Consider the following 144,179-nt stretch of genomic DNA (forward strand, 5'->3'; position numbering starts at 1 on the left):
GTCCTTCATGATTAGGACTGTCCTGCCTTGGGTTAGCCATTCTGGGTGGGTTCCATCCCTCAGCAGCTGGTTCATCTGTGCTGCTAGGCGTTCATGGAGTGCAGTTAGCTTCTTCAGCCAGTACGTATGGATCATATCGGGGCCTGGTGCTGTCCAGCTCTTCATCTTTGACACTCTTTCTTGGATGTCTGCCATTGAGATGGTTACTGGTTCTTGTTCTGGGAGGTTGCTGTGGTCAGCTCTTAGGTCCACTAACCATTGGGCATCGGTGTTGTGTGATGCCGTTCTTTCCCATATGTCTTTCCAGTATTTTTCCACCTCAGCTCTTGGTGGGTCTGACCGGTTGTTGTTCCCCTGCCACTGAGAGTACACCTTGGCTGGTTCAGTGGAGAACAGCTTGTTTATTCTCCTGGCCTCTCCCTCCTTGGTGTATCTCTTCAACCGGGTGGCCAGAGCTGTTAGTCGCTGTTTGGCAGTTTCGAGTGCCTCTGGTATGGAGAGTGAGTTGTACTTCCTGGGTGCCCCTTTATTCACCATGTTCCCTTTCTGTAGTTCAGCTAGCTGGCTAACTTCTCTCCGTGCTGCCTTTATCTTGGCCTCTAATCGTCTCTTCCATGGTAGATACTGTTTGTTATGTCCCGAGCCCACCTTGTGTCCAAGCATCTCCATGATTACTGTTGCTGTACTGTGTATCAGCTTGTTGGTCTCAGTGATGGTTCTTGTGGAGATTGTCTTCAGAGCAGCATTCACATCTACTAGTACAGGGGTGGCCAACCACTTGGAGACCAAGAGCCACATTTTTTACTGTGTTACCGCAAAGAGCGACATCATACACATGGGCACACGAACATCACCCATCCCTTCCTCTCTCACACACAAACACACACACACACACACACACACACACCTCTGCTCAGCCAGATTAATAGTAAATGTCACACACCAACATGTTTACTCCTACAGTACTAAGACCACAGGCTGAGGCCAGTCATTTTTAACAATGAACATTGTGTGCACTTACTACGCATGCTGCTTAGTGGGACTTATGGTCATTACCAAAAAAAAGCCACACCATACACATGACCGCACATGAACATGCCCCCCCCGACACACACACTCACGCACGCACCTCTGCTCAGCCAGATTAATAGTAAATGTCACAGACCAACATGAGAGAAATTTACTCCTTCAGTCAGTATAATACCACAGGCCAGTCATTTACAGCAATCAATATTGTGTGCACTTTACCATGCATGTTGCTTTGAAATGAGCTAATGACGACTGATATATAAGGCAGAATGGCTTGCCATTACGTTCAACAAAAAAGTATAAACTCTCCCACTCTGTTAAAAATGTCCTATGTTCGTCTTCATATTTTCGTTTCGCTGTGCATTTTTTCATTGCCATTTTGAGAGGCTACTTGACACAAGATACACCTTGCCCAAAAACTTAGCGATTATCTCACGCACATGTGCATTTGATACGACCTGAAAATACCGTAATATACCCAAGCAAAGCGAAGATGCATTTGACGAAAATACCATACTGAACTCAAGCAAAGCGCACACGCACATAAAAAAAAAATACACAAACTTCGATATGAACGTAAGAGCCGCATGACACCGGGCAAAGAGCCGCATGCGGCTCGCGAGCCGCGGGTTGGCCACCCAAGTACTAGTAGATCTTCTGAAGGTACTTGGCAACTCAGCTTCGGTATTCGTCGGGGGCTCCAGGTTTCCAGTTGGGTCACGATCTTCCTTCTCAGGTCAGCAGCTCTTGTGTTGAGGCTGTTAGGTGTTGGGGCTTGGTACCCAATCTCTGGTTGTGGGGATGATGACATCTCCCCGCTGACCTGTCTTCCTGGCTCCCCCTTGCCGTAGCATCGTTGTTGTATTTCATTCATCTCTAGTTGTGATAGTAGATTTCGATTACGGATGTTGGAACACTGGGCTAATAGCTGTTTCTTTGTTAGCCTTGATTGTGGGTTTCGAAGTATCCAATGGTCCCACATTCGCTGCATGTATCCCCTCTCTCTGGGACTGCTTGTATAGTAGCATTCCAGCAACTCCGTATTTTCTGTCCTCGTCCATCGATGTCTTGTTCCAGTAGCCCATTTCTCATCAGTTTGCCCTGGTTCCCTAGCAACTGACGCAGACCTTGTTGACCCGGGCGACGTCTGAGCCGGTATGACTCTATCAGTTATGTCTTCACTCATTCCTGAGGTAGGCCGATATATCATGAGGGGTCTTGCCTAAGGACCCTTACTGGATGATGTTTTGCCCCGACCGGGATTCGAACCCCGATCTCCTGCGTCGTAGTCAGTGAGCATTACCACTGTACTATCCAGCTGTTATATATATATATATATATATATATATATACACTTTTCAGGTACAATGAGTGCAGTTTTATGCGGAAATGAGCTGTAGGCTTTACTGAGCGTCTTCCAGAACCAGCCACAGTTCTTCTGGACACTTTGTCACACTCACTTCTTCATTTTGCACCAAAACCCAGCAGCCTTCATTATGTTTTCTGTTTTAATCTGAAAAGTGCTCTCTTATGGAATACGCTGTTCAGATACAAACTTTTTGTTTTTTCTGTAACATTTAATTTTGTGCTGTTAAAAAAAAAGAATGTTTGGAACTCTAAAATGTTTTTGTACTGACTCGAGAATACAGAAGTCATAAAATAGAAATCTATAACAAAGTTTGTATGAAAAAAAACAACAGGGCGCCTAAGACTTTTGCACTGTACTGTGTGGCAACCACAATGTCACCACTGACAACAAACACCATCATTATGGTGTCTGATATGATAATGATCAATTCAGTATGACTTTATCCACGGGCTTTGGGATTGTAAACACGTTCCTGAACAGCTGAACATCTGACGCAGAGGTCAAAGGAGAGCAGCCTTTAGAAAGGAGATAAGAGACGTGATCACCATTCAGAACGTTAATCCATAACAAGAGTGCCGGAGTGCACAGGAGTGCAGACGCAGAGGTGTTTAAATTACATTCTTTCTGTCCCCACAATTTTTTTATTGAAATTTTCATATACAATACAGCTGCAGTATAGCATAAAGTATAGTATAAAGTAGCTGCATTACAATAAACGCAACAAACACAAACAACAAAATGCTCCTTATTCTAACACATAGAGGTCTATATTAAATGAGATAAATTTGCAAAAAGCAAACATTTAGAAGAAAATAAAAATAAGAAAATAAACATTTTATAAGCTCAGAACTGCAGTGTTACTGTACACACACACACACACACACACACACACACACACACACACACAGTCACTCTCTTCTTCATCTGTTAAATCGAAATCCTTAACATAATTAATGAAGGGCATCCATATGCCCTCAAATGCCTGCTGTTTACCCTTTAATATGTAAGTTATCCTTTCTAATGGGAAAGTTGACATTTGTTTTATCCATTGTTTGGTACTTGGTCTGTGAGCTGATTTCCATAACAGCACAGTACTTTTTTTTTTTCATTAATCGAGCTGAGGTCTATGAATGCTTATTTGTTTTTACTATACGTATGTTTTCCTGGATGTAAACCCAACAGGAAAAGTTTGGGGTCCAATAAAATTTGTTTTGCGATCATTTTTTCACTGACAGCTCTTACCTCTTCCCAGAACTGTTTAATTTCCCTACACTGCCACGTATAATGAGATAGAGTTCCTTCGGATTCTGTACATTTTGTGCATATATCTGCTATGTTTCTGATGTATTTTTTCAACCACGCTGGTGTCACATAAGTCCACATTAGCCATTTGTACTTGGTGAATTTAAGTCATGTATTGATAGATTTAGTGTGCGCTTTGATACAGGCTGCTTTCCAATCATCTTCTGATATATCCATCTGAAGGCTTGCTTTCCAGGCATTCAATTTAGATTTCGAGTTTTCTGATGAGTGAGATGTCAATAGATGGGAAAACTCTGAAGGCTGAAAACAGCCTTCCAAATAATGTTCGGGAATCAGACGCAGTCTCAGCGTTAAACATATCTGTTTAGTCAAGCCTTGTGTTAATGGTGTTTATAAGGTAAAGGAGTAGATCTGGAGGATCCTCAGACAGAGTGTTTTGGTAAACTGGGATGTATGGATGCTGTCAGTCCCCACTCGCTTGCTCACTCAAGTTTGTTGACGGTGTAGTGGCTGCTGCTTTATGTCCCGGGGCCCCTCATGCCTGTGTTACCTTCTGGCTCTCCCCTTTTATGGCCCTTTTCCACTACCCTTTTTCAGCTCGCTTCAGCTCACTTCAGCCCGACACGGCTCGCGTTTCGACTACCAAAGAACAGCACGACTCGGCTCGCTTCAGCCCTGCTTAGCCCCTAAAACTCGCACCATTTTGGAGTGGGGCTGAAGCGAGCCAAAGCGAGCCGAGTGAGGCTGGGGGCATGAGCAGACACTCCCCTGTGCACTGATTGGTGAGGAGGAGTGTCCTCACATGCCCACACACGCCCCGCGAGCACGCTGGGATCTGTAAACACCGTAAACCCGGAAGAAGAAGAATTACGAATTACGAGAATTTCTGAAGCCTTATGCGCCTCGCCTCATCTATACGCTCTTGCCAGTATCTGTTGGCGTTGTCGGTGACAACAAGCCACAGCACCAAGACCAGCAACACTAACGACTCCATGTTTATTGTTTACTATTCGGGTCGTGAGACTACCGCTTAAAAGCTCACTGATGTCACTGTTTGCGCTGCTTAACGACATCACGTGACGTCCACTCACTTTCGCTAACTCCACCCAATGTGTCCACCCACTTCCAGCCAGCATGGTTCAGCGCGGTTGTAGTCGAAATGCAACTCCAACAGCCCCGCTCAGCCCGACTCAGCCCAACTCAGCACGGCACCGCTCAGCCCGACTCAGCCGCGTTTGTAGAGGAAAAGCGGCATTAGTTATGCTGTCATAGCTAGTTTTACCAGAGTCCCTGCTTGTACTCAGTGCAACATGTATACTGTTCCTACTTATTCAGGTGACATTGGGCATACCTAACAACCTGTGTTTTCTCTCCCCCTCGCTCTCTCCCTCCCCCCCTCCTCCCAAATCTGTCCCTCTGAGTTACATGTTGGTCCTGGGATCAAGATGCTGACCTCTTCTGCTCCTCGGACCTGCCTGATCCATCCTGGTGCCCTGTGTCTGGTTGGAGTCTCATCGCATCGCTCCTGTGGAGGACGGCCCCTATGTGGACAGTTGAAAGTCACACTTGGAGGATGCTCTGGACTCATACAGTAATGCTTTTACAGTTGACTTGCTAACTTTAGGACTGCAGTTGTCATGAACAGTTTTGCACTCAGGTTTCCATCAATGAAGAGTTTATAACATCAACGAAACTGTCTCGTCTCGTTTCGTCTCATCTTCTTCTGCTTTATCCGGGACCGGGTCGCGGAGGCAGCAGTCTAAGCATGGAAGCCCAAACTTCCCTTTCCCCAGACACCTCGGCCAGCTCCTCGGGAAGAACACCGAGGCGTTCCCAGGCCAGCCGAGAGACATAGTCCCTCCAGCGTGTCCTGGGTCTTCCCCGGGGCCTCCTCCCGGGGGGACATGCCTGGTACACCTCCCCAGGGAGGCGTCCAGGAGGCATCCGAAAAAGATGCCCGAGCCACCTCAGCTGATTCCTCTCGATGTGGAGGAGCAGCGGCTCTACTCTGAGCTCCTCCCGAGTGACTGTGCTTCTCACCCTATCTCTAAGGGAGCGCCCAGCCACCCTGCGAAGGAAACTCATTTCGGCCGCTTGTATCCGCGATCTTGTTCTTTCGGTCATTACCCAAAGCTCATGACCATAGAAACTGACTTCATGTTAAAACTGTTAATGTTATAGTCATGTTGTCTGTTGTTGCCCAAATGAGGATGGGTTCCCTTTTGAGTCTGGTTCCTCTCGAAGTTTCTTCCTCATGTCGTCTGAGGGAGTTTTTTCTTGCCACCGTCGCCACAGGCTTCATCATTGGGAATAGATTAGGGATAAAATTAGCTCATGTTTTAAGTCATTCAAATTCTGTAAAGCTGCTTTGCGACAATGTTTATTGTTAAAAGCGCTATACAAATGACTTGACTTGATATAATTAATACCAGAGGTGGACAGTAATGAAGTATATTTACTTGAGTACTGTATTTAAGTACACTTTTTGAGTATCTGTACTTTACTTGAGTATTTTTTTTGGAAACTTATGACTTTAATTTCACTTCATTTGAAAGGCAAATATCATACTTTTCACTCCACTACATTCCTATCAAGGTCCTCATTACTCATTACTATGAAGTAGCTTTGAAAGTGGATGTTTTTTCGCAGGTGACACTGAGACAGCCTGTCAGTAATCACTAGGGTCAGTCCATCAACTGTATAAAACCAAGTTCAACGATTTCTCTACAGCGTTATATAACACGATCAGTTGATGGCAGAATGGAAGGAGGTGGTTCTTCTGGAGAATGCACACACACCTAGAACCCATGTTTCAGTTTTCTGAAAGGATTAAAGATTCATTTAGTTTTAAATGTTTGCTTTGTTTGCTGAAAACGAACCACATCACGGCCGACAAAAACTAACCGTCCAACCTGCAGAAGCAAATTGAGGGATATAAACGTTTTATTCCAAGAGAAAGCTTGCAATGAAGTTGTCCGTGCTTTTAGAGCTAGCGATAACGTTGCAATAGCTATGCAGTCTGGTTAGTCAAATGACTTTCTATGGATTTTCCCACCAAGTTGCCGTAGCCTTGTCCACGGCTAACGTTAACACATAGCTAGTTAACTTGGACACTGTTAGTTAGCATGTAAAAACGGAGTTATGCTAACATGAATAACGTTAACTTATCTGAAGTCTTTTCAGAAATATGTTTTAGCATAATCTTGCCAAAAAAAAAAACAATGTAGAAATCTTTCTTTTCTAATAGCATTAGCTACCCAATATGATTTTGAGTTCGGAAAGAGTTTGCGAGAATGTCAGGTGGAGTTTCACTGACTAGCTAGTTTAACGTTAAACCACCATGATGCACAGCATGCGTTCATTTTGTGAATTCACATTTCTGTCTTTGGTAACGGAGTTAGGTTTTGTAAGCGTTGTGGCAATAATACAACGATGCGTTGACAGAAAATGTACTTTTAATACTTAAGTATTTTTAAAAGCAAGTACTTCAGTACTTTAACTTAAGTAAAAATTTGACTGGACAACTTTCATTCGTTTCAGAGTAACATTTGACCAGTGGGATCTCAGAGTAACATTTGACCAGTGGGATCTGTACTTTGACTTAAGTAATGAAGTTGGGTACTTTGTCCACCTCTGATTAATACCCCTTCAAAAGTAGTCTTTCTTTACCATTTCTTCCAAAAGAGAGAGAAAGGGTTTAGAAAGTACATTATTTTGATTTACCTTAACAAAGCTTCTAAGCTGTAAGTATTTAAAGAAGTGTTTCCTATCAAAACTAAATTTAGACCTCAGCTCTTCAAAAGACATCATAATATTTGAGTCTGGCAAATAAAGATCACTGACCATTTTAAGTCCCTTAGAGTTCCATATTTTATTAAATTACTTTCTGCTCAAGGGCAGCACGGTGGTGTAGTGGTTAGCGCTGTCACCTCACAGCAAGAAGGTCCTGGGTTCGAGCCCCGGGGCCGGCGAGGGCCTTTCTGTGTGGAGTTTGCATGTTCTCCCCGTGTCCGCGTGGGTTTCCTCCGGGTGCTCCGGTTTCCCCCACAGTCCAAAGACATGCAGGTTAGGTTAACTGGTGACTCTAAATTGACCGTAGGTGTGAATGTGAGTGTGAATGGTTGTCTGTGTCTATGTGTCAGCCCTGTGATGACCTGGCGACTTGTCCAGGGTGTACCCCGCCTTTCGCCCGTAGTCAGCTGGGATAGGCTCCAGCTTGCCTGCGACCCTGTAGAAGGATAAAGCGGCTAGAGATAATGAGATGAGATGAGACTTTCTGCTCAATTTCTACACACAGAGAGACCAGTGCAAAATCTAACACCGATACGAATTACCGTGTCGCGTCAGGTGGGGTGTTTCGATTTAATAGCTGGTCAACTCTCTCTCATATAATCAAAGCTCATCCTGGTGGTTTTTTTTTAAACAAATACTGTTACTTTTCAACATTATTCTCACAAATATCCAGATTTCAGTTCAGCTGTAATTCAGTCTGAGTCAGTTTTCCTTTATTGGGCACTGGATGGCAGTGTTGAGCTTCTCTCTCTCTCTCTCTCTCTCTCTCTCTCTCTCTGGACTCTGATTGGTCAGAAGGTGTTGATTAATTCTCTATAACAGCAGCTCTGACAGTAGTGTATCTGCATATCACAGGTTTATATTAATGCACTCGTTCTAATATCGTATCGTTTCTATAGGAACAGCTCGTTCACAGGGACTCGTACGGCAGAAGCACCATATAAACTGATTAAAAATGTGTACTTGTTGATCTGGTGAAGTTTTCTGTTGGTACACAGTGTTATGGAAGGAGTCTCCAGTGTCAGTCAGAGTTAAAGCTGTGACTGTGTTTTCCGACAGCTTCGAGACTCTTTGCCATTTGTTCGTAATTTTTGTTGTTGTTTTTTCGTATTAACTTGATTAGATAGATAGATAGATAGATAGATAGATAGATAGATAGATAGATAGATAGATAGATAGATAGATAGATAGATAGATAGAGTTGTGGTCAGAAGTTTACATACAGTGACATGAATGCCATCTTGGATATGAATGTCACGGCAATATTTGGGCTTTCAGTAATTTCTTTGAACTGTTCTTTTTCTGTGGCAGAATGATTGTACAGCATACATCTTTAATTAAAAAAAGAAAACACTAGAATTTGGTGCACAAGTTTTAATTTTCTTTGGGTTTTCTGAAATCAACACTAGGTCAAAATTATACATACAGGGTCAAAAATATACATACAGTACACCTAATATTTGGGTAAAATGTCTCTTTGCAAGATTCACCTTGACCAAACATTTTTGTTTACCATGAACAAGCTTCTGGCAGAATTCTGGTTGGATATTTCACGACTCTTCATGGTAGAATTGGTAGAGTTCAATTAATTTTTTTTTTTTTTTTTAATTTTGTCCGTGTGGTCAGCTTCAAACTTTAGTTAAGCTTGAAGGTGTCAGTTTTGGAGCAGGGAGTTATTTCTTGGATAGCAGCCTCTTAGTCCATGGTGATCTGAACTGTAGACAGTGATCCATCAGCTTCCAGTTCATGGCAGGGCTGTGCCATGGTGGTTCCCAGGTTGTTCCTGACCATCCAAACCAATTTCCTTTCAGCTGAGGGTGACAGTTTGGGTTTTCTTGAAGCAAAGTGGCTGGGCAAAGTGACTACACCTCACAATAACTTGGATACAATTGTTTGAACTGATCTTGGAATTTGCAGTTGTTTAGAAATGGCCCTAAGAGACATTCCGGAGTTGTGTACATCTGCGATCCTCTTTCTCAGATCTGCACTGAGCTCCTTGGACTTTCCCATTTTACTGTGTGTTGGTCAATCCAATGAGTGCTGTAAACAAACCCTTTTTATGAAGGCACAGAGAAGCGACCAGCTGTAGTCAATCATGATCACTAACAGGAAGTTAAGAGACCTCAGCCTTGGCAAGATGAGAGACATTTTGGAAGTTTCAGCACCTCTGAATTAATAATATAAGTGAGTGTATGTAAAATTAAAACTTGTGGACCAAATTCTCGTGGGTTTTTTTTAATTAAAGCTGTATGCTGTACAATCATTCTGCCACAGAAAAAGAACATCTCATCTCATTATCTCTAGCCGCTTTATCCTGTTCTACAGGGTCGCAGGCAAGCTGAAGCCTATCCCAGCTGACTATGGGCGAAAGGCGGGGTACACCCTGGACAAGTCGCCAGGTCATCACAGGGCTGACACATAGACACAGACAACCATTCACACTCACATTCACACCTACGGTCAATTTAGAGTCACCAGTTAACCTAACCTGCATGTCTTTGGACTGTGGGGGAAACCGGAGCACCCGGAGGAAACCCACGCGGACACGGGGAGAACATGCAAACTCCACACAGAAAGGCCCTCGCCGGCCACGGGGCTCGAACCCGGACCTTCTTGCTGTGAGGCGACAGCGCTAACCACTACACCACCATGCAGCCCTCACAACATAAAATAGAATAAAAAAAAAATCCCAAGAACAAGCCAACTATATAATATAAAGATAAAAATGTAAAGAATTGTGATGAATGAAAATAAAAACTAGGCAAAAGTGGCACTATTGCCATTAAAAAGAGGTTGGTGAAGGAATGACTGTTTACAGCTATTATAAAGTAAACAAGAACAGGAAGAAACTTGCTTCCCAGATGTTCCACATCATTACTGTTGTTCTTTAATTAACGAACCGTTGTAATCGTTGGTAGAGGCTCATGTCTTGGGCCATTGCTCTTCACAGTCTACGCCAGCAAGCTCTTCGAAGTCATCAAGGCTCATCTACTACACGTTCATGCCTATGCTGATATTCAGCTAAACCTATCATTTAAGCCAGATGGCTCCACGAGTGAAATGGAGGCATCGAATGTAAGGGAACAGTGCATCAGACCTATACGGGCACGGATGGCTGTTGACAAATTAAAGTTAAATGAAGAAAAAACTGAATTCCTAATAATAGGAACTCACCAACAACTTATTATTGATGAATTATTTGTTGGAAACATTAGTGTTACTCCTGTTAATGTGGCAAGTGTCAGGGCAGAGGCACTTATGGATACAACAGCAGGGGAGAGCGGGTACGGCACAAACTGCAAACAGAGCCAAATCAGAGAACAGGAATCGTAGTCAGAAAACAGGCGGAGGTCAGTCGATCGGCAAACTGAGTAACGTAGGGCAGACGAGAAGACAAAGTCGGGAACAAACGTAAACAGAGGTCTTAATTGGAAGTCAGGCAGAAATCAAATGGCTTGGTAAAGTCAGGTACGAGACACAGAGCAATACTTCACGCTGAATGTGTGTTTGAGCAGGATTTAAGTAGACAGAGTGATCGCAGGTGAATTAGTAATCTGGTGGGGGACACTGTGACTCTTGGGAAGTGTAGTCCGGAGCAGCCATGTTTGGAGGCTGCTCCAGGCTCAAGCTTTCAACAATGTTACTGACAGTGAGAAATCTTGGCGTTTGCTTCGACGGAAATTTGAATTCTAGTGTCCATATAACTAAGTTGTGTGATTTAGCCTTTTACGCCTTACATAATATTAGACACATTAGGAAATATCTTACACCTCAGTCCACACAAGTGCTAATACATGCATTAGTCATTGGTAGACTGGATTATTGTAACAGCCTACTTTATGGATTGCCTGCTACATGCACAATTAAGCAATGACAGGTACAAAATGCAGCTGCTAGACTGATCTCCAACACCCCGCGCTTTTGCCACATTTCACCTGTATTGTGCGAGTTACATTGGCTACTGGTAAAGTATAAGATTATGTTTAAAATTATTTCAATTTCTTTTAAGGCTTGACAGGACCATGCCCCGTCATACATCACTGACCTTTTACGCCCTAAAGTAGCATCAAGATATGAACTACACTCAAATAACGAACGGTTACTTGCGCTAAGGCTATAAGGGGATCTATAGGAGATCGGGCTTTTGCTGTGGCTGCACCAGTCTTGTGGAATTCATTACCCAGCCAGCTTAGAGCTGATATTAGTTTAGATCATTTCAAATCTGCTTTGAAGACACATTTATTTAGGTTCGCTTTTCAACCTTTAAAAATGAACAATTTTAAAATCAGAGCAAACATCACATTTTTAACCAAACTTGAACGGAAACCGGCGGCACGGTGGTGTAGTGGTTAGCGCTGTCGCCTCACAGCAAGAAGGTCCTGGGTTCGAGCCCCGGGGCCGGCGAGGGCCTTTCTGTGTGGAGTTTGCATGTTCTCCCTGTGTCCGCGTGGCATTCCTCCGGGTGCTCCGGTTTCCCCCACAGTCCAAAGACATGCAGGTTAGGTTAACTGGTGACTCTAAATTGAGCGTAGGTGTGAATGTGAGTGTGAATGGTTGTCTGTGTCTATGTGTCAGCCCTGTGATGACCTGGCGACTTGTCCAGGGTGTACCCCACCTTTCGCCCGTAGTCAGCTGGGATAGGCTCCAGCTTGCCTGTGACCCTGTAGAAGGATAAAGCGGCTAGAGATAATGAGATGAGATGAACGGAAACCTTTTAAAATTATTGAAGCTTTGCAACAGGTTTATGGGGACTCTTCACCATCTGGAGCTGTTGTTTGTGCTTGGATTAAGTGAGTTAAATTAAGGAGGGTAGGGAAGAGCTCCAAGACGACCCGAGGGAAGGAAGGCCTTCCACTGCAAAAAATGAACGAAAAGTCGAGCTCGTGCGGAATCTGGTGGAAGAAGATTGCCGAATCACAGTCGATGCAATCGCCAGTGAAGTTGAAATCTCGCATGGTTCAGCTTTTTCAATTCTGACAGAAGATCTTGGTCTGAGTAAGCTTTCAGCTTGTTGGGTCCTGAAAGCGTTGCGCGAGGATCAACTGGCTCAAAGATCTGCCCATTCTTTAGCACTTTTGACCAGAACTGAAGCAAATGAAACCAATTTTTTTGAGCGGCGTGTCACTGGAGATGAAACATGGATTTACCAATACGACCTGTTCAAAGCAGAAGGAATAATCCTAATTGACTTTCTCGAAGGACAGAGAACAGTAACTGCCAGCTATTATGAAGGAGTTTGTCGAAAGATGAAGACTGCACTGGCCAAAAAACGCAGAGGAACGTTGCACCGCCAAATCCTTTTCCATCATAATGCACCAGCACACTCAACAAAGACTGTTAGGGCTATCTAACGTGAATTTCGATGGGAAATTTTTCCACACCCTCCTTACAGCCCTGATCTAGCACCATCTGATTTTTTTCTTTTCTCAAAACTGAAAGAACATTTGAAAGGAACTCAATTTCAGTCCTTAGACGAGACAAAGAAGCAGGTTGTGACCTGGTGTGAAAGACGTCCCCCAGAATTCTACAAAGAAGGAATTCTCCGATGGAAACATTGCTTGCAGACTTAAATGGAGGATATGTAGAGAAATAGCTTTGTTATTTTCATAAATAAAAATATTTTTTTTCAATTTGTCTTAGAACTTTTTGACTTCCCCTCGTATATATTGTGTGTGGCCAAAAGGTCACAGGTTCGAGTCCCTGGACCAGCAGGAATGGCTGAAGTGCCTTTTAGCAAGGCCCCAAACCTCCGACTGCTCCCCAGGCTGCTCTGGGTGTGTTAAGAAGAAGAAGAAACCTTTATTTGTCACATGCACACTTTCAAGCACAGTGAAATTCATCCTCTGCATTTAACCCATCTGAAGCAGTGAACACACGCACACACACCCAGAGCAGTGGGCGGCCACACTAGAGCGCCCGGGGAGCAGTCAGGGGTTCGGTACCTTGCTCAAAGGCACTTCAGCCCAAAGCCACCCAACGTTAACCTAACTGCATGTCTTTGGACTGTGGGGGAAACCCACGCAGACACGGGGAGAACATGCAAACGCCACACAGAAAGGCCCCTGCCGGCCGCTGGGTTCGAACCCGGAACCTTCTTGCTGTGAGGCGACTGTGCTAACCACTGCACCGGCTATAACAGCAGCTGCTCAATGGCTGTAATGTAATGTAATGATATAGTGTCTCATCTCATCTCATTATCTCTAGCCGCTTTATCCTTCTACAGGGTCGCAGGCAAGCTGGAGCCTATCCCAGCTGACTACGGGCGAAAGGCGGGGTACACCCTGGACAAGTTGCCAGGTCATCACAGGGCTGACACATAGACACAGACAACCATTCACACTCACATTCACACCTACGCTCAATTTAGAGTCACCAGTTAACCTAACCTGCATGTCTTTGGACTGTGGGGGAAACCGGAGCACCCGGAGGAAACCCACGCGGACACGGGGAGAACATGCAAACTCCGCACAGAAAGGCCCTCGCCGGCCCCGGGGCTCGAACCCAGGACCTTCTTGCTGTGAGGCGACAGCGCTAACCACTACACCACCGTGCCGCACCATGATATAGTGTGTATAGTGCTAATATGTGCAGCGCATTAGATCATATTTGCATGAATTTTGTGCTCAATAATAATAATAATTATTATTATTGGGCGGCACGGTGGTGTAGTGTTTAGCGCTGTCGCCTCACAGCAAGAAGGTTTGGGTTCGAGCCCCGTGGCCGGCGAGGGCCTTTCTGTGCGGAGTTTGCATGTTCTCCCCGTGTCCGCGTGGGTTTCCTCCGGGTGCTCCGGTTTCCCCCACAGTCCAAAGACATGCAGGTTAGGTTAACTGGTGACTCTAAATTGAGCGTAGGTGTGAATGTGAGTGTGAATGGTTGTCTGTGTCTATGTGTCAGCCCTGTGATGACCTGGCGACTTGTCCAGGGTGTACCCCGCCTTTCGCCCGTAGTCAGCTGGGATAGGCTCCAGCTTGCCTGCGACCCTGTAGAACAGGATAAAGCGGCTAGAGATAATGAGATGAGATTATTATTATTATTATTATTATTATTATTATTATTATTAAATTGCTGTGATGTAAGAAGGATAAAACACTCAGGGACGTGCTGTTAGAGGAAAATAATGACAGACATTTTATTCATTATCAAACAAAAATTAGTTCATATTTTACTCACATTATTAATGCTTCAAATATGATACTTTGTTCCTTTACTACTAAGAAAATAAATCTTGAGTGCGTGCAATAACTAATAGGATGGTAAAATATATCACTAACTTTCATTTGTTGTAAATATAAGTCACATTTACACATCTTACAGCAGCTTGGTTTTGGACAGACTAACTACATGTTTTATTTTTTGCTCTTTATTAAATCATGAGAATGATGGATTGAAGATAATAAGATAAAGATATCATGACAGAGTGTGTTCCAGTCTGCAGACTCTGGTGCTCTTGTAACGGCATCATTTTCATCAAACACTCAGTCATTTGCATTTATTTGCTTGAACGTGGACATTTGCATGATATTTTGGCAAAAACAAAGTGTAACTGTTGTGTGTGTGCGCGTGTGTTTCCAGACGTTTCCTGTCAGGCTGCATTACACTTTCAGCTCACAACGTTATTTTTCTCCAATTCCACACCGAAATGCTTTATTTCTTACGCATTGTGCTACTTTATATGAACTTGTTAATGTACAGAGCGTTAATGAGAATTTCTTTGATGTAAACTATGTCCCTTATCAAAAAGAAGTATACTTCAAGTTCATTTTATTAAGTATGCTTAAGTAAAGTTAAAATATATTTCCTTAAGTATACTTTTGTGTACCAAGTATACTGATAATGTACTTGCAGTATACTTGTAAGTAAACTAATCTAATACTTCTTGGGACTAAATTGGCCCACTTTTAGTTGATTAAAAGTATACTTTAAGTCTAAGAGACGTAAACTTTGAGTTTACAACTAGTATTTTTTATTTTGTACTGCAAATAAACTTGTATACTAATAGTTTACTAGTTCTATACTTCTAGTCCACTCTTTAGTTTACTAAAGTATATTTATAGTGGGCGGCACGGTGGTGTAGTGGTTAGCGCTGTCGCCTCACAGCAAGAAGGTCCGGGTTCGAGCCCCGTGGCCGGCGAGGGCCTTTCTGTGCGGAGTTTGCATGTTCTCCCCGTGTCCGCGTGGGTTTCCTCCGGGTGCTCCGGTTTCCCCCACAGTCCAAAGACATGCAGGTTAGGTTAACTGGTGACTCTAAATTGAGCGTAGGTGTGAATGTGAGTGTGAATGGTTGTCTGTGTCTATGTGTCAGCCCTGTGATGACCTGGCGACTTGTCCAGGGTGTACCCCGCCTTTCGCCCGTAGTCAGCTGGGATAGGCTCCAGCTTGCCTGCGACCCTGTAGAACAGGATAAAGCGGCTACAGATAATGAGATGAGATACTTGATAGCATATTGGAAATATACTATTAGTTACTGGTTATATACATCTAGTCCACTTTTTAGTTTTGAAGTATACTGCAGTTACCCATCTAAGGATAAGCACAACTACAGGGCAAGTCCACTTAAACATAAGGCACAAATATTTTAATACTTTATTACATTTTTGTTAAGTATATCTTGATCAAAAGGTTAAGTATAAGCTTAATATACGTACTTAGACTTTTCTATATACTTTTCAGTATAAGCCAAGTATAACTTCCATCCATCCATCCATCCATCCATCCATCCATCCATTATCTCTAGCTGCTTTAAGGCCAATTTATGCTGACAACCCAGTCCTCACAGATGGCGTCGCAGATGGCGTCTGCGTAGCCCCCCCCTTCGCAGACGCTCTGCGCGCACCTCCCAAAAATTGTGACCACCACAGAAGCCTCGCAGACAGCGTCGCAGACAAGAGGGCTCTGATTGGTCCACTCTACATCCGCTGTACACGCACTTCCGCTTCCCTACTTTCCCGGTTTGGTTTGTTTTCACGACCGGCATTTTTAAAAACACGAGCGAAGATGGAGCAGCATGAAGAGCGGTTGATCGAGGAAGTGAGGAAGTACGGACATCTATACGACTCCAGTTCTAGTCATTATAAGTAACCGGAGGATAAACACTCCACTAACCACACCCACCAACTACTCCTAGCGATTTCGCGACTTCGCGCCCCCTTGCGTTGTGGCGGTGAATAACATCGCGCACGCCTATTACTCCCTGCTCAACGATAAATTACAACTGTCTGCGAAAATCTATCTGCGAAAGCCTTGTCGCAAGAGCATGCAGAGGCCCTTATCCAGTTCTACAGGGTCGCAGGCAAGCTGGAGCCTATCCCAGCTGACTACGGGCGAAAGGCGGGGTACACCCTGGACAAGTCGCCAGGTCATCACAGGGCTGACACATAGACACAGACAACCATTCACACTCACATTCACACCTACGCTCAATTTAGAGTCACCAGTTAACCTAACCTGCATGTCTTTGGACTGTGGGGGAAACTGGAGCACCCGGAGGAAACCCACGCGGACACGGGGAGAACATGCAAACTCCACACAGAAAGGCCCTCGCCGGCCCCGGGGCTCGAACCCAGGACCTTCTTGCTGTGAGGTGACAGCGCTAACCACTACACCACCGTGCCGCCCCACTGAGCAGGATATTATGTAAATTTATTTTCCTTTTTTTTTTGCCACTGTGTTTCTATGCTCACACGCTAGGTACTATACTGACTATGCTCGCTAGAAACTACGGAAAATATCTTTGTGTCAAGATTTTTCTTTAATATCTAATGGTTTAAAAGAGATGATCACTTCTGTAATTTATGGATGAACTGCATTCAAAGGTTTTCAAAAAAGAATGAGACAAAAAAATATTTAAAAAGTTCTGGGCCATAATGGGGAAATTATTGGTTAATGTGTTTTAAAAAATAAGTAAGTAAATAAACTGTATTTTTCTTAAACTAGCATGTCCAAAATACACGACTGTTCTTCTCTTCAAACATTATTACACTTGTGATATATTTGAATGGATCGTTCACTCGGCAGATCCGAGAACAGCGTGCGATGTTGTTGAACCTCAAGAGGAGACGTGAGTGAAATTACTGAGGTGTTTTATCTCAGGAGAAAAAGATACAAGTCTTTAGACGTCAGCAGGTGTTTCCGTTTTATTTCTGCCTGATCTCACTGATGTCCCAGAGGGGTAATCAGGATGTTTAGTTATGAATTATCAGGGGCGTAGCTGGGGGGGTGTCACAGGCACCCCAGCCCCCCCAAAAAAATGTTTTTTTCAATAGCCACATAAGAATATTAGAAAAGCGGCCACTGTAATTTTTCTAACATTTTATTTTTTGAAAACTAGATTGTCACCTCAGCCTCATTGGGGTTTCTATAACCTTGTATGGACTTCCTGTGGTTTGGGTGCGAAAACCCAGTTCTGCGCAAGCGCAACACGATCGCACTAGAAAGCATGGTCAAGCTGCCAGTGTAGCTGCATACATGTCAACCCCTTTGGGCGTCCACCTGTAGTATCAGAGGAAGAAATCCATAAAATCAACATAAAATCCTGATAGCCTTCGAATCGCATCAAACTTAATAAATAAATAAGTAAATATAACTTGCCTGAGAACTTCGTCCAGCATGTCGAAAATCGCCTCGCCCGTGCCGATATTGCACACGGGCATATCTATGATTCTTGACTTCGCCCCTCTGTTTATGTCGAAGATCCGCACCAAAACGGCCAGTCGCTTGTCCGTCTTTTTGTCATTGGATTCGTCGATCATCAAGGAAAATGGCGACGTCCGGCAGTGCTGGATGATCGGTAGTGTAGCTTCGGGGGCCAAGCTCTTTTTGATTATTTGCGTTGTTTTGGTGCGCCTACAGCTGATAGATTTCGCAATCGTACTGTCCGTGCAAATTTGCGGCAACAGTTCTGTCAGGTGGTCCGCGACGGCTAGCGGCAAATTGTACTGAGCAATAAAATTACAGATCGTAACTCCTGCTCTTATTACACTTGTTGGTTGATCATCGGTCTTAGGCTTTGCAAACATCGTCATTTGCGGCTGATTCTGTTTCTGGTGCAAATTTCGCTGATGTAGTTTGGACTGCATGTGTTCCTTCATGTCATAAACTCCAGACGCCGCAACTTTTATATCTCGCACACAAACTGTGCAGTGCGCGTACTCTTCATTTTTCACCTGAACAATGACACCATTAAATGTCTCCTTCCATTCAGGAAGATCCCGCCCGCCGTATCTCATTTTCTTTCTCGGTGTTCCCATTCTTTCACTCAGCAGACGCTATTCAAAATCTCTCAGGTGTAAACAATGTCACTCTGCACAATGAGAAAATCGTTCGAACAATGACCGTTTGGCGCGTTTAAATGCAGATCGTGCACATGACCGGAACGAGCGAAGTCTCGCAGTCGCAATACTGCACAAGGCTTGAGGAATAAACATCTGGTTTCACATATTCTGGGTTATCTGCCCCTGCATACACGCTGTTCTTTGTCTATAAATCGAGCTTTTGTATGTTTTTGCGACGATCAGCTGACGATGTTCAAGTAAGATACACAAAATAAATTTAGGTCAGAAAATACTGAAAATCCGTAAGACTTTGTTTATACGCCCGTACGCCCTTGAAATGAGCTAAAATCCGTATAATTTCCAGACAATCCGTATAGGTTGACATGTATGTAGCTGCATGGCCGTAACTACCATTGAGGACACCGAGGTCATGTCCTCGGTATTTTTTTCAGAAATTTCAAATTGGTCTACGCTGAATTCGAGCAGTGATCAATGTAAAACGCAGCGTCCGCATCCACATGTCATCTGTATTTCCCCCCAATAAAATTCACATTTGTCTAATGTCATCTGAAATCTCTCAGCCTCTATCTCTATCGTTGCCGTGTCTAACGCAGCGTCACGCGACGTAGCCTATACTAGTGTCGGCCGGGGAAGTTGGGTTTTGGATAAAACAGGCAGGGTGTAGTCTACGCTCTATCACATACGCCTACCTAACCTAACGTAGGCTAATAGTCACATCGCATTATAGAGCTTTACCCGAGTGCAAAATGAAAACGTTGCAACAAACTCAATTAAGGTTTGGACAGCCAACAGAAGAGCAGGGAAAGAGAAGGAGGGAAGGTGAGAAAATATTGTCAGTGCAGACTAGTGGCAGACCGTTCAGCGGTGTCATGCCAACTTTCCAAGGGGAAACGTTTCATTGTCATTGCCTATTACATTTTAGTTAGCATTTCGAGAAACATTCAAAACTACGTTGTCACAGGCAGCCCTGTGCAGGGCTGACTAAACGGGCTTGTTCGAGTAACTCTCTCTCTCTCTTTCTCTCATAACTCTCTCTTTCTCTCTCACTCACTTACACAGACACACACACACAAATAATACACTCTTACACACTCTCTCTAATGCACAGTCTTCACACAGAACTAATATCTCTACATTCTAATGTAATTTAAGATAATGAAATGTAAATAATGCCAATACTTCAGGTAGCTGAGCAATACACTCAGTTCAGTTCAGTTTTGACTTTTATGTCAGACAAAACTCCACAGTTCTGATGGCACAGTTTTAGAATTGTTGAAGTAAATGTGTTATGAGCCAAACTTACATTACAGGCAATGGTGAGAACACTCTGTTTCAGAGAATGCATGCAAATGGATCTCAATTCAAGACAGACAGATAGACTGATGCCTTTACATTACTGCTCAGAATGTCTCTACACATACAGACACCCACAAATAACACACAAACTCTCTCTCTCACACACACACACACACACACACACACACATACACACTATTATTATAAGGTGTAATACTAAAGCTTACAATTCAGCAGTTCACACCCTTTCTGTCATGTGTATGCTGCAATGTAAATAATGCCAATACTTTAGGTAACTGGTACTTTAGGTATATATACTCAGTTCAAGAGTTCACTACTTTTCTACTTTTATGTCAGATAAAACACCACAGTTATGGTGCCACAGTTTTAGAATTGTTAAAATAAATGTGTCCTCCACCAAATCTATCCTTATTTATTTATTTATTTCTTTATTTATTTAAGTTGTGCTGGGGGGCTTCGGTGCTGTCAGCCATGTTTGACCTCGGTATTTGAAAAATCCTGGCTACGGCCCTGTGTAGCTGCAGTCTTTTTAGTTGCGAATTACGAGTATTTCCTCGTGTTAATAATTCGCCATGTCAAAACAAGCGAACCTTTCCTCCTTCTTTCGACGTGAAGAGAGGTCAGCAATTTATTATATATTTTTTTCCATCAAAGTTGCATTTTGTGGTTTCGAAGCTAAGTTATAGTCTGCCGTTTCTAGAACACGACATCAAGAAAATGTGGAAGAATACACTATGGCAGAGCGATCGACACTGACAAGATCGTTGACATCTTTGCCATTCGTCATCCACAACGCCTTTTACTTAGAAACATTTTGGCCGATGAGCAGTAAGACAACACGAATAGAGAGATCTGAATTGGTTGACGAGGGTAAGATGTCGAGCCGCTATCCATACACTGCCGGATAAAGCTGATTTGGCCTAATCGTTGTCCGACATCTTGCAACATGATGCAAAGACCGCGTTATTTTCTCAAATGTATTCAATGTGCTTTACAAACCTGCGGGTATGTACTCAGGCTGCCGGTCAGTGTGTGACACCCCCCCCCCCCCTTGAAAAATCCTAGCTACGCTCCTGATTATTGATGATAAAGAAGAAGAAGAAATCTTTATTTGTCACATGCACACTTCAAGCACAGTGAAATTCATCCTCTGCATTTAACCCATCTGAAGCAGTGAACACATGCACACACACCCAGAGCAGTGGGCGGCCACACTACAGCGCCCGGGGAGCAGTCAGAGGTTCAGGAACTTGCTCAAGGGCACCTCAGCCCAAGGCTGCCCCACGTTAACCTAACCGCATGTCTTTGGACTGTGGGGGAAACCCACGCAAACACCACACAGAAAGGCCCTCGTCAGCCACTGGGCTCAAACCCAGAACCTTCTTGCTGTGAGGCAACAGTGCTAACCACTACACCACTGTACCCACAACAATTGCGATAAAATATGCAAATTAGTGACAATTTTCACTTGGAATCACACTGAATTGATATTCGCATATTTTACCGCAATTGTTGTGTCTCCCACTAGTCGCATGCTGTCGCAGCCCGGCTTTCCCTCAGCAGGCAGGGAAGTAGAGGAAGCCTCATGGAAACTGACTCGCGAAGGATTTGCGACACCAGCGACGCATTTGCGGCTATTTTGAGAGAAATTTTGTCGCATTAATTTTTTGAACACGTTCAAAATTTCAGCGATGAAGGAGCGACACTTTGCGACTCACGTGAGGAAATTGAGAAGCCCCGCCCGCCCGCGAATGTTTCAAGACACTTTTGAAACTCTCTCGCGAATGACGTTCGCTGTTGCCCCTTTTCCACCAAAGCAGTTCCAGGGCTGGTTCGGGGCCAGTGCTTAGTTTGGAACCAGGTTTTCTGTTTCCACTGACAAAGAACTGGCTCTGGGGCCAGAAAAACCGGTTCCAAGCTAGCACCAACTCTCTGCTGGGCCAGAGGAAAGAACCGCTTACGTCAGCGGGGGGGCGGAGTTGTTAAGACCAACAACAATAACAAGACCGCGAAAGATCGCCATTTTTAAGCGACGAGAAGCAGCAGCTGTACAAACGCGAAGTCATCCATTATTATTATTATTATTGTTGTTGTTGTTGTTGCTGCTTCTTCCATGTTGTTTTTGCTTCGATATTCGCGGCAAGGTTTATGCAAACATAGCAACGTTACTGACGTATACAACGACGTAACTGACGTATACAGCGACGTAATGACGTGGTTTCCCTTAAGGCCAATTTAAGCTGACAACGCAGTCCTTGCATATGGCGTTGCAGATGGCGTCTGCGTAGCCCCCCCCCTCGCAGACGCTCTGCACGCACCTCCCAAAAATTGTGACCACCGCAGAAGCCTCGCAGACAGCGTCGCAGACAAGAGGGCTCTGATTGGTCCACTCTACATCCGCTGTACACGCACTTCCGCTTCCCTACTTTCCCGGTTTGGTTTGTTTTCACGACCGCCATTTTTAAAAACACGAGCGAAGATGGAGCAGCACGAAGAGCGGTTGATCGAGGAAGTGAGGAAGTACGTACATCTATATGACTGCAGTTCTAGTCATTATAAGTAACCGGAGGATAAACACTCCACTAACCACACCCACCAACTACTCCTAGCGATTTCGCGACTTCGCACCCCCTTGCGTTGTGGCGGTGAATAACATCGCGCACGCCTATTACTCCCCGCTCAACGATAAATTACAACTGTCTGCGAAAAGCTATCTGCAAAAGCCTTGTCGCAAGAGCATGCAGAGGCCCTTAGCCCCGCGAGCTATGGAAAAGCAAACTGGTTCTCAGCTGGCTTGCAAGTTGAACGAGTTGTGAACCAGCACCAGCACTGGAACTGATTTGGTGGAAAAGGGGTATGGACCCTTTTCACGTGACGTCACGACAAACGCGGCCGCCATTTTGGACATGTACTACCAGTAGTTTACCACAGCCAGCATTGAGGAACGGCAGCAAAGAAAGTTTTTATTTTCAGCAAGACTTCCATCATGCCACTATGTTGTTGTGCACCTGGATGTAGTAACCATCAACAAACAAGGCAAGGGTTATCATTTTATCGGATCCCGGTAGATGCTGACCGACGGAGAAGATGGATAGCGGCATACCAGCGCTTGTGTAGTGACCACTTTGTTGGAGGTAAGACGAATAAAATTAGCCAGAAAAGGCATTACATTGCTGTTAACATTCCATTCTAGTTTACTGTAATTATGATCTGGCAGCTATTTACACCGGATCCAGTGTAAATAGCTGCCGGAGCCAACGTCCGAGGTTCCGGCGCGCGCGCGCTCGCGGCCCAGCCAGACGTTGGCTCCAGCAGCTATTTACACTGGATCCGGTGTAAATAGCTGCCAGATCATAATTACAGTAAACTAGTAAATACAGTTTTCTGCATCTCGCTCCTTTTTCTTTTATGTTTGTCGCCTTCCTCGCATTCAAACCGATTTGAGCCGAAGTCCACTACATGTCCAAAATGGCGGTCGCGTTTACGAAGGTCACGTGACTGAAAAGGGTCCATAGATACTGGCTTTAGACATCACAAATACGAGGTTGTGACTACACCACAGGTCCACGTTATGCTCTGACGTGCTGGAATAACAATGACTGGTAATGTTTTTTGTTTGTTTCAACAGATAGAAACTGACCTAACAGGAAGTGCGTGTGTTGTAATTATTGCATGTATTCACTTGTCTGCTTCCATGATATTATTTCCTCACATTTAAGATTAAAGGCTGCTGTTCCCACGAGTCAAAGAAATAGAGCCTTACACATGTCCTAAAATCCCAGTTTAACCTCTGATTTAGACCAAACTCCCAGTATCACAAAGTCTTCTGTGTAGATTGTGGTGTTTGGGAACTTTCTAAAATGGCTGCCATCAGCTAGTTCCCTCAGGGGAGCTACAGCTGAGTGTGGAGAGGAGGGGAATGGGGTGGGACAGCCATGGAAACTCATAAACCTCCATTTTTCAGGCAGAACATAAAAATTCAACCACAAACTTTGTTCATTTTCTTCGTTTTAATGGAACAGAAAGGACGCATTTCTAACAGGTCCCTCCTCACTCCAGCTCCATTTGCAGTCCGGGGGTACCAGTCGCCTAGGCAACAGGTCACGCCCCCCTAACAGAACGACATTTTGTAAGAGGCCCCCTGGCAATGACGTCATTTTCGTGCGTTTTCCTGTTTTTTTTTTTTTTACGTTTTCTTCACATGATTAACCAGCATTTTAACATTTAAACACAATCACACGGGTTCAGTTGCGGATCTGGGAAACAGAAAGTCACGCAGGAAATAAAAAGAGAGAGAGAGAAAAAAAAGGGCGCGTTCCCGTCACTGCTGAGCGCGTCCACGAGCTGCCGTGTACGTGTGAAAGCCAGGGTTGCCAGATTGGGAGTAAATCCTCGTGATACCTTAAAGGGCTCATCTTGGGTACACTACCGTTCAAAAGTTTGGGGTCACTTTGAAATGTCCTTATTTTTGAAAGAAAAGCACTGTTCTTTCCAATGCAGATCACTTTAAACTAATCAGAAATACACTCCATACATTGCTAATGTGGGTGGCACGGTGGTGTAGTGGTTAGCGCTGTCGCCTCACAGCAAGAAGGTCCGGGTTCGAGCCCCGTGGCCGGCGAGGGCCTTTCTGTGCGGAGCTTGCATGTTCTCCCCGTGTCCGCGTGGGTTTCCTCCGGGTGCTCCGGTTTCCCCCACAGTCCAAAGACATGCAGGTTAGGTTAACTGGTGACTCTAAATTGAGCGTAGGTGTGAATGTGAGTGTGAATGGTTGTCTGTGTCTATGTGTCAGCCCTGTGATGACCTGGCGACTTGTCCAGGGTGTACCCCGCCTTTCGCCCGTAGTCAGCTGGGATAGGCTCCAGCTTGCCTGCGACCCTGTAGAACAGGATAAAGCGGCTAGAGATAATGAGATGAGATGAGATCTCCATAGGTGTATAGAGGCCCATTTCCAGCAACTCTCACTCCAGTGTTCTAATGGTACAATGTGTTTGCTCATTGCCTCAGAAGGCTAATGGATGATTAGAAAACCCTTGTACAATCATGTTAGCACAGCTGAAAACAGTTGAGCTCTTTAGAGAAGCTATAAAACTGACCTTCCTTTGAGCAGATTGAGTTTCTGGAGCATCACATTTGTGGGGTCGATTAAATGCTCAAAATGGCCAGAAACATGTCTTGACTAGATTTTCTATTCATTTTACAACTTATGGTGGGAAATAAAAGTGTGACTTTTCATGGAAAACACAAAATTGTCTGGGTGACCCCAAACTTTTGAACGGTAGTGTATATCTCATCTCATTATCTCTAGCCGCTTTATCCTTCTACAGGGTCGCAGGCAAGCTGGAGCCTATCCCAGCTGACTACGGGCGAAAGGCGGGGTACACCCTGGACAAGTCGCCAGGTCATCACAGGGCTGACACATAGACACAGACAACCATTCACACTCACATTCACACCTACGGTCAATTTAGAGTCACCAGTTAACCTAACCTGCATGTCTTTGGACTGTGGGGGAAACCGGAGCACCTGGAGGAAACCCACGCGGACACGGGGAGAACATGCAAACTCCGCACAGAAAGGCCCTCGCCGGCAACGGGGCTCGAACCCGGACCTTCTTGCTGTGAGGCAACAGCACTAACCACTACACCACCGTGCCACCCCCACTCCTATTTTATATTAACCCTTTGGTGACTGACCCCTTGAAAATGGTTCCTCCAGGAACGATGACGTTTCAGTTGTCAAGACAACGGAAAAACTAAAATACAAAAACAGAAAGATACGTCACAATGCTCTTGTGCACAAAACAAAATGCTCTTGTATTTGTATTTGTATTTTAGTTTTTCCATTGTCTTGACAACTGAAACGTCATGGTTCCTGGAGGAACCATTTTCAAGGGGTCAGTCACCAAAGGGTTTAAACTTTGGTCAAATATCTGTCACATTTTGTGCAATTTTTTTTACCTTGCACAATACCAGAAAAATTCAGTTGAAATCAAGACATTTGAGGCGAATTGAAAAAACCTGGCATTTGGATTTCCCGGCGAACGTTGATTTTCGTGACGTCGCGTGCGGGACGCCTCTTTCTGAATCCTACATCAGCGCTGGTTTGTTTATGAGGAGACGACCTGGTGGTTTTCTGCAAATTTCTTCAACGTTATCACGTAATTATTAAAATGGTTAACAGATGTATCGTAGGAGGGTGTAGCAACACCAATCGTGATGGGATTAGTACTCATCGTTTTCCAAAAGACCGGACGATGAGAGAGAAATGGGAGCGCTTTGTGCGAGGCACCCGGAAAAACTGGCAACATGCAACAAACCACAGCGTCATATGCAGGGCTCACTTCATAAAGCCCGACGACTTTGAGAACTATTTGCAGTGAGAAATGGGTTTCAAGAAGCAACTTGATCTGAAAAAAGACGCAGTTCCATCTGTCAGAATGCCCAAAGCAACACCATCTCCATCTGTGTCAGCGTCACCAAAGGAGCCAGCCGTGTTCGTCTCCCCTGACAGAAGGAGAAGTGCCGCATCCACTGAGGCCCTCGAAGCCGAGGACCAAGCAGAGCCGAGAAAAAGACCAAGAAAATCGGCAATTCACAAGTTGCCTGTTGCCAGGGTAAGAAATAAGAGAGACTATACTCTAAATGAGGTGTTCCTGTGTTTGTGTCGTACACGGATAATGTTATTTATTGACACGTATAAAAGTAAACAACACAAAAGCGCTGGGCGATAATACACTTCACATGTATCAAGGGATATACGGCGTGTCAGGGCTTGAGATCTTGGGACCTGTCAAACACATTAAACGTATATACAACCCTGCTTAGCCGATTCCATGTGTGTAGCTTATGAAATCTTTCTCCTACAGTAGCCAGTATTCTTCTAAATGAAGAAATATATCAATACATAATAGTAATTAGAAAAAATATTATTTATGTAACAATGGATAGATGAGCAAAATCTCTAGCTGCTAAACTTGGTCTACACAGACTGTGCACTGAACCCATACAGGGTCTCTCTGCCTGCTGGCAGAGCCGCACATGACGTCACGAATCTGGCTCCGGACTCCCTTGGGATTTTTCCAGACGCGTTTTGTTATTTTATTTTTTTCTGTTGTAGACAGATGGCCTTGTGCAAAATTACCCTTCTGGATGAGTGTGTAAAGGGACATCCTTTCATCTAAAAAAACCCACTAAATTGGTCAAGGATATGCCCTTTAATGCATGATTCATACATTGACAATGTTTAGTCAACTAGAAGACAGAGTCATTTATATCCCCCGCCCGCCCTATATACCAACTATATACCAAGTTTCAAGATATTATTTGTCACATTTTTCAAGTTGTGCTGCAGGAACCCAACCCGACCTCTTTACACTGACTAGAGCCCTGCACTCCCGCGGGAGTCCCATGGGACCCGACGCAAAGCAGTGCGGCGCGGGACAAATTTTGAAAGCTCATTGCGGGCGCGGGCGGGAGGGGGAGTGCACAGTGCGGGAGCGGGCGGGAGAGGGGATAAGCTGCAGTCCCGCTAACTAAAAACGTGTTTAAAATAAAATTTATAAATTACTGCACTGAACGTGAGCTGTAGATATTTATGCTCAAATCCACTCAAAGTAGGGGGCGGGGCACCATCATGCTGTGTCTTTAAATTATATTAATTTCTTATAGGCCTACTTGTATTTCCTAGAATGTAAATGTGAGGAGTGACATATAAGCTATGTGCAATGTACAATATTCTTAATATCCACTGTAGATTTTGGTAGGTGTGTTGGGTATCTCTGTAAAGCCTCAGCTGTGCATGCCGCCTGGCAACGCGCACCCTCGCTACGTGCGCTAGGTGAAGGATCGGTCAGTGGAGAGCTCAGCTAAGCTCAGCATGTTTAATTCCCCAAGCCAATGACAAGAACTTTCGTGAGAAATAACGCGAACGTCTGCATCATGCAGGATTTGCGGGCGGGAGCGGGACAAAATATGGCAGGTGCAGGCGGGAGCGGGACTGAAAATCATAATTCTTTGCGGGAGCGGGACTGCACAATGCGGGAGCGGGCAGGAGCGGGACTGAAATTCTGTCCCACGCAGACCTCAGACCTCTGAAACTAAGTCAAAATCTATTTTTTATGTAAAAAAAAAAAATATATATATATATATATATATATATATAAATTTTTTTTTTCAAAAATCCAAAATAGCAAAAGGCACCAGTTCACATATTGTTTGATATGTATACAAAGTTTCATGAAGATATCTCCAGTAGTTTTAAAGATATGGCCTGGAAAAGAAAACGTGACCAGACGGACAGACGGAACCTGTTTCGATATCCCCTGCCATGAGGGATGATACAAAATGATTTGGAGAAATGTTTGAAATATAATACAATAAATTATATGAGTACAGAAGTCATATTAAAGAAAAGCAATCTTTAGCCATGGAATAATCAACTATTTATATATTCAGAGGCTGATAATGTGAAGTTGCGTGAAGTGAATTTTATTACGATAGAATAGAATTGCTTTTTCTTTTTTTTTGCTGTGCTGTTTTTTTTTTTGTTTTTTTTTTTAAACAACATTCCATCTCAGGGCCCGTTTACACGAGGAGGCTGTCGGGTAAAAACGACTATCGGAAGTGCCTTTCGTCTACACGGGGACGGCGTTTCCGAGGCTGAAAAACGGAAAAAATTGAAAACGCCTTCCAGAGTGGATAAGTTAAAAACAGCCCCCGTTGCATATCCGTCTAAACTACCCAATACGCGAAACTCTGCTCGGATCTGCTCACGTCGGGTACGCGTTTACGTCATACATATGTCATATACTGTACACGCCAGCCCGGGAAGTAAGAAAGTAAGTAAAAAAGTAAGAGCATGTCTGATTACATCAATCCAACGGACCTTCAGGCTGCTCTGGCAGCTTTAATAAACGTCCAGGAGTCCTTCGAACATCTATACCGAATCTGCACATATACCGTTAATGAACAGAGGCGGGTATAGTATGCTCTTACTTTTTTACTTACTTTCTTACTTACCATAGCCAGAGTAGTCAAAGTTTTCGCAGCGCAGATGTGCAGATCAGACAAGACGGAAGACGTTGCGCATGCGTGCAGACATAGCGGAGGTCTTTCACAGCAACGCCTAGCCGCCTGGCATGCACATCCAATTGAATTCCACACATTTATGCGTCACCGTATAGACGCAGATTTCCTCCTTGAAAACGGTCGTGTAGACGCGGAAAAAAGTGAGAATGAAAACAGACTTTTGCGTTTTTGTTTCAGACCGTCCCCGTGTAAAGTGGGCCTCATATTTAATATGAATATCGGAATTGCACCCAAGAAAGCACAAGTACACAAGTGTTTTATTCCTTTTGTACTACAGCAATTTGAAAATGATTACAATTACAGAGTACTTTTTATCTACTCTCTCTCAAAAAAAACCACACAACCATATTATTGTACGTTTAAGGGTTCGTCATTGGGGCAGTTCCATCTACATACACTACATACACATTATATGCTACTTGGGAACATATAAGTACCTTTTTGGCCCTGAAAAGGTACACATAGTTACCGCAAGGTCCAATAATGAGCCCTAGGGGGTACATTAGTGTAGATTGTACCTTAGGGGACAGAAATTGACTCCTACTGTAACCCTATTTCTGACAGTGTATGTAGAGATACATTTGATGCTGTGGGATGTCCATGAAACAAGTCAGTTCCTGTTGTCACTTACGTTATAGCAGCTAGAAACAGTTCTCCCCTCACCAGCTTCTCTTTTTTTCATCTCTTGACCTTATTAAGAGAAAAAAAAACTCGTTTTGTCATCTTTTGTCACTCCTCTGTCCTGAGGATGTCGGAAAAACAGTTCCAGCTTTCCCTCTGAGTGTTACACAACGCTGACACTGGAGACTCCTTCCAGGAATGATAAACGCATAGTGGTGTACATGATGGGAAATACAAATAAACGCATTCAGGCGGCTTAGTCATTTGCAGTTTGTGTGTGTTTACTTAGCACGCTTTTTTTTTTTAATTTAAATCAAACCCGTACACTGTCTGTAGTTATCTTTGGCACTTTCCGCTCTGACATTGCGACATTATGGCGGTTGGAAGTTGTGGAGGAATTTCAACCACCCTGGCAACCGCGCGGCTGAGAGCCCGGAGCAGGAAGCAGTGAGCGGATGGAGCAGCAGTTCGGCGCTCGGGAGGCTCTTTCACCGCGTTACTGCCGCTGAGGTGCGTTTTCTCCGGGGAGGAGCCGTTACAGCCGCGCTCACTGCCGCTCCGCACTCACACCCGGACAAACCAACCGCGCCGCGGGAAACACCCGGCCGTGTGGGGGGGAGAGAGAGGGGGAGAGAGTCGGGTTGTTGTTGTTGGGGGGAAGAAGCCTTGCATGGTGGACACAGAGAGTGACAGACAGAGAGAGTGAGAGAGAGTGTGAGTGAGGATGGGCTGCACGCTGAGCACGGAGGACAAGGCGGCGGTGGAGAGGAGCCGCAGGATAGACCGGAACCTCCGGGACGACGGAGAGAAAGCAGCGCGTGAGGTGAAACTGCTGCTGCTGGGTGAGACACACACAGACACATACAGAGGCACACACTACACACACTGCTCACACTACACACACTGCTCACACTACACACACTGCTCACACTACACACACTGCTCACACTACACACACTGCTCACACTACACACACTATACACACTGCTCACACTATACACACTGCTCACACTACACACACTATACACACTGCTCACACTACACACACTATACACACTGCTCACACTACACACACTGCTCACACTACACACACTGCTCACACTACACACACTATACACACTATACACACTGCTCACACTACACACACTGCTCACACTACACACACTGCTCACACTATACACACTGCTCACACTATACACACTGCTCACACTACACACACTATACACACTGCTCACACTACACACACTGCTCACACTACACACACTATACACACTGCTCACACTATACACACTGCTCACACTACACACACTATACACACTGCTCACACTATACACACTGCTCACACTACACACACTACACACTATACTCACACTACACACACTGCTCACACTATACACACTACACACTGCTCACACTACACACACTACACACTATACTCACACTACACACACTGCTCACACTATACACACTACACACTGCTCACACTACACACACTGCTCACACTACACACACTATACACACTGCTCACACTATACACACTGCTCACACTACACACACTACACACTATACTCACACTACACACACTGCTCACACTATACACACTACACACTGCTCACACTACACACTATACTCACACTACACACACTGCTCACACTATACACACTACACACTGCTCACACTACACACACTGCTCACACTACACACACTATACACACTGCTCACACTACACACACTATACACACTGCTCACACTACACACACTATACACACTGCTCACACTACACACACTGCTCACACTACACACTGCTCACACTACACACACTGCTCACACTACACACACTATACACACTGCTCACACTACACACACTATACACACTGCTCACACTATACACACTGCTCACACTACACACACTGCTCACTATACACACTGCTCACACTACACACCGCTCACACTATACACACTGCTCACACTATACACACTGCTCACACTACACACACTGCTCACACTACACACACTATACACACTGCTCACACTACACACACTACACACACTGCTCACACTACACACACTGCTCACTATACACACTGCTCACACTACACACCGCTCACACTATACACACTGCTCACACTACACACACTGCTCACACTACACACACTGCTCACACTACACACACTATACACACTGCTCACACTACACACACTACACACACTGCTCACACTACACACACTGCTCACACTACACACACTATACACACTATACACACTGCTCACACTACACACACTGCTCACACTACACACACTGCTCACACTATACACACTGCTCACACTACACACACTATACACACTGCTCACACTACACACACTATACACACTGCTCACACTACACACACTGCTCACACTACACACACTGCTCACACTACACACACTATACACACTGCTCACACTATACACACTGCTCACACTACACACACTATACACACTGCTCACACTATACACACTGCTCACACTACACACACTACACACTATACTCACACTACACACACTGCTCACACTATACACACTACACACTGCTCACACTACACACACTACACACTATACTCACACTACACACACTGCTCACACTATACACACTACACACTGCTCACACTACACACACTGCTCACACTACACACACTATACACACTGCTCACACTATACACACTGCTCACACTACACACACTACACACTATACTCACACTACACACACTGCTCACACTATACACACTACACACTGCTCACACTACACACACTACACACTATACTCACACTACACACACTGCTCACACTATACACACTACACACTGCTCACACTACACACACTGCTCACACTACACACACTATACACACTGCTCACACTACACACACTATACACACTGCTCACACTACACACACTATACACACTGCTCACACTACACACACTGCTCACACTACACACTGCTCACACTACACACACTGCTCACACTACACACACTATACACACTGCTCACACTACACACACTATACACACTGCTCACACTATACACACTGCTCACACTACACACACTGCTCACTATACACACTGCTCACACTACACACCGCTCACACTATACACACTGCTCACACTATACACACTGCTCACACTATACACACTGCACACACTGCACACACTGCTCACACTATACACACTGCTCACACTACACACACTACACACTATACTCACACTACACACACTGCTCACACTATACACACTACACACTGCTCACACTACACACACTACACACTATACTCACACTACACACACTGCTCACACTATACACACTACACACTGCTCACACTACACACACTATACACACTGCTCACACTACACACACTGCTCACACTACACACACTATACACACTGCTCACACTACACACACTATACACACTGCTCACACTACACACACTATACACACTGCTCACACTACACACACTGCTCACACTACACACTGCTCACACTACACACACTGCTCACACTACACACACTGCTCACACTATACACACTGCTCACACTACACACACTATACACACTGCTCACACTACACACACTATACACACTGCTCACACTACACACCGCTCACACTATACACACTGCTCACACTATACACACTGCTCACACTACACACACTGCTCACTATACACACTGCTCACACTACACACCGCTCACACTATACACACTGCTCACACTATACACACTGCACACACTATACACACTGCACACACTGCACACACTATACACACTGCACACACTGCTCACACTATACACACTGCACACACTGCTCACACTATACACACTATACACACTGCTCACACTATACACACTATACACACTGCTCACACTGCTCACACTATACACACTGCTCACACTATACACACTGCTCACACTATACACCGCTCACACTATACACACTGCTCACACTATACACACTATACACCACTCACACTATACACCCTGCTCACACTATACACCCTGCTCACACTATACACCGCTCACACTATACACCCTGCTCACACTATACACCGCTCACACTATACACACCGCTCACACTATACACACCGCTCACACTATACACACCGCTCACACTATACACACTGCTCACACTATACACCCTGCTCACACTATACGCACCGCTCACACTATACACACTGCTCACACTATACGCACCGCTCACTCTATACGCACCGCTCACTCTATACGCACCGCTCACTCTATACGCACCGCTCACTCTATACGCACCGCTCACTCTATACGCACCGCTCACTCTATACGCACTGCTCACTCTACGCACACTATACACCGCTCACACTATACACACACTATACACTGCTCACACTATACACCGCTCACACTATACACCGCTCACACTATACACCGCTCACACTATACACTGCTCACACTATACACACCGCTCACACTATACACACTACACACTGCTCACACTATACACACTATACACACTGCTCACACCGCTCACACTACACACACCACTCACACTGCTCACACTATACACCACTCACACTATACACACTATACGCACCACTCACACTATACACTATACACACTGCTCACACTATACGCACCACTCACACTATACGCACCGCTCACTCTATACGCACCGCTCACTCTATACGCACCGCTCACTCTATACGCACCGCACGCACCGCTCACTCTATACGCACCGCTCACTCTATACGCACCGCTCACTCTATACGCACCGCTCACTCTATACACACCGCTCACTCTATACACACCGCTCACACTATACACACACTATACACTGCTCACACTATACACTGCTCACACTATACACTGCTCACACTATACACACCGCTCACACTATACACACTGCTCACACTATACACACCGCTCACACTACACACCACTCACACTACACACACCACTCACACTGCTCACACTATACACCACTCACACTATACACACTATACACACCACTCACACTATACACCACTCACACTGCTCACACTATACACCACTCACACTACACACACCACTCACACTATACACACCACACACTGCTCACACTATACACACCACTCACACTATACACCGCTCACACTATACACCGCTCACACTATACACCGCTCACACTATACACCGCTCACACTATACACCACTCACACTATACACCACTCACACTGCTCACACTATACACCACTCACACTGCTCACACTATACACCACTCACACTGCTCACACTATACACCACTCACACTGCTCACACTATACACCACTCACACTGCTCACACTATACACCACTCACACTATACACCACTCACACTGCTCACACTATACACCACTCACACTATACACCACTCACACTGCTCACACTATACACCACTCACACTGCTCACACTATACACTGCTCACACTATACACACCACTCACACTATACACTGCTCACACTATACACACCACACACTGCTCACACTATACACCACTCACACTATACACCACTCACACTGCTCACACTATACACCACTCACACTATACACCACTCACACTGCACACACTATACACACTGCACACACTATACACACTGCACACACTATACACACTGCTCACACTATACACACTGCTCACACTATACACACTGCTCACACTATACACACTGCTCACACTATACACACTGCTCACACTATACACACCGCTCACACCACACACCGCTCACACTATACACACCACTCACTGCTCACACTATACACTGCTCACACTATACACACCACTCACACTATACACTGCTCACACTGCTCACACTATACACCACTCACACTGCTCACACTATACACACTGCTCACACTATACACACTGCACACACTATACACACTGCACACACTGCTCACACTATACACTGCTCACACTATACACTGCTCACACTATACACACCGCTCACACCACACACTGCTCACACTATACACACCACTCACACTATACACTGCTCACACTATACACTGCTCACACTATACACACCACTCACACTATACACTGCTCACACTATACACACCACTCACACCACACACTGCTCACACTATACACCACTCACACTATACACACTATACACACCACTCACACTATACACCACTCACACTGCTCACACTATACACACTGCTCACACTATACACACTGCTCACACTATACACACCGCTCACACCACACACCGCTCACACTATACACACCACTCACTGCTCACACTATACACCACTCACACTGCTCACACTATACACTGCTCACACTATACACACCACTCACACTATACACTGCTCACACTATACACCACTCACACTGCTCACACTATACACACTGCTCACACTATACACACTGCACACACTATACACACTGCACACACTGCTCACACTATACACACTGCTCACACTATACACACTGCTCACACTATACACTGCTCACACTATACACTGCTCACACTATACACACCGCTCACACCACACACTGCTCACACTATACACACCACTCACACTATACACTGCTCACACTATACACTGCTCACACTATACACACCACTCACACTATACACTGCTCACACTATACACACCACTCACACCACACACTGCTCACACTATACACCACTCACACTATACACACTATACACACCACTCACACTATACACCACTCACACTGCTCACACTATACACCGCTCACACTATACACCGCTCACACTATACACCGCTCACACTATACACACCACACACCACTCACACTACACACACCCACACTACACACACCACTCACACTGCTCACACTATACACCACTCACACTATACACACTACACACACCACTCACACTACACACACTGCTCACACTATACACACTACACACTGCTCACACTATACACACTACACACTGCTCACACTATACACACTGCTCACACTGCTCACACTATACACCGCTCACACTATACACCGCTCACACTATACACCGCTCACACTATACACTGCTCACACTATACACACTGCTCACACTATACACACTGCTCACACTATACACACTGCTCACACTATACACACTGCTCACACTATACACACTGCTCACACTATACACACTGCTCACACTATACACACCGCTCACACTATACACACTATATACACCACTCACACTGCTCACACTATACACCACTCACACTACACACACCACTCACACTGCTCACACTATACACCACTCACACTGCTCACACTATACACCACACCACTCACACTACACACACTGCTCACACTATACACCACTCGCACTGCTCTCACTATAAACCACTCGCACTGCTCACACTATACACCACTCGCACTGCTCACACTATAAACCACTCGCACTGCTCACACTATACACCACTCGCACTACACACACTATACACCACTCGCACTGCTCACACTATACACCACTCGCACTACACACACTGCTCACACTATACACACTGCACACACTATACACACCACTCACACTATACACTGCTCACACTATACACCACTCACACTGCTCACACTATACACACTGCTCACACTATACACACTGCTCACACTATACACACTGCACACACTGCTCACACTATACACACTGCTCACACTATACACACTGCTCACACTATACACTGCTCACACTATACACTGCTCACACTATACACACCGCTCACACCACACACTGCTCACACTATACACACCACTCACACTATACACTGCTCACACTATACACTGCTCACACTATACACACCACTCACACTATACACTGCTCACACTATACACACCACTCACACCACACACTGCTCACACTATACACCACTCACACTATACACACTATACACACCACTCACACTATACACCACTCACACTGCTCACACTATACACCGCTCACACTATACACCGCTCACACTATACACCGCTCACACTATACACCGCTCACACTATACACACCACACACCACTCACACTACACACACCCACACTACACACACCACTCACACTGCTCACACTATACACCACTCACACTATACACCACTCACACTATACACACTACACACACCACTCACACTACACACACTGCTCACACTATACACACTACACACTGCTCACACTATACACACTACACACTGCTCACACTATACACACTGCTCACACTACACACACCACACACTGCTCACACTATACACCGCTCACACTATACACCGCTCACACTATACACTGCTCACACTATACACACTGCTCACACTATACACACTGCTCACACTATACACACTGCTCACACTATACACACTGCTCACACTATACACACTGCTCACACTATACACACCGCTCACACTATACACACTATATACACCACTCACACTGCTCACACTATACACCACTCACACTACACACACCACTCACACTGCTCACACTATACACCACTCACACTGCTCACACTATACACCACACCACTCACACTACACACACTGCTCACACTATACACCACTCGCACTGCTCTCACTATAAACCACTCGCACTGCTCACACTATACACCACTCGCACTACACACACTATACACCACTCGCACTACACACACTATACACCACTCGCACTGCACACACTATACACCACTCGCACTGCACACACTATACACCACTCGCACTGCACACACTATACACCACTCGCACTGCTCACACTATACACACCACTCGCACTGCTCACACTATACACACCACTCGCACTGCTCACACTATACACACCACTCGCACTGCTCACACTATACACACCACTCGCACTGCTCACACTATACACACCACTCGCACTGCTCACACTATACACACCACTCGCACGTGTGTGTGTAATATATTACACCACAGAACTCACGCCAAACATGCACACTACACACTGCTCACACTACACACTATATACACCACTCGCACTGCTCACATGATACGCACTATATACACCACTCACACTATACACACAACTCACACTGCTCACACTATACGCACTACACTGCTCACACGATACTGCTCACACTATACAAACCGCACACATGTATGTGTGTGTGTGTGTAATATATTACACCACAGAACTCACGCCAAACATGCACACTACACACTGCTCACACTACACACTGTATACACCACTCACACTGTACTGTATACACCACTCACTGTATGTACTGCTCGCACTACACACACTGTATACACTGCTCACTGTACATACCGTTCACTGTATACACTGCTCACTACACTGTATACACTGCTCACTGTACATACCGTTCACTTTATACACTGCTCATATTACACACTGTATACACTGCTCACTGTACATACTGCTCACACGACACACTGTAGTGTGAGCAGTGTATAGTGTGAGCAGTGTATACAGTGTGTAGTGTGAGCAGTACATACAGTGAGTGGTGTATACAGTGAGCAGTATGTACAGTGAGCAGTGTGTAGTGTGAGCGGTATGTACAGTGAGCAGTGTGTAGTGTGAGCGGTGTATACAGTGAGCGGTATGTACAGTGAGCAGTGATAGTGTGTGTAGTATGAGTAGTGTATACAGTGTGTCGTGTGAGCAGTACATACAGTGGGTGGTGTATACAGTGTGTAGTGTGAGCAGTGTATACAGTGAGCAGTATGTACAGTGAGCAGTGTATAGTGTGTGTAGTATGAGTAGTGTATACAGTGTGTCGTGTGTGCAGTACATACAGTGAGTGGTGTATACAGTGTGTAGTGTGAGCAGTGTATATAGTGAGCAGTATGTACAGTGAGCAGTGATAGTGTGTGTAGTATGAGCAGTGCACCCGCACTGTTCATACTGCCCGCACTACACACATGCACTATACTCACACTCTACGTACTGCTCACACTCCAAATACTGCTCACACTATACTCGCACTCTACACACTGCTCACACCACACACATGCACTATACTCGCGCTGTACATACAGCTCACACCACACACATGCACTATACTCGCGCTGTACATACTGCTCACACCACACACATGCACTATACTCGCGCTGTACATACTGCTCACACTACACACATGCACCATACTCACGCTGTACATGCTGTTCACACCCCACACATGCACTATACTCACACTGGACATACTGCTCACACCACACACATGCACTATACTCACACTTTACATACTGCCCGCACTACACACATGCACTATGCTCGCACTCCACGTACTGCTCGCACTCCAAATACTGCTCACACTATACTCACACTCTACATACTGCTCACACTACACACATGCACTATACTCGCGCTGCACATACTGCTCACACTACACACATGCACTATACTCGCGCTGTTCATACTGCTCACACTACACACATGCACTATACTCGTGCTGTACATACTGCTCACACTACACACATGCACTATACTCGCGCTGTACATACTGCTCACACTATACACATGCACTATACTCGCGCTGGACATACCGCTCACACTATACACATGCACTATGCTCGTGCTGTACATACTGCTCACACTACACACATGCACTATACTCGCGCTGTACATACTGCTCACACTATACACATGCACTATACTCGCGCTGGACATACCGCTCACACTATACACATGCACTATGCTCGCGCTGGACATACTGCTCACACCACACACATGCACTATGCTCGCGCTGGACATACTGCTCACACCACACACATGCACTATACTCGCGCTGGACATACTGCTCACACCACACACATGCACTATACTCGCGCTGGACATACTGCTCACACCACACACATGCACCATACTTGCGCTGTACATGCTGTTCACACCACACACATGCACTATACTTGCGCTGGACATACCGCTCACACTATACACATGCACTATCCTCGCACTGTACATACTGCTCACACCACACACATGCACTATACTCGCGCTGGACATACCGCTCACACCACACACATGCACTATACTCGCGCTGGACATACCACTCACACCACACACATGCACTATACTCGCGCTGTACATACTGCTCACACCACACACATGCACTATACTCGCACTGGACACACTGCTCACACCACACACATGCACTATACTCGCACTGGACACACAGCTCACACTACACACATGCACTATACTCGCACTGTACATACTGCTCGCGCCACACACATGCACTATACTCGCACTGAACATACTACTCACACTACACACATGCACTATACTCGCACTGCACATACTGCTCACACTACACACATGCACTATACTCGCACTGTTCATACTGCTCGCACCACACACATGCACTATACTCGCACTGAACATACTGCTCGCGCCACACACATGCACTATACTTGCACTGAACATACTACTCACACTACACACATGCACTATACTCGCACTGCACATACTGCTCACACTACACACATGCACTATACTCGCACTGTTCATACTGCTCGCGCCACACACATGCACTATACTCGCACTGAACATACTACTCACACTACACACATGCACTATACTCGCACTGTACATACTGCTCACACCACACACATGCACTATCCTCGCGCTGTACATACCGCTCACACCACACACATGCACTATACTCGCGCTGGACATACCGCTCACACCATACACATGCACTATCCTCGCGCTGTACATACCGCTCACACCACACACATGCACTATACTCGCACTGTACATACTGCTCACACCACACACATGCACTATCCTCGCGCTGTACATACCGCTCACACCACACACATGCACTATACTCGCACTGTACATACTGCTCACACTATACACATGCACTATCCTCGCGCTGGACATACCGCTCACACCATACACATGCACTATCCTCGCGCTGGACATACTGCTCACACCACAGACATGCACTATACTCGCGCTGGACATACTGCTCACACCACAGACATGCACTATACTCGCGCTGGACATACTGCTCACACCACAGACATGCACTATACTCGCGCTGGACATACTGCTCACACCACACACATGCACTATACTCGCGCTGGACATACCGCTCACACCACACACATGCACTATACTCACACTGGACATACCGCTCACACCACACACATGCACTATACTCACACTGGGCATACTGCTCACACTACACACATGCACTATACTCGCACTGTGCATGCTGCTCACACCACACACATGCACTATACTCGCGCTGGACATACCACTCACACCACACACATGCACTATACTCGCACTGGACACACCGCTCACACTACACACATGCACTATACTCGCACTGCACATACTGCTCACGACACACACATGCACTATACTCACACTGGTCATACTGCTCACACTACACACATGCACTATACTCACACTGGACATACTGCTCACACTACACACATGCACTATACTCGCACTGTACATGCCGTTCACACCACACACATGCACTATACTCGCGCTGGACATACTACTCACACTACACACATGCACTATACTCGCACTGTTCATACTGCACGCGTCACACACATGCACTATACTCGCACTGAACATACTACTCACACTACACACATGCACTATACTCGCATTGTTCCTGCTGCTCACGCTACACACATGCCCTATACTCGCGCTGGACATTCTACTCACACTACACACATGCACTATACTCGCTGTGGACATACTGCTCACACTACACACATGCACTATACTCGCACTGTACATGCCGCTCACACCACACACATGCACTATACTCGCGCTGGACATTCTACTCACACCACACACATGCACTATACTCGCTGTGGACATACTGCTCACACTACACACTAGGGCTGGGTATCACCAGATACCTCACGATACGATACTATGGCGATATTTTGCCCACGATAACAATATTATCACGGTACAGCGATTCTGCGATAATCGATATATTGCAAGAAATTTCAACCACATCACAATATCTGTGTCACTGAAGAAAATCAGAATTTATTGACCACTGTAAAATTACATTTCACATACATAACTACACACTCTTGCCAGACATATATTTCTCTATTCTACTGCTGGCAAAACCAAGAGTTGCTTCACTACAACATACAGAAAATTCCCATTTCTGTGCTAGTATTCTCAACTTTTCTGTAAGCATGGACACATCAGTGCTGCTTAACAAGCAGAATCAAATTGTTTTATGAAAGCTTAAAACTTGCACTGCAGACTGCACATACATTTCAGTGCTAACACTAATATCAATTTGTTCTTTGTAAACTTGAGAACATATACCTGAGAACATTTAACTTGTGCTTATTTTGCAGGAACAACACACTGTCTGAAACACACTGAAAAGTGCAGTGGGCATCTTAATTGGAGCATCTTAATCAGGGATGCAAACAGCGCGCCTTTTGGCGGATGGCGCCTTTTTCACGGCTGAATCGCGCAGATCCGAATTTTTTTTTTTAGGGGGGGCGTTGGAGTGTCTGATTATAATTTCAAAGTAAATTCTGTATTAAAATTACTAAATAAGCAAATCCGTTACAGTCCATGAAACAGGAAGTATAAGGAAAAAACATTTTAAATCGGGAAGCTGCGCACATTTGCGCAGTCCTGCCGCTCAGGCTGCACAAATGTGCGCAACTTCCCGATTTAAACTGTTTTTTCCTCATCCTTATACTTCCTGTTTCATGGACTGTAATGGATTTGCTTATTTAGTAATTTTAATACAGAATTTACTTTGAAATTATAATCAGACACTCCAACGCCCCCCCCCAAAAAAAAATTCAGATCTGCGCGATTCAGCCGTGAAAAAGGCGCCATCCGCCAAAAGGCGCGCTGTTTGCATCCCTGATTAATTTAATTGGAGCGAAACAGGTTTTGCAAAGTGCATTCTCTTTGTCCGGCTCACTTTTTTTTTGTCTCCTTTCCTTTGGAATCCAAAGTGCCTCTAAACATCTGCCTTAAAGTTCGGCGGCGTCTCTAGGTTAATGTTAACAGCCATGCTTGCCTGGTTTTTTTTTTTTTTTCCTCACTGCAACCGCCGGGGAAAAAAAGAGAAGACGAAGAGTGCCTTGCAGTGAGGTAGCGGCACAGCGACACCTCGCGGAGCGGAGGTGCGGAAGTCGTACTGGATTTACAACCCGTCTGAAACATGATTTTATTATTTGAAAAAATATCGATATTCAAATTTTGAGTATCGATATTGAATCGGAAGACAAAGTATCGCGATATATCGCCGTATCGATATTTTTGCACACCCCTACTACACACATGCACTATACTCGCACTGTACATGCCACTCACACCACACACATGCACTATACTCGCGCTGGACATACCACTCACACCACGCACATGCACTATACTCGCGCTGTACATACTGCTCACACCACGCACATGCACTATACTCGCACTGGACACACTGTTCGCACTACACACATGCACTACACTCGCACTGTACATACTGCTCGCGCCACACACATGCACTATACTCGCACTGTACATACTACTCACACTACACACATGCACTATACTCGCACTGTACATGCTGCTCACGCTACACACACGCACTATACTCGCGCTGGACATTCTACTCACACTACACACATGCACTATACTCGCTGTGGACATACTGCTCACACTACACACATGCACTATACTCGCGCTGGACATACTGCTCACACATGCACTATACTCGCATTGTGCATACTGCTCACACTACACACATGCACTATACTCACACTGGACATACAGGTCACTATACACATACTGCCCACACCATATTCGTTGTTTCTACAGATTGTACTTTATATCCATGCTATATGCAATACACGCACAGTATGCTGTGTATGTACGTGCAGGTACAATGTTCACACTATAAACACTATTTTTTAAATTTTACACAATAAATACACATCCATTCTCATCCAATACACGAATATATTATGAAACGCATGGTGTACACACTTAGATATGCAAAACAGTGAGGGCAGAACTGTGCTGTCACTCTCTCTCACACACAGGGAAATGACACACAGCTAGTAGCACTAATCAGGGTCTTTATCACTGTGTGACTGTGTTGCTCTGGAAATTCTTTACATTTCTGAAGTTGTTATGTCAGACCAAACGCAGTGTGCAATTCATCTGGCTTGACCTGTTCGCTGCCTAAACGCATACGCACGTCACTAAATGCGAACATGATACTGAAACGTTTGCTGCAGTTTACGACTTCGATCCACCCAGCTGTTTCCCCTCTCTCTCACACACACTCTTACTTCAGAGTGTTGCACAACATTCTCCGGAAGTGGGTTTCATTAGTGCGCAGCCTTGCAAAGTAAAACACACGGGTGTGTGTGTGTGCGTGCGTGCATCAACTGTCTGGTTTTCAGTTTGTGATTTTTACTTATTTACTTACTGATTGATTTGGATTTAATAAAAGCGCTACAGGAGAAAGATTCTCTCGTATTAGCACTAGGGCTGGGAAATGTACTGACTCGGGGCTTTTTAGATCAAACTACTGTTAAAACAGGAGTAATGCTTATTTAAATAGTACCAGTGCTTTTTGTCCCATACAGAATTAGTTCAGTTTTAGCAACAATTATATTCCAATAACTAAAGACGGAAGGCAAAGATTTCAAAAAGCACTGCAGTGTCATTTATTTTAGATTGGGGGGAGAGAGTTAAGGCCTCTGCATGCTCTTGCGACAAGGCTTTCGCAGATAGCTTTTCGCAGACAGTTGTAATTTATCGTTGAGCGGGGAGTAATAGGCGTGCGCGATGTTATTCACCGCCACAACGCAAGGGGGCGCGAAGTCGCGAAATTGCTAGGAGTAGCTGGTGGGTGTGGTTAGTGGAGTGTTTATCCTCCGGTTACTTATAATGACTAGAACTGGAGTCGTATAGATGTCCGTACTTCCTCACTTCCTCGATCAACCGCTCTTCGTGCTGCTCCATCTTCGCTCGTGTTTTTAAAAATGCCGGTCGTGAAAACAAACCAAACCGGGAAAGTAGGGAAGCGGAAGTGCGTGTACAGCGGATGTAGAGTGGACCAATCAGAGCCCTCTTGTCTGCGAGGCTTCTGCGGTGGTCACAATTTTTGGGAGGTGCGCGCAGAGCGTCTGCGAAGGTGGGGGGGGGCTACGCAGACGCTGTCTGTGACGCCATCTGCGAGGACTGGGTTGTCAGCATAAATTGGCCTTGAGTGTGACTGAGAACTAAATGTTCCCACAAGGATGATAAAATCTGACAATTTTGACCTGGTGGGGACATTTGGATGGTCCCCACAAGGAAAGTGGTGTTTGGTTTTTAACAACATTATTTAAAAAAAAAAAAAAAAAAGAGCCAAACCGTTTCCTTTTTGTTCCTGAGGTTCCGGTTGGGGTTTGGTTTAGCTGCAGTCACAGCATTGAGTGAATTTATAATCGTCAGTGGAAGGTCCTCTGAAAGATAGTAAGACGTGTGGGTGTGTGGTTTTTAAATTACCAAGTCTGCAGAGAAACACAAGAAGTGTAAAGCTGTAAACTGATCGTATCCTCTCTCTCTCTCTCTCTCTCTCTCTCTCTCTCTCTCTCTCTCTCTCACACTCACACACACAACTATGGCACATTGTCAGCTCGTCGCAGCCTGACAGTGTTGTACCGTTACATCATGGTGACTCTAAACACTCGTAATGGTGTTAGATAGATATTAAAATGTGATGTTAAACCTGAAAGACGCTCTTGTTGTATAAAGCTGCGTTCCCACACAGTCACAAGTTCTTTATTTAAGCAAAACGCATTTAAGAACGAGCTGTACTCACTTCAGACTGGACTAGCTGCGTTAGTTGTACTAATTCTCACTTGTGTTATATCATCAGCACCACAGATTTGAGCAAGGTCTGGTGTAATAACGTCATTTCCCACCTTGGGACATTTGAAGTAAGGCCTGACCACACGAGAGACTTTTATATTCAAGAAGTTTATTGTCCTGTCCAGCAGTAAGACGATGACGTGAAATTCTTACTTTGCCATTCTCTCTTTATGTGAAATAACTACGACAGGAAAGCTGTCCGTGCGTCTTGTTGTCCCACTCCTGCAGCGTCTCCCTCACGGCAGAGGTGTGGAGACGCCGTGCTGTGGCCGTGCGCTGTCCCTAATCATGTTGTTGACCCTGCTGTGAAGTGAAGTGAAGTGAAGTGAAGACTCTGCCAGAGATGTGTCGTTTTTAACCCACTGGAGATCCTTCGTGTCCCGAACAGAGCCACACGCTCGACTGACCTGCCGATGAGACTCTCCGCCGTACTGTACATCCGTAGACGTTGAGGATTTTTGCTTCCCGTGCCAAATTTCTTCAGCCTTCTCAAGAAGCGCAGTCTCTGCTGTGATGTCTTGCAAGCCCAGCTGAGGTCTTCGCCGATGGAGGTTCTGAGGAGCCTAAAGGTTTTCACTCGGTCTCGGTGGTGTGACGGAGCCGCGCTGCTCCTTCCTCCTCCTCTTGGGATCGGCGATCATCTCTGTGGTCTGGTCTGGATTTAAGGAGAGTGATTGATTTGTGGCCTGGTGTCAGGAAAACAGTCCGCCTGTCCTGCCACGTCCCTTCTGAATGCCGTCTCCTGTCCCACAGTCATCAGTCCAAACACCGTGGTGTCGTCTGTGAACTTTGCCGCTGCTGCTAGCTTTTTTTTTTTTTGGTCATGATACCAATATTTAAAAAAAAAAAAAAAAAACGCACAAAATCCGGTCTGTGATTAACTGCAAAGAACGACCGACAAATAACGAACTTTATAGTCAGCATTTTTTTTTTTTAAATTGAAAACAATTATCAAGCTGTTTTTTCACAAAATATCATGATTTGTTAGTGTTTGCTTTCAGCATCAGCGAGTAATTAATTGCTCACTTACTATGAACAAATCATATATTTTCTTCATCCTCCTCCAATAATCGTTTAATATCGGCTGATCCCACTTCTTAAAGACAAGCATGCCTTCATTAATATAGGAATGTCTTTAAAATATTGTCACTGGTATATAAAATACACAAGTGGGCCTGAATCTACATGGGGGGGGACCCGTTCTGAACCACATGGACACGCCACAATTACTTTTAATTAGACCTGCATACTTGGGAACATGCACGTTTATTAGCGACGCGTTTTCAAAGCCGACTTAATTAGAAAAACGTTTCCCCCATCTTCATCTCTCTAATACGGTGTGTTGACCATGTCGAAATAACTTTTTTTTTTTTAAAATATAGCAGTGGTCGAAATACTTTTTTCCAGTGTTCTGCAACATTGCAGAATGTCAATTTTGTTCTGCAAATACCCAAGCCTCCATACTACACCCTTCTCAACCTAATAATGCCTATATTTACATCATATCTAGCTTTACCAGAGATGCCGATCACTACGATTCGTGCGTAGTCACTACGTTTTTGACAGCAGCACTACGAGGCTACGACCGTCTATTCAGTTTATATGGGATTCATACGATTTTAGCATGGATGCGGTTCGAAACGCGTGAATCTATAAGGGTTCACGATATTTTGCTGGTGTTCGGTACATTCGAGGCCAATTATCGCTTGATGATTCAATATTTTGACCGTATTTATGATCAAAGTTTGCTTCGATGGGCGCCGCCATCTTTGTTGACGAGCGTTCTGTGCATGCGCAAATTAATGATCGATGCCGCGATGGAATGTCGAGCAGCCCATGTCACTAGGTATTGAGGGGCTGTCGGGGTGTTGTAACCTCACAAACTATCACTCAAAACATGAAATGGGCAATTCCATGTAAATGTCAACCTCACCATGCAAAAATAAAGCAACATGTAATACATCAAAACCACTCCCAGAGATATCACCTAGGCCTGTATTTTACAGATGTGAATAAGTTGAACCAATTTGTAACCAACCTAATGTGTCACTGTCAGTCTTTCTTTCTTATAATGTAAACCCCAAGCTAAAATCAACTTTGATGATGTACAATTCTACATTATTGCCACAAGCCACAGAAATGTATGCTAAAATCCACAAAACAGCAAAACAATAGCCATCCTAAATATTATTTAAGAACTTTGATAGTTTTAGCTGATATTTAGAGAGTTTTTCAAAGGGTTATGGTGGTTAAATTGCTGATTTTCTAAACATATGCCATGTCTATTTCAGACGCGTCACATCCATAACGGAATTTCGTCACATCCATAACGCTGACTTTTCCTTCCGAAACTCTGCATGAAATACAAAATATTTTAAACAAAGATTTTTTAATATTCACCTTGGACCCCTCTATCAAATGGATATCTCCATTTCGACATTAGGTTTACAATTTCACAGAGTTTGATAAAAATGTACAGTCACCCAAGAAAAGTGATACTTTTTCTGTCACATCCATAACGCATCTTTTATTGGCGTTTTCTGGCATGCCCTAGATGTACTATGGGAATTGTTCTTGTTCTATCACTTCTCCAGTATGGTACAGCCTTAAAATATGCAACACCTGTTTAAATACTGGGAGACAATAAAACATGCACTGGGTCATTTGTTGCCATTTTGAGTTCAAGTGTCACGTCCATAACGCTGGAATTGCTCAAATCAGGGTCGTCATCCACCCAAAACGCCATGTTCCGAATATGCAATGAACATTTCACAATATATTCGCAAAAAGAAACGAAACACTGTTGGAACTGAAACAGTCATCTTCTGAAGTAAATCAATCAGAACTGAATAAGTAATCTGACTTGATATTGATGAGATTGAAGTGCTGATGACACGTTTTTGACATCTTTGGCGATGTTTTATAACATAAAAAGTAATTCCCGATGATCCATATATTAATTGACGAAGGCGCCTATTTTACAAGTTATGATAAAAAACGCGGCTATTTGGGCAAATTTGACCGGGCTGCAGCACCCAGGAGACGAAAGAGGAGGAGGAGCTATATGACATCAGCGAAAGACCCTTCCTCCTAACTAGGGGTGTCACGGTATGAAAATTTAACATGACGGTTATTGTGACCAAAATTATCGCGGTGTACGGTATCATCACGGTTGGTTGAGTGGGCGTGGCTCAGGTTGAGTGGGCGTGGTTCAGGTTTTCAAGTTTGGACTGTGGACAAGTGGATCCTGACCACAGCTAGACGCATTTTAAAATGCTAGCAGTGGGCGCACTTCGCAATAAAGATCGTTATCAAAGTTTAACATTATTGACAGTCGGATACAACTGTTGTATTTTCCCTCGACCCGAAGTCATGCGTTACTTCGTGTGTTTCACTGATCCATTTTCACCGTCTTGTGGCGAATGAAAGTTTAGCTGTGTAACTTGGCTTAGAATGGTGATGTTTACCTCAGAATAGCGCTAACCACAGCTAGTGCTAGATGCATTTTAAAACTGCTAGCAGTGGCCGTCTTTCGACAATAAAGATTATCATCAAGGTCTACCATTATTGACAGTCGGAAATAATTGTTTCATCTTCCCTCGTCAAAAATTACTTTGCGCATTTCAGCTAAAACATACACGTTAACCACCTTGCACTTGCTGTACAGATGCTGATGGTGGTCTCGCAGATGAGTCATTAGATTTGATGTATTGCTGCCTTTCGCTGACACCTTTTTTCTGCACACTCTACATGCAGGAGCACCGTCATCAACAAGTTGTCCCTCCGAATTTTTGAAATATCCAAAATATTTCCACACTTCCGATTTTATCCGCTTGGAAGGCGGATAGATGTCTTCATCTTGATGACCACCAGTCTCCTCCTTCCGCCATGCTTGAACTTCGGACAGTGAGTGAGTGAACTTGAGTGGCGTCGGCGGGAAAACTCGCACGAAAGTTCAAAGTCTCGCGAAAATGGCAGCTATCGCGGTTTTGACACTCAGAAGGTTATGGTCACCGTCAAAATATTTTAGCGCGGTAATCGTGACAGCCCTACTCCTAACTTACCAGTTTGTTGTTGATGCGGCAGGTGTTCAGTTTATCATTATTAGTATTTTTATTAGACATTATTATTTATTTTTATATATATATATATATATATATATATATATATATATATATATATATATATATAGTTATTATGCCTTCGCATTGTGTTGCCGGCTTTTGCTCCAAAACCCACAAGGATGGGGTAAGTTTATTCAAGTTTCCCAGAGATCCCGAGCTGCATGCGAAGTGGGTGAAGCAAGTCAGGCGCACTCGTGACAAGTGGGAGCCCTCACCAACATCCGTCCTGTGCTCTGAACACTTCGATTTGGATTGTTTTGACACCCTTCCCAGCTTAAAAGAATCTCTTGGGTGTTCAGTTCAGCACAAACGTGTGCTGCTACCATCAGCAGTGCCTCCAGTATTCCGGAGGGGGTCTACTAGTAGCTATGCCGGATCCAGCAGTCGCCTGGGACAAGGCGACTCCTCCAAAGACAGTCCAACTGTCAGAACATGTGTTGAGAAACGACATAAGATAAATAAATATATTACGTTCATTATGTCGTCTTCTTAAATCAAAATAATTAGTTTTTTCTTTTGTTTCAGACATGTAAAAGCTTTTTTACCTTTACCTGACATGTTTCGACGGTGTAACTTCCGTCTTCATCAGAGGGTCACCCGGATGTTGGTGTGTGACGTGCCTTTATAATCAGCTGATGTTGTGGAGGCGTGACCTCCCTGTCAATATTGACAGGTCGGTCACGCCTCCCGCTCACACATCTGCCCCGGAAGAATGCAGGCCCACATTATGGAGGAGGTATGTAGATGACATCCTGGAGAAAGTGAAAGTCGGACGCACCCAACAATTGACAGATCACCTCAAGTCTATAGACGACACCGGCAACATAAAATTCACGCACGAAGAGGAAACAGAAAAATCAATAGCATTTTTGGACATAAAAATTCATCATACAGACGACGGAGACATCAAAATAACAATCTACAGAAAACCGACGCACACTGATCAATATCTGCTCTGGACATCCGAACACCCCATCCCACACAAACTGTCAGTTGTCAGAACTCTCTACGAACGTGCATCAATCATAACCGACCCCACAGGACGCACAACAGAAGAACAACACATACGGCAAGCTCTGATCACATGTCAATATCCACCATGGGCCATACACAAAGGCGCACAACAAGTGAAAACAAAAGAAAAGACGCAGGAAAAAGGAAGAAAACAGACAACCCAAAAACAGGAAAGTAAAGCAGTAGTGACTCTACCGTATGTCAGAGGAGTTACAGAACAAATCCAAAGAGCCATGAAAAAACACAACATACAAACACCCGTGAAACCACACACCAAACTACGACAGCTACTAGTTCACCCGAAGGACAAAATCGACCAACACAGTAAATGTAATGTCATATATGAAATACCGTGCCTGTCATGCAATAAAACCTACATTGGGGAGACAGGAAGGAGTTTTAGCATACGAAAAAAGGAACATAAAAAGGAATGTGAAAAAGAAACAGAACAGAGACAAACAAGAGCAATAAAAGAAAAAGCTATGCAAGAGAACCTCAAATCAGCAATAACGGACCACTGCAGAAGGGAAAATCATATAATGGATTGGGACAATGCTCAGATCATACAGCAAGAGAACAACAGATACCACCGTTGGATCAAGGAGTCGATAGAAATCAGAAAGCGTAGCCCAAGAACAATAAACAGGGATGAGGGGGCGTACATGCTCTCCCACACCTGGAGGGCAACACTGACAGCGGGAGGCGTGACCGACCTGTCAATATTGACAGGGAGGTCACGCCTCCACAACATCAGCTGATTATAAAGGCACGTCACACACCAACATCCGGGTGACCCTCTGATGAAGACGGAAGTTACACCGTCGAAACATGTCAGGTAAAGGTAAAAAAGCTTATACATGTCTGAAACAAAAGAAAAAACTAATTATTTTGACATAAGATAAAGGTACGTAGAGCTATAGAGTGCTCCGACATGATGCTAAAAATAGTAACCATGCGGTCTGCGCGGCCATCTTGGAAGTGACTCGCTCCAGAGCACTCATAGAGTACACATCATAGAGTACACATTCATGATAATCATAAAGTCGGCGTGATATCAGTCATGTATTTGCTTGTGAAAGCTTGCGGCTTTCATGTAACTGCCGCCTAGCAATGAGGGGCAAAGGGTAAAGAGGGTAGGCTATCATAGATTCTATTCGGAAGAGATCAATACATGATTGCTTAAAAATTAGGTATTTTAACAATCTGCATCTGTTTTGTGATTATCGTGACACTTGTGTGTTATATAGAACTGTACGTCTTATCAGCACATCGAGGATCTTCCACCGGAGGCTTTAGCAAGTACTCGTAGCAACACTACACTTTACCCTTTGCCATGCGTTGTTAGGGAACGGTAGCAAGTACCCCGATGACCGACTTCAAGAATATGTAGAAAAAATTTAGAAATTATCCTTTCCAAAAGTCATTTGAGCTTAGTGTATTGCATTTCCATTTATATTGTAGGTTCTTGCTGATGTTTTTGCGGAGTATGACGCAGCTGCTGAATCAGAAGCTGCAGAGTTTGTATGTACTAGTTGTGAACATTCACATTATTATCAATCTCATTTATTTAAAATCAGATAAAATCATGCCATCATGATCACTGCTTAAAGTACCAGTATTTGGTTGTTGAGCTAGCACTAGAGAGTTCACCGGCGTTTTCATGCGCCATTTCCATTGAGTAGAACAGCCAGTGAACCGCAGCGTGTTCTCCCGCTGACGTCACAGCATGGCCGCGAGCCACGGACCCAGTTTTCTTGCGCTGTGCAATTAAAAGTTGGATATTCACGTAACAACAGCTTCTTTTCACGTAATTATAACAGAAATCTAACATGTTTGCCATGTTGTATAGTTTATTTAAGAAATTGCATAGAGTCATATTCGTGTCATCAGACCTTTTAAAGTGAAAGGAAGTTGATAAAAATTAAAAGGAATCAAAGGCTACGTTCACACTGCAGGCTGAAGTGACTCAAATCCGATCTTTTCGCCCATATGTGACCTGTATCCGATCTTTTATTGACAATATGAACGACACAGATCCGATTTTTTCAAATCCGACCCAGGCCGTTTGGATATGTGGTCCTAATTCCGATTCCTATCCGCTCTTTTCATATGCGACTTCAGTCTGAACCGCCAGGTCGCATTCATCCGACTTACACGTCATCAACAAGCCACAAACGTCACTATTCTGCGCTGAAGTAGGCGGCGGGTCTCTCAAAAAAGTTACAACAACATGGCGCATAATCACGGGCGCAGATAGAGGGTGGGACGAGTCATATTTAAATTCACCTCGTTCGGTCCCCCCCACTTATAGGGAGGAAAAAACGTCTATGCTGTCTTTCTTTGCATAAGGCAAACCTCACGGAAAAATCAAAAGACTAATTACCATGCGGTTTATTGAGGTGCACAGCAGTGTATACATAGTTGCAACAATTCACATAAAACAAAACAAAGACTGATATTCGGTTGGTTGAGCTGCGCAGACTGCACAGGTTGCGAGCTCGAGCTTGGTTGCTATGGTTACTAACAACAAGTTTGACAGGCATATCGGGGTTGGGGTTGGTTTGCTGGCAGCTTTGTTCCCCCCAGTTTTTTGTCCCCCCCCAGTTCAAAAAACGTATCTGTGCCCCTGCGCATGACATCAATGCGAGGGACGCTTCGGGCTGTGAAGGTTCTGAATCTTCTCAATGGAAGGACGCAGAGGTTAGGGAGCTGATTTCCATTTGGGGGGATGCAGCTATTCAAGCTAGATTGGATGAGTCATACCGCAACCGGGCGGTTTTACTTCCGTAAACACTGGCCATGCTCACTGCGTGTGACGTCGTCGTATCCTGCAGTGCGCATGCGGAACACTTTTAGGTCGCTTTTCGTTCATACTGAGGATCACATACAAGTCGCATATATTTGTTAATGTGAACGACCTCACAAAAAAATCAGATTTCACAAAAAAATCGGAATTGAGCATTAAGCCTTGCAGTGTGAACGTAGCGAAAGTGACTTGACATTAATCATGGGAATAAAAAGGAAATGGACATGTTCCAGTACAACTATTTGAGTATTGCTAATTGAGTGTTCCGGCATATTCTCTATAAATATTGATGGTATGTAATCTGCATTTGTGTAGTAAAGTTAGGAAAATAATATTCACTGTTTGAAAGTTGATTGTATACAAATTACCAGAGAAGTCTTTAATTGGTGTGAATGTGGTGAGTCATGAGTATCGCTCATGAGAAAATCATGAGTGATTGTGGTTTGGTTTTATTTTTCAGATAATTGGAAAAAAAAAAAATCAACAATTTTCTCCCCCCAAAACCAACATGTCCCAGTTCATTTTAGTCACCTGTATTCACTCAGAACGGCCCTAAAAAAGCACCAATTTCCAAAATTTTCTCCGGGGGGCGCTGTAAGCCCCCCGAACCCCCAGCTGGATTGGACTTGCTATGTGCCCTGCAGGTAGGGCTGGGCGATATGAGAAATTATATCACGATATATTTTTTTCAAAATTTTCGATAACGATATATATCACGATGTAAATCAAATCACCATTTTTGTATTTTCTTTAATTTTCTGCTCAAAATATGAACATTACAAATTAGTAGTTCCTTCCTAATTAACAAAAATGGCTTAACAAGCCTTCAAGTTTCACAGAACCAAAACAAACTGGATGCACATTCTTTTGTTCTTTTTATTCAAATGAATAAACTGAAAAATAAAAACTATATACCATCGTTAATCATTTGTGCAAATTCTAGCAGCTTTCAAATAAACAAAGACGTATTGACGTGTAAACCTTATGCTGCAAGGAGAAAAAAAAGTGCAATCCTGTACGTCAGTGTGTTTAAGGTTTTGTGTAACACTTTGTTGTATGTCCGATTTTAAATATCCAAAATACCTCCACACAACCGAAGATCTCTGGCCCTTCTTTTCAACGATGTCCTCCAGGGCAGTGCTCTGACTTTCCTGTTCAGAACTCCGGTCAGTCGGCTTCTCGCTCATTTTTATAATCGCTTTGTTTCACGCTTTGTTGGAGAAATGCCGCGCTCCTGCAAACTTCACCACAGCCATGCTGTGCGTTGCTGCTACACGTGTGTGTATTTGTGTGTGCACGCAACCTAACTTGACGTGGCTGTCTTCCAACTGATTGGTTACATGCGGTACTGTTTAGTTATGATTGGCTATTCGCATGTCTGTCAAAACTTCGGATGAAGTAATTTTATTGAAGGCGTAGGCATATCGTACGTGTCTAATTTCTAATCGTAGAGATTTTATATCGTGAATAACATCGTAATCGTAAAATCGCCCAGCCCTACCTGCGGGCGCTCCGCTCGTACACACGTCACTACAGATGATTGATTTCACAAAAGGTTGGCATCTCTGCTTTACAACTCATAGCATTACTGTAATTCTTTATTCTCTCACTCTATTTTTAATTTCAGTCTTCACAGATCCTTCTCTGCAGCAAAGTTATCATTCCATGATCCCTCCACAGGTCTTTCGTCCCCCTCGCCCTGACACTACGGGCTACTACAACTTGAAGTATACCAACTAATTCATAAATGTACTAGTTATCACACCCACACATTATCCTTCCACACAACATACTAATAAAGGTATCACCACAATAAAAAATAGAATACAACTGTTCTTCAAGAAACAAAACATTCATTTTCATGTTACACGTCATGTTACATTTTGTCAAGATTAAGTTTCTAGCTTGAACAATAGATTGTTAACCAAAATGTACTTCATTCAGTGTTTGCATCTGCAACCTGTAGTTTTAAATTGAAAGCAAGGTTTCAATTCTTCACCCTGTTACATCTTACGATGATGCAAAGGATTAATGCCATTAAGGAATAAAACACAAATGGAAAGACGTTTGGGTTCATTGTGTTTGCCTGGCTTCTAAAGTGCAAGGTCACGAACTGAACTGAGAACTACTGCAGGGGCTTCACTGTAGAGCCCTGCACTCCCGCGGGAGTCCCGTGGGACCCGACGCAAAGCAGTGCGGCGCGGGACAAATTTTGAAAGCTCATTGCGGGCGGGAGGGGGAGTGCACAATGCGGGCGCAGGCGGGAGAGGTGATGAGCTGCAGTAGGCCCAATCCCAATTCTAATTTCTACCCCTTCCCCTACCCCTCCCCCTTCCCCTTGAAACTGAGCTACAAGGGATAGGGCTTGAAATTCAACCCCTACGTATTGGGATAGCCCTTCAACGATCGCATACGTCATCGCGTACCTCCGTCAGCGTTTACGTTAGCAAAACGCGACCAAATGCGTCATTGGCTGCGACCAGCCGCTACAGTCAGAGCCAGAAATCTCTGCTGGCAGGGTGTGATTTGTTAACTAACACCACTGAATGGGATATCTTTGGCGCTTCGTGCACCACATCCGACAGAATGAGGTGTCAGAACACTCATGTAAACAATAAAAGCGAGAATAACAGAACAAAACGTACGCAGTCAAGCAACCGAAAACAATACTCACTCCCAAAGCTTTTTAGCAGCAGCTTGGATTTCAGAAATCACTGCTCATTCTCAGCTCGAAAGCGAATCAAGCGGCGTGTTTCCTCTGGATAACAACTTAAAACACGTAAATAATGGAGAAAATACATTTATGACAATCTTTCGCCGCGGGAACCGCCATCTTTCTGAAATCCGCATGGCATTGTGGGAAATCACTCAAACCCCTTCGTTTGGAGTCAGCTCCAGGAAAATCTCCGTTTGGAGGGGTACAGAAGCCCTACCCCTTCCCCTACCCCTCCGCGTTAACTGGGATTGGGATACCCCTACCCCTTCACGTGAACGCGCAAAATGGAGGGGAAGGGCCAAGCGGTTGGTCCAAGGGGTGAAATTAATTTATGTCTATCGTATATAATTTGTGCTGGATATTTTATTTGGCATTAATAAAAACATTTTAAGATGGCTAAATTTGCGGATGTGGTCTAATCTCGCGTACGTTTCCGATTCCTTTCCACTCTTCCGTGTTTGAGATCTCCGATCATGGCAGAAGAGCAGAGCTCCTCTAGTGAAGCTCACAGTGCTTCAGAAGTAAGTGCTGCTTTAAAAAGAGGTACATTTACCGTTAAGTCAAGAGTATTAGTCCTAAGTATTAACTAGTATTAAAAAGGACTGTGTATCGCACAGATTGTTCAATTTAAAGCGAGAAATAAACAGTGTATAATCTGAGGAGCTGGTTGTGGTTGCGCAGCACTTCATATGAGAGGAGAATGAAATCGCGGTTGGAATCACAACACCACAGACTCGGAAGTGGGAGTGCGCAAAGCGAGAGCTGTCAGTCAAAGCGAGAGCTGTCAATCATGAGCGCATGCAGCGCTCAACTTGGAACGTGTCAGCAGAATGTCAGAGTCTAAACAATAAACTTACAGTAAATGAAGGATCGGTCAGTGGAGAGCTCAGCTAAGCTCAGCATGTTTAATTCCCCAAGCCAATGACAAGAACTTTCGTGAGAAATAACGCGAACGTCTGCATCATGCGGGATTTGCGGGCGGGAGCGGGACTGAAAATCATAATTCTTTGCGGGAGCGGGACTGCACAATGCGGGAGCGGGACTGAAAATTCTGTCCCGCGCAGACCTCTACTTCACTGCTCTAAACTAACAACAGAGAACTGGGTACAAACTAATCATGGCAGAACTGAGAGCTACAGAACTACTGAGAGCTACAGAACTGAACCTATGAGCTTTGTCTTAAGGCCAATTTATGCTGACAACCCAGTCCTCGCAGATGGCGTCTGCGAAGCCCCCCCCCCCCCTTCGCAGACGCTCTGCGCGCATTTCCCAAAAATTGTGACCACCGCAGACAGCGTCGCAGACGAGGGCTCTGATTGGTCCACTCTACATCCGCTGTACACGCACTTCCGCTTCCCTACTTTCCCGGTTTGGTTTGTTTTCACGACCGCCATTTTTAAAAACACGAGCGAAGATGGAGCAGCACGAAGAGCGGTTGATCGAGGAAGTGAGGAAGTACGGACATCTATACGACTCCAGTTCTAGTCATTATAAGTAACCGGAGGATAAACACTCCACTAACCACACCCACCAACTACTCCTAGCGATTTTGCGCCCCCTTGCGTTGTGGCGGTGAATAACATCGCGCACGCCTATTACTCCCCGCTCAACGATAAATTACAACTGTCTGCGAAAAGCTATCTGCGAAAGCCTTGTCGCAAAAGCATGCAGAGGCCTTAACAGGGCAACTGTTTTACTTTGTGCTAGTCGGCACCACAGGCAACACAGCACTAGTAAAAAAAAAAAATCGAACATGTACACTAGGTTTGGGCGGTATCCAAATTTTGATACCTTTAAACTGTCTGTGTGTTTTCCCGGGGTATACGGTATTACCGAGAAAAAAAAAATATTTTGTTTCGGCCTACTGTGTAACGTGCGCCTATACCGGCGGACCTTGTCCAGACGTGCGCCTATGCCTCAAATGTACTATTTAAAAGCAGCAAAGCGAATTGTGTGCATTGATGAATGGATTAAGAGGTATTTCAAAGCATCACGCAACTCCTTCCTTCATCTTGAAAATAGCATTCAACTGTCGTTTACACATGTCTGCGTTGAAACGCCATTTGCAGCACTATTTCACCTACTCCATCAAAAAAAAAGTACACGATGAGCAGGATCAAGCATGGGAAATAAAAAAAAAAGAAAAGAAAAAGAATCAACCAACACCCAAGTCCGTTTAGACTGCGCGATAAACCATATTCTTCAGCGCAAATGAGGCGAACCTAATTCAAATGCGCGGTAGCTGCACAAGGCAAAATCATATGGGCCCACGTCATGCCATGGCGGGGAAATTAATAATCAAATGGCCTTACCTTGCTTACAACGTTGTCTTGATCACATAACTCCTTACAATTATTCCACTTAAATCCATACGGTTTAACACACCCAACAAAGATAGCAAGCGCATTGCTAATTCCCACCAGAAACCTAACAGTTTACGCTACGATGTTTTCTTCCGTTTCTTCAGTAGATGACATTTCAAACGTTTATTACCCACATCCCAAATGTCATACGTTATATTATTTTACCTTGTTGTTACTCATGTAACCTACTCAAAACACTCAGATTGGAGGTGTTCCCCTCTCGCGCCGTGACCGTCTTCTTACGTACTTTACACACAGCTTCATCTGTGTTTGCTGGCTCTCCCTTTTCGTTTGGTTTGAAACCAAAATACTGCCACACTGCCGATGTTGTTGTATTTTTTTTTTTGCCACTAACTCGTTATCTTGACTTGCCATCTTTCAACCGCGGTCTCAGTCTCTTGCGAAGCTTTCTGTCAGACTCCAAATGTCACGCAGGGTTGCCATGGTAACGACATAAACAACCCTGCACGCGATGAGAACTTCTTTAGGAAATTGATAGAATTAGTGAAAATACGATCACACAGTTATTCGGGATGATCTTCAATTTATTATTTTATATTATGACCTCATGTACTCCATATTTATTTAGATATTATATATTTTTTTAAAATGACGGTAATGAGACCGATACCGTTGGTACTTTTGGATACCTCGGGATACCTTCTTACCGTAATACCGCCCAACCCGAATGTACACAAAACATGTATTAGTGTAGCTTGGTATGAGAAAACAAAATATTCAAAATTATCTATGAATAAAGGTAAAATACTGTTGCTGTCTTCAAAAGGGATATAATATCAGTATAATTTTGCATGATTCAACAATACAATATATACAAACCTATATAATTTACCAATATACATGTATGCAAGATAAGAACTAGTCAGCAGTGACCGTCTTCATTTTTGTCCCCCTCGCGGACGCGCGATCTGTCGCTGTTGTTGTTGGAGTCACGCTGGCTGCCGGTTTTGCCGAGATACGACAAAATCGTCCTTGTTTTCTTGACGTTTTTGTCGGACTCTTGCCCCAAAGAAACAATCCCATTCTTGGGAGCCATGTTCGTTGTGCCGCATTGAATTCTGGGAGATGCATGGCGGAAACTGCAGAACACTGCCGAGGTAGTTGTCGGGTCCTCCCGGCGGGTATTAAAAGTGACGAAATCTTACATCGGAAAATGGCAACTGCCCTTATTTGGTTGTCGTCGCCTTTCGTCGGTATTACGTAAATATTGCTCAACTTTGACCTGGAAAACGCCGTCAGGTTCGCGCGGCGCAGGTTTGTTTATTTACAGCGCCGCTAGTTTGCTAAATTGAGAACCATTGAATCCCGAGCCTGATGATTATTATTTTTTTCATTCTGCAAAACGCAGACTGCAGACGGGTATTTCGAACACTGTATAGGAATTTTACAAAATATAACTTTTGTTCAAACGAACGTGATTTGTCCGTGCCGTTAATTTGTGTCCAACAGAAACGGGCGGCGACTTTTTAAAACTACCCGAATGCCTTCGTCTGTTTGACTCCTGTCGCTGCTCTGCTTGGGTCAGCTGATTGTTAGTTGCAGTGTGCCCTCTGGTGGACAAACTACGCAATGACAACACTCATAACATGGTTAAAGGATCCATCTGTTTTGTTTTGTTTTTTTAATCTGTCATTTCATCTGTTATAAATGCCAGGCTTTCGTCTAAACAGGGGAACAGTGGCGCTGCGCCCTCTTACTCTCGGCGTGCGCCCCCTTACCGACTCCGTGAAAACATCCCAGCAACACTACGTGACAATGTGTCTGATCATCAAATACGTTATAATTGCTCCAAAAATATTCCAATCATAGTAGATACACCGCCAGACGGTGCAAAAACAATCCGAATTGGCGTTTTCCAGACTGAGGCGCCATGTTGTTTAGTTGTTTACTTGTCGCGGCTGCTCTCGCGAGATTTGACATGGGTTACATACAAGGTCAGCTGACTTGTAGAGCGAGATTTCTCGAGACTGAATGACCTTTCACCCACCGGCGCGGGAGCTTTTGACAGAAGTAGTTCGCGAGTTGTTTTGTTGACACTTGGGCATTTAAAGATGTCATCCCGCGGCACGAAACGGAAGAAAGCCAAAGACTGTCCGGGGCGGAAGAAGATTACTTCTTTCTTTTTCAATGTTGACAGACAATTTGTTACAATTTCCCTCTCAGATAGCCTCAGAATGTCCCATTGGAGCATTTTTCAAAGACTTTGCACGGCTGGGGGGGGACAACCGGCACCATCCCCCTCCCTCGCCATGGTGAGCGCCCTCATACTAAATTTTTCTAGAAAAAACCCTGAATGCTGATATCGATTTTATCAAAACGAAAGCGTGTTTTCGCACTACCAGAGCATGGAAAGCTCAAAAAGCTTCTTGAAGTGCACTTGGACAGTTCCAGGCCTGAGTGGATATCGTTTCTGTTCCACTGGAGTGAAGTTCAAACGTTAACGCAGCATTGTGGACTGAAACTGCGGCACAGTGAGTAGCTTAGCAACAAGCTAGCCAGCGGACAATCGAAAGTAGTTTTAAACCCGTTTAAAATTTGAGAAGCTGGATGTTACACTGTTCACATTTGAGGGCGGCCATGTTCCTGTACTTTCACTTCACCAAGGTCCAACTTCAAGTCAAACGCAGCATAAGGTTTGTGTGTTTCAGTTTCCAGGCCGGTGTGTGTGTGTGAAGGTGTGTGGTTGGGAGAATTGGGCTTCTGGAAAGCCCTGGCTGTTTTTCTCCCTATTGATGTCCTCAAGATGGATGAGAGCTGAAAGCCTGGCATAAATCTCACACGCATGCGCGCGCACACAAAATATTACTTGCTTGGAGGCAGACTCTAATGGAAGTGTGTGTGTGAGAGAGAGAGACGTAATTAAGCTAATGAGTTCTCTCTCCAGCTCTCTACTCCCATCGGAGCGCTCTCTCTCTCTCTCTCTCTCTCTCTCTCTCTCTCTGAAACAGTAGTATGTAGTGCTTATTGCTAGCATTAGCATTTAGCAGTTAACGTTGAGGAACCTGAGCCTCAAAGTGAAGCAAGTTCAGGTAAAAGGTGAAACAGGTGAGATCCAATAACAAGACCAGCTGTTACACCAACATCGTGTGTGTGTGTGAGAGAGAGAGACGTTTTCCTCTGTCCAGTCGTTCAGAGATCAGCTCCCTGCTCCTTCTCTTTACTTCAGATTGAAACTATACATACACACACAGAGTGGGTATTTTTTTCTTTTTTTTTTAAATACAGTGCCATCTGTGTGGAAATCAGTGGTGTTGTTTTTCAGAGTGTTAGAAGGGATGTTGGGGGGAAATCAATCTCTCTCTTTGTGTGAGAGGTTAAGGTTGTGTATTAGTAACAGATGGTTGTCAGTTTTTGCTCTCGAGCTGGTGATCAGAGGAAGAGTTGAATATGAAAACTGTCTCACTGCTGTTTTTCTGTCTGTCTCTCAGGAGCGGGGGAGTCGGGGAAGAGCACAATAGTCAAGCAGATGAAGTAAGTGTCTGAAGTGTGTCTGAACTAATTATATTTCCTCACATCACCTGTCTCACTCCATGCGAGTTGCTAGTGGGCGGGCTTGTGTTTAGTGTACTGCTGGTCGCCATGGTACCGCCAGCATGCTCCGTCTCAGGAACGCACACGCATGGAACCAAAAACACGCGGTCGGGGTTTACAGAATACCTGCAGCACTGTTTGAGTCTTATTGATGCGTCACCAGAGATGAGTCATTTGCATAAAGTTAAACTCCGCCCACTTCACCAGCTCGCATTATGAATGAGTGATGTTCAGCTGCTTTGTTGTCATGAGTGTGGTGTTAGACTGGCTGGCTGGCTGTGTCTCGCGCTCGCTCTCTTTCTTTACCAACCAGTGTGTCTCTCTCTCTCTCACACTTTATCCATCTTTTTCTGTCAGTTCCTTCCTTCCTGTCCAAATGCATCTCTCTCTCTCTCTCTCTCTCTCTCTCTCACACACCATGTTAATATATAGTATAGAATGCTCATATCATATTGTTTATGCATAACAGCAGTCTTTTTCCCTGTGTGTGTCTGTCTCTCTCTCTCTCTCTCTCTCTCTCTCTCTCTCTCTCTCTCTCTCAGGATTATCCATGAGGCAGGTTACTCAGAGGAGGAGTGTAAGCAGTACAAGGCCGTAGTGTACAGTAACACTATCCAGTCCATCATCGCCATCATCCGTGCCATGGGACGCCTCAAAATCGACTTCGGGGACGCAGCCCGAGCGGTGAGGATGAGGAGGATAATGAAACTTTATATCCGACTGCTGTGCTACATTTAAACTGAACGTTTTTTTTTTTTTAATAAAGTTTTCAGCATCTAAAGTTCTTGTGCATATGCAAGACCTCTGATGGAAAATAATTTTTGTCTGATCCTTTAATTTAATGTTAGGAAACAAGAAACAGTAATTACAGCAAATATAAACAGTCGTTCCTGCTCTCTCTCTCTCTCTCTCTCTCTCTCTCGCTCGCACTTGTAATAATAAAACACTGGCGCAGTTTGTCCCAGCTGTGATGGCGCAGCGCGTTGGTGGTGATCTTGGTGTATTGAGGTTATGGAGATGGCGGTTATTATGATTGTGTAGGAGGAGGATGAGGAGGAGCATCTTCATCACACTGAAACAGATTTAGTGCCACTGGCTCATGAGGGGGAATTATCCCACTCGCCAGAAATATTAATTACGCTTGTGTGGATTCAGAGGTGTTTTATTTTTGTCACTTTATGACTTTCCATCAGAAATAAAACAGCCTTGAGTCACTGTAACCTAGCAACCGGGTTTATCACGCTTCAAATACAAATCTCTCTGACATGCCCTTTGTTTCTCTCTCTCATTATGGTTCGTACTCGACTTGGCTGATTTTATTAACATGTAACAAGGCAACATTTAATAATGGTAATAATAATTAATGGATTTAACAAGATTTATTTATTTATTTTCTTTATACGTCTACAGTTTAGCAGCTTTGCATTTCCCAAACTGTCAAACTTCCAAAGCTCTTGATGACTTGATCGGTATCTTCCAGATATCACCATCAGATCGAGGTGCTGTTAGAAATTCCAAAACATTTAAAACGATGTTCCTTCTTACTTTAAAAGGAAAGTTTATTTTAAGAAAGAGTTCATGGGATAAAATTCCTCAATGGAAAGATGGCGAGTAAATCCTCTTCTTTTAGAATGAAAATGATCAATGAAACTTTCAGTACAAGAAAGGGTGTGTGTGTGTTTTTCAGGACGATGCCCGGCAGCTGTTCGTGTTAGCAGGCAGTGCGGAGGAGGGCTTCATGACGGCCGAGCTGGCTGGAGTGATAAAGCGTCTGTGGAAGGACGGAGGAGTGCAAGCCTGCTTCAGCCGCTCGAGAGAGTATCAGCTCAATGACTCTGCTGCATAGTGAGTGTCTGTCTGTCATGTAATCACTAACACTTGACTGTATTTAGTTTCATCACATGGCCACGCTGCATCACAGTATCGCTGCATTATAACCTCACATCGCACCATTGCATCACATCACTATCTCCGTATTACATCATAACACCATACCCCTGCATCATCACTGTATCTCAGAATAACATCATAACACCATAGCCCTACATCACTGTATCTCAGAATAACACCATACCCCTACATCACATCACTGTATCTCAGAATAACACCATACCCCTACATCACATCACATCACTGTATCTCAATAACATCATAACACCATACCCCTACATCACATCACTGTATCTCAGTATAACATCATACCCCTACATCACATCACTGTAACTCAGAATAACATCATAACACCATACCCCTACATCACATCACTGTATCTCAGTATATCATCATAACACCATACCCCTACATCACATCACTGTATCTCAGTATAACATCACACCCCTACATCACATCACTGTAACTCAGAATAACATCATAACACCATACCCCTACATCACATCACTGTAACTCAGAATAACATCATAACACCATACCCCTACATAACATCACTGTATCTCAGTATAACATCATAACACCATACCCCTACATCACATCACTGTATCTCAGTATAACATCATAACACCATACCCCTACATCACATCACTGTATCTCAGTATAACACCATAACACCATACCCCTGCATCATCACATCACTGTATCTCAGTATAACATCATACCCCTGCATCATCACATCACTGTATCTCAGTATAACACCATACCCCTACATCACATCACTGTATCTCAGTATAACACCATACCCCTGCATCATCACATCACTGTATCTCAGTATAACATCATACCCCTGCATCATCACATCACTGTATCTCAGTATAACAACATACCCCTACATCACATCACTGTATCTCAGTATAACACCATACCCCTGCATCATCACATCACTGTATCTCAGTATAACACCATACCCCTACATCACATCACTGTATCTCAGTATAACATCATAACACCATACCCCTACATCACATCACTGTATCTCAGTATAACATCATAAGACCATACCCCTGCATCATCACATCACTGTATCTCAGTATATCATCACACACCTACATCACATCACTGTATCTCAGTATAACATCATAACACCATACCCCTGCATCATCACATCACTGTATCTCAGTATAACATCATAACACCATACCCCTGCATCATCACATCACTGTATCTCAGTATAACATCATAACACCATACCCCTACATCACATCACTGTATCTCAGTATAACATCATAACACCATACCCCTACATCACATCACTGTATCTCAGTATAACATCATAACACCATACCCCTACATCACATCACTGTATCTCAGTATAACATCACACCTTTGCATCACATCACTGTATTTCAGTATAACATCATAACACCATACCCCTGCATCATCACATCACTGTATCTCAGTATATCATCACACACCTACATCACATCACTGTATCTCAGTAGAACATCATAACACCATACCCCTGCATCATCACATCACTGTATCTCAGTATAACACCATACCCCTACATCACATCACTGTATCTCAGTATAACACCATACCCCTACATCACATCACTGTATCTCAGTATAACACCATACCCCTGCATCACATCACTGTATCTCAGTATAACATCACACCCCTACATCACATCACTGTATCTCAGTATAACATCACACCCCTACATCACATCACTGTATCTCAGTATAACATCATAACACCATACCCCTGCATCACATCACTGTATCTCAGTATAACATCATAACACCATACCCCTGCATCACATCACTGTATCTCAGTATAACACCATAACACCATACCCCTACATCACATCACTGTATCTCAGTATAACACCATAACACCGTACCCCTACATCACATCACTGTATCTCAGTATAACACCATACCCCTACATCACATCACTGTATCTCAGTATAACACCATAACACCGTACCCCTACATCACATCACTGTATCTCAGTATAACACCATACCCCTACATCACATCACTGTATCTCAGTATAACATCACACCCCTACATCACATCACTGTATCTCAGTATAACACCATAACACCGTACCCCTACATCACATCACTGTATCTCAGTATAACACCATACCCCTACATCACATCACTGTATCTCAGTATAACACCATACCCCTACATCACATCACTGTATCTCAGTATAACATCACACCCCTACATCACATCACTGTATCTCAGTATAACATCACACCCCTACATCACATCACTGTATCTCAGTATAACATCATAACACCATACCCCTGCATCATCACATCACTGTATCTCAGTATAACATCATACCCCTACATCACATCACTGTATCTCAGTATAACACCATACCCCTACATCACATCACTGTATCTCAGTATAACACCATACCCCTGCATCACATCACTGTATCTCAGTATAACATCACACCCCTACATCACATCACTGTATCTCAGTATAACATCATAACACCATACCCCTGCATCACATCACTGTATCTCAGTATAACACCATAACACCATACCCCTACATCACATCACTGTATCTCAGTATAACATCACACCCCTACATCACATCACTGTATCTCAGTATAACATCACACCCCTACATCACATCACTGTATCTCAGTATAACATCATAACACCATACCCCTGCATCATCACATCACTGTATCTCAGTATAACACCATACCCCTACATCACATCACTGTATCTCAGTATAACACCATACCCCTACATCACATCACTGTATCTCAGTATAACACCATACCCCTGCATCACATCACTGTATCTCAGTATAACACCATAACACCGTACCCCTACATCACATCACTGTATCTCAGTATAACACCATACCCCTACATCACATCACTGTATCTCAGTATAACACCATACCCCTACATCACATCACTGTATCTCAGTATAACATCACACCCCTACATCACATCACTGTATCTCAGTATAACATCACACCCCTACATCACATCACTGTATCTCAGTATAACATCATAACACCATACCCCTGCATCACATCACTATCTCAGTATAACATCATAACACCATACCCCTACATCACATCACTGTATCTCAGTATAACATCATAACACCATACCCCTGCATCATCACATCACTGTATCTCAGTATAACATCATAACACCATACCCCTGCATCACATCACTGTATCTCAGTATAACATCATAACACCATACCCCTACATCACATCACTGTATCTCAGTATAACATCACACCCCTACATCACATCACTGTATCTCAGTATAACATCACACCCCTACATCACATCACTGTATCTCAGTATAACATCATAACACCATACCCCTGCATCATCACATCACTGTATCTCAGTATAACATCATACCCCTACATCACATCACTGTATCTCAGTATAACACCATACCCCTACATCACATCACTGTATCTCAGTATAACACCATACCCCTGCATCACATCACTGTATCTCAGTATAACATCATAACACCATACCCCTGCATCACATCACTGTATCTCAGTATAACACCATAACACCATACCCCTACATCACATCACTGTATCTCAGTATAACATCACACCCCTACATCACATCACTGTATCTCAGTATAACATCACACCCCTACATCACATCACTGTATCTCAGTATAACATCATAACACCATACCCCTGCATCATCACATCACTGTATCTCAGTATAACACCATACCCCTACATCACATCACTGTATCTCAGTATAACACCATACCCCTACATCACATCACTGTATCTCAGTATAACACCATACCCCTGCATCACATCACTGTATCTCAGTATAACACCATAACACCGTACCCCTACATCACATCACTGTATCTCAGTATAACACCATACCCCTACATCACATCACTGTATCTCAGTATAACACCATACCCCTACATCACATCACTGTATCTCAGTATAACATCACACCCCTACATCACATCACTGTATCTCAGTATAACATCACACCCCTACATCACATCACTGTATCTCAGTATAACATCATAACACCATACCCCTGCATCACATCACTGTATCTCAGTATAACATCATAACACCATACCCCTACATCACATCACTGTATCTCAGTATAACATCATAACACCATACCCCTGCATCATCACATCACTGTATCTCAGTATAACATCATAACACCATACCCCTGCATCACATCACTGTATCTCAGTATAACATCATAACACCATACCCCTACATCACATCACTGTATCTCAGTATAACATCATAACACCATACCCCTGCATCATCACATCACTGTATCTCAGTATAACATCATAACACCATACCCCTGCATCACATCACTGTATCTCAGTATAACATCATAACACCATACCCCTGCATCAGATCACTGTATCTCAGTATAACACCATACCCCTGCATCATCACATCACTGTATCTCAGTATAACACCATACCCCTACATCACATCACTGTATCTCAGTATAACATCATAACACCATACCCCTACATCACATCACTGTATCTCAGTATAACATCATAAGACCATACCCCTGCATCATCACATCACTGTATCTCAGTATATCATCACACACCTACATCACATCACTGTATCTCAGTATAACATCATAACACCATACCCCTGCATCATCACATCACTGTATCTCAGTATAACATCATAACACCATACCCCTGCATCATCACATCACTGTATCTCAGTATAACATCATAACACCATACCCCTACATCACATCACTGTATCTCAGTATAACATCATAACACCATACCCCTACATCACATCACTGTATCTCAGTATAACATCACACCTTTGCATCACATCACTGTATTTCAGTATAACATCATAACACCATACCCCTGCATCATCACATCACTGTATCTCAGTATATCATCACACACCTACATCACATCACTGTATCTCAGTAGAACATCATAACACCATACCCCTGCATCATCACATCACTGTATCTCAGTATAACACCATACCCCTACATCACATCACTGTATCTCAGTATAACACCATACCCCTGCATCACATCACTGTATCTCAGTATAACATCACACCCCTACATCACATCACTGTATCTCAGTATAACATCATAACACCATACCCCTACATCACATCACTGTATCTCAGTATAACACCATAACACCGTACCCCTACATCACATCACTGTATCTCAGTATAACACCATAACACCGTACCCCTACATCACATCACTGTATCTCAGTATAACACCATACCCCTACATCACATCACTGTATCTCAGTATAACACCATACCCCTGCATCACATCACTGTATCTCAGTATAACACCATAACACCGTACCCCTACATCACATCACTGTATCTCAGTATAACACCATACCCCTACATCACATCACTGTATCTCAGTATAACACCATACCCCTACATCACATCACTGTATCTCAGTATAACATCACACCCCTACATCACATCACTGTATCTCAGTATAACATCACACCCCTACATCACATCACTGTATCTCAGTATAACATCATAACACCATACCCCTGCATCATCACATCACTGTATCTCAGTATAACACCATACCCCTACATCACATCACTGTATCTCAGTATAACACCATACCCCTACATCACATCACTGTATCTCAGTATAACACCATACCCCTGCATCACATCACTGTATCTCAGTATAACATCACACCCCTACATCACATCACTGTATCTCAGTATAACATCATAACACCATACCCCTGCATCACATCACTGTATCTCAGTATAACACCATAACACCATACCCCTACATCACATCACTGTATCTCAGTATAACACCATAACACCGTACCCCTACATCACATCACTGTATCTCAGTATAACACCATACCCCTGCATCACATCACTGTATCTCAGTATAACACCATAACACCGTACCCCTACATCACATCACTGTATCTCAGTATAACACCATACCCCTACATCACATCACTGTATCTCAGTATAACACCATACCCCTACATCACATCACTGTATCTCAGTATAACATCACACCCCTACATCACATCACTGTATCTCAGTATAACACCATACCCCCACATCACTGTATCTCAGTATAACATCACACCCCTACATCACATCACTGTATCTCAGTATAACATCACACCCCTACATCACATCACTGTATCTCAGTATAACATCATAACACCATACCCCTGCATCACATCACTGTATCTCAGTATAACATCATAACACCATACCCCTACATCACATCACTGTATCTCAGTATAACATCATAACACCATACCCCTGCATCATCACATCACTGTATCTCAGTATAACATCATAACACCATACCCCTGCATCACATCACTGTATCTCAGTATAACATCATAACACCATACCCCTACATCACATCACTGTATCTCAGTATAACATCATAACACCATACCCCTGCATCATCACATCACTGTATCTCAGTATAACATCATAACACCATACCCCTGCATCACATCACTGTATCTCAGTATAACATCATAACACCATACCCCTACATCAGATCACTGTATCTCAGTATTACATCATACCCTTACATCACATCACTGTATCTCAGTATAACATCATAACACCATACCCCTGCATCAGATCACTGTATCTCAGTATAACATCACACCCCTACATCACATCACTGTATCTCAGTATAACATCACAACACCATACCCCTGCATCATCACATCACTGTATCTCAGTATAACATCATAACACCATACCCCTGCATCAGATCTCTGTATCTCAGTATAACATCACAACACCATACCCCACATCACATCACTGTATCTCAGTATAACATCACAACACCATACCCCTGCATGATCACATCACTGTATCTCAGTATAACATCATAACACCATACCCCTACATCACATCACTGTATCTCAGTATAACATCATAACACCATACCCCTACATCACATCACTGTATCTCAGTATAACATCATAACACCATACCCCTGCATCATCACATCACTGTATCTCAGTATAACACCACACCCCTACATCATCACATCACTGTATCTCAGTATAACATCATACCCCTACATCACATGACTGTATCTCAGTATAACATCACACCCCTACATCACATCACTGTATCTCAGTATAACATCATAACAGCATACTCCTACATCACATCACTGTATCTCAGTATAACATCACACCCCTACATCACATCACTGTAACTCAGTGTAACATCATAACACCATACCCCTACATAACATCACTGTATCTCAATAATATCATAACACCATACCCCTACATCACATCACTGTATCTCAGTATAACATCATAACACCATACCCCTACATCACATCACTGTATCTCAGTATAACACCATACCCCTGCATCATCACATCACTGTATCTCAGAATAATATCATAACACCATACCCCTACATCACATCACTGTATCTCAGTATAACACCATAACACCATACCCCTGCATCACATCACTGTATCTCAGTATAACACCATACCCCTGCATCATCACATCACTGTATCTCAGTATAACACCATAACACCATACCCCTACATCACATCACTGTATCTCAGTATAACACCATAACACCATACCCCTGCATCATCACATCACTGTATCTCAGTATAACATCACACCCCTACATCACATCACTGTATCTCAGTATAACATCACACCCCTACATCACATCACTGTATCTCAGTATAACACCATAACACCATACCCCTACATCACATCACTGTATCTCAGTATAACATCACAACACCATGCCCCTAAATCACATCACTGTATCTCAGTATAACATCACACCCCTACATCACATCACTGTATCTCAGTATAACACCACACCCCTACATCACATCACTGTATCTCAGTATAACATCACACCCCTACATCACATCACTGTATCTCAGAATAACATCATACCCCTGCATCATCACATCACTGTATCTCAGTATAACACCATACCCCTGCATCATCACATCACTGTATCTCAGTATAACACCATACCCCTGCATCATCACATCACTGTATCTCAGTATAACACCATACCCCTACATCACATCACTGTATCTCAGTATAACATCACACCCCTACATCACATCACTGTATCTCAGAATAACATCATACCCCTGCATCATCACATCACTGTATCTCAGTATAACACCATACCCCTACATCACATCACTGTATCTCAGTATAACACCATACGCCTACATCACATCACTGTATCTCAGTATAACATCACAACACCATGCCCCTACATCACATCACTGTATCTCAGTATAACATCACACTCCTACATCACATCACTGTATCTCAGTATAACACCATACCCCTACATCACATCACTGTATCTCAGTATAACACCATACCCCTGCATCACATCACTGTATCTCAGTATAACACCATAACACCGTACCCCTGCATCATCACATCACTGTATCTCAGTATAACAACATAACACCATACCCCTGCATCATCACATCACTGTATCTCAGTATAACATCACACCCCTACATCACATCACTGTATCTCAGTATAACACCATAACACCGTACCCCTGCATCATCACATCACTGTATCTCAGTATAACAACATAACACCATACCCCTGCATCATCACATCACTGTATCTCAGAATAACATCACACCCCTACGTCACATCACTGTATCTCAGTATAACACCATAACACCGTACCCCTGCATCATCACATCACTGTATCTCAGTATAACAACATAACACCATACCCCTGCATCATCACATCACTGTATCTCAGTATAACATCACACCCCTACATCACATCACTGTATCTCAGTATAACATCACACCCCTACATCACATCACTGTATCTCAGTATAACACCATACCCCTACATCACATCACTGTATCTCAGTATAACATCACAACACCATGCCCCTACATCACATCACTGTATCTCAGTATAACATCACAACACCATACCCCTACATCACATCACTGTATCTCAGTATAACACCATAACACCATACCCCTGCATCATCACATCACTGTATCTCAGTATAACACCATACCCCTACATCACATCACTGTATCTCAGAATAATATCATAACACCATACCCCTACATCATCACTGTATCTCACTATAACATCACAACACCATACCCCTGCATCACATCACTGTATCTCAGTATAACATCACAACACCATACCCCTGCATCACATCACTGTATCTCAGTATAACATCATAACACCATACCCCTGCATCATCACATCACTGTATCTCAGTATAACATCACAACACCATACCCCTGCATCACATCACTGTATCTCAGTATAACATCACACCCCACATCACATCACTGTATCTCAGTATATCATAACATCACACCCCACATCACATCACTGTATCTCAGTATAACATCATAACACCATACCCCTACATCACATCACTGTATCTCAGTATAACAACATAACACCATACCCCTACATCACATCACTGTATCTCAGTATAACATCACACCCCTACGTCACATCACTGTATCTCAGTATAACACCATAACACCATACCCCTGCATCATCACATCACTGTATCTCAGTATAACACCATACCCCTACATCACATCACTGTATCTCAGTATAACAACATAACACCATACCCCTACATCACATCACTGTATCTCAGTATAACATCATAACACCATACCCCTGCATCACATCACTGTATCTCAGTATAACATCACACCCCTACATCACATCACTGTATCTCAGTATAACATCACACCCCTACATCACATCACTGTATCTCAGTATAACACCATAACACCATACCCCTGCATCATCACATCACTGTATCTCAGTATAACATCACACCCCTACATCACATCACTGTATCTCAGTATAACACCATAACACCATACCCCTGCATCATCACATCACTGTATCTCAGTATAACATCATAACACCATACCCCTGCATCATCACATCACTGTATCTCAGTTTAACATCACACCCCTACATCACATCACTGTATCTCAGTATAACATCATAACACCATACCCCTGCATCATCACATCACTGTATCTCAGTATAACATCACACCCCTACATCACATCACTGTATCTCAGTATAACATCATAACACCATACCCCTGCATCACATCACTGTATCTCAGTATAACATCACACCCCTACATCACATCACTGTATCTCAGTATAACATCATATCACGCCACCGTATCATTAACATTGTACTCAGTATCGTGTCATACCACTGCATCGAATCACTTTATCTCTGTATTTCAGTATTACATCACTGCATTATATCACACCACTGGATCACAGTATCATACCACTGCACTGTAATGTCATATCACATGTGATTATATGACTGTTCAGCTCTCCATTTCCTTCTTTTTCGACACCGTTTTATTCATCTTTCTGTATATTTTGTCCCTTTTTCTAATTCTTCTATTTCTTTACTGTCTGACATTTCTACCTTTTTTTTCTCTGTTCTTAACCGTGACGCTTTTTTAATTCTTTCCCACTTTAAAGTTGCTCTGTGTAAGAATTTGAGTTTAAAACTCTAAATTAACTACGACTACCCAACAATGTGAAGTATCCGCTTCGATGTCAAAGGTGTCTGTGTATCGTGTTGCAGAGATGTCTACTGAAGTTTGCGTGCTAACCATCTAGCTCCGAGACAGGAAGAACTGTCTGCTTTGTAATACCTCTTTCTACCTCAGGAGGCGATAGTGAGTCAGTGTAGTGTTCAGTCTGCACTCAGCCCAAAATGAGAGCGTGTTATGTGCATTTCAGCCTGTGAGCTCAGACTGCCAAGAACTAAAGAAAAGAGAAGCTAATGGGTTTCTGTAGATCGCAGAAACTGCTGGAGTCCAGGCACTGAAACGTGGATTTGTGGTTTATTATTTTTTGTGTCGGTATGTTGTACTTTTCAAGAAAAAAAAGGGACCCTACCGGGAGAAATTTAATCGTAATGCCAAACCCTAAACAGCGAAAGACCGGATTACAGAACCCCCACTCCCACCCGGCCAGTGTCATCTCGTTCTTGGACTGAGTGAGAACACTTTGTGTGAGTTTAAAAGTTACAAATCTCCAGAAGTTCATGAACGTGTTTTTTTTTTTTTTTTTTTAAAGTGTGGAAGATCTGCCAATTCACAAGCCAGCAACTGCGAGAGAACATTCTCGGAAAGATAAGGTGGCACTCCTCCTCTTTTTGGATCTTTCAGAAACGCTCAGCTGTATGGTTATTTTACCGAGTCACAGGCGGTGTGTTTAATCATTTGCTTTGTTACGCAACCCGTGACGTTAATGTATCTGTTGCACCTCGAGCTGTCGCAGTCTCGGTCACTACTGATGTGCGGGTTGCCGTTGCTAGGTTTTTGCTAAAAACTGAGTTCTGAGCGACTGATGCGTGAGTTGCTGTGGACACGGGCGCAGATAGAGGGGGGGACGGGGGGGATTCGTCCCACACAGATTTAAATTCACCTTGTTCGGTCCCCCCCACTTATAGGGAGGAAAAAACGTCTATGCTGTCTTTCTTTGCATAAGGCAAACCTCACGGAAAAATCAAAAGACTAATTACCATTCAGTTTATTGAGGTGCACAGCAGTACAGACATAGTTGCAACTGCACAGGTTGCGAGCTCGAGCTTGGTTGCTATGGTTACCCACAACAAGTTTGACAGGCATATCGGGGACAGCGCCTCCTAGTTCAGGACCCCAACACGGCATGATGAAGGGTGCCAACAGGCAGAAAACGATTGCATCGTTTTTTCAAAAAAAAAAACGATTAAGTAAACTGTGCCTTACTTTATCATATCACCTTGCAATTTTTTGATAGTCTGTTCAAAGTAATGTTGTAGTGAAAGTAAAATCGTACGGAGTAGATAAGCCTTTCTGGTAGCCTCCTTCTTTCGGTGGTAGCCTGTAGATACAGTGCTCAGAAGGCAGTTTTAATGTTTAATCTGGCGTTCCCTGCCATAATTTCAGCGAGCATATTGTTTCATAAGGAAACTTTGCGATGAGTTGTTGACTGACTGCTGCTCACGCAACACACAGGCATAGTTAGAAAGTCAGGATGCACTGGTTTACACTTTATACACACATACACACACACATATATATATATATATATATATATATATATATATATATATATATATATATATATAGCCCAGCCTCTCGCTATGTTTAACAGTTGGAACTTAGCGGTTTTAAAACTAGTTTTGCAGTTTCTGTGCGTGATGATAATGTGTAAACTTTGGATTTCCATAGGCTATGTTAAAATGTTATCATTGTCCTGGCCTGCAGGTAGTTCCTGGTGATGGCAGTGAGGGAGGTGAAATAACATGTATATACACTACCGTTCAAAAGTTTGGGGTCACCCAGACAATTTTGTGTTTTCCATGAAAAGTCGCACTTTTATTTACCACCATAAGTTGTAAAATGAATAGAAAATCTAGTCAAGACATTTTTCTGGCCATTTTGAGCATTTAATCGACCCCACAAATGTGATGCTCCAGAAACTCAATCTGCTCAAAGGAAGGTCAGTTTTATAGCTTCTCTAAAGAGCTCAACTGTTTTCAGCTGTGCTAACATGATTGTACAAGGGTTTTCTAATCATCCATTAGCCTTCTGAGGCAATGAGCAAACACATTGTACCATTAGAACACTGGAGTGAGAGTTGCTGGAAATGGGCCTCTATACACCTATGGAGATATTGCACCAAAAACCAGACATTTGCAGCTAGAATAGTCATTTACCACATTAGCAATGTATAGAGTGGATTTCTGATTAGTTTAAAGTGATCTTCATTGAAAAGAACAGTGCTTTTCTTTCAAAAATAAGGACATTTCAAAGTGACCCCAAACTTTTGAACGGTAGTGTGTGTATATATACAACCCCGATTCCAAAGAAGTTGGGACAAAGTACAAATTGTAAATAAAAACGGAATGCAATGATGTGGAAGTTTCAAAATTCCATATTTTATTCAGAATAGAACATAGATGACATATCAAATGTTTAAACTGAGAAAATGTATCATTTAAAGAGAAAAATGAGGTGATTTTAAATTTCATGACAACACATCTCAAAAAAGTTGGGACAAGGCCATGTTTCCCACTGTGAGACATCCCCTTTTCTCTTTACAACAGTCTGTAAACGTCTGGGGACTGAGGAGACAAGTTGCTCAAGTTTAGGGAGAGGAATGTTAACCCATTCTTGTCTAATGTAGGATTCTAGTTGCTCAACTGTCTTAGGTCTTTTTTGTCGTATCTTCCGTTTTATGATGCGCCAAATGTTTTCTATGGGTGAAAGATCTGGACTGCAGGCTGGCCAGTTCAGTACCCGGACCCTTCTTCTACGCAGCCATGATGCTGTAATTGATGCAGTATGTGGTTTGGCATTGTCATGTTGGAAAATGCAAGGTCTTCCCTGAAAGAGACGTCGTCTGGATGGGAGCATATGTTGCTCTAGAACCTGGATATACCTTTCAGCACTGATGGTGTCTTTCCAGATGTGTAAGCTGCCCATGCCACACGCACTAATGCAACCCCATACCATCAGAGATGCAGGCTTCTGAACTGAGCACTGATAACAACTTGGGTCGTCCTTCTCCTCTTTAGTCTGAATGACACGGCGTCCCTGATTTCCATAAAGAACTTCAAATTTTGATTCGTCTGACCACAGAACAGTTTTCCACTTTGCCACAGTCCATTTTAAATGAGCCTTGGCCCAGAGAAGACGTCTGCGCTTCTGGATCATGTTTAGATACGGCTTTGTCTTTGAACTATAGAGTTTTAGCTGGCAACGGCGGATGGCACGGTGAATTGTGTTCACAGATAATGTTCTCTGGAAATATTCCTGAGCCCATTTTGTGATTTCCAATACAGAAGCATGCCTGTATGTGATGCAGTGTCGTCTAAGGGCCCGAAGATCACGGGCACCCAGTATGGTTTTCCGGTCTTGACCCTTACGCACAGAGATTCTTCCAGATTCTCTGAATCTTTTGATGATATTATGCACTGTAGATGATGATATGTTCAAACTCTTTGCAATTTTACACTGTCGAACTCCTTTCTGATATTGCTCCACTATTTGTCGGCGCAGAATTAGGGGGATTGGTGATCCTCTTCCCATCTTTACTTCTGAGAGCCGCTGCCACTCCAAGATGCTCTTTTTATACCCAGTCATGTTAATGACCTATTGCCAATTGACCTAATGAGTTGCAATTTGGTCCTCCAGCTGTTCCTTTTTTGTACCTTTAACTTTTCCAGCCTCTTATTGCCCCTGTCCCAACTTTTTTGAAATGTGTTGCTGTTATGAAATTTCAAATGAGCCAATATTTGGCATGAAATTTCAAAATGTCTCACTTTCGACATTTGATATGTTGTCTATGTTCTATTGTGAATACAATATCAGTTTCTGAGATTTGTAAATTATTGCATTCCGTTTTTATTTACAATTTGTACTTTGTCCCAACTTTTTTGGAATTGGGGTTGTGTGTGTATATGTATGTGTGTGTGTGTATATGTATGTGTGTGTGTATATGTATGTGTGTGTGTGTGTATATATATGTGTGTGTGTGTGTATATATATATATATATATATATATATATATATATATATATATATCTACGCACACATACATGCATACACAAAATGGAATCATTTGCTGACAGCTCAGTCCCCCCCAGTTCAAAAATCCTATCTGCGCCCCTGACTGTGGATGTTTTCTTTCTAAAACCTGAGCAAACTATAACGTAAACTAAAAACCAATGGCACACATGGAGATTTTATTTTATATACAAAACTGACGCCTGTAAAGTTAGATTGTATGAACGCAGGAGTGGATTGACTGAAAATAGCTTTACACTGTGTTCAGTGAGGGATAAAGGGGGCGGGGGGAGACAGAGGACTGTGCATTTGCTTGTTTCTTACAATGGTGGTGGACACCCTGACTTTCTGGTGATTTTTATACTGCCCCCTATTTGTTTGGAGGCTAAATTCTTACATATAGCACCTTTTTAAAGGCGTCGTGCGGTAATTTCAGCAATCAGGCTATATCATGTGTCAAAATGTCGGGTTATTCAAGCCCCTCGGTTTCCCGCGATCTCAGTGTCACGATGCGCCCGCTACAAGCATTTAAAGTTGACGCGCACAGCCAAATTTAGGCAGCCAGCCGTTAACTAGGTCAACTTATGTGTGACGTCATACCAGTAACCTCCCTTGGGTGATGCTGGCCTGTCGCCATGTTTTCTCTATAGCGTGCGTTTACCAGAGTTGTTTACATTGCGGATTTTGTGGATTTATTCAGTTTGTGGATAGTTTTGAACACTCAAAACACTATGAAATGATGTATTAATATTCTGTGATACAAAATGCCTAATCGGTGTATTGTGTTTGGCTGTAACAACGAACACTGAACACTATTTGTGACTGTTATCAATGGATCTGATTTCAAGGTCATGGCTAGGTATTGATAGAAAAAAATTATTTTTTTAAAAACACATTGTGGCAGCGGGGGCGTGGTCAAGCGCCGGTCTGTGACAGGAGGGCGGAGCCAGGGAAGGTGAGTGGCAGAATCATTACACCTGACGGTAATTAACCTGTGTTTTGTGTGTTTTCCCAGTAACCGCGCCCTATTTAAGGAGGCAGAGCTCATCCCGGGACAAGAACACAGTGTGTGTGTTTCGCTATCAGATTAAAACCGGCGGTTATACTGAAAAGTCTGTTTGCATCTGAAGCGTTGTCCTGCCGTCCTCTGTGCTCCACCCACACTTCAGAGAGCTCTACAGTGGTGCCAAAACCCGGGACAAGGTGGAGCACCAACCTCGCAGCCCCATGGAATCCTCCCCGTTCGCGGACCTGGTCCACGCCCTTGCCACGGCTCAGCAAAGCCAGCACCAGGCGCTCGTCACGCTCCGAAAGGAGCAAGAGTGGCGCTTCGAAGCCCTGGTGCTGGCCCAGCAGGAAGATCGCGAGGCGTTCCGGCATCTCCTCGCGTCGGTGGGGTCCACCAGCGCCCCGGCCGCGGGCCCGTCTCCCCTCACCGTGACCAAGATGGGCCCGCAGGACGACCCCGAGGCGTTTCTCACATTGTTCGAGCAGGTCGCCGAAGCCTCGGGGTGGCCGATGGAGCAGCGCGCGGCGCGCCTCCTCCCCCTCCTGACGGGAGAGGCGCAGCTGGCTGCGCTATAACTCCCCGCCGGCCTACACCTTCGCCGGGCCGTCCTCCAGCGCGTGGGGCGCACGCCAGAACAACAGCGCCAGCGCTTCCGCGTGCTGGAGGACGGCCCGGTGAAGGTCCGCGTAGGCCAGCCGGCGGGGAGTTATAGCGCGGCCAGCTGCGCCTCTCTCGTCAGGAGGGGGAGGAGGCGCGCCGCGCGCTGCTCCATCGGCCACCCCGAGGCTTCGGCGACCTGCTCGAACAATGTGAGAAACGCCTCGGGGTCGTCCTGCGGGCCCATCTTGGTCACGGTGAGGGGAGACGGGCCCGCGGCCGGGGCGCTGGTGGACCCCGCCGACGCGAGGAGATGCCGGAACGCCTGGCGATCTTCCTGCTGGGCCAGCACCAGGGCTTCGAAGCGCCGCTCTTGCTCCTTTCGGAGCGTGACGAGCGCCTGGTGCTGGCTTTGCTGAGCCGTGGCGAGGGCGTGGACCAGGTCCGCGAACGGGGAGGATTCCATGGGGCTGCGAGGTTGGTGCTCCACCTTGTCCCGGGTTTTGGCACCACTGTAGAGCTCTCTGAAGTGTGGGTGGAGCACAGAGGACGGCAGGACAACGCTTCAGATGCAAATGGGCTTTTTATTGCCAGACTTTTCAGTATAGCCGCCAGTTTTAATCTGATAGCGAAACACACACACTGTTCTTGTCCCAGGATGAGCTCTGCCTCCTTAAATAGGGCGCGGTGACTGGGAAAACACACAAAACACAGGTTAATTACCGTCAGGTGTAATGATTCTGCCACTCACCTTCCCTGGCTCCGCCCTCCTGTCACAGACCGGCGCTTGACCACGCCCCCGCTGCCACACACGTTTTAAGTGTTTCTATGTATCAATCATTAATTGTACAAAATGATTTTCATACATTTATTTGTCATATCTTTCTTTAACACGTGGCGCATAATTTTAGCAAATGGATGACAGATTAATTGAAAGATTTATGCCACAGAGCTGCCTTTAACTAATAATTATCACTTATTACTGACGATTGTACGTTTACTAAACAATACAATACAAAGCTCAATACTCCCAGCCTATAACATACTGAATATCAAGTTAAAATCAACCGCAATAAAAGGAAAATGATGAAAACTGGAATATCAAGGGGTCTACTGTATCAGAAGGCCCACTGCATTTCGCGAGATCGCAAGCTGTCAAGTTGCTAGAATTCAATCTTTCCATCTATACTTTCACCCCCTACAGCTATCAGTATTACACACAATCATAGATTAATCACACAGCATTCTAATTCAAGTGAAAATGGTCTTTAAAAATACACATAACTAGTGATTTAGTCAGAGAAACCAACCAAAACAAGTCTTCAAGTCGCCGGTCTTCTTCATTCTCGTCTTCGTTTCTGTCGTCGTCAGAACTGTCCTCATTTTCTTCTGAAGATGAGCGCTCAGGTTCAAATCTGTAAGGCTGGATACCACCAGGACATTCAGCTGTCAAAATCTCTACTTGTGGGCCATTTTCTTCTTCTGTATCGGTAAAATCAAAGCTAATTTCCTCAGCATCGCTCCTATTGTCTGGTGTGTCCGTCATTGCAACTGCACCGAGTGGTTACTGGTATGACGTCACGCAGCTGTTCCATTGACCGAGAGGGGGCGCTGCGAACGCGGAAAATTTCAAGTGATGGGCATGATCAAATAAGGACCGATTACAACCGCGGGAAGCTTTTGAAAAATCGACGGTCAATTTATTTCGAATCTCGAAAGCATTCTGGTGCAGAATAATGCGACTTTTATCGCCACTGCGTCAGCGCTCGAAACTAACGGTGTCCCGACGTCCCGGGGACCATAAAAAATGTCATCGGGACACAAAATCATCATATCTGGGACAATCCCGGGACAATGGAAAAAAATAGATCTAGAAAAAAAGTTCTACATTAATATTATTTACAAAGCCGTAACACATACGTAGACATTCACCTAATTTGTCAGTTTTAATTTTAAAACGTTAACAGCGAAAAATACATAGTAGCTACACTTTCGATGCACCTGCATCCGTAGGCTACAGAGCAGCGCATTCTGTTCTAGAATCTTCGGCCGGAGTCCGCGTTATATGGACTTGGAATGGAATTGCTACCGCACACGCTGCGCCGACTCTTGCCAGAACAAAAATGCTTAAGTGGTTGAAGCGGACCGACCGCAGGGAAGAAACTGAAAGCCCAGACATAACGTCTCCGGGACCTTCAGGATCCAAAGTGTCATCGCCTGGTCTGCAGGCAACGCTAGCAACTGAATGAACTTAATGAACACTGTTAGACACGTTATAAAATACAACAGGAATGATGTGGATGATATTGACGGAAGATACCGTTCAACAGAATAAGTGAGTTTTCTTGGTGTCTTTCTAGTTCAGAAAGTTTAATCAGTCAGCAGCACAACTAGGCTCGGACCTGCCACTATGCTGATGTTCCACCCACGTTTCGGCAGCGAAAGTTCATAAAATGGATAACGGAAAGTTCATAAAAATGGATAACGGTAATGGATAACGGAAAGTTCATAAAAATGGATAACGGTAATGTGAAAATGATAAGTTGGCCTTCTAAGTGCCAACAGATATTCAAGGTATAAGTAGATGAAATGAACATAAAAGGGGTCTTATTTTCAACTAAAGTGTACTGCAGATGTAGGGAGTTGAAACATTTTCTGAATGAGCTAGTTGGCCCCTTTAAATAAACGGGTATCTATTCATACAGTGAGATCGCCAAAGTTTAATAAACTGAAAATGCAATAACTGTAATTTTGAAGTAGATGATGTATTGGACATGTCACTTGTGTTTTGTGACTTATTGTAAAAATGATATAAAGGGTTCAAAATTGCATAGTTACAAATATAATAGTAACTTCATATGATAATATTAACCACTGGTTATTTCAGAGAGGAAAAAAATGGGGACACTATTGCTTCCATTCGGGACAATACAACACAGAATTCGGGACCACTGGGGGACACAAAGAAAAAAAGTTAATTTCGAGCCCTGCACTGCGTGACGCCTTTAAAGCTTTCCTAGCCTACTATTTTATTGCCCTCTAGTTTTTCCTTCGCCGAAAGCTGCGACGCCCTTGGACTTTCACACGTGGTGTTTATTTAGCACTGTAAACAAAACACCTGATAAAATGAGTACACGGTGAGGGTATGGTCTCACCAGGCTCAATAAAAACATGTTCAGGAAATCTCTCGATCTCAGAGGGTTAGGGGGGAAAAAAAACCCACGCACACACACCCAGAGAGGCTGCTCTGTCATCACTGTGTGTGTGTGAGAGTGATGGCTCACTATGATGATCTCTACGAGCACATGTGGGACTCGCAGGCCAAAAAGTTAATTGCTATCGACCCCTGTGCTTTGGAATGGATCAAAGCTCAATCACGTCAGTGCTGTTAATTGAATTACACACCATTTAATTCAATAACCCTTTCCATTCTCGTGTTTTTTTTTTGTTTTTTTTTGTCTTCCCCCTGTAGTTATCTGAACGATCTGGACAGGATATCACAGGCCACCTACATCCCCACGCAGCAGGACGTGCTGAGGACCCGCGTCAAAACCACAGGCATTGTGGAGACTCACTTCACCTTCAAGGACCTGCACTTCAAGTGAGCATCATGAGTCCGTCAGTTGTGCAACACGCATCACTGTCATTATTTCAAGTCCTTACACGGAGTCATTACCAGGTGATGGCTAAACATCCTGCTTATAACTCGCTTTCTGTTTCACGTGAAGATCTCTCGCACAGCTACGTTCAAGAACGGCTTCTTTCGTAAAAATGTTAACGAAGGAAAGAAAAAAAATAGATTGCAGCTGCTTTATGACTCAAATCCAGAAATTCGACTGTCTGCTTTTGAATACGTGCGCTCCTTCCTTCTTTCTCATCGCTTCCTCTCGATGATGCAAACAGGAAGTTCATAGCCCACATCTCTGACCTTATTTGGTGGTTAAGAAAAGCAGTTTTGTAAAATTGGTTCATGCCAATAGTTTTGGAAATGGGTTGTGTGTGTGTTTCGAGAAACTTGTTGCTGAGTAATGGCATGACGTCTGTGCAGGATGTTTGATGTTGGAGGTCAGAGGTCAGAGAGGAAGAAGTGGATCCACTGTTTCGAGGGTGTGACGGCCATCATCTTCTGCGTGGCTCTCAGCGACTACGACCTGGTGCTGGCCGAGGACGAGGAGATGGTCAGTGCCGAGATTTCATCACCGTTATTTATCCGAATTCAGACCTCCAGCTAGCAGGTGCTGTGATTGGTGCATTTACAGGAGAGACAGGAAGTTAGGACCAGACCCAGCTGTGCCATAGTCCTCATTAGTTTACAGACATTATAAACAGTTTTTAACTCCTCCCACATCTCAGACACTCGCAGGCTCACACACAGACTTGGATTTACACTAGCGCCCCTACTGGCTAGTTGCAGTACTATTTGTGTGGATTTTTTTATTTTAAGCTCCGCCCATCCTTGAGTTACTTTCATCTACAGTGTCTAATTTGAAAGTTAGTTTTGCTGATATCTGAATGTTTTATTTTCCCCCAGAAATTATTTTGTACATTATTTGTCTGTAAGAAGGCGTGGCGACACGTGGGAATGGCGTGATTGACAGCTTTCCCAGAAGAGACCGGATGTATCCATGAAGCCCACGTCACTATAGAATTCACCGTCCTTGACCTACTTGTTTAAACGTTTCTCAACACGTACACGAAGACAAACTGTTGGCTATTTTTTATTAAAAATGTTTGATGACATGGCGGTGGTATTTTGGCTCAATTTCTATAAGAGCACGGTGTCGACGAGGTAGACTAACGCTCAGACGGACTCCTACACAGTCTTGTCTATATGCCTGTGTGTGTTTGCACTCCGGTTCCTTTGGGGTGATGGATCAGGTCCCTTCAGTACAGCGCAGTGTGTGTAAAATATAAAAATCTGAGACGTGCTGAAGATCCAGACTGCAGTGTTCTGATGTGGAGAAGAATAGTGCAGAACTGTTGACCTTCTGTTCCAGTCAGTACACATGCTCTCACTATCCGTCTGTCTGTCTGTCTGTCTCACTCTCCACCTGTCTGTCTGCAGAACCGAATGCACGAGAGCATGAAGCTGTTCGACAGCATCTGCAACAACAAGTGGTTCACAGACACGTCCATCATCCTGTTCCTCAACAAGAAGGATCTGTTTGAGGAGAAGATTAAAAAGAGCCCACTCACCATCTGTTACCCCGAGTACGCAGGTAACTGTCTCACTCTCACTGTCTCTCACCATCTGTTACCCCGAGTACGCAGGGAACTGTCTCACTCTCACTGTCTCTCACCATCTGTTACCCCGAGTACGCAGGGAACTGTCTCACTCTCACTGTCTCTCATCATCTGTTACCCCGAGTACGCAGGGAACTGTCTCACTCTCACTGTCTCTCATCATCTGTTACCCCGAGTACGCAGGGAACTGTCTCACTCTCACTGTCTCTCATCATCTGTTACCCCGAGTACGCAGGGAACTGTCTCACTCTCACTGTCTCTCACCATCTGTTACCCCGAGTACGCAGGGAACTGTCTCACTCTCACTGTCTCTCACCATCTGTTACCCCGAGTACGCAGGTAACTGTCTCACTCTCACTGTCTCTCACCATCTGTTACCCCGAGTACGCAGGGAACTGTCTCACTCTCACTGTCTCTCATCATCTGTTACCCCGAGTACGCAGGGAACTGTCTCACTCTCACTGTCTCTCATCATCTGTTACCCCAAGTACGCAGGGAACTGTCTCACTGTCTCTCATCATCTGTTACCCCGAGTACGCAGGTAACTGTCTCACTCTCACTGTCTCTCACCATCTGTTACCCCGAGTACGCAGGGAACTGTCTCACTCTCACTGTCTCTCATCATCTGTTACCCCAAGTACGCAGGGAACTGTCTCACTGTCTCTCATCATCTGTTACCCCGAGTACGCAGGGAACTGTCTCACTCTCACTGTCTCTCACCATCTGTTACTCCGAGTGTGCAGGTAACTGTCTCACTCTCACTGTCTCTCACCATCTGTTACTCCGAGTGTGCAGGTAACTGTCTCACTCTCACTGTCTCTAACCATCTGTTACCCCGAGTGTGCAGGTAACTGTCTCACTCTCACTGTCTCTCACCATCTGTTACCCCGAGTGTGCAGGTAACTGTCTCACTCTCACTGTCTCTCACCATCTGTTACCCCGAGTGTGCAGGTAACTGTCTCACTCTCACTGTCTCTCACCATCTGTTACCCCGAGTATGCAGGTAACTGTCTCACTCTCACCATCTGTTACCCCGAGTACACCGGGAACTGTCTCACTCGGACGGTCTCTCACTATCTGTTACCCTGAGTATGCAGGGAGCTATCTCACTCTCTCCACATCTGTCTCACCATCTGTTACCCCGAGTACGCAGGGAACTGTCTCACTCTTTCCACGTCTGTCTCACCCTCACTGTCTCTCACCATCTGTTACCCCGAGTACGCAGGGAACTGTCTCACTTGCACGGTCTCTCACCATCTGTTACCCCGAGTATGCAGGGAGCTGTCTCACTCTCTTCACATCTGTCTCACCATCTGTTACCCCGAGTACGCAGGGAACTGTCTCACTCTTTCCACATCTGTCTCACCCTCACTGTCTCTCACCATCTGTTACCCCGAGTATGCAGGGAGCTGTCTCACTCTCTCTCCACATCTGTCTCACCATCTGTTACCCCGAGTACGCAGGGAACTGTCTCACTCTTTCCACATCTGTCTCACCCTCACTGTCTCTCACCATCTGTTACCCCAAGTATGCAGGGAACTGTCTCACTCTCTCCACATCTGTCTCACCATCTGTTACCCCGAGTACGCAGGGAACTGTCTCACTCTTTCCACATCTGTCTCACCCTCACTGTCTCTCACCATCTGTTACCCCGAGTATGCAGGGAGCTGTCTCACTCTCTCCACATCTGTCTCACCATCTGTTACCCCGAGTACGCAGGGAACTGTCTCACTCTTTCCACATCTGTCTCACCCTCACTGTCTCTCACCATCTGTTACCCCGAGTATGCAGGGAGCTGTCTCACTCTCTCCACATCTGTCTCACCATCTGTTACCCCGAGTACGCAGGTAACTGTCTCACTCTCACTGTCTCTCACCATCTGTTACCCCGAGTGTGCAGGTAACTGTCTCACTCTCACTGTCTCTCACCATCTGTTACCCCGAGTGTGCAGGTAACTGTCTCACTCTCACTGTCTCTCACCATCTGTTACCCCGAGTATGCAGGTAACTGTCTCACTCTCACCATCTGTTACCCCGAGTACACCGGGAACTGTCTCACTCGGACGGTCTCTCACTATCTGTTACCCTGAGTATGCAGGGAGCTATCTCACTCTCTCCACATCTGTCTCACCATCTGTTACCCCGAGTACGCAGGGAACTGTCTCACTCTTTCCACGTCTGTCTCACCCTCACTGTCTCTCACCATCTGTTACCCCGAGTACGCAGGGAACTGTCTCACTTGCACGGTCTCTCACCATCTGTTACCCCGAGTATGCAGGGAGCTGTCTCACTCTCTTCACATCTGTCTCACCATCTGTTACCCCGAGTACGCAGGGAACTGTCTCACTCTTTCCACATCTGTCTCACCCTCACTGTCTCTCACCATCTGTTACCCCGAGTATGCAGGGAGCTGTCTCACTCTCTCTCCACATCTGTCTCACCATCTGTTACCCCGAGTACGCAGGGAACTGTCTCACTCTTTCCACATCTGTCTCACCCTCACTGTCTCTCACCATCTGTTACCCCGAGTATGCAGGGAACTGTCTCACTCTCTCCACATCTGTCTCACCATCTGTTACCCCGAGTACGCAGGGAACTGTCTCACTCTTTCCACATCTGTCTCACCCTCACTGTCTCTCACCATCTGTTACCCCGAGTATGCAGGGAGCTGTCTCACTCTCTCCACATCTGTCTCACCATCTGTTACCCCGAGTACGCAGGGAACTGTCTCACTCTTTCCACATCTGTCTCACCCTCACTGTCTCTCACCATCTGTTACCCCGAGTATGCAGGGAGCTGTCTCACTCTCTCCACATCTGTCTCACCATCTGTTACCCCGAGTACGCAGGTGACTGTCTCATGCTCCCTCTCTCCATTTCTCATCTGTTACCTGGAGTGTGCAGGAAACTGTCTCACTTTCTCCCTGTCTGTGTCTTACCATCTGTTACCCTGAATACACAGGTAACTGTCTCACTGTCTTTTCTCAGTGCCTGTCTCTCATTATGTGTTTTATGCAGATAGCTGTCTCATTCTCTCCCTGTCTGTCTGTTCTCATCATCTGTTACTCTGAGTACGCAGGTAACTGTCTCACTCACTCTCCCTGTCTGTCTATTAGTTTTAGTATACTACTTACTGTCTTGCATCCTCTGTTTTCCTGTCTGTCTCTGACCATCTGTTGTCCATGAGTATGCAGGTAAACTGTCTCACTGTCTGTCATGTTATCCTGAATACACAGGTAGCTTTCTTTTCTGTTGTACCTTCTTACTCTCGCCATCTGTTAATTCACATACACAGCTGTCTCACTTTTTCACTATCTGTCGCTTGACATCTGCTACGCTGAATGTCTCGCACTTTTTTTTTTCTTCTTTCCTTTCTCCAGTCTCTGTTAGCTCAGTTGATCAGATAGGGGTGTGTGTGTGTGTGTGTGTGTGTCAGGCTCCAACACGTACGAGGAGGCGGCGGCGTATATCCAGTGTCAGTTTGAGGATCTGAATAAGAGGAAGGACACTAAGGAGATCTACACACACTTCACCTGCGCCACCGACACCAAGAACGTCCAGTTCGTCTTCGACGCCGTCACCGATGTCATCATCAAGAACAACCTGAAGGACTGCGGGCTCTTCTAGAACCTCCCACGGTGAGGTGTGTGAGAGAATCGTTGTTCATGTCGCAGGCATGAAGTCTTCATTCGCTCTTCAGTCAATGAAACCATTTAATGCACTTTCTCTCACTTGTTGCTTCATCTCTCATCATCTTTAGTCTCAGGGTTTTACACGTTTTGCGTAGAAACAGTTTAACTTCGCACAACGCTGCGCCGAGTCATCGCTCAAAAACGTGCCGAAACGCGCAATCTTTTTTTTTTTTTTTTTTTCTCCATGATGAAACCCCAGCTGAGCTGACGCTTTTTGAGTTCTACTGTATTAGTGGATGCTTCCTGGAAGCCCCGCCCACCTCCCCTCCCTCCCTCCCTGTCCCTGACTCTCGCCTGCTCTCATACTCGCGTTCGGTCATGTTAAATGGAGAAGCTGCAGAGTTTAAGGTGACACAAAATCTGACCTCAGTCTTACACCCTCGCAGGCCACTTTATTAGGAACACCCCCACGTCCACCTGCTGTTTTCTGCAGTTCTCTACTCTGCCGATCCCTCAAATCCCGCAGATCCAAATCAAGAGCTTCAGTTAGCGTTCACTAATATTCAAACACGAAAAGGGGAAAAATTGTGATCTCAAAGTGTGACGACTTCTTCTTTTACTGTTTGAGTCCGATGGAGCATGAAGGTTTGAGTATTTCAGAAGCTGCTGGTCTCCTGGGGTTTTCACACACGACAGTCTCGAGTTTACACAGAATGGTGCCGAAAACATCCAAGTGAGCGAGCGACAGTTCTGTAAGTGGAAACGAACGCCTTGTTGATACCGTAAGAGAGGGTCAGAGGAACATGGACAGATTGGTTCGAGCTTTTTTCTTTTTTTTGCGCCAGGAAGGATATTGTAACTCGTATAATCACTCTTTACAACCGTGGTGAGCAGAAAAGCAACAGGAGAACACCACCTTGGGTTCCACTCCTGCAGCCAAGAACAGGGACCTTAGAATCAAGAGCAAGTTCCTATTAAAGTGGCCGGGGAGTGTGTATTTATTTCGGAGCAGTGGAGGGGAAAATGAATGAATGAAAAAGATGAAGTCGTCCAACAGCAAAGCGTCAAATCCGACAAATAATAACGAAGGTTTAGACGGTGATTGATTAAATCTCCATTATGTTCCGAACGGCAGTGAAAATGTCAGCCATGTGGACGTCACCCAGACAGCTTTCTCTCTCTCTCTCTCTCTCTCTCTCTCTCTCTCTCTCTCTCTCTCTCCTCACATTTGCATTTTAATTTAATTACAAATTTTCTCAAATCCTTTCTCATTTCCCCTTCTTTTTTCCCTTTTTTTTGGTTCTTTCCCTTTCTCCTTCCTCACTTCCAATCCTCTTTTTCTTATCTCGCTCTATCTTTGTCTGTTTTTCCTCTTCCTCTGTTTCTTCTCCAACCTTTTTTGTACTTCTCTATTCTTCATTTTTCTCATTTCCTGACAAGAACCTCTTCCTCTTTTTAATCTTTCCTGTCCTGTTTAGTTTCATTTCTTCTCCTCAGATTTTTTTTATCTATATTACATAATTTCTACTTCCATAATTATTAGCTTTTCTTTTCTGTCTGTCGCATATCTTTTTATCCAGAAATGCCGTTTAATAAAAAGACAGTTGCTGAAGCATTCGTCCTCTCTCTCTCTCTCTCTCTCTCTCTCTCTCTCTCTCTCTCGTGTTTTATTTTAATTTTTTTATTTTTTCTTTCTTGTTTTCTTTTGCCAATGAGTGAGTAAATGTTTCTGGATAGACTGTTACTGACACATTTTTCTCTCTCTGTAGGTGGAGATGACTGCGTTTCGTGTTTCCCCATGAGGCTGTGTGTGTGTGTGTGTGTGTGCACGCGTGTGTGTGTGTTGGATCAGTGCTGTACATTGTGTCTCGTCCCTCTGCTTTATTTATGCTTTTCATCTCTTTTGTCCTTTTTAGCGTCTTTAACCAGAAAAGGGAAATGTAACTCGTAACATGTTTTCTCTCCAGCGTTCTTTTGTTTTTAGAAATATTTTCCATAAAGGACATGTTTATCATTTCTCTCCCGTGTCCTCATGGGTAGTTTTACAGCAGAGGGACTTTTCAGCTGTCAGGTTTTCGTGCCTTGCTGTGTCTTTTGCTCATGTGTAGTGTGGTGTGTTTTTGCCCCCCCCCCCCCCCCCCCCCAAAAAAAAAACAACCCTGTCTCATAACGTCTACTGTGTAAATAAAACTTGTAGTGGGTCAAAGGGGGCGGAGCTTAGGGTAAACTTGATCCCAGACTTGCGTGTTTGTCACTTTTTTTTGATCACTTTACTTGCAGACTATAATTGTTGAGCTAAGCTAGACATGCTAACTGGCTTAGCTTAACTTGGCTGACTTTACCTCCTCAACTGCAATCTGATCTTGAGTAATTAGCATTAGAGTATAAGAGCTTAGCATTATTGTTTGAGCTAGTCCGCTAAAAAACTGCAGTATAACAGTTCAGCAGCATTAGATAAGCTAGTCGCGTATCTAAACCGTGCGCTGTGCTAACCCATTTCACTTTGCTAACATTAGCATTACACCACTAGTCATGGTTGTTCTCTAATATTAGCTTACTAGCGAGCTAAAGGGGCATTGTATAGAATACTGGTTTTAGTGATGCAGTTTAATAGTTTAACAGTACATTCGCTAACACAGTGCTGGGTTAACGTTACCCGCTTAGCTAGTTAGGCTAACGTTAAAGGAACCTTTCCAGCAGGAGCTAGTAGCTTTTGGTACTGTGCTAGCTGTGATGAGGAGGTTTTATGATTACGTTGGTGATTAGGGGGTTAAATTTTACTTAAGCTCCACCCATTTTGATGCTTGGACGCGTGTGTGTGTCTGTGTGTGTGCACGCGTGCGTTGATCAGAGCTGAATGTTGGTCCCAAGCTCAGTCGCCACGGCAACAAGAGGATGCTTCAGATGGAGCGGCTCTGCTGTTGGGCGACAAGATTTGATTGCGTGAGAAGCCTCAGCTAGCCGCCATCTCACACTCAACGTTGAGGATCTGTTTTAAAGTTTTAACAAACACACCTGTATTGAGTAATTCATGATGATGATGATGATGATGATAACTCACCTTGTCTGTCTTGCTCTTTTTCTTTTTTCCTCTCTTTCTGTCTGTGGGAACATTTGTACACTCATGTCCCTTATTTTGCTAATAAAAAGCATTTGCAATCCATACTGTCCTCAATTGCCATTTCTATTTCCTTTCCTAATGGGTGTGGCCTAAGATCCTAATGAGCAGGCTTGATTGAAGGCCAGTTGATACTTATGCATTGGATCTACACCGTATCCTGATGACATGCACTTCTCCAGAAATGTAACTACATCTCGTATCGACGCAGACCACAGCCATTGTGATTGGTCCAGCCGGTCAGTTGCGTCGCATCACTTTTCCAGCTGCTCCTTTTTATGAAAATCAGAAATCTATCATCATGATAGTGTTTAACGTAAATCTCTAAAGTGTGAGGCTCTGTCACGGCTGTAGATCATTAGAACTAAGATATAATCCTGTGGATTTAAACATTTATGGTGTTATTTTTGACACAAGCTCGGCACTCTTCCAAAAACTTAATTCATTCTGCATTGGAAAAGGGACTAGTGAGCTGGAAAACACACCCACGGATGGACCATGTTCATGGCTAACTTCGAGAAGATACACCCACAAGGCTGAAGCCAGAGGGTTGTTTTTTTTTTCCGGAAGAGGCGGAGAGAGTGGATTGTGCGCATGAAGCCAGAGGGTTGTTTTTTTTCCGGAAGAGGAGAAGAGGCGGAGAGAGTGGATTGTGCGCGTGAAGCCAGAGGGTTGTTTTTTTCCGTAAGAGGAGACGAGGCGGAGAGAGTGGATTGTGTGCATGAAGCCAGAGGGTTGTTTTTTTCCCAGAAGAGGAGACGAGGCAGAGAGAGTGGATTGTGTGCGTGAAGCCAGAGGGTTGTTTTTTTCCGTAAGAGGAGACGAGGCAGAGAGAGTGGATTGTGCGCGTGAAGTCAGAGGGTTGTTTTTTTCCGTAAGAGGAGACGAGGCAGAGAGAGTGGATTGTGCACGTGAAGCCAGAGGGTTGTTTTTTTTTCTGTAAGAGGAGACGAGGCGGAGAGGGTGGATTGTGCGAGTGAAACAAAATCAAGCAGTCAAAGAAGAAACGGAGCAGCAACGCTTAAACATTTTTACTTTTGCTTGTAATTGACAAGTCAAGAATCCTGAGGGATCCTGTACAATCATTGTGGAAATGAGACAAAGGGATATTTCCTCGCTTAGAGTCGGCTATAAATAGTATAATGCTGCGGATGGCTGGCTAATGTGGCTGACCGGCGCACTGTCAAGTAATCGTTATCTATATCCACTAGGGAGGGCGGTTTAATTATTCTTCAAAAGGGCTCTTATTTAGTATTACGATGAAAGTAGGAATTTATCATAACTACCAGGATAAATCGTTTGGGTGCGAGTCTTGTTGAGGTCTGGGGTCACCGCGATCAGAGTCGCTGTCCGATTCCGAGGCCGCACGGTCAAAACCAGTGAGCCACATTCACTGATTGCTTCACAATAGCCATAGGTTCATACATATATGGTTTCACCTCTTGATATTTAATTTGGAGAGTTCCTACTTCAAAATCACTATCACTTTCAGACATTTTACACAACCTCTCACGACCAAAGTCCGTACATGTGTGCTCGGTTCACAGGTAAACACAGAACTGCTCCCGGTCTGTTTGGCTTAAATGATGTCACGATGACGGCCCCCTGGCGGTGAAAGTGCGCATAAGTGTGATGTAAACAAACCTTCGGAAACTGGGCAAAACCGTATATCTTAACCGTTTTATTCAATTTTAGGGTGCAAATTAGACACCAGGAAGATTGAATTTGCTTTTTGGGTCGTTCTTCTAGACAATAAAGTAGATATTCTACATTTCACCTCCGACCATTGCCTATGACCTTTAAAGCAATATGTTTTGTATATTATCACACGGTTATTTTAATGTAATGCTATCTTGTTATATGTAGAGGAAGCTCTTTTTTTTTTCTCATCCAAGACAAGAGGTTAAAGGTCAGACCCAGATGATACACCAGGAGAAATTATGGCAGTGTTCAGGTCGACGAGCTCCGCAGAATCATGGACTTTTAGTGTAACGTGTCTGACCTCCTCAGAGGATTGTCATGATGTAACACTCCAGAAATTATTCAATCCGTGTCAGGAGCGCGCTATGTATTTCTGCATCTCTCTGTGGGTGGACATGCGTTTACAGGAGTCAGACCCGTGGGATTTGTCCGAGTCCTGACAGATGAGGGGGGAGTGAAGGACAGGATGGAGGGATAATTTTCAAAGATGAAAACGAAGAGGTGGTGGTGATGGAGTAGAAGAAATGTAGCCAGTGACGCTGACGCAGAACAATAGGGCTATTATTAGGGTGTGTGTGAGAGAGAGATCGTTGGCAGATGCAGAGATAAGCAGGCTTATCAGTGTTGTGCCACTGCTGTATGTGGTGCTGCTCAGGCGGTTTATCATAAAATACACCAGGCCTGCCAGACGCTGCTCTTAATTTAACACAAGGTTCACACACTGAGCGTCTGGCTTTAGAATTTAGCTAATACTAGCTGGTTTAAGAATGAATAGCCAAAGCCATGCCCCCTAGCACATAACCATGGAGACAGTGTAATAAGTGGATAGTATTAGCCTTTATATTGTGCATTAGTCAATAGCATTAGCCCCTTTTTTAATGTCGTGTGTACTAAATTGTATTAAAGTCCTTTTAATAAAGTCTGTAATGATGCTAAGCTAGTGAGGAAAAGGCTAATCCTGTGAGTGAAACCTAAGATAGTGAGGAAAAGGCTAATCCCATGAGTGAAAGCTAAGCTAGTGAGGAAAAGGCTAATCCCGTGAGTGAAAGCTAAGCTAGTGAGGAAAAGGCTAATCCCATGAGTGAAAGCTAAGCTAGTGAGGAAAAGGCTAATCCTGTGAGTGAAAGCTAAGATAGTGAGTGAAAACTAAGCTAATAATGAGGAAAATGCTAATCCTGTGAGTAAAAGCTAATAATGAGGAAAAGGCTAATCCCATGAGTGAAAGCTAAGCTAATAATGAGGAAAAGGCTAATCCCGTGAGTGACAGCTAAGCTAATAATGAGGAAAAGGCTAAGCTAGTGAGGAAAAGGCTAATCCTGTGAGTGAAAGCTAAGCTAGTAAGGAAATGGCTAATCCCATGAGTGAAAGCTAAGCTAGTGAGGAAAAGGCTAATCCCGTGAGTGAAAGCTAAGCTAGTGAGGAAAAGGCTAATCCCGTGAGTGAAAGCTAAGCTAGTGAGGAAAAGGCTAATCCCATGAGTGAAAGCTAAGCTAATAATGAGGAAAAGGCTAATCCCGTGAGTGAAAGCTAAGCTAATAATGAGGAAAAGGCTAATCCCGTGAGTGAAAGCTAAGCTAGTGAGTGAAAGCTAAGCTAGTGAGGAAAAGGCTAATCCCGTGAGTGAAAGCTAAGCTAGTGAGGAAAAGGCTAATCCCGTGAGTGAAAGCTAAGCTAGTGAGGAAAAGGCTAATCCCGTGAGTGAAAGCTAAGCTAATAATGAGGAAAAGGCTAATCCCGTGAGTGAAAGCTAAGCTAATAATGAAGAAAAGGCTAATCCCGTGAGTGAAAGCTAAGCTAATAATGAGGAAAAGGCTAATCCCGTGAGTGAAAGCTAAGCTAGTGAGGAAAAGGCTAATCCCGTGAGTGAAAGCTAAGCTAGTGAGGAAAATGCTAATCTCGTGAGTGAAAGCTAAGCTAATAATGAGGAAAAGGCTAATCCCGTGAGTGAAAGCTAAGCTAATAATGAGGAGAAGACTAATCCCGTGAGTGAAAGCTAAGCTAATAATGAGGAAAAGGCTAAACTAGTGAGGAAAAGGCTAATCCCGTGAGTGAAAGCTAAGCTAGTGAGGAAAAGGCTAATCCCGTGAGTGAAAGCTAAGCTAGTGAGGAAAAGGCTAATCCCGTGAGTGAAAGCTAAGCTAGTGAGGAAAATGCTAATCCCGTGAGTGAAAGCTAAGCTAATAATGAGGAAAAGGCTAATCCCGTGAGTGAAAGCTAAGCTAATAATGAGGAGAAGACTAATCCTATGAGTGAAAGCTAAGCTAATAATGAGGAAAAGGCTAAACTAGTGAGGAAAAGGCTAATCCCGTGAGTGAAAGCTAAGCTAGTGAGGAAAAGGCTAATCCCGTGAGTGAAAGCTAAGCTAGTGAGGAAAAGGCTAATCCCGTGAGTGAAAGCTAAAATAGCGAGGAAAAGGCTAATCCCGTGAGTGAAAGCTAAGCTAGTGAGGAAAAGGCTAATCCCGTGAGTGAAAGCTAAGCTAGTGAGGAAACGGCTAATCCCATGAGTGAAAGCTAAGCTAGTGAGGAAAAGGCTAATCCCGTGAGTGAAAGCTAAGCTAATAATGAGGAAAATGCTAATCCCGTGAGTGAAAGCTAAGCTAATAATGAGGAGAAGGCTAATCCCGTGAGTGAAAGCTAAGCTAATAATGAGGAAAAGGCTAAACTAGTGAGGAAAAGGCTAATCCCGTGAGTGAAAGCTAAGCTAGTGAGGAAAAGGCTAATCCCGTGAGTGAAAGCTAAGCTAGTGAGGAAAAGGCTAATCCCGTGAGTGAAAGCTAAAATAGTGAGGAAAAGGCTAATCCCGTGAGTGAAAGCTAAGCTAGTGAGGAAAAGGCTAATCCCGTGAGTGAAAGCTAAACTAGTGAGGAAATGGCTAATCCCGTGAGTGAAAGCTAAGCTAGTGAGGAAAAGGCTAATCCCGTGAGTGAAAGCTAAAATAGTGAGGAAAAGGCTAATCCCGTGAGTGAAAGCTAAGCTAGTGAGGAAAAGCTAAGCTAATAATGAGGAAAAGGCTAATCCCGTGAGTGAAAGCTAAGCTAGTGAGGAAAAGGCTAATCCCGTGAGTGAAAGCTGAGCTAGTGAGGAAAAGGCTAATCCCGTGAGTGAAAGCTAAGCTAGTGAGGAAAAGGCTAATCCCATGAGTGAAAGCTGAGCTAGTGAGGAAAAGGCTAATCCCGTGAGTGAAAGCTAAGATAGTGAGGTAAAGGCTAATCCCGTGAGTGAAAGCTAAGCTAGTGAGGAAAAGGCTAATCCCGTGAGTGAAAGCTAAGCTAGTGAGGAAAAGGCTAATCCCGTGAGTGAAAGCTAAGCTAGTGAGGAAAAGGCTAATCCCGTGAGTGAAAGCTAAGCTAGTGAGGAAAAGGCTAATCCCGTGAGTGAAAGCTAAGCTAATAATGAGGAAAAGGCTAATCCCGTGAGTGAAAGCTAAGCTAGTGAGAAAAAGGCTAATCCCGTGAGTGAAAGCTAAGCTAGTGAGGAAAAGGCTAATCCCATGAGTGAAAGCTAAGCTAGTGAGGAAAAGGCTAATCCTGTGAGTGAAAGCTAAGATAGTGAGTGAAAACTAAGCTAATAATGAGGAAAATGCTAATCCTGTGAGTAAAAGCTAATAATGAGGAAAAGGCTAATCCCGTGAGTGAAAGCTAAGCTAATAATGAGGAAAAGGCTAATCCCGTGAGTGACAGCTAAGCTAATAATGAGGAAAAGGCTAAGCTAGTGAGGAATAGGCTAATCCTATGAGTGAAACCTAAGCTAGTAAGGAAATGGCTAATCCCATGAGTGAAAGCTAAGCTAGTGAGGAAAAGGCTAATCCCGTGAGTGAAAGCTAAGCTAGTGAGGAAAAGGCTAATCCCATGAGTGAAAGCTAAGCTAGTGAGGAAAAGGCTAATCCCGTGAGTGAAAGCTAAGCTAATAATGAGGAAAAGGCTAATCCTGTGAGTGAAAGCTAAGCTAATAATGAGGAAAAGGCTAATCCCGTGAGTGAAAGCTAAGCTAGTGAGGAAAAGGTTAATCCCGTGAGTGAAAGCTAAGCTAGTGAGGAAAAGGCTAATCCCGTGAGTGAAAGCTAAAATAGTGAGGAAAAGGCTAATCCCGTGAGTGAAAGCTAAGCTAATAATGAGGAAAAGGCTAATCCCGTGAGTGAAAGCTAAGCTAATAATGAGGAAAAGGCTAAGCTAGTGAGGAAAAGGCTAATCCCGTGAGTGAAAGCTAAGCTAGTGAGGAAAAGGCTAATCCCGTGAGTGAAAGCTAAAATAGCGAGGAAAAGGCTAATCCCGTGAGTGAAAGCTAAGCTAGTGAGGAAAAGGCTAATCCCGTGAGTGAAAGCTAAGCTAGTGAGGAAACGGCTAATCCCGTGAGTGAAAGCTAAGCTAGTGAGGAAAAGGCTAATCCCGTGAGTGAAAGCTAAGCTAATAATGAGGAAAAGGCTAATCCCGTGAGTGAAAGCTAAGCTAATAATGTGGAAAAGGCTAATCCCGTGAGTGAAAGCTAAGCTAATAATGAGGAAAAGGCTAAACTAGTGAGGAAAAGGCTAATCCCGTGAGTGAAAGCTAAGCTAGTGAGGAAAAGGCTAATCCCGTGAGTGAAAGCTAAGCTAGTGAGGAAAAGGCTAATCCCGTGAGTGAAAGCTAAAATAGTGAGGAAAAGGCTAATCCTGTGAGTGAAAGCTAAGCTAGTGAGGAAAAGGCTAATCCCGTAAGTGAAAGCTAAGCTAGTGAGGAAACGGCTAATCCCGTGAGTGAAAGCTAAGCTAGTGAGGAAAAGGCTAATCCCGTGAGTGAAAGCTATAATAGTGAGGAAAAGGCTAATCCCGTGAGTGAAAGCTAAGCTAGTGAGGAAAAGCTAAGCTAATAATGAGGAAAAGGCTAATCCTGTGAGTGAAAGCTGAGCTAGTGAGGAAAAGGCTAATCCTATGAGTGAAAGCTAAGCTAGTGAGGAAAAGGCTAACCCCGTGAGTGAAAGCTAAGCTAGTGAGGAAAAGGCTAATCCCGTGAGTGAAAGCTAAGATAGTGAGGTAAAGGCTAATCCTGTGAGTGAAAGCTAAGCTAGTGAGGAAAAGGCTGATCCCGTGAGTGAAAGCTAAGCTAGTGAGGAAAAGGCTAATCCCGTGAGTGAAAGCTAAGCTAGTGAGGAAAAGGCTAATCCCGTGAGTGAAAGCTAAGCTAATAATGAGGAAAAGGCTAATCCCGTGAGTGAAAGCTAAGCTAATAATGAGGAAAAGGCTAATCCCGTGAGTGAAAGCTAAGCTAGTGAGGAAAAGGCTAATCCCGTGAGTGAAAGCTAAGCTAATAATGAGGAAAAGGCTAATCCCGTGAGTGAAAGCTAAGCTAGTGAGGAAAAGGCTAATCCCGTGAGTGAAAGCTAAGCTAATGAGGAAAAGGCTAATCCCGTGAGTGAAAGCTAAGCTAATCTAGTGAGTGAAGGGTTAAATTAATGAGTGAAAGGTAAAGCTAGCTACTTTCTGTCTGTCTGTCTGTCCCCCTCCCCGATTTTTACTTTGTTTTTCTCCCATCCTACTATCTCTGTCTCACCCTCTGTCTGTCTTGCTCTCTCTTCTGCCACTGCCTCAGTATCTTTCTTGTTTTTCTTAGTCTCTCCAGCTTTCCATCTTTCTTTGTCTGTCTCTCTCTCCCTTCTCTCTTCTTTTCTGTCCATTTTATCGCGCTTTCTTTAGTTCACCACCTTCTGTCTCATGGTTTTTATCCTCTGTCTTTCTTGCAAGTTCTGTCTGTTTATCTTTCTCCCTCACTTTTAGACGGTAAATGTATATCATTCACTCTCATCATCTTTCTCTCACTCTGTCTCACATGGTCTCTGTATCTGTCTCACTCTTGCTGTCTGTCTCAATCACTCTGTCTGTAACTGTTTCACTCTGTCTGGAATGTAAATATTAAATACAGACAGACTGGCATCCTTTCCTTCTTTCTCCTTCTTGGCCTTCTCTGTTTTTCCCCCCTTTCTCCCTCTCTCTCTCTTTCTCTCTCTCCCTGCACTGTGATGTTGTCATCATCATCCCTGAGCTCCATGGTAACAGTGTGATGTCGTGTCACTATCTTGCCCAGGCTGCAGTGTGTGTTATTAATAGCAGCTCCTATTCGGACAATAGAGCGCGCGTACACACACACACACACACACACACGAAACACTGCTATTTTCTGAAAATACTCTCTCTGTAGATCAAATGACACACATTCATAGTCATGATACGATTTAGAAAGCTATCCATTCATCCAGATCTAACAGCAAAGTAGGGTTTTATCATTTTCACTAAGCTGCGACAACACACACACACACACACACACACACACGCACACACACAATCTTCACAATGAGTCAAATTTGAGTCATTTTCAGTTCTTTCTACCTTTACCTGTGTCTCTAATCACATACACTGACCAAATACCTGAACAATACTAATACAGGATATTAAAGGACTTATTCTAGCGTAGCTCACAACAGTGTTGGTTTTCCCCCCATGTTTGCGTATGTTAGCCAGCTAGCGTCTACTTTTTACTTCTAAACGTAACAAGCAGCTCCAGGAAAAAGTTTCCCTTCTCTATTTTGCCCTAGAAATTTCTCACTACAAGTTTCTTGAAGGTGTAACATCCTGGTCCATGTTTAATAGGTTTATATTTTGTTTTCTTTATCGTCAGGTCGGTTTTGTGTAATCCTGTAATATTCTGCTGAATATTTTTATCGTCTTATCTTATAATTCCTTTCAAATTAACTTCCCATTCAACAAGTTCTGTAGATTTATTTTAAGAATAATAATGAAATAAAAAGGAAAATGTTTTAATAAGGGCGGCACGGTGGTGTAGTGGTTAGCGCTGTCGCCTCACAGCAAGAAGGTCCGGGTTCGAGCCCCGTGGCCGGCGAGGGCCTTTCTGTGTGGAGTTTGCATGTTCTCCCCGTGTCCGCGTGGGTTTCCTCCGGGTGCTCCGGTTTCCCCCACAGTCCAAAGACATGCAGGTTAGGTTAACTGGTGACTCTAAATTGAGCGTAGGTGTGAATGTGAGTGTGAATGGTTGTCTGTGTCTATGTGTCAGCCCTGTGATGACCTGGCGACTTGTCCAGGGTGAACCCCGCCTTTCGCCCGTAGTCAGCTGGGATAGGCTCCAGCTTGCCTGCGACCCTGTAGGACAGGATAAAGCGGCTAGAGATAATGAGATGAGATGAGATGAGATGTTTTAATAAAAAAGAAAATACATTTTTTCAAGAATACAAAAAGACGAGGAAAAAACACGCACTTTAAAAAAAAAAAAAGTTTTAGTTTCAGTCCAGCCTTGAAATTTGGTTTTATTTTTAAATCAGTGCATCACAAGTTCTTTATTATAAATGTAATTTATGCAGCTTTTTATTAGCGTTTATTACAAAATCCCAACAATCTTATAAACGAGAGATGAAATCTGTGAAAGATGTAAAATATCTGAAAATATACAGTATCGACAGCGACATAAACTGGTCAGATACTGTGTGGAACTGTGTGTGTCCGAGACAGAGATCTGTGAGAGCTGTATGGGTTTGATCAACAATCTAAATGCAGCCTCATTCAGGGGGCCCGTGAGTGTGAGCCTCTGTCACTGTTCTCATTAACACACACTCTGAAATAGCATGCCTATCCTCTGGCGTATCTCAGTAACGTCGGACTGTCTGGAGAGAAATCAAGGTAACGAGCTTCACGTGGACACGTGCACTCAGAATAGCAACGTTAATGGGTCGACATCTCCGCTTTCCTCCATTAGTGCGTGTGTGTTCGGTCAATTTTCCACTCGCACTAAAAACACCACAAAGTGTCTCAGGAAACTCTGTCCCTTCTAATTGCTTCAGAGCAATTGTGTTTTGTTTTGTTTAAAAAAAAAAAAAGATTTTGAAAATGTTCACATGAGCACACCAGCCCAGTAGATGACAAGAACATGTCATAAACTTTTACATCAAATGCGACAAAAACAACATTTAGAGCTGCACATTGAGCATTTAGGAGGCGAAATGTAGCTAAACATCAAATAAACCAAAGGTTATAAAACTAAAATGACAAACACGACGTTCTATGTGTGGACACACGATGAGGTGGGGCGATGGATTCAGGAGCGTCACAGCCCTGAGTGTGTGGATTCATTTACGGTCGTTCCAGCTGTAACACAAATTACAGGTTTCTATTAATCCCCTCATTTTAATCCGTTATCGTTTCTGTAGTAACAGCTCATTCATGGGAATTTGTATGGTGGACGCTTGACATGAACAGATTAAAAGAATGTGTGTAATCATTGATATGGTGAAGTTTTTTTTTTAACATTTATGGAAGGAGTCTCCAGTTTCAGTGCTTCGTAACAGAAATGTTTTACACTGTGGGAAAGTCTTTAAGGGGCGGCACGGTGGTGTAGTGGTTAGCACTGTTGCCTCACAGCAAGAAGGTCCTGGGTTCGCGGCTGGCAAAGGCCCTTCTGTGCTGAGTTTGCATGTTCTCCCCGTGTCCGCGTGGGTTTCCTCCGGGTGCTCCGGTTTCCCCCACAGTCCAAAGACATGCAGGTTAGGTCAACTGGTGACTCTAAATTGAGCGTAGGTGTGAATGTGAGTGTGAATGGTTGTCTGTGTCTATGTGTCAGCCCTGTGATGACCTGGCGACTTGTCCAGGGTGTTCCCCGCCTTTCGCCCGTAGTCAGCTGGGATAGGCTCCTGCTTGCCTGCGACCCTGTAGGACAGGATAAGTGGCTACAGATAATGGATGGATGGAAAGTCTTTAGGACAAAGGAGTTTGTAATTTATAATTTCTAGCTAATATAATATGAGCTGTGGAGGTTTTTGTTTTTATTTATTTATTTATTTATTTATTTATTTATTTATTTTTGTGAGGGAAAGACTGTTAATAGCTGCTATAATGCAAGTGAGAACAGGAACCAACTTTTCCTGAACATTCTACAATATTAAATGTGACTATAAACATTAAATCTGACATCTTGTTCATTAACACGTTTTAAAACTGCAATCATGTGCAAGCTGCTGTGCTATAAGAGGAATAAGTCAGTAATCCTGATTACATGTCCCACCCATCTGAGAGATCGTTCCGTCAAGAAAGTTTTGTTCAGCGAACTCAGAGAAGGCATCTGATCAACCGGTGGACAGAAAAAACACTACAAAGACCAACCCTTAAATTATCCATTGCCAATTGGATGATCTTGCTGAAGACCGGCTAACTTGGCGACAGACCATCAAACAAGGGGTTCTGAAACTCGAGAATGCGAGACGTGCCAGGAGGAATCGCATTCGAATAGCGAGACACCAATGGTGCCAGCAATGAGGACACCCCACAGCTGCAACGTCTGCCAGATGTCCTTCCAAACTAGAACAGGACTGCTGAGTCATAACAGAGTGCACAAGAGACGAGATGGAAGAGGTCACCACTGAGCCGACGGACAACCATAACAGTCAGTAATCAGGGCTGTATCACACCACCCTGGCATGGATTATACTCTATAACAGAATAACATGGCCCACATTGACTCATCAACTATTTAGTCATAGACCACCAATTTTCTTTAAAATAAATATCTTACTGTATATCTTTGGATAATATGCATTATCTATGAAGTAGCTGTTTCTCAACGCTTCGGTAAACGACTGTCTCACAAAAGGACTGCCATTTGCCATCTGTTTTACTTCCTGGATCTCCACATTTCCTGGATCCTGTTTTCCTCCTCATCCTGCTCTGCCCATTTAGTTTGGGTTTCTTGAGTCTTGTGTCTTCCTGATAGCTTAGAGCTCCCAAATGGCAAGATGTTTTTTTTTGTTGTTGTTGTTGTTTTTTTTTTTACATTACTGCCTGGGCAGCACGGTGGTGTAGTGGTTAGCACTGTTGCCTCACAGTAAGAAGGTCCTGGGTTCGAGCCCAGTGTGTGGAGTTTGCATGCTCTCCCCATGCTCCAGTTTCCCCCACAGTCCAAAGGCATGCAGGTTAGGCTAATTGGTGGCTCTAACTTGACCATAGATGTGAGCGTGAATGGTTGTCTGTATCTATGTGTTAGCCCTGTGATGACCTGGCGACTTGTCCAGGGTGTACCCTGCCTCTCACCCATAGTCCTCTGAGATAGGCTCCAGCTTGCCTGCAACCCTGTTGGACAGGATAATCGGCTACAGATGGATGGATGGATGGATGGATGGATGGATGGATGGATGGATGTTACTGTCCTGAAAGTTGGAGTGAGACGTCAAATGTAATTCCAGTGTAGTCTGAGTCACAAAGAGCTGTTTCCTGGTACTTCCTCAGCACATTTGAGGGAAATGTTGATGTTCCAGATAGTTCTGTCTCATTTACACTTTCACTCTGTCTTCAGATTTCAAGTCCATTTAAAAGATCTAGCAAATGAATTCGAGCTAGATAATTCACGCCTAGCCATAAAGTCATTAATTAGAGATTTATCAAAACATCTGAGAGGAATGTTGACATTTCTGATGGTTCTGAATCAATTTTATCATCACTGTCTCTTTATGCTAGTGAGAGGAATCATAATTTTAGGCACAACATGTATATTCTTAGTAAATGTTGATATTCCTGGTAGTTTTGTCTCATTTCCACCATCACTGTGTCTTTATTTTGTCCATTTAAAAGACTTGGCAGCTTCATTCTAGCTAGAAAAATCATCATTTTAGCCATATGGAGTCTTTTTCTTAGTCAGGGTAATCATTTACCAGCACATCTGAGAAAAAAAAAAAGCCAATGTTCCTGATAGTTCTGTCTATTTCTATAATTAATGAGCCTTTATACAAAAAAGTCTGTATAAAGAAATTTGGTACATGCAAGCTAGATAAGTCATAATTTTAGCCATACTGAGACTTTTTTCTTGTAATTTACCAACACATCTGAGGTAAATGTTGATATTCCTGATAGTTTTGTCTCATTTCCAGTGCCATTGTACCTTTTAATGTCCTGTTTTTCACAAACTAACTCAATCCTCAGCCTCATTTTCAGTAGTAAAGTACAATAACAACATAGCGTCTGTATTGCCTAGTTGCCTCGCAACAGTGGTCTCAAGACTTTGACGACTTGAACAGGGAACGCATCGTGTGTTTGCTTTAAGACATCGAAGTACGATTGTATTTGAATGCACCAGTACGACGAATCTGCTGTCCTGCCGAAGTGTGTTTGAATGAAAACATCTGCAGCCTGACCTATATTTACAAATCAAAACCGTATTACAACAAAGACTCTATTTACACACAGCTGCAGAACAATCGGCTGATTCATTCTACCAGGACATGCTGGGGAGCATTCAGCAAACAGGGCTGAGATTCTAATCCTGCTCACTAGAGGTGTAGGTGTGATGTAGTCTAGTTCACATTAACGCATAAGGAATTACTGGGATCCAGTTGGCTCTTCTATACATATTTTAACTGGGAAAAGAAGTGCAGGAAGCTATGGAGTGGTTGTGGTGTTATGAAGGGAAACCATGGAAAATCATTGCCTGGCATAGTGTACAGATGTTTTTTTTTTTTCTGTGGTAATAGGAAGCATTAGAAATGGAAAATGTAAGTGTGTCCTTTATGAAGCTTCTGGTTGGGTGTGTGATGGTGTCAGCTGTGTTTTCATGGCCTGAAAGGTCAAACAACATTTGAATAGCACAGGATACCAAAACAATGTTCCTGACTAGACACGTCATTATACACTGTGTTTTAATCTGAACCACCACCACCACCACCACTATTCAGCAGGAACATAAAGTGACCAGACAACTGGATTTCTTTTCATGTGACAGTTTTGAAAAGAAGAAGAAATAAAATGCAGCTATAAAGTACAGAATTATCTGGTATTTACAGAGTACAAATTTCAGATACCTGACATTTATAACTGACATAAAACTACGCAAGCTGATAGTGTTTGTTAGGGATGCTGGAGGTGTGGTGAAGTTTGGATCCAGAAGCAGAACACATACACAGACAGTAATCCAATAAATAAGCTGGGTTTAATCCAGGGAAAGGGCGTGGCAAAAAGGTAAACAAACTAGACAATGAAACGATAGCAAAAATAGTCCAGGTAAAGCAAAAACTTGACAAAAAATGAGGCAGGCAAGGACAAGAAAAATGCTAGTGCAAAAAACCATGAACAAGAAAAACATTAGTGCAAAAACTGGAGACCAGAGGTTTTAGCTGTGATACATGGAACGTGGGGTGAATGCGTCTCATGGTGAGTGGTAGTGCCAGTCTGATGGAACATGGATTGATTACCTTACTGATGAGGAAGGGTCCCACGTATCTGGGAGCCAGCTTGCAGGAGACGGTTCTGAGGGGCAGATGGCGCGTGGAGAGCATGACTCGCTGCCCCACCCAGTAGGTGGGTGCCTTAGAGTGGTGTTTGTCAGCCTGCCTCTTGGATGCTAGGGTGGAGTGTAGGAGTCTTCTCCGGGCCAATGCCCATGTCCTCCTGCAATGGCGTATGAATGTCTGGGCTGAGGGTACGGCAACCTCCTCCTCTTGGTTGGGGAAGAGTTGTGGTTTGGTAACCTAGGGAGCACTTGGAGGGCGAGAGACCTGTGGCAGATGAAGGCAGAGTGTTGTGAGCGTATTCGACCCAAGGTAGGTACTTACTCCAAGAACTGGCATCCCTGGATGCCATGCACCTGAGTGCCACCTCCAAATCTTGATTCGCCCATTCCACCTGGCCGTTGGTTTGGGGATGGAAACCTGAGGAGAGACTACAGGAGGCCCCAATGAGTTTGCAGAAGGCCCTCCAGAACTGCGCAGTGAACTGAGGACCCCGGTTGGAGACGATGTCAGTGGGGAGTCCGCGTATGCGGAAAATGTGGAGGACGAATAATTCGGCGGTTTCTTTAGCTGTGGGAAGCTTGGGCAGAGTAATGAAGTGGACTGATTTGGAGAAACAGTCAATGACTGTAAGAATGCATGTGTTGCCACCTGAGTTGGGGAGTCCTGTGGCGAAGTCCAGGGCAATGTGTGACCAGGGTTGATGAGGAGTCAGGAGGGGTCTTAGCAAACCGGCAGGGGGTTGATTGGCTGTCTTGTTCTGGGCACACATGTCACAACCTGCCACGAACTCCTGGACATCTTCCTTGATCGATGGCCACCAGAAGCGCTGTTGGATGAGTGCCAGGGTCTGGGCAGCTCCCGGGTGACAAGTCAACTTGGAGCCATGACCCCACTGCAGCACCTGGGTTCGCACAGAACAAGGAACAAACAGATGGTTACATGGTATGTTGCTTGAGTTACCTTCTCTGGGGTCCTGCTCCAGGGCCTTCTGCACTAACGTCTCTACCTCAAGTAGGGCAGCCCCCACCAGACAGCATGGAGGGAGGATGGTTTCGGGCATTCTAGACTCCTCCTGGCAGGAAGAGAATATCCTGGACAGGGCGTTGGGTTTGCTGTTCTTGGAGCCTGGGTGGTAGGAGAGAGTGAAATGGAACCGGGAGAAGAGAGACCATCGGGCTTGCCGTGAATTGAGATGTTTGGCAGACTTGAGGTATTCTAAATTTTTGTGGTTGGTCCAGACAAGGAAGGGGAGATCTGACCCCTCGAGCCAGTGCCTCCACTCCTCCAAGGCCAGCTTGATGGCCAACAGCTCTCTGTTGCCGATATCATAGTTTTGTTCGGCAGGGGACAGCCGGCGAGAGAAGAAGGAGCAGAGGTGGACCTTGTCATCACTGGCCCTCTGGGAAAGAATGGCTCCAACCCCTGACTCAGAAACGTCAACCTCCACAATGAACTGTTTGGCCGGATCAGGTATGGTGAGAATGGGTGCCGTGGTGAATTTGCGTTTAAGCATGGAGAAGGCTCTCTCTGCTTCCTCCCCCCACTTGAACGGGCTCTTGATAGAGGTCAATGCCGTGAGAGGTCCAGCCACCATGCTGAAGTCGTGGATGAAGCACCTGTAGAAATTAGCGAACCCCAGGAAACGCTGGAGCTCTCATCGTGAGGATGGGGTGAGCCAGTCAGCGACTGCCTCAAGCTTGAGGGGATCCATCTGGATCCTCGCTGGGGAGATGATGAACCCCAGAAACGAGAAAGAGCTCTGGTGAAATTCGCTTTTTTCCGCCTTGACAAACAGCTTGTTTTCTAGCAGGCGCTGCCGGATGTGACCCCAATGTTCCTCCAGGGAGTGGGAGAAGATCAGGATGTCATCCAGGTACACAAAAATGAAGATGTTGAGGAAGTCCCTTAAGACATCGTTAACGAGTGCCTGGAAGACTGCGGGCACGTTGGTCAGGCCGAAAGGGGCCACTAGATACTCATAGTGACCAGTGGTGGTGTTAAAGGCCATCTTCCACTCGTTCCCCTCCCTGATCCTGACAAGATGGTAGGCATTGCGTAGATCCAGCTTGGTAAATACTTTGGCTTCCTGGAGTAGTTCAAAGGCTGTGGTCATGAGCGGTAGTGGGTAGCAGTTCTTGACCGTGATGGTGTTGAGACCTCGATAGTCAATGCAGGGGCGTAGTGACTTGTCCTTCTTTTACATGAAGAAGAATCCCACCCCTGCTGGGGAGGAGGAAGGGCGGATGATCCCAGCTGCCAAAGATTCTGAGATGTACTTCTCCATGGCTCGCCTTTTGACAAGACAGAGAGTAGAGTCGTCCTTTGGGTGGTGCCGTTCCGGGCAGGAGGCCGATTCCATAGTCATAGGGTCTGTGAGGAGGGAGGGACACTGCTCGGGTCTTGCTGAAAATGAGTTTTAAGTCCAGGTATTCCGGAGGCATGTGAGAGAGGTCGGGAAACTCGCTGGCTGAAGGCTGCGATGGTTTGGCGGGAGGCAGAGCGGAGTTCAGGCAGGAAGCTAGGCAGGACTGGCTCCAGCCTAGGATGGTGTTGTCAGCCCAGTTTAGGTGAGGGTTGTGCTGCGTTAACCAGGGTAATCCTAGGACGATGGGTACGTGGGGGTCGTTCATGACGTGAAGTTGGATGGTTTCTGAGTGGTTACCAGAAATCCTCAGGGTGAGCAGAGCAGTAAGGTGGGTGATGGTGGCCAAGCCAGTGCCACTGAGTGTCAGGACAGTGAGAGGAACGTTGAGAGCGAGTAACGGGATTCCCAGATGCTTGGCAGATCAGGTTCCTGTCCACCCCTGAGTCAACGAGGGCCTGGAGGTGGTGATGTTGGTTGTCATGGATGATGATGACAGGGAGTAATGGTCGATCAGCGGGGGGCTGGTTCCAAGCGTTGCCCACCAGGGCCCCTCGATTCACTGGTGGGCTCGTCCTTTTAGCGGGCAGGCTCAGCAGATGTGTCCTAGCTGACTGCAGTAGAAGCAGGCCCCGTGGTCTGCCGGCGCTGTCGTTCCTCCACTGACACCCAAACCTGGTCTACCTGCATGGGTTCGACGGACGAGGTGGTGAAGCTGGAGTGGGTCTTTTCTCTCCTCTATTGCTGGATACGGTTGGCGAGGTTCATGAAGCTGGAGAGGTCCGATGGCAGTTCCCGCGATATCAATTCATCCTTATTGGTGTCGGACAAGCCGTGCAGGAATGCGTCGACCTGGGCACTCTCGTTCCAACCGCACGATGCCGCCAACGTCTGGAACTCGATGGCGTAGTCTGAGGTAGACCGGGACCCCTGCCGCAGCTCCATGAGTTCTCTAGCCGCCTCCTGGCCGGACAGAGAACAATCAAATGTTCGCCTCATCTCCTCGGAGAAATCTTTAAAATTGGAGCAAAAGGGTGCATTGGCGTCCCAGACCGCTGTTCCCCACTCCCTGGCCTTGCCAGTGAGGAGTGTGATGGTATATGCTACCTGGGAGCGTTCTGTGGGGAAGGCCAGAGGTTGCAGCTCTAGGATCAATGAGCATTGAGACAAAAACGATCTGCAAGTACCTGGTTCTCCATCGTAGGGCTGAGGCGCTGGGAGTCTCAGCTCGTGGAGAAAGGCGGTGGCAGGAGCTGAAGTAGGAGATGACTGGGCAGGGGCATGCACGGCTTGATAGTGCTGCATCTGCATGGTGAGGAGGTTGAGCGAGTTGGACAGGGTGGCGAGGTTCTGAGTAATTTGTTGTAGGTCTTGTTGGTGGGTCCCGAGGAGAGTCCCTTGTTGCTGGACGACCATTCTCAGATGGGCGAGTTCCGCTGGATCCATGCTGGCCAGAACGTACTGTTAGGGATGCTGGAGGTGTGGTGAAGTTTGGATCCAGAAGCAGAACACATACACAGACAGTAATCCAATAAATAAGGTGGGTTTAATCCAGGGAAAGGGTGTGGCAAAAAGGTAAACAAGCTAGACAATGAAACAATAGCAAAAATAGTCCAGGTAAAAAAGGAGGCAAAAACGACAAAAAAACGAGGCAGGCAAGGACAAGAAAAACGCTAGTGCAAAAAACCATGAACAAGAAAAACGTTAGTGTAAAAAACCATGAACAAGAAAAACGCTAGAGAGAAAAAACATGAAAAGCATACGAGGCACAGAAATGGCTAGAGTAAACAAACGAGATGTTCTGGCAAAGTCTGTTTCTGAGAACGGCATTTATAAAGGCAGCAGTGAAAACCAGGAAGTGAATTCAGGTGAGCACTCGCTGAACGGGGAAGCAGGCAGGATGGAATTCCCGTCCCGGATCGGCATAGACGCGGGAGATACGCAAGCTCTGGAGCGGATGTCCGGGGCAGAGCATGACCGTGTTAAACTGTCTTATGGACAGTTTATATAAAAGGCTAGAAGAAAAAAAAGAAGTATAAAAAAAGCTAGCACCATGATTACAGTCAGCAAAATCCAAGATAAAGCGAGGAAGAATCTGTTATATACAAAGTTCAAAGGCTCGCATAGAGCTGAAAACTAACAAAATACAAAAGCTAGCATAAAGTTGTAGTGTACAATGTACAAAGGCTCGCATAGAGGTGAAAAGTGAGGAGATACAAAACCTAACATTGAGTTGAAAACCAGAAAGATATAAAAGGTGAGCACAGAGCTAAAACCCTCAATATACAAAAGTTAGCATAAAATTGTAGTGTACAAAGTATAAAGGCTAGCATAAAGGTGAAAATCGAGGTGATACAAAAGCTAGCATCGAGTTAAAAATCCAGAAAGATACAAAAGCTAGCATAAAATTGTAGCGTACAAAGTACAAAGGCTAGCATAAAAGTGAAAATTGAGGTGATACAAAAGCTAGCATCGAGTTAAAAATCCAGAAAGATACAAAAGCTAGCATAAAGTTGTTGCGTACAAAGTACAAAAGCTAGCATAAAGCTAAAAATTGAGGAGACAAAAAAGCTAGCATCGAGTTAAAAATCCAGAAAGATACAAAAGCTAACATAAAGTTGTAGCATACAAAGTACAAAAGCTAGCATAAAGCTAAAAATTGAGGAGATACAAAAGCTAGCATCGAGTTACAAATCCAGAACGATACAAACACTTGCACAAAGCTGGACTACACAAAGTTCAAAGCTAGCACTGAGCTGAAAACGAACAAAACACAAAAGCTAGCATAAAGCTGTAGTATAGAAAGTTTCAGTTTCTGGTATTGCTCATGAAATTGTGTGTACTTACATATAAGAAGACTCATTTTTTAAAGATGTATTTATTTTTAGCTGTTTATGGGTGTGGATAAATAAAAACGTGTTGTGAACATGTTAGGTGATGGCTGATTGGTGTTTATCAAAATATGCACACAGGTATGAAATAAATCCGCGAAACTTTTATAAATCTGGCTGGAAATTTTAGGTTTTGTTACAAAAGGCAATTCTATATAAAAATAAATAAATGAGGCCCTATTTCACAAAAATATGTAATGAAGTAAACATGCTAACTTGGTCAATTTAGACTCATGGCCTGGATCGTGTTCCTGTTCCTGGGAGCTGCAGATATCAGGAAAGTTTTATCCAGCAGAGGTGCGTAGAGATTATTTCTGTCTTGCTGGTTTGGTTAATGATCAACCAAAACCACCTTCAGGTTCTCCGCAGTGCCTGAATTTCTCCTTTAACCTTCAGCAGCCCTTTAAACATAAACTCTCTTATTACAGTATGTATAGTATTGTACTATTTCTATTTCCAATAGAATTAAACACTAGATCAATGTCCACATACACAGTAGTTCATACAGGGCTGCTGAATATTTAAATTGTCTTGTTTTGTGATATTTTGCACTGGATATAGGATGCAGTAAAAATGTTTTATGTATTAAGGGTAAATTAAATGAATGAGCTTTACATTGTTTAATATGCCACGTTTATAGTAGGATAAACATGCAGCACAATATCACCATTTATAGATTACTTAGCATTTGTAGCTAGCTAATTATTAGCATGACTTTGCAGACAAGCAGGAACGGTAGTGCAAGTTCAGAGCAATGTAAACATCGTGTTCATACTTTGTCATGAAATTAACATGCATTTCTAGTTTCATTCAGTTCAATTCAGTTGTGCGAACCAGTTAGCAAACTCACTCTAGCTAGGTAGATAGCGACTAGATCTGTGTTTTTGCTAGCTAAATGCAAATGAAGTGATTATGAAGAACAGCACTGATAAATCAGGTCTTCTAATACACTTCATCTCATCTCATTATCTCTAGCCGCTTTATCCTTCTACAGGGTCGCAGGCAAGCTGGAGCCTATCCCAGCTGACTACGGGCGAAAGGCGGGGTACACCCTGGACAATTCACCAGGTCATCACAGGGCTGACACATAGACACAGACAACCATTCACACTCACATTCACACCTACGCTCAATTTAGAGTCACCAGTTAACCTAACCTGCATGTCTTTGGACTGTGGGGGAAACCGGAGCACCCGGAGGAAACCCACGCGGACACGGGGAGAACATGCAAACTCCACACAGAAAGGCCCTCGCCGGCCCCGGGGCTCAAACCCAGGACCTTCTTGCTGTGAGGCGACAGCGCTAACCACTACACCACCGTGCCGCCCCTCTAATACACTTATGATTGATAAATTTTAATATAATTTTTCTCATAAATCTTAACCTTGGTGTCGATTTGAAAATAAATCTTAAATTTGAGCACAAGTTAAACATAGACTCACTGGCCACTTTAATCCGACTTGTTCTTGATTCTAAGATTCCTGTTCTTGGCTGCAGGAGTGGAACCCAATGTGTTCTTCTGCTGTTGCTTTTCTGCTGAGATGCTTTTCTGCTCACCACGGTTATAAAGAGTGATAATATGAGTTACTATGATCCTGCCTGGCAAAAAAGCTCTAACCAATCTGTCCATTTTCCCCCGACCTCTTTCATCAACAAGGTGTTTGTTTCCACCCACAGAACGGTCTCTCACTCAATCAGTGTTTTTTGTTTTTCGCACCATTCTGTGTAAACTCTAGAGACTGTTGTGTGTGAAAACCCCAAGAGTTCAGCAGGTTCTGAAATACTCAAACCTTCAAGCTCCATCTGGCTCAAACCAACTCCCATGCCACAGTGAAAGAAAGTCACACTTTGAGATCACAATTTTTCCCCATTCTGATGTTTGAACATTAACTGAAGGTCTTGATTTGTATCTGCATGAATTGATGCATTGAAGGGATCGGCTGATTAGAGAACCGCATCAAACAGCAGGTGGAGATGTGGGTGTTCCTAATAACTTTTTCGCACTATCCTGACATCCGAAGACAGCGAGCAATTACAGCGCGATCTAGCCAATGCCGAGGGGTGGAGTTGTGAATCGAACATGCAGTATAATGCCAACAAGTGCAAAACATTGACCGTCACGCAGAAAAAACTCCAATCATTCACGACTACCACCTGGGCAGCACGTGCCTTCAACGAGTTGACGAAGAAAAAGACCTGGGCGTGGTTATTTCAAGTAATTTAAAATGGGATTCGCACGTCTGCTCAATAGTCAACAAGGCTAACCGGATGCTTGGCTTTCTAAAAAGATCCTGTCCCTTGCTGATGGAAATTCAAGTGAGGAGGACTTTATATTTGTCGCTCGTCAAGTCACAGCTCTGTTACGCGTCTGAAGTACGGTCCCCTGCTAGTGTCAACCTTAGAAGCCTGTTAGAGAGAGTCCAATGACGTGCAACGCGCTGGATACTACAACAGCGTATTGGGGATGCTACTTACTCAGACAGACTCAGAAGCCTGCACTTGCTTCCTCTGACTTATGATAGGGAGATTAGAGACTTAGTCTTTGTATTTAACCTCCTAGGGCCTAGCGGTCACATACGTGGACAGCACTTTTTAGAAATTCAGAACAAGAATCCACATATGTGGACATACTTTTTCTCAAAAAGTACATCTTATCAAAGATGATGCTTAGTTTTTTATTCTAATCAGGTTCTAATAAGCCCAAATAGCAAAAAGAAATAAAAAAATGCATGTAAAAAAAACAGCTTGGGTCTTAGGAGGATAAATGCATTAATGGCCAAACAGATTTGAACATAAACCACTACGTGTCTTTTGTAACTCATGACCAGTCTAGGGCCCAAAATCCGAAATTAATTTTAAAACCTGCACACTGCAGAACTTCAACTTATCAGGCCTCATTCTTCAATAGGATTGTTAAACCATGGAACTATGGATGTAAATATTTTTCCCCAGATAAATTCCGTAGCCTACCTGTTTTCAAATCATCCCTGTTCGAGCTGTTAGAGCTGTACTTTGAATTACTGACCTCCACCTATAATACGGACTTTTCATGTACTTGGTCTGTGTACCGTGACTGTGGTTGCCACAGATCATCTCATCTCATTATCTCTAGCCGCTTTATCCTTCTACAGGGTCGCAGGCAAGCTGGAGCCTATCCCAGCTGACTACGGGCGAAAGGCGGGGTACACCCTGGACAAGTCGCCAGGTCATCACAGGGCTGACACATAGACACAGACAACCATTCACACTCACATTCACACCTACGCTCAATTTAGAGTCACCAGTTAACCTAACCTGCATGTCTTTGGACTGTGGGGGAAACCGGAGCACCCGGAGGAAACCCACGCGGACACGGGGAGAACATGCAAACTCCGCACAGAAAGGCCCTCGCCGGCCCCGGGGCTCGAACCCAGGACCTTCTTGCTGTGAGGCAACAGCGCTAACCACTACACCACCGTGCCGCCCCTGCCACAGATCAATTTAGTCTAATTTTAATTGTATGATTTTTCTCTTTTATACCTTCGGGGAAACGCCTTGCATGGGTCGCCCGTTCGCCCGTTTTTTTATGTTTATTTCTTTTTTTATGTTTATTTTGTAACAGTCCAATAAAGTTGGTAAAATAAAAAAATAAATAAAATAACACAACAGTCTCTAGAGTTTACACAGAATGGTGTGAAAAACAAAAAATATCAAGTGAGCAACAGTTCTCCACAAATATACAGTACTGTGCAAAAGTCTTAGCCCCCATTTCTTATTTCATACAAACTTTGTTATAGATTTCTATTTTATGACTTCTACGTTATCAAGTCAAAACATTACGAAAACGTTTTAGAGTCCAAACATTCATTTTCCAGCACAAAATTAAATGTTACAGGAAAAATAAATTTTTGTATCTGAGCCGTATATTCCATAAAAGAGCACTTTTCAGATTAGAAACTGGGTTTTGGTGCAAAATGAAGAAGTGAGTGTGACAGTCAGAGTGTCCAGAAGAACTGTGGCTGGTTCTGTAAGATACTCAGTAAAACCTACAGCTCATTTCCGCATAAAACTGCACTCACTGGACCTCAGACTACTATTTTTGTTTTGTTTATAGTATTTTTTTAATGTTGAAACATTTCATTTCATTATTTTTTTAAACCATTTTTGGTCGACAGCATTTCTTTACATGTACCTAAGACTTTTGTGCAGTACTGAATATAAAATGGGTCCAAATAATATCAGCGGTGTTGTATACGATCATTTATCAGCATCGTTTATTAAATTGAAATAAAATTTTAAAAATAAAGTAAATCAATTATTTAATTATCAATAATGTATTAATTATGGCATAATTATACATTTATTAAGTTATAAAGAAATGGTCGGGGTTTTTTTTTTCCATTTCTGAGATGCAATAACCGAGACGCTTTCAGTTCTATGGGTGACTCAGACGTGACCAGTGAGTAATTATACACGCCTACAATCTTCTACTTAAATTAGAGCCATGTATTAAACCCTAGTGATGTTCTGTATTTATCTTCTGAGCACATGTACTGGATCACAGCACCACCTGGAGGACCCACTGTGCTGAGACAGAGATGTGCAGGTTGTTAGATTCACCTTGGCTTTCTTCTTTCTTGTTTTCCTTTATCTATTCCACCACACAGTGAACTCATGAAGCCCCACAGTCATTCGCTAAAGACTTAAATCACATATTAAATGAATTTACACCATCGCGCTGCTGAATCCTGGACTCTGGTCAGAAGAAGGTGTTGATTCGTTCTCTATAACAGCAGCTCGGACAGTAGTGCAGGTTTAGGTTTATATGAATGCACTCATTCTGATATGTTATTGTTTCTATAGCAACAGCTCATTCACAGGGACTTGTACGACAGACGCGCCACATAAAGCGTCCATATGGGGAAGTTTTCCAAAAAATAAGGGGATGTTTGTGGAAGGAGTCTCCAGTGTCAGCGCTCTGTAACAGTCAGAGGTGAAGCTGGAACTTTCCGACATCTTCAGGCCAGATGGGTTTATACTTTACGAGAGAAGAAACAGAGCCTGGTGAAGGAAAGACTGTTTATAGCTGCTATAAGGCAAGTGAGAACAGGAAGCTGATTGGTGAGTGTCGTATGACAGGGCGACAAAAACAGTGGACCAAAAATAACATCATCAGACAATAACTGGGCAAAACCTATGTCATAAAATCCGAGTCAATGTTTACTCCTTTGGAACAAATGTCAAAATGTATAATGGTTTAAAAATGTGCATATTTGATGTTTTAGAAAATTAAAGGTTAAAAATTCTGATGATGGGCGGCACGGTGGTGTAGTGGTTAGCGCTGTCGCCTCACAGCAAGAAGGTCCGGGTTCGAGCCCCATGGCCGGCGAGGGCCTTTCTGTGCGGAGTTTGCATGTTCTCCCCGTGTCCGCGTGGGTTTCCTCCGGGTGCTCCGGTTTCCCCCACAGTCCAAAGACATGCAGGTTAGGTTAACTGGTGACTAAATTGACCGTAGGTGTGAGTGTGAATGGTTGTCTGTGTCTATGTGTCAGCCCTGTGATGACCTGGCAACTTGTCCAGGGTGTACCCCGCCTTTCGCCCGTAGTCAGCTGGGATAGGCTCCAGCTTGCCTGCGACCCTGTAGAACAGGATAAAGCGGCTAGAGATAATGAGATGAGATGAGAAATTCTGATGATCAGAATCGACTTTATTGCGAAGTACATTTTCACATACAAGGAGTTTGCTTTGGTGTTTGGTGCGTGACAATTAAGATAAAAAAATTAAGCAAAGAGACAAAAGTAGACATATCTCATCTCATTATCTCTAGCCGCTTTATCCTGTTCTACAGGGTCGCAGGCAAGCTGGAGCCTATCCCAGCTGACTATGGGCGAAAGGCGGGGTACACCCTGGACAAGTCGCCAGGTCATCACAGGGCTGACACATAGACACAGACAACCATTCACACCTACGGTCAATTTAGAGTCACCAGTTAACCTAACCTGCATGTCTTTGGACTGTGGGGGAAACCGGAGCACCCGGAGGAAACCCACGCGGACACGGGGAGAACATGCAAACTCCACACAGAAAGGCCCTCGCCGGCCACGGGGCTCGAACCTGGACCTTCTTGCTGTGAGGCGACAGCGCTAACCACTACACCACCATGCTGCCCAAGTAGACATTTATAGAAATTAAAAATACGATGGAATCTAAAATATACAGTTAGAAAAGAAATAAAGATATTTAAAGAGCATGAGTGCAAATGTGAACAATGTACAAAAATTGTTTAAAAAAATTCAAGCTGTTAAAAAAAAATTCTGATTCAAAAAATATTTTTCAACTGCTTGATTTATTTTTTTTTTAACATGCTCAAATCATTACAGATTCAGTTTCTGGTTCTGCTGATTGCTGCTGATTTCATTCCATAAGAAATAAAATAAAGGGATGATGTGTGTGAACATAAATATTAATGTAACCAATCAAGAATGAACACTTGCTAGCTCCACCCACAGGAAAATCGAAAACCATCCATGTGGAATGTTTGGTACACAGCATTCTGATGCCAAATATTCCTGCCCACACACACACACACACACACACACACACACACACACACTCCTCATCTCTTATTCCATCCTGATGTTTACTGAACAGTAATTGTGTTGTCATCCCAAACCCATTTTGTGAGAGACGAAGATGTTTGTTAACAAAACAACATGCCGAGTTTGAGCGTTTCTTTTTCTTCACGGAGACCGAACGCGCTGATTGTTGTCATGTCGTGTTGTGCTGATGTTCCAACAGCAGAGGAAGGTGATGGTTTACTGCTTAACTGAACACACACAGTTTTTTTTAGCCTGGTGTAGTAGAAGGGCTGCTATTATTATTATTATTATTATTATTATTATTATCTGAAACTCATTAGAAAAAAATGTTCTGTGTGCAAACATCGACACATTGTTCTGAACTGGTTTGAGTTTCTTTCTTTGGGTTCCTTCGTTCCGTGACTTTTTATCCCATTTTACACTTACGCTCTCTTGTTTCTGTTTAGTGTCACACTGCAGTGTTTATTTCACATCATTTTGTGGTTTAAATGCATATTTTTTGGACATTGTTCTATTCTGAAATGTAGTGGGATGTACACTACCGTTCAAAAGTTTGGGGTCACCCAGACAATTTTGTGTTTTCCATGAAAAGTCACACTTTTATTTACCACCATAAGTTGTAAAATGAATAGAAAATATAGTCGAGACATTTTTCTGGCCATTTTGAGCATTTAATCGACCCCACAAATGTGATACTCCAGAAACTCAATCTGCTCAAAGGAAGGTCAGTTTTATAGCTTCTCTAAAGAGCTCAACTGTTTTCAGCTGTGCTAACATGATTGTACAAGGGTTTTCTAATCATCCATTAGCCTTCTGAGGCAATGAGCAAACACATTGTACCATTAGAACACTGGAGTGAGAGTTGCTGGAAATGGGCCTCTATACACCTATGGAGATATTGCACCAAAAACCAGACATTTGCAGCTAGAATAGTCATTTACCACATTAGCAATGTATAGAGTGGATTTCTGATTAGTTTAAAGTGATCTTCATTGAAAAGAACAGTGCTTTTCTTTCAAAAATAAGGACATTTCAAAGTGACCCCAAACTTTTGAACGGTAGTGTAGTTCTCTGTTCTCTTTATGGATCTATTTTTAAATATTATTTCTTAAATGTTTCCATCTTTTTTTAAAATGAATTTTATACTATATTTTTATCCTTCTATTTAACTCACTTTGATTCAGTATTGATTAGCTTGTGTGATTGTCCAGTACCTCTTCAAATTTATAAACTATTATTTATCACCTCTGCAGACTTGGGCACAGATCCCTGTTCCCCAGAGAGACTGGTTACTAAGGAGAAAGAGAGTGAGGGATTCATCTGAGAGATAATGGCTCTTTTATGAGCAGGTCTCTTTATCAAACAGAGCTGAATGGGGACAAAAGAAATTACACCAATTCACCACACATTCATTTCACCACTCAGCTTTGGATTTAACTCGATCAATTATTCACGTAGGATGACTTGCTGTAAAAACACAATGAGTAAACAAAAGTCAGAAATATGATCTATGGCACCAAACACCACCATTCACCTTCAGACCCCATCATTAACTTTAAAACCCCGACATTCACCATCAAACATGGACATTCACCACCAAACATGGACATTCACCACCAAACACGGACATTCACCATCAAGCACGGACATTCACCATCAAGCATGGACATTCACCATCAAACACGGACAATCACCATCAAACACGGACATTCACCATCAAACACGGACGTTCACCATCAAACACTGACAGTCACCATCAAACACTGACAATCACCATCAAACATGGACATTCACCACCAAACACGGACATTCACCATCAAACATGGACATTCACCACCAAACACTGACAATCACCACCAAACATGGACATTCACCACCAAACACTGACAATCACCATCAAACACGGACATTCACCATCAAACACGGACATTCACCACTAAACATGGACATTCACCATCAAACACTGACATTCACCTTCAAACACCAAGATTCACCATCACACATCAACATTCACCATCAAACACTCACTTTCACCTTCAAATACCGACATTCACCATCACACACATCGACATTCACCTTCAAACACCAGCATTCACCTTCAAACACTGACAATCACCATCAAACACCAAAGTTCACCATCAAACCCCGACATTCACCATCACGCATTGACATTTGCCATCACACACTTTGACATTCACCTTCAAACACCAACATTTACCATCACATACAACGACATTCACCTTGAAACACTGACATTCACCTTCAAACACCGACATTCACCATCAAACACCGACATTTACCATCAAATACCAACGTTCACCATCAAACACCGGCATTCACCTTCAAACACCGTCATTTACCATCAAACATCAACATTCACTATCAAACACCAATGTTCACCATCAAACACCGACATTCACCATCAAACACCGACATTCACCATCAAACACCAACGTTCACCTTCAAACACTGACATTCACTATCAAACACCAACGTTCACCTTCAAACACTGACATTCACCATCAAACATCAACATTCACCGTCAAACACTACCATTCACCTTCAAACACTGACATTCAGTATCAAACACCAACATTAACTTTCAAACACCGACATTCACCATCAAACACGACCATTCACCATCTCACACTACCATTCACCATCAAACACCAATGTTCAACTTCAAACACCAACATTCACCATCATATACTACCATTCACCTTCAAACACTGACTTTCACCTTCAGACACCAACATTCACCATCACACATTCACCTCCAAACACCGATGTTCACCTTCAAACACTGACATTGACCATCAAACACCAACATTCACCATCAATGACGTTCACCTTCAGACACCAACATTCACTTTCAAACACCAACATTAACTTTCAAACACTGATATTCACCTTCAAACATGAACGTTCACCATCAACCACTGACATTCACCTTCAAACACTGACTTTCACCTTCAGACACCAACATTCACCATCACACATTCACCTCCAAACACCGATGTTCACCTTCAAACACTGACATTGACCATCAAACACCGACATTCACCATCAAACACCAACGTTCACCTTCAAACACTGACATTCACTATCAAACACCAACGTTCACCTTCAAACACTGACATTCACCATCAAACATCAACATTCACCGTCAAACACTACCATTCACCTTCAAACACTGACATTCAGTATCAAACACCAACATTAACTTTCAAACACCGACATTCACCATCAAACACGACCATTCACCATCTCACACTACCATTCACCATCAAACACCAATGTTCAACTTCAAACACCAACATTCACCATCATATACTACCATTCACCTTCAAACACTGACTTTCACCTTCAGACACCAACATTCACCATCACACATTCACCTCCAAACACCGATGTTCACCTTCAAACACTGACATTGACCATCAAACACCAACATTCACCATCAATGACGTTCACCTTCAGACACCAACATTCACTTTCAAACACCAACATTAACTTTCAAACACTGATATTCACCTTCAAACATGAACGTTCACCATCAACCACTGACATTCATCTTCAAACACTGACATTCACCTTCAAACACCAAGATTCACCATCACACATCAACATTCACCATCAAACACTCACTTTCACCTTCAAATACCGACATTCACCATCACACACATCGACATTCACCTTCAAACACCAGCATTCACCTTCAAACACTGACAATCACCATCAAACACCAAAGTTCACATCAAACCCCGACATTCACCATCACACATTCACCTTCAGACACCAACATTCACCATCAAACATGACCATTCACCATCACACACTGCCATTCACCTTCAAACACCGACATTCACTATCAAACACTGACATTCACCATCACACACTACCATTCACCTTCAAACACTGACATTCAGTATCTAACACCAACATTAACTTTCAAACACCGACATTCACCATCAAACACCAACATTCACCATCAATGACGTTCACCTTCAGACACCAACATTCACTTTCAAACACCAACATTCACTTTCAAACACCGCCATTCACCTTCAAACACTGACATTCACCATCAATGATGTTCACCTTCAGACACCAACATTCACTTTCAAACACCAACGTTCAACTTCAAACACCAACATTCACCATCATACACTACCATTCACCATCAAACACCAACATCCCCCATCAAACACGATCATTCACCATTACATTAAGTTAATGTTCAAACATGAACGTTCACCATCAACCACTGACATTCACCATCAAACACTGACATTCACCATCACACACTACCATTCACCTTCAAACACTGACATTCAGTATCAAACACCAACATTAACTTTCAAACACCGACATTCACCATCAAACACCAACATTCACCATCAATGACGTTCACCTTCAGACACCAACATTCACTTTCAAAAACCAACATTCACTTTCAAACACCGCCATTCACCTTCAAACACTGACATTCACCATCAATGATGTTCACCTTCAGACACCAACATTCACTTTCAAACACCAATGTTCAACTTCAAACACCAACATTCACCATCCCACACTACCATTCACCATCAAACACCAACATCCCCCATCAAACACGACCATTCACCATTACACACTACCATCCACCTTCAAACACCAACATTCACCATCAAACACTGACATTCACCATCACACACTACCATTCACCATCAAACACCAACATTCACCATCAAACATGACCATTCACCATTACACACTACCATCCACCTTCAAACACCAACATTCACTATACAACACTGACATTCACCTTCAAACAATAACATTGACCGCCAAACACCAACATTCACCACCAAAAAATGGCATTCACCTTTAGACACCAACATTCACTTTCAAACAACAACATTCACCTTCAAACATTGACATTCACCACCAAACACTGACATTCACTATCAAACAATGACGTTCACCTTCAGACACTGACATTGACCATCAAACACCAACTTTCACCATCAATGACGTTCATCTTCAGAAACCAACATTCACTTTCAAACACCAACATTAACTTTCAAACACCGATATTCACCTTCAAACATGAACGTTCACCATCAACCACTGACATTCATCTTCAACCACTGACATTCACCTTCAAACACCAACATTCACCTTCAGACACCAACATTCACCATCAAACATGACCATTCACCATCACACACTGCCATTCACCTTCAAACACATTCACCATCACACACTACCATTCACCTTCAAACACCAACATTCACTTTCAAACACCGCCATTCACCTTCAAACACTGACATTCACCATCAATGATGTTCACCTTCAGACACCAACATTCACTTTCAAACACCAACGTTCAACTTCAAACACCAACATTCACCATCACACACTACCATTCACCATCAAACACCAACATCCCCCATCAAACACGACCATTCACCATTACACACTACCATCCACCTTCAAACACCAACATTCACCATCACACACTACCATTCACCATCAAACGCCAACATCCCCCATCAAACACGACCATTCACCATTACACACTACCATCCACCTTCAAACACCAACATTCACCATCACACACTACCATTCACCATCAAACACCAACATTCCCCATCAAACATGACCATTCACCATTACACACTACCATCCACCTTCAAACACCGACATTCACCATCAAACACTGACATTCACCATCACACACTACCATTCACCATCAAACACCAACATTCCCCATCAAACACGACCATTCACCATTACACACTACCATCCACCTTCAAACACCAACATTCACCATCACACACTACCATTCACCATCAAACACCAACATTCCCCATCAAACACGACCATTCACCATTACACACTACCATCCACCTTCAAACACCGACATTCACTATCCAACACTGACATTCACCTTCAAATAATGACATTGACCGCCAAACACCAACATTCACCATCAAACAATGGCATTCACCTTTAGACACCAACATTCACTTTCAAACAACAACATTCACCTTCAAACATTGACATTCACCACCAAACACTGACATTCACTATCAAACAATGACGTTCACCTTCAGACACTGACATTGACCATCAAACACCAACTTTCACCATCAATGACATTCATCTTCAGAAACCAACATTCACTTTCAAACACCAACATTAACTTTCAAACACCAACATTCACCATCAAACACTGACATTCACCATCAAACACCGACATCCACCTTCAAACACTGACATTCACCATCAAACACAACCATTCACCATTACACACTACCATCCACCTTCAAACACTGACATTCACCATCAAACACGACCATTCACCATTACACACTACCATCCACCTTCAAACACTGACATTCACCATCAAACACGACCATTCACCATTACACACTACCATCCACCTTCAAACACTGACATTCACCATCAAACACCAACGTTCACCTTCAAACACTGACAAACACCAACATACACCTTCAAACACCAATGATCACCATCAAACACTGACATTCACCATCACACACCGACATTCACCTTCAAACACCGACATTCACCATCAAGACCATTTCATTCACCTTCAAACACCATTCCATTCGTGGTTTTAAAATGATTCATGTGTTATATTCATCTGATGATTTGAGTGTTCACACACACACGTGTGTTAATAAATCAGGTGTAGTTGTATCTTTTTTTCCATTTAATTTGCTTGTTTGTGTAATTTACACCTCTTGGTGGCAGCAGAGCTCTCTGTGATCACTGCCCTGTTTGTGATGCAACACACTTCACTGTTTTTCTTCCTTTGTTTGTTTGTTTGCTTGTTTGTTTGTTTGTTTGGTGATAAAGATCAGTCCAGAATCTTCCGCTGTCGTGTTCTGTGACAGCAAAGGAATGTTGATTGGAAAATGCTGATGAACTTCCGGGACATTTTTTTCCTCCTCTGAGAGAGCGGAGAGATTTCTGTCACAGTTTGTTGATCTCACACACTGCTGAAGAGAACATGGTTATATTCTGGATTGCACTTCGACTACAAACAGAATGGTGTGTGTGTGTGTGTGTGTGGGGGGGGGGGGGGGGGGGCGGGCAGGAATATTTGGCATCAGACACACACACATCGCTCCTGTCCGTAATCCTGACAGTCACTACTTCTTATCCTTCACATAACTTCACATTTGGTAATCTGTGTGTGTGTGTGTGTGTGTGTGTGTGTGTGTGTGTGTGTGTGTGTGTGTGAGACATGAGTAATGAAGTGTCATTTGTCATGGCACACACTGGTGCTGAAATATGGAGAGAGAAACACACACACACAGTAAAACAGAGAGAGAGACAGAGAGAGAGAGAGAAACAGATGAACAGATTGATAGATTGAAATGTAGATGGAAATATTGAGTTAAATCTGTTTTTTTTAATTGAAAAATGAATTCAGTCCATTTCAGAGAAAATTAAACGACCAAAAATGCAGAACTCTGGATCGTTTCTCGCTGCGCTGTTCTGTACATCACACTTTACAGTTCTGATTGTTTCAGCTTGATTTTAACATCCAACGTTCCTGAGCTTCCGGTGAATCCACTGTAACACTAACTCGGAAAAATCCGATGTCCTACACGGAAAAGTGCAGCAGAACAGTCGTTCACCTCGGGAGCTGAACATCCACCTCGCCTGAGTTCTCCATAAACACACCTGATGTCACAAGATGGCGTTTCTCTCTCTCACACAGTCAGCAGGATGCAGGTTTCCCTTCGCATCATGTTCTAATCGAAAGACCTGGTTTTTACTTTACATGGAGCTTTTGTGATATGAAACAGTGTTTTAAGTCTCGATTTATGGCGTAATTCCATGTTTCCATCGTGACGGCTCATATTAATGAGTGAAGATGAATATGATTAGTTGATCTTATACACTATTTCTCATCATTAATCATGCAGAAATAATCCAACGTAGATCTTCTTAATACTTTATGTTAATCAAATTCAGAGACTAGTCATGCAAATATGACCTCGCTCTGGATATCCGTGTGTGTTTTTCCCCAAGCTGAAGCTTTGGAACGTTTGGAAAATCGACTTGGATCTGAGATTGGAGGAAAACTGATCACAGGATATCTGTGTCTGTCGGTTCTGACCACTTTCCAAAAACAGGTCCAAACTGATTATGATTAATTGCCCCGAGGTGTGAATGAGTGAGAATTCTGGGGTGAATTCCTGGGAATGGCTCTGGATCCATGACCATCCTGACCCGGATAAAGAGGAAAGAAAATCCAAAACTCATTATTGTATTGGTGGGTTCACTTTTCAAGTGAGGGTGTACAAACATTTACAATCAGGTGTACTTCTCTCTCTCTCTCTCTCTCTCTCTCTCTCTCTCTCTCTGTGTATGTGTGTGTTCACAGCTCTATTTGTGATGTGTCTCATTTTCTGACATTTCTGTTCATGCTGCTAAAATGGATTATGTGACCTTCAGATATGAGATTCAGGAGAGAGAGAGAGAGGAGAGAGAAGAGAGAGAGAGAAAGAAGAGAGTGTGTGTGTGTGTGTGTGTGAGAGAGAGAGAGAGATTATTTGTGAAATTATCAGATGCCCCCTAACTAAGAGAGTAAATGTAAAGACACCCACACACACGATTAGATATTTTCCCTCCAGGCTGTTTCGTTTCTCTCACACCCCGGCTGCAGTGATTTGCCCTCTAAACCATGGCTGTGTCTCGCCCTGTTTAGAGGTCTGATTGGTATTCTGAGATGTGATGTGATGTTTTTGGAGAAGAAGGGAATGGAGGTCCAGCCTGGGCATGGAGATGTTCACAAATATGTATGCGGTGGTGCAGAGATGCTGCTCTTTAGGATTCATTTATATTCAACAGTTTCACCTGCTAAAGCGCTGGAGTGCAGGAGAGGAATAATACGTCCACACTGAAGCGCACTGCAAGCAAGATGCTGCAGATCAGGCCACGGGGGCAGTTTAGGGTAGTCCAACTGCAGCTTACTGGTTAAAGGAACTGGAGCTGTCATCTGTTTCCCTCGTGAGGTGTTTTGTAGAGAAGGTCCATAAATAAGAAGCAAAACCGCAGAAAACTGTTCCAGTGAGTTCATAACCCCCTTATGAACATGAGTTACCTAGGAAAGGTTATTAAAGCTCTATGAGCATGATTGAATAATCGAATTAACTCTACACAAGGCCTTCATGCAATTTCAATCGACACTGGTGAGGGTGAAGACAAATGAGGACTAAAACAGATTACTGTAAACACACATGAGTCTAATCGGTAATAAACCCAAATGCAGGTGAGACTAATCTCATCGAGACTAATCATAGTGAGACCACAGCATGTAGCATGTGAGACTAATTACAGGTGAGAGTAATAACAAGTGAGACTAATCATAGGGGACAGTAAACACAGTGAGACTAGACACAGGGGAGAGTAAACACAAGTATTAAACCCGGGGGAGAGTAAACAAAGGTATTAGACCCAGGGGAGAGTAAACACAGGTATTGCCATAAACACAGGGGAAGAGTAAACATAGGTATTTAACCCAGGGAGAGTATACACAGGTATTAAACCCAGGGGAGAGTATACACAGGTATTAAACTCAGGGGAGAGTAAACACAGTGAGACTAGAGACAGGGGGAGTAAACACAGGTATTAAACCCAGTGGAGAGTAAACACAAGTATTAAACCCAGGGGAAGAGTAAACATAGGTATTAAACCCAGATGAGAGTAGACACAGGTATTAAACCCAGGGTAGAGTAAACACAATCAGACTAGACACAGGGGAGAGTAAACCCAGTTGAGACTAGACACAGGGGAGAGTAAACCCGGGAGAGAGTAAACACAGTTATTAAACCCAGGGGAGAGTAAACACAGTGAGGCTAAACATGTGGGATAGTAAACCAAGTTGAGACTAAACACATGGGAGAGTAAACACAGTTGAGACTAAACACAGGGGAGAATAAAAACAGTTTAGACTAAACCCAGGGGAGAATAAACCCAGGTATTAAACCCAGAGGAGTGTAAACACAGTTTAGACTAAACCCAGGGGAGAGTAAACACAGTTGAGACTAAACACAGGGGAGACTAAACACAGTTGAGACTAAACACAGGGGAGCATAAACACAGGTGTTAAACATAGGGGAGAGTAAACACAAGTATTAAACTCAGAGTGAACACAGGTGGTAAACCCCGGGGAGAGTAAACACAGTTTAAACTAAACCCAGGGGATAGTAAACACAGTTGAGACTAAACACGTGGGACAGAGTAAACACAGGTATTAAGCCCAGGGGAGAGTAAAAACAGTGAGACTAAACACAGTGGGAATAAAACAGAGGAGAGTAAACACAGGTATTAAGCCCAGGGGAGAGTAAACACAGTGAGACTAAACACAGTGGGGATAAACACAGGGGAGAGTAAACACAGGTGTTAAACCCAGGGGAGAGTAAACACAGTTGAGACTAAACACAGGAGAGAGTAAACACAGATATTAAACCCAGGGGAGAGTAAACACAAATATTAAACCCAGAGGAGAGTAAACACAGTTGAGACTAAACACATGGGAGAGAGTAAACACAGGTATTAAGCCCATGGGAGAGTAAACACAGTGAGACTAAGCACAGTGGGAATAAAACAGGGGAGAGTAAACACAGGTATTAAGCCCAGGGGAGAGTAAACACAGTGAGAATAAAACAGGGGAGAGTAAATACAGGTATTAAGCCCAGGGTAGAGTAAACACAGTGAGACTAAACACAGTGGGAATAAAACAGGGGAGAGTAAACACAGGTATTAAGCCCAGGAGAGAGTAAACACAGTGAGACTAAACACAGTGGGAATAAACACAGGGGAGAGTAAACACAGATGTTAAACCCAGGGGAGAGTAAACACAGTTGAGACTAAACACAAGGGAGAGTAAACACAGATATTAAACCCAGGAGAGAGTAAACAGAAATATTAAACTCAGAGGAGAGTAAACATAGTTTAGACTAAACACAGGGGAGAGTAAACACAGGTGTTAAACCCTGGGGAGAGTAAACACGGTTGAGACTAAACCCAGGGGAAAATAAACATAGGTATTAAACCCAGAGGCAGTAAAACATTTGAGACTAAACCCAGGGGAGAGCAAACACAGGTATTAAACCCAGTGGAGAGTAAACACAGTGAGACTAGACACAGGGGAGAGTAAACCCAGTTGAGACTAAACACAGGGGAGAGTAAACACAACTATTAAACTCAGAGGAGAGTAAACACAAATATTAAACCCAGGGGAGAGTAAACACAGTTTAGACTAAACACAGGGCAGAGTAAACACATGGGAGAGTAAACACAGTTTAGACTAGACACGGGGAGAGTAAACACAGGTATTAAACCCAGGGGAGAGTAAACACAGGTATTAAATCCAAGGGATAGTAAACACAGTGAGACTATACACATATTGAAACTAGACACAGGGGAGCGTAAACACAGTTGAGACTAAACACAGGGGAGAGTAAACACAGTTGAGACTAAACACAGGGGAGAGTAAATACAAGTACTATACCCAGGGGAGAGTAAACACAGGTATTATACTCAGGGGAGAGTAAACACAGGTATTAAACTCAGAGGGGAGTAATCACAGTGAGACTAGACACAGGGGAGAGTAAACACGGGTATTAAACCCAGGGGAGTGTATACACAAGTATTAAACTCAGAGGAGAGTAAACACAGTTTAGACTAAACACAGAGGATAGTTAACACGGGTATTAAACCCAGGAGAGAGTACATACAGGTATTAAACTCAGGGGAGAGTAAACACATTTTAGACTAAACCCAGGGGAGAGTAAACTCAGGTATTAAACCCAGGGGAGAGTAAAAATAGTAAGACTAGACACGGGACAGTAAACACAGGTATTAAACCAATGGGAGAGTAAACACATTGAGACTAGACAAGGGGGACAGTAAACACAACCCAGGGGAAAGTAAACACAGTAAGACTAGACACAGGGGACAGTAAACACAGGTATTAAACCCAGGGGAGCGTGAACACAGTTGAGTAGAGACACAGTTGAGACGAAACCCAGGGGGAGTAAACATAAGCATTAAACCCAGGAGAGTAAACACAGTTGAGATTAAACCCAGGGGAGAGTAAACACAGCTAAGACTAAACACGAGTGAGATTAAATCCAGGTATTAAACCCTGGTGAGACTAAACATAGATAAGAGTAAATACAGGTGAGACTAAACACAGGGGAGAGTAAACCCAGGTAAGACTACACAATGTATCTTCATCTGTCCGTCTTTGCCCTCAGTAAACACAACACCAAGCAAAATTTACATGTAATGTCAAAATATAATGAATGAACATTAACATCTCTCTCTCTCTCTCTCTCCCTCTGCCCCCCCCCCCCCCTGTGTTCAGAGCAGTGTGGATTTATTACTGAAATATCACGATTCAGAACTCAGATGTATCAACAGACTTTTCAGAATGAAGAGCGATAAAATCTCCTACATCCTGCACACATTACGCTTTTATCACCTCGATTCAGTGTCTAATGGCTTCATGAAGTCCATCCATCCATCCATCCATCCATTATCTCTAGCTGCTTATCCTGTCCTACAGGGTCTCAGGCGAGCTGGAGTCTATCCCAGCTGACTATGGGCGAGAGGCGGGGTTCACCCTGGACAAGTCGCCAGGTCATCACAGGGCTGGGCTTCATGAACTCACACAAAAAAAACCAACAACAATATATAAAATGTAAAATTACAGTGTGTGCTGGATCAAGTCTATTCTACAGGATGAGCTGCTGAGTAATGAGTGTGGAAGCCATTTTGTTTAATTAACCCAGTGATTAATGTGATCATTACCTCTGGGATTATTCACGCAGTAGTGTCTTGTATTAGCGATATACGAGACTCCTGTTCGATTTATGTTAATACTCACCATCATCTATGTTTATATTTACACATCATGGGTTTAAAGCTGAGTGTTTGTGTTTCAAGACGTTGGTGTAGAAACTCGAGAACGCTCAGAGGTGTGAACTCCATGCAGGTGAGTTTAATAATGTGAATGTGGAGCTCTGGTGTGTAACACGACCCGGAATTTCCTCACGTAAATATTGATGTAACTTTTGGACTCACGTCTCAGACTGTACATACGTGTAGCTACGTGAGTTACGATCCTCTGTAATGTTGATGCGTGTTTATTAAACAATGAAAGTAGCTGATGATCCCGTTAAAGTTCAGTGGAGCCAAAGCCCGACCTCGTCACTCCAGCAGAGAAAGTGAGAAAAACCCAGACGTGGAAGGAAAGGAAAATGTGATGGAGTATCTGGGTCATGTGAAATCTCATCTCGGTGGCCAGGGAAAATATTTATGGAGTTGGTCTGAGGTCTTTTAGCGTAGTGTGTGGGCTAGATGGTGAAAAACAGCACTCAGATCAAGAGCTGGAATTAAAGGCCTGCTATTAACGACACGCACGTCATCGTCAGAGACGCGAGCCTTCTGGCAGCCGACAGAGAAACGCGAGGGAAAAGAAGTGTGTGTTTGGGGCAAAGACATTAAGGTCCATCATCTCACTTTGACTCCAAATGTAATCGATTCATCACGGCGTTTGAGTTTTAACTGAACCGTTCCTTTAATTAGAATGCTAATGCTAATGCTAATCAGGATCATTTATTTACTTTTGGTCTTTTTATCAGTAAAATTGAATGTCTCATAATGATTTATTATTACAGCATTATTACAGAGATTTTTCCCACCTTTTCTCATGAACTCATGGCCTTAAAAGTTTCTCTTGCCATATAATAATAATAATAATAATAATAATAATCTCATCTCATCTCATTATCTGTAGCCACTTTATCCTGTTCTACAGGGTCGCAGGCAAGCTGGAGCCTATCCCAGCTGACTACGGGCGAAAGGCGGGGTACACCCTGGACAAGTCGCCAGGTCATCACAGGGCTGACACATAGACACAGACAACCATTCACACTCACATTCACACCTACGGTCAATTTAGAGTCACCAGTTAACGGGGGCGTGGTGGCTCAGGTGGATAAGGCGCCATACCATAAATCCGGGGACCCGGGTTCGATTCCGACCCGAGGTCATTTCCTGATCCCTCCCCGTCTCTCTCTCCTGCTCATTTCCTGTCTCTACACTGTCCTATCCAATAAAGGTGCAAAAAAGCCCAAAAAAATATCTAAAAAAAAAAAAAGTCACCAGTTAACCTAACCTGCATGTCTTTGGACTGTGGAGGAAACCGGAGCACCCGGAGGAAACCCACGCAGACACGGGGAGAACATGCAAACTCCACACAGAAAGGCCCTCGCAGGCCCCGGGCCTCGAACCCGGACCTTCTTGCTGTGAGGCGACAGCGCTAACCACTACACCACCGTGCCGCCCTAATAATAATAATAATAATTTTTAAAAATGCAGCACAAACTGCATTAGAAAAAAACAGTTGGGAAAAATATTATTGAAAATATCGATAAAATAGGTCATTAATAATATTATAATAAGTGCTCATTAAATTAATTAGTAATTACGATAAAGGAGAAACCATTAAAGTTCAATATTTAATCCAAATCCAAATGTATAAACAAACAATCAATAAATGGTGCAACAAACTTTATTAAAACTATCAGAATGTCTTTGTCAAGGAACCTAAATTTGAACACACACACAGATGGATAGACAGACAGAGTGAGAGTGTGTGATTTGAGTAATGCCCACCCTGTGTGTGTGTGTGTGATTGCATGGTGTCTCCCACTAATAGCGGAGCATCTGGTGGAAAAGTAAACACAGTGAACGCACTACACATCACGGCTGCGTCTCTTTACTCCACCGCTGAGCCGTGACAAACGCTCTCATTCTCACTCTCACTCCTCCACTTTATCACTTTATCAGAAGACACATTTTGTGTGTGTGTGTTCAGTGAATGAGAGACAGATTGAGTTGTTCACATACTTAAGGATGATTAATTTCTTGTATTCGAGTCGCTCTGCTGTAGGAACATCACTGAGACCATCACACATCACACACACATCATGTTGCCTAGCGATTCGCTCCTCTGTCACCATGGCAACATCACTGTCAGTCCTGGGTCTCCTCGGGGTCTCATCAGTTATATAGATTCTATTCTGTTCGGTCCCAGTGCTATAATTTCTCATCTCATCTCATCTCATTATCTGTAGCCGCTTTATCCTGTTCTACAGGGTCGCAGGCAAGCTGGAGCCTATCCCAGCTGACTACGGGCGAAAGGCGGGGTACACCCTGGACAAGTCGCCAGGTCATCACAGGGCTGACACATAGACACAGACAACCATTCACACTCACATTCACACCTACGCTCAATTTAGAGTCACCAGTTAACCTAACCTGCATGTCTTTGGACTGTGGGGGAAACCGGAGCACCCGGAGGAAACCCACGCGGACACGGGGAGAACATGCAAACTCCGCACAGAAAGGCCCTCACTGGCAACGGGGCTCGAACCCAGGACCTTCTTGCTGTGAGGTGACAGCGCTAACCACTACACCACCGTGCCACCCACTATACTTTCTTTTCAAATCTTTTGTTTTATCCCCTTCCATTCAGTTGTATTTCATTCCATTCTATTCTGCTCTATTCTACTTTATCCTTTTCTTTCCATTATTTTTTTCTATTTAATTTTTTTTTCCATTTTTATATGCTGCATTATTCTATTCCATTCCATTTCAGTCTATTCTTTTTTTATTCCACTCTATTTTGTTCTATTTATCAGTTATTCCCCAAAATCGAGTCGTACATGAGCTGATATCCGACGAGGCGCGTAGCACCGAGATTGAGTGGAATAACTGTTTTATTCTATCCACATTCACTGGATTTTGAGAAACTGAGCATTTTTATTTTTATTTTTTGCAAATTCGATAAATTAAAAACTTTATACACAATGTCTGACAAAATCATTTCCGCTTAGAATGTAAACAAACCGGTGAAATGACAGGAGCATTTTTTTTTTAATAATTGTAATAATAATTCTTGAAAAATAAAAAAGTACGTTCTTACCGTCAAATACTTTTATTCCACATTTTGTTGCTTTTTTTTGTATTTTGGGGGGTTTTGTTTTTGAGTAGAGTTTTTATTTCGTCCTCGGTTGGATCAGTAACACGCTCCACCATTTTGTTTTTCTCTACTCACGGTATACGAGCTGATATCCTAGTAGTAGAGTAGCCAATCAGAGCACACAATTGCTCATATCCAGTGAATGTAGAGAGAATAATGCATTTTATTCTATTCTTTCCATTACTGTCTTCTATTTTTAAAATATTTTATGTTCTCTTTTGTTCTATTATATTCCATTACCCTCTATTGTATTCTATTATTTTTTCATTATCCTTGTTTTCTATTTGATTGTTGTCTGTTCTCTCCAGTTCTATTCTTTATATTTTGTTGTTTGGCTATTTTTTTTGTGTTCTATTTTATTCAATTCTGTTGCATTATACTGTATCCTATTCTACCCATTATTAAATTCCATTATCTCTATTGTATTCTATTCTATTGTTCCAATAATGCTTTGTATTTATTTCTTTTTATAGTCAATTCTGTTCTATCCAGTTCGATTCCTTATATTCTTCACCATTCTATTCTACTCAGTCCTATTTTCTTGTCTATATTATAGATATATATATTTAAACTTTTGTATATCTATTCTATGTATCTATTTTGAACTCTTTCAATCTGTCCCTGTTTTAATTCTATTCTTGCTCTTACTCATGTTTCAGTAATCGCTTTATTCTGATCAGGAATGGACAGTGGAGGATCCTGAGCCTGAATGGAACGCCAGTGTATCTGCACACACACGAACACACACACACTCTTTCACCTATTGGCTTGTTTTTGGGAGGTGGGAGGAAACTGGAGAACCCAGAGGAACCCCACATGGAAACTGGGAGAAGACGCAGAACTCCATACGATACATGAACTCTGGAGCTGTGAGGAGACGACACTACGCTTTGTACCACCATCACACCCTCTATTCTATTCTATCTTCATTCCTGGTGTGAGTATCTGAATGCAGAGAAAATGCCACACAGGCAAAAATGTCATCTCTGTCCTTTGCTGCTATTTGTAAACTAACTCTATTGTTTGTATAGATAAGTGTGGACGTCACTTGTCCCTAGTCTGTCTCTCTCTCTCTCTCTCTCTGAACAGAATTATGTGAATTATGTGTGCACAAGCTAGGTTAACTGATATAAATTCCTATAATGGAGGAATGCAGACAGGACAAACATGCAAATATTTTCTTTGTGTAAATTAAACTAAGTGACATGAAGTGGTGACTAAAGTGCAGATTAGTCTCTCTCTCTCTCTCTCTCTCTCTCTCTCCACAGTGTGATTGTGTTTGCTTTTCATTTTAAAGACTCCACACTCCTCTGTGGGTTTTCTGCCTCTCTCAGGGAATTCCTCAGCTTATTTAAAAACCTCCTCCCACTGCGTAAAAATTCCTCTCGGCTTCTCAAAACACACTCCTCGCCTGGTAAAGTGGAGAGGCGATGTGTGCTGCCTGTCCTACACACACACACACACACAGATACATTTTACAGTTTTATTTCTATAAAACTAAAAAAGTACTGACGAATTATCACAATATGATAATTATGACATTGACCGCATCTGATATTTAAATTATAGCTAAAATAATACTGTAACAAGTCTGTTAGCTATTTATCGAAGTGCATATCAAGTCCATCATTAACAGCACAAACAATCTATATTTAAATCAACAATATTTACATACATACAACATACATGTTAATTAAAATCACTGTTTGTTTAATTGTTTACTATTTAGAAAATAAACAGGTCTACGTCTGATTTAAATACTGTATGAGTCCCAAGACATTGATCCAAGTTCCGAGTTTTGGGATTATATTCTCACAACAGCGAGTCCAAATTTCTAGTGATAATTCCATTCATGTAATCCATAATACTTGAATATTTTTTTCTATTTTTTAAGGAATAAAGATGACATGAAGAAATTATTTTGGCCCAACATCATATCCAACTGAGAACTCTTTGCTCAATGCCAACAAGAGAGCATGGACACCAGTGTCATGAGAAAACCCAAACCCACCTGGTGTCAAACTGTGGAGGAGGAAATGAAGACTATGGACCTGGTCTGGGGTCCTGTCCAGAAGCTGGTCCAGGAGTGGAGGACCTTCACTAGTGCCCTATATGCCAGGAGGCATAATGGGGACTGAGTGAGTGAGTGTCAATAAGTCAGTTAATAAGCAAATGTGAGTAAGTCAGTAAATACATGTCAGTCAGTGAGTCAGGAGGTCAGTAAGTCAGTCAGTAAGTAAGTAAGTAAGTTAGTCAGTAGATCAGTAGGTCAGTCCGTAAATCAGTAAGTAAATAAGTAAGTAAGTAAGTCAGTCAGTAAGTAATGTAGTCAGTAGGTCAGCCAGTCAGTCAATCAGTCAGTAAGTACAGTCGTGCTTGAAATTTGTGAACCCTTTAGAATTTTCTATATTTCTGCATAAATATGGCCTAAAACATCATCAGATTTTCACACAAGTCCTAAAAGTAGATAAAGAGAACCCAGTTAAACAAATTAGACAAAAATATTATACTTGGTCATTTATTTATTGAGGAAAATGATCCAATATTACATATCTGTGAGTGGCACAAGTATGTGAACCTTTGCTTTCAGTATCTGGTGTGATCCCCTTGTGCAGCAATAACTGCCACTAACTGTTGATCAGTCCTGCACACCGGCTTGGAGGAATTTTAGCCCATTCCTCCGTACAGAACAGCTTCATCTCTGGGATGTTGGTGGGTTTCCTCACATGAACTGCTCGCTTCAGGTTCTTCCACAACATTTCCATTGGATTAAGTTCAGGACTTTGACTTGGCCATTCCAAAACATTAACTTTATTCTTCTTTAACCATTCTTTGGTAGAACGACTTGTGTGCTTAGGGTCGTTGTCTTGCTGCATGACTCACCTTCTCTTGAGATTCAGTTCATGGACAGATGTCCTGACATTTTCCTTTAGAATTCGCTGGTATAATTCAGAATTCATTGTTCCATCAATGATGGCAAGCCATCCTGGCCCAGATGCAGCAAAACAGGCCCAAACCATGATACTACCACCACCATGTTTCACAGATGGGATAAGGTTCTTATGCTGGAATGCAGTGTTTTTCTTTCTCCAAACATAGCACTTATTATTTAAACCAAAAAGTTCTATTTTGGTCTCATCCATCCACAAAACATTTTTCCAATAGCCTTCAGGCTTGTCCACGTGATCTTTAGCAAACTGCAGATGAGCAGCAATGTTCTTTTTGGAGAGCAGTGGCTTTCTCCTTGCAACCCTGCCATGCACACCATTGTTGTTCAGTGTTCTCCTGATGGTGGACTCATGAACATTAACATTAGCCAATGTGAGAGAGGCTTTCAGTTGCTTAGAAGTTACCCTGGGGTCAGGGCTCTACACTAACTTTTTTTTTCAGGAGCACACGTGCTCCTAAGTTAAAAATTTTAGGAGCACAGGGAAAAAAATGGGGGCACAAGGACAAGTAGGTTTTCATTTTAAAGGTTTATTGCAGCGCAAACCTTAGACACACCAACACATAAAATGCAAAATTCAATTGAGAATGAATGAATGAATGAATGAATGAACAAACAAATGAATAACGAACAACTGAATGAATGAACAAACAGTAGCTAAACAGAGAGCAGAGCTCAGCAGAGCTAACAACATCATCAAGGACAGCTCCCACCCTGGCTCTGAGTTCTTTGACTTGCTGCCCTCAGGCAGGCATTACAGGTGCATCAAAGCAAGGACCAACAGACTCAAAAACAGTTTTTTTCCCACAGGCCATAACCACCTTGAACAATTAGCCTTTTTCACATTACGTCACTTGCAGAGGAACTCATATCCGTTTTCAGCCTTTTGAATGGAAGAAGAGGTATACGGCGGCAACATATGTTAACAAAACTGTGTCATTCACAGATAAGATTGATAATAATATTGTGCATTGTTGTTTATCATTACGTATTGTTAGCGACCATTCCAGTCACCTATCTGCCTTGTTTTGGAAAGGAAGTTTACTGACTTTCTATGGTTGCTACTTGTTAGCCAGCAGATTAGCATGCTGCCTCTTCTTCCATTCAAAAGGCTGAAAACAGATGTGAGGTTCTTCTGCAAGTGACATAATGTGAAAAAGGCTAATTACATGCACTGACTGATGCCACTTCTGGCAGGTACAACAATGTACCAACAAGGACCTAAAAGGACAATATTCTCACACTTACCTGATACAGTGCAATACTTATTACAGTGCAACCTCACAGAGCAACTTTTTAGTTTTTATAGCTTTTGTATATTTTATATTTATATTTCTACACTTTTACATCCATACCCAATACAATGCAATACCAAATACAATGCAATATACTGAGTTTTGTAGCTGAACTGAGTTTCTATAACTAATGTGCAATTAACATCTGCAACTCAACACGCCCAGTTGTATATATATTCTTTGTTTTTCTGCTGTGTTGTGACATGCACCATTTGTATATACTGTATATTACTATTTGTTTTTCTGCTGTGTTGTATGTTCCCATCTAAATGTTTGCACTGGGGTGTGTGCTTTCCATCTCATTATATAATTTTCCCGCACCTTCTCCCGTCGTTCTAGCTTTCTTCACTACACTTTCTTCCTCGTCCGTTCTTTTATTCTTGTTTCCACCATCACTGCTTTTAAAAAAACGCCATTATTCTCTGCATAGCGAATATATTTCTCAGCTCGGTCCGAACCAGCTCTCGGTTATCTCTCAGTTGAATGATCTGATGAATCCCTAAAAAGCACTTTTCCCACCTAATGCCACACCCACAACATACAACCGTGGGAAAGAGGGGCAATCACAGAAAGATGAGTAGAAAACGGGAAATGTTATGGGGGATATTTCTTGTGATAGTAGGCTATTGTAGTGTCAGCACAAAAGCACCAGACTCAACTTTAACTGAAAGTGTTATTCAGTAGCCTAAACTTATTCAAGCTACAGACCAAGAAGAATAAAAATGCTGAAATCTCATGTCCCGGTAAAACACACTAGCATGGCAGAACGGCAAAAAAAATTTAACTTTTTCACTCCCCCCCCCCGGCTACCGTGGGAACCACCGCAGTGCAAGACAGAGGCAACGCACGCAACTACAGACAGGGAGCAAGGCGCAGGCAGAACACACACACACACACGCACGTACACAACACTGAACACACACACAACGATCCAGGCCGTTACTCGTTACACTATATTAGGTAGGCTATCCAGCGCTGGATTTACATACTTTGCAGTTTAACGTTTGATACATTTTAGAATGTTAAACTCGTTGCATCTGTGCTCAGTGCTTTCCTAAATTGTCGGCCGCAAGAAGCCCTCGCACGAATGCACGTGGTTTTTTTTTTCGTCGTTCACATGCCGAAAAATTCACTCGCAAATGCGAGTGAAATGTGCGCACTGTGGAGCCCTGCCTGGGGTCCTTTGTGACCTTGCGACTATTACACACCTTGCTCTTGGAGTGATCTTTGTTGGTCAGCCACTCCTGGGGAGGGTAACAATGGTCTTGAATTTCCTCCATTTCTACACAATCTGTCTGACTGTGGATTGGTGGAGTCCAAACTCTTTAGAGATGGTTTTGTAACATTTTCCAGCCTGATGAGCATCAACAACGCTTTTTCTGAGGTCCTCAGAAATCTCCTTTCTTCATGCCATGATACACTTCCACAAACATGTTGTGAAGATCAGATTTTGATAGATCCCTGTTCTTTAAAGGTCAACTAAGTTAAAAAAACAAAATTCCACGGTGATCCAAATGTGTTTTCATGTATCCAGAGAGATACCTTACATTTCTGAGCGTGATTTTGTGAATGTGCACTAATTGCTGGAAAGCGGTATTTCATCTGTTTTTCAGGACCCAAAGCTCCACCCTTCAAAAAATAAACTTACGAGCACGAGGTAGGTCACGCGACCTCGTGACGTATGTTTCAGAATAACACGGTGGCATAGTCGTTGCACCTGGACTGAAGTGCGGAAAGTAATTTGAGTTGATTTAGTTACTTACAAAGACTGAGTCCAGAGTTTTCGCCTACAGTCCCCAGCCATGCCTACTCGGTGTATAATCGCAGGTTGTGGCAATACATATAAAGACGGGGTAAGCTTTCATCGCTTCCCCAAAGATGAGATCATCAAAAAATTTGCGCCAAAAATGAAGTCGTACAGATATCATGGCACCCTCAGCAGGTAAGTTCATACCTCTCGCTAATCTTGATAACTCAGAATGTTGCTGTTTTCATGCTGATAATAGATAACATCACATTCAGTATCAATATTAACAGCATCAACAAAATCATTGTTTCTTTCCTATCATTTCTATCTCAGGATTCATTTGGCAGCACTACACTACAACGCAAACAGTGACAGAGAGCAGGCAAGGACAAGTAAAGGGGACCTACGCTACAGTATTCGAAAACCAAAGTACAAGCCAGGAAGTGCTTCAGCTAAGCCAGTCAAAGAACCATGCAACTACTGTAAGTCAAAGGTGGAAAATGTCACGTTATGTAGGTTGTGATTTCCCCATATATTTGTCACATATTGGCTTTGCACTGATTTGTAAAACGCTTTACCTAGTGTTACAAAACAGACAGCCCACCAAAACTAAAAGCAGTAATCTTCTTTTGAATGTTTGACACGTTTTTTTTAATGTGTGTAGCCTATGTTGAGGAACTCATGCCTGATGTATCGGAGCAAGACTTTGACACTTCACCACCAGAGAGGCAGCCATCACCACCACCTTTGAGCAGCGGCCATGTGTACCCCCCCCAAAGAGGAGATAATCCGATGCCATCACAGCCGATTTTCCAAAAAAATGATTGTATTGTGCTGTATGTACACATCAGAGAAACTTTTGATGGGCAAATGTGTGTCATGTATGATCTTGTGCCTTTTTGGGTCTTTGAAAACTTTTTCAGTTCTGTTTCAACACCATACATATTTATTATTATTATTATTCTTTTTTTTTTGTTATCATTGCTGAGGTTATTTCAGGCAAGTGTTAGTGTTGATTATGGACATATAATGTATCCACACTGGATTGGGAAGGATTGCTGTGTGAATCCTTTTCCCAGGTCGTTGGACCTCTGGTTTGTCTTTGTTATAGGGTTAACAAATGCATTAGAACAAATAAATCTGATTCAAGTATACATTCAAACGTCTTTATTTGCCACATTACACCACATCCTGGAAACCTGTATATTCAGTGGATGGGAATGTCTCCCGGATCTTTGTGACTGCACAGGATGGCAGTGGAACGCGAACATGACGGCCTAGGTACTCCCAGCACCATCTAGCCAGCTGCCGATATGCAGTATGTCTGAATTTCCTGTAAATTCAATGTACTTTGTGAATTTACTTTGTGTGTGGTTTTATTATTATTATTTTACTACAGTCGTGATGACTTTAGCTGCAGCAATACATGAAATCTCCGCACTTTTGTTACCAATCAGAATTCTAGGGGGACAACTCACTCATTTTCAGATGGGTCCTGCCTTGCATGCCCACCATCACCGTTCGAACTACGGGGGTACTCGGGGGATCCGAGATCCCTTGAAACAGACATGAGATCCCTTGAAAACATGATTTGGGAAATGTTGGGGGGTCTCTAAAATATTGGCAAAATGATGTTTATTGACATAGCAATCGTGTGTAACGGGAAGCATTTGCATATCCGAAGTGTTGTGGAAGATTGGTTGTTGACATGATTTCCAGTGATGCTTTGGTGCTGCTGTGGATTAGATGTGTTGAGTAGCCTGACTGTTTTTTTTTTTTCTTGCGTGTGGTATCATTGTTGACGCGAGGTTGTTTTTTGAACATGCCAATGCGGACACGATTTCCCCTGATGAGTTATGACTTCAGACGCGATGCGTGTGTGGAGGTGTGGAGTCCGCGTGATATGTGCGTAAGATAGGCTTCTCATGCGTTTGGAGATCCACGCTCTGAGACAAGCGCAAGCACCCCCTCAAGGGAAAAAAAGGGACCTCCCGAAAATATCGGCATAGTTCGAACACTGCACCATACTGCTGCACATACTGGTAGTGTGCTGTCTCCAGTACCCATCTATCCAGGCAGACTGTTTGAAAGCCTGGGTGAGACGTGATGCACTCTAGTTGTGCATTCTGTTGCTCATTGTAGGCTTGTATTTTTGCAGCCACTTCGGGGATCTCTCTGCAGCACACTGATTCGACGGCAGTCGGCATTGACGCACAGGCAGAGCATGTGCACCTGTGTCACGGAATGAAAATAGTCAACCTACAAATCAGGGCGTTGAAATAACATCTTATTTGCTACACAGGCCTACACCTTTCGTGACACAATGGAAAACAATGCACAACACAATGTGTCCCTTTTATTTCGATCCTTATCGATCATTTCCACAAAAACTGCAGGGACTTCTTCAGGTGCTTTCTGCATTGTATTCTGAAACATACGTCATCACCTGTTGTCCAATCAGAAAGGGATATTTTGTAACTTCACTAAAAATATACGATTTTGAGAAGAACAACTTTCTTGCTTTACTTCCAAGTCGGGTTTTGTGTTTTTAGGTAAGAATAAACATATTATGAAAGTTAATTTTTTTTAACTTAGTTGACCTTTAAATAAAACAGGGTGCCCACTCACACCTGATTGTCATCCCATTGATTGAAAACACCTGACTCTAATTTCACCTTCAAATTAACTGCTAATCCTAGAGGTTCACATACTTTTGCCACTCACAGATATGCAATATTGGATCATTTTCCTCAATAAATAAATGACCAAATCTAATATTTTTATCTCATTTGTTTAACTGGGTTCTCTTTACCTACTTTTAGGACTTGTGAAAATTTGATGACTGTAAGTGAGTAAGTCAGTCAGTCAGTCAGTCAGTGAGTAAGTCAGTAAATAAGTAGGTCAGTCAGTAAGTAAGTAGGTCAGTCAGTAAGTAAGTGAGTAAGTCAGTCAGTAAGTGAGTAAGTA

At 43.5% G+C, this 144,179-nt stretch overlaps 1 protein-coding gene across 2 annotated transcripts; it reads left to right on the forward strand.

Annotated features, from left to right (window-relative positions):
* Positions 1-30,184: 30,184 nt before the first annotated feature.
* On the forward strand, positions 30,185-93,398 carry gnai1 (guanine nucleotide binding protein (G protein), alpha inhibiting activity polypeptide 1). 2 transcript variants are annotated; one of them, XM_060903816.1, is made up of 9 exons: positions 30,185-30,616; positions 63,066-63,108; positions 63,711-63,852; positions 64,856-65,013; positions 84,834-84,962; positions 85,410-85,539; positions 86,427-86,580; positions 90,040-90,246; positions 92,005-93,398. In XM_060903816.1, exons 1-8 carry the CDS (start codon positions 30,499-30,501, stop codon positions 90,228-90,230), a joined length of 1,065 nt encoding a protein of 354 aa, XP_060759799.1. In that variant the 5' UTR covers positions 30,185-30,498; the 3' UTR covers positions 90,231-90,246; positions 92,005-93,398. The 2 variants fall into 2 exon arrangements, with proteins under 2 accessions (XP_060759799.1, XP_060759800.1); XM_060903817.1 differs by having other exon boundaries at positions 90,040-90,241.
* The last annotated feature ends 50,781 nt before the right edge of the window (positions 93,399-144,179 follow it).

The sequence above is a fragment of the Neoarius graeffei genome, chromosome 21 (assembly GCF_027579695.1).
Source record: "Neoarius graeffei isolate fNeoGra1 chromosome 21, fNeoGra1.pri, whole genome shotgun sequence".
In the NCBI taxonomy this organism is placed as follows: Eukaryota; Metazoa; Chordata; class Actinopteri; order Siluriformes; family Ariidae; genus Neoarius; species Neoarius graeffei.

Excerpts from the sequence above, each read along its gene's own strand:
- gnai1 (XM_060903816.1), top strand. The coding sequence starts at position 30,499 with ATGGGCTGCACGCTGAGCACGGAGGACAAGGCGGCGGTGGAGAGGAGC. Across the intron at positions 30,617-63,065 it reads GGTGAAACTGCTGCTGCTGG|GAGCGGGGGAGTCGGGGAAG; the intron begins GTGAGACACACA and ends TCTGTCTCTCAG. Across the intron at positions 86,581-90,039 it reads CTGTTACCCCGAGTACGCAG|GCTCCAACACGTACGAGGAG; the intron begins GTAACTGTCTCA and ends TGTGTGTGTCAG.